This window comes from Enoplosus armatus, chromosome 15 (genome assembly GCF_043641665.1).
Source record: "Enoplosus armatus isolate fEnoArm2 chromosome 15, fEnoArm2.hap1, whole genome shotgun sequence".
NCBI classification, from domain to species: Eukaryota; Metazoa; Chordata; class Actinopteri; order Centrarchiformes; family Enoplosidae; genus Enoplosus; species Enoplosus armatus.
In genome coordinates this window covers 376,912-505,174 of record NC_092194.1, presented here as the reverse complement: position 1 = coordinate 505,174, position 128,263 = coordinate 376,912, and the positions used below count along the sequence as shown (strand labels likewise).

The 128,263-nt window shown below is 41.8% G+C and overlaps 6 protein-coding genes across 7 annotated transcripts; 2 read left to right on the top strand and 4 right to left on the bottom strand.

The window, feature by feature from the left end:
- Positions 1–36,467: 36,467 nt before the first annotated feature.
- On the bottom strand, positions 36,468–56,700 carry LOC139298179 (mitogen-activated protein kinase kinase kinase 7-like). The gene is made up of 15 exons (XM_070921083.1): positions 56,690–56,700; positions 52,260–52,335; positions 49,559–49,669; positions 48,450–48,515; positions 47,416–47,461; positions 46,468–46,606; positions 44,653–44,777; positions 43,570–43,698; positions 42,562–42,692; positions 41,286–41,370; positions 41,013–41,143; positions 40,766–40,904; positions 38,795–38,856; positions 37,867–37,982; positions 36,468–36,942 (listed from the first exon to the last, which is right to left on the bottom strand). The coding sequence occupies exons 2-15, from the start codon at positions 52,323–52,325 to the stop codon at positions 36,771–36,773; spliced, it is 1,518 nt and encodes a 505-aa protein (XP_070777184.1). The 5' UTR covers positions 52,326–52,335; positions 56,690–56,700; the 3' UTR covers positions 36,468–36,770.
- On the bottom strand, positions 53,642–83,517 carry daam1a (dishevelled associated activator of morphogenesis 1a). 2 transcript variants are annotated; one of them, XM_070921081.1, is made up of 26 exons: positions 82,983–83,517; positions 73,536–73,753; positions 73,304–73,393; positions 72,607–72,678; positions 72,083–72,177; positions 71,744–71,963; positions 70,723–70,836; positions 70,182–70,292; positions 68,849–68,952; positions 68,635–68,701; positions 67,612–67,729; positions 67,351–67,489; positions 66,731–66,789; positions 65,592–65,779; positions 65,130–65,399; positions 63,596–63,703; positions 63,243–63,340; positions 62,185–62,269; positions 61,798–61,904; positions 60,042–60,130; positions 59,694–59,862; positions 58,547–58,654; positions 58,195–58,255; positions 57,928–58,062; positions 57,496–57,666; positions 53,642–56,647 (listed from the first exon to the last, which is right to left on the bottom strand). In XM_070921081.1, exons 2-26 carry the CDS (start codon positions 73,719–73,721, stop codon positions 56,444–56,446), a joined length of 3,168 nt encoding a protein of 1,055 aa, XP_070777182.1. In that variant the 5' UTR covers positions 73,722–73,753; positions 82,983–83,517; the 3' UTR covers positions 53,642–56,443. The 2 variants fall into 2 exon arrangements, with proteins under 2 accessions (XP_070777182.1, XP_070777183.1); XM_070921082.1 differs by having other exon boundaries at positions 57,928–58,059.
- A 3,949-nt stretch (positions 83,518–87,466) lies between these two features.
- On the bottom strand, positions 87,467–90,800 carry LOC139298049 (G-protein coupled receptor 135). The gene is made up of 2 exons (XM_070920875.1): positions 90,685–90,800; positions 87,467–89,507 (listed from the first exon to the last, which is right to left on the bottom strand). Exons 1-2 carry the CDS (start codon positions 90,798–90,800, stop codon positions 88,157–88,159), a joined length of 1,467 nt encoding a protein of 488 aa, XP_070776976.1. The 3' UTR covers positions 87,467–88,156.
- Positions 90,801–96,082: 5,282 nt separating this feature from the next.
- Positions 96,083–102,486, top strand: jkamp (jnk1/mapk8 associated membrane protein). Its single transcript, XM_070920495.1, has 7 exons — positions 96,083–96,158; positions 96,924–97,003; positions 97,805–97,959; positions 98,991–99,197; positions 99,941–100,122; positions 100,294–100,370; positions 101,483–102,486. Exons 1-7 carry the CDS (start codon positions 96,155–96,157, stop codon positions 101,699–101,701), a joined length of 924 nt encoding a protein of 307 aa, XP_070776596.1. The 5' UTR covers positions 96,083–96,154; the 3' UTR covers positions 101,702–102,486.
- Positions 102,487–107,296: 4,810 nt separating this feature from the next.
- On the bottom strand, positions 107,297–110,669 carry fam241a (family with sequence similarity 241 member A). The gene is made up of 2 exons (XM_070920837.1): positions 110,443–110,669; positions 107,297–108,395 (listed from the first exon to the last, which is right to left on the bottom strand). Exons 1-2 carry the CDS (start codon positions 110,590–110,592, stop codon positions 108,099–108,101), a joined length of 447 nt encoding a protein of 148 aa, XP_070776938.1. The 5' UTR covers positions 110,593–110,669; the 3' UTR covers positions 107,297–108,098.
- Positions 110,670–115,418: 4,749 nt separating this feature from the next.
- On the top strand, positions 115,419–119,551 carry lrit3b (leucine-rich repeat, immunoglobulin-like and transmembrane domains 3b). Its single transcript, XM_070920663.1, has 4 exons — positions 115,419–115,852; positions 115,971–116,056; positions 117,169–117,452; positions 119,153–119,551. The coding sequence occupies exons 1-4, from the start codon at positions 115,419–115,421 to the stop codon at positions 119,549–119,551; spliced, it is 1,203 nt and encodes a 400-aa protein (XP_070776764.1).
- Positions 119,552–128,263: the final 8,712 nt, after the last annotated feature.

Here is a 128,263-nt window from a genome sequence, read left to right as displayed (position 1 = left end):
GTGTGAGAGCCAGAGGTAGCTCTGCAGTCAGTCACTGACAACACCAATCCAACAAAATACAGAAATTGTTTGGAGAAATTGCATAAACATTTCCCACTTTTCTCACTTTGAATTAGCCCCAGTCTTTGACGTTTAAAGCTATGCTTCTCCATGTTTTGCTTTTGCCCCATTCCAACCACACTGGGTAAATTGTTCAGAGACAGTTAAGGGGCTTTCGGTAAACAAGACATTGCCAGTGGTTTCATCATCTTGTCTCGACTGTGCTTTAACACGTGCCAGGAGAGGATGGGCTGTTTCAGCAGCAGATTGACAGGCAGCTAACTGATATCCATAATCCCCAAACTGTAAAATTACAACCGAAGAAGAGGAGGAAGGAGAGGAGGAACACAGCTAACTCCTAAAGTGTTACTGGGCTAAAAGGAAATGCAGATACAATACCTTGGGCCTAGATATGCAAATGTTTTACGGTGGATTTGTCCGTCAACAACATACAAACACAGTACGGTACATAAAGGGCAGAGGGAATGTCTTCTCTATATATGAGATTGTGTTATCAAGCTATAAACCGCCATGATGATGAGGCATTGAACTGCTCCACCAGGCCACTTGAAGCTGCTGAACAGACAGCTGCCTGGATCTTGTTGGTGACTGTACTGAAAACTGTAGTGTTTTTCTTGGCCTAGATTCATTTCTTTATGTATCTTTGTGTTTGGCTGTTGCACTTTTTTTTCTCACCAGATTTATATTTTATTTTATAATTAAAAAAATAAGAAACAAAAAAGTAGTTACATTGTAACTACAACTAGACCGCTACATATCTGCCGATATCAGCTTCTTGCATGTAAATCTAAGAGATCTGTATCAGGATTGTTGTTTGTGTTATGCATTTATGTAAAAAAAAAAAAAAGAAATAATAATAATTATTGGATTTTTTTTAACTCACAAATATTGATTTCAGTATCTGCCACACAAAATCCAGCATCGGCCGTGTAGGGATGACCCAAATGCTTTGAGGCTTCTACCGTTCCAAATCAGTATTCGAATCCTGCAGGGTTTTTTATTGTCATTATTATATATGCATATATGTATTACCCCCCCCCAAACAGCTGATAAAATCAGAAATAGCAATCCAACATTAGCAACATTGAACCGGGGTTGGGGTTTGTCTGTTAAATGGCTGTTTGGTGTGTCACTCGTAGTAAGCTCCATCATCAAGGGATACCACAGATTGTTTATGAGCCACGCTGTATTCATTATGTGCTTTCATGGCAGTTTGCATTTAATGCATTTCAGTAAAACTATCGAACATTCCAACAAACAATTGTCTTATTGCTATTGACAAAGTGTCTATCTTATACCTAAACCTGTACCTACACACTACACAACACAGAGCGCGCTCTTATACTGCCAGCTGTTTGCAATATCTAAATACAGCTCTCAAAATCACAATCAATGGGCAAAACCCCAGTGAAGCGCAGCAGCTGGAGTTTCCTCCTGTCCAAGTGGCACTGCCAGTATTTCCCATAGTGCGGCGCTCTGTGTTGCCGCTAAGCACTTTCCCCTGCATCAGCCACCTCCGTTAGCCTACATTCAACCCGGCAGAAGCATCAATCAAACGCACCCTCTAAGGCCATTCAAACCCATGAGACAGCCAGAGACGAGCAAAGTTGGCCACAGGCGCGCACACACACACACACACACACACACACACACACACACACACACAGTGCAGCCCAGCAGGCAGTAGGAAACATCCAGGAGTGAATTATTCATCACAGAAGCAGCAGAGCCCAAGTCCAGGCAGGGATATCCCCCCCAGAGATGCTGCTACACCCAAATATTAATTAACAAACGCTAATAATTCACCAATTCCACTCGTGTGTGTGTGTGTGTGCATGAGTCTGTGTGTGGGTACAGTCCAACATACTGCTATGCCCTACTTTCATCCACCCTTTTCTGCCGTCTCCCCTGCCCTGATTATGTCTTATTTTCATCTGTGTCTGTGGGGTACACAGTAGTGCTATACAGTATGTGAGTGTGTGTGTGTGTGTGTGTGTCTACATTTATGAGATAAATAAAGAATGGTGAGTTCTGCCAAAACCTCCAATGACATTTATTTGCTAAAAGAAGCACTGCCCATCTTGAATCATTCATGGAAAGACATTTTATGAAAATGTTTTACAAATGTTCCCAATCAGGCGCTCAGAGGAAGAAGAGGAGAAACAAAGCGTAGTTAGATGAAACTTAATTGACGGGGCGGGGGGGCTGAATACAACAAGTTGGAAGCAAGTTCGACAGCTGGCATCTCTCACTACTTGAATGCCCCCCCCCCCCCCCCCCACCTTACAGTTGTATACACAGTTAAATACATAGTTACACAGATACACTACGACGACTGTGGATGTGTTACTTTACATGCGCAAGGAACAGTGGTAGTAGAACTGCATGTATCTGATTGTGGTCTACAACAAGGATAGCAAAAATAAATGAAGGTAAGGCATCATAGAAATGATCAAGTAAAAGCCATTATCTTTAATTGAGTCAAGAGTTAAAATATGGTCAGCCTGACAGATAAAGGCTGGTTACTAATGAAGGTTGGGTAAAAGAACAGTAAATTACCAATACAGTGCTGCAGGAATGAGTCCTAAAACCCAGAAATTAGTCCGCATTTTTACACTTCTGGTTCCCTCGTCTGGAAGTCAGTGGGTTTTTTGAATGGGTTTTTGGTTAGATGCCTGAAATAAGGTCTGCGGTTAACACAAGCTGAAGAGATTTCAACGTTTTGTTCTACGATATAAAATACCCCACTCGTGAATTTTGAAGCTTTTACATGTCTTACAAAAGGCGGTACAAGTTAAGCTAACAAGCTAACAATAGGCTAAATGAGACTACAGAGGTTACACGTCTTCACGCCGAACACGGAAAGTCATCTACTCACGAGTCCGCCTTTACAGCCTCGTTGTGTTTATACTATACAAAAGTAGAAGTGACCGAAAATAACTGCTTAATGAAACTAGTATTTGAGTTAGAGAGGATAAACTAAAAGCAGCAGAGTGGTGAGTATGATATGATTAGTGGTGTTGAGATGGACTGAGATTAAACTTAATTTACCATATGAGATAGACTGTTGCATGATGTATTTTTGGAGGCAAAGTTAGCGTCGCCTTGGTTCTCTCGACAAAAAGCCAACGGGATTTTTTCCAGGGGATTTTGGATTAATGGGGAAAATAAGCTCTGACGCAAAACAAAAGTTTATGATACTTACACGTTTTGTTCAGCAAGATAATCTTCACTAAACACCACTTTTATGATTTTTTAAGCATAAATGGAATCGCCAGAAGTAAAAAGCGAACATTAGGCTATAAAGGAACTCCACCACCACTGAGCTTCACTTTTAAGAGAATATAGATAAATATAGATATATAGACGGATAGATATAGAGTATAAACACAACAAGGCTGTAAAGGCGGACTAGGGAGTCGATGACTTTCCGTGTTCGGCATGAAGACATTTAATGTCCGCGACAACCTCTGTAGTCTCATTTAGCCTAGTAGGGTATTCAATGACGTATTTTAATTCGTAGAACAAAACGTGAAAATCTCTTCAGCTTGTGTTAACCGCTGATCTTATTTCAGGCATCTAACCAAAAACCCATTCAAAAAACTCACTGACTTCCAGACAAGGGAACCGGAAGTGTAAAAATGTGAACTCATTCCTGCAGCACTTTATTTCTGACATAAACCGATCACACCTACACAAACAAACAGAGGTCAAACTTAATCTCAGGAAGATATTTGCTCAAAAACAATTCACAGCTAAAGATAGCGCTCAGTCCTGGTTACATTACCAGGGCCCTCCCTTGGGAGTTCCTGAGCTCCGGAAACATACCGCCTTGACATCAGTGTCTCCCATTCCACAATGAGCCTTTGTTGAGAAGGCAGCTTTGGGGAAGCTCTCACTTTGCACTGTGGTCATTGAGATCCTGATAAATGACCTCTGAGGTCATTGCCAACAGTGTTTGCCCAACCCTCAGCCTCCTTCAAGCCTGTATAACTCATCTTGCCATTGTCAAGTGGAATTGGATTTAGTGCAAATGAAACCCCTTCATCCCTCCGGCATGTAGCCAACTCTCCTGACTCTCACTACTCATATGTCAGAGGACTGCTGTATATGTGTGTGAAGGGCAAGTGGCCTGCTGTAGGAGTGAGGGATTGTTCGGAAGATGGTGCATGGAACACTGATGGAGGAGAGACACATGTGTTGGTATAAACAGGGAGGGGTGAGGGCAATCTCTGTATGTGTTTAACCAGGGATTAAGTTACAATCTAGAAATGCTGAAAAGCTGACCTAGGTACTTTGGCTCACAAGCCCTCTCACTCCCCATCAATACCTTCACCTTTTATCCTAGTGCACACACACACACACACACACATTCGCATAGGCACTAAATGCAGAACACTCGCCACTCTTATCTGCTTCCATCGGGGGGGGGGGCATTTGTAACCAGGAGAAGAGCAATTTCACAAGTTGAATGTTCAGGAAAAGCATTCTAAGACATTACACTGCTTTCAACTCTGACAAGAACATTGGTGCTGCATGATTCTGCAAAACCCTAATGTCTGATGGTAACATTTTCCCCACTTCCTACAATATCTGTGCATGGCTGATGTTTACGACGGACACATTTGGTCATTAATTTGCCTTCATTTTCTATTTCTTATTCGTTTTTTAATTTAAGTAGCGTTTCTTGCCCGTATGTCTTGACATATTATGTTGACGTCACTGTGTGGACAGATCTCAATAATTAACAGGCTAAATGCAATCGTATCATCACTGATTAGGAAGAAAGGCCAACACAGACAGCCATTTATATGGGTGAGACGGATTTTGCCCTAATGGCTTATTTATATGGGGCTGTGTTCCAAAAACATCCTAAGGCTAAAAGTAGATCCTGACTGAGTTAGAAAAAAACTAAGGGGCATGTCAATCCTAACTTTAAGACACCAAAGCGTTTCGTCCAAAGACTGTATATAAAGGTGGACGACACGTCTCCACTTCCTCCGACTGTACAAAAATGAAGCCAAAACATTCCGGTGACGTCATTTGGAGCCGGAGTCTGCGCAGTGGTGATCTGAGTGGAGCCGCGGTATCGAGGTCCCACCCATACACCTGCCCGACCCAATCGCGAGGCACCTCAGTCAATCTCAGCTGTCAATCATGACGTCTCACGCCCTTTTTCATAGCATCAAATAACTAATTAAAACCAAACTTATGAAATGAACACTTCAGCGTGATAAGAACTACTTAAAATGACAGAACCCGTCTTTGAGAACTTTATTTGACTTCTACTTAAGATTTTTTTAGTTTGGCCCATGTTCCGTCTGCTAACATGGAGGGGGGCAGGGCTTATGACCTGTACTGCAGCCAGCCACCAGGTGGGTGATGGTTTGGTCTAAGAGTAACTCACAAAGCCTTTTAGCTCTGAAAGTAGGTCCTCAGTCTGAGAGAAGTTAGAGGAGGTCCAGAGGACTCCTAAGTCACTAACACCTGCTCTAAGTCACTCTTGTTATATCAGCGTCTTAATCAGTATAAGCTGTGTACTTAGATGGAATACAACATACAGGTAGTAATGTAATGCAGGGAGATCAAAGGCTCATATAAACAGCTGAACTGGGATTAGCTATTAACCAAAATGTACCATATCAGGCAATATTCCCTTACTGATCTACCAACCCACTGCAATAAACCTCTGTCTCATAAGTGTTATTTCGTTTGTCTAACACAATAAAAAAAATAATAAACAAAGGGCTAAAGGCCAGCCGGTGGCTCCAGACTCTCAGGAGAGAACACAATTCCTGGCTGAACTAGTTTTGAACTAGAATTCTTCACACGCCAAACATCTAAAATGGTCTAAAATGCCTCAGCTCGTTAAGGTTCATTGCCTTTGTTATCCATCTCAGTGCTAACACCTGCTACTTAACTCTTCAATGAACGGTTTGAGGCTCAGCTCGCTGAGCTTATTAGAGGATTTATGCAGCGTCATGAGGATCCACCATCTTGTAAATCCTCGGACTTCCTTACACGTTCCCCCCACATTTGTTTGTTGCCTACATACAATGTAAATGAACAAATATGGGTATACGTCATGTTGAACTGCTTTTTGAGAAAAGCAATATAAACTTTGTTGTTGAGGTACTGCCCGCTTGACCACCACGACAGAATGTTAAAGTCAATGTGGGGGTGTCTTCAGGTGCAGTTTGACTAATGGCTATTAAAGTGGCTCCAAGACAACTCCAACTGTAGTAAAGTAACTGGAAACACCCCCAACTTCTCTCTTGTGTAATCTTTTTTTCACAGTAGGCACAAAATTGTGCTTGGCTATACAATTTTCTCTCTTGATGGGACCCCTACCTGATTTGGGGAGTTCAAATTAGCAGTAACAGTTCGAACAGTTTTAGGCTGGATGAGATGAGAACTTGGTAGGTACATACAAGGTAGGCCAGTAACAGATCCATGAGTATGTAGGCTTGTTAGAAACCCATTGCTTCACTAATAGTCTCGCATCGGCCAGACCTATCTCCACACTTCGGAGAAAGGTCTGGCTGAACCCATTATTGTTCTGGGATGGGGGGACAAAACACTCTGGCGACACTGCCCTTTGCAAAACGGTAACACGCAGAAATCTGAAATAGTCGACCAATGGAAGACTTATCCCAACAGCCTACATCCTGCGAGTCCAGACTACTTCAGTCGTTAGAATCAGGTGTAGCATCAAGCCAAAACGTTCCAATAGGACGCAAGACATATCTAAATCTAATAGGCAGATTGCCATTCTGTGTTCCCCGCAGATTGATCCCTTTTTATTTCGTTTTACTTCATTATGAACACTTACTTCACTTCACTCAAGTTACATTTTTACTCCTGAAGTTAAGCCATATTTGAGATGATTGTCAATATCAGCAAGATATTGTCTTCTTGGACCTCATGTACATTTTATAACTGGAGAGGAACAGTGGTGAGCACTGTTACAGGAAAAGGGAGCTCCACTGCTTAGAGCCTTTCACAGCATCAATCATGCTTCAGCATTTATATACGATATCAATTATATCTCCATATCTGGTGTGAGACCAAATGTGTCACATCGAAACCGTGCAATAAATTGATCATTTTTGAGAGGGTGCGAAAGACTCTGGGTTGCCAAATGAGTCATAAAGGCAGGGATGTTGAGCAGAGGATTATTTCATCTCCTTCACGAGGCAACGCGGTGTAGGCGTGAAAATGAAAGTACACATGTGGGCTGCTGGACGCCCACAAAGTTTCCATAGAGGAAAACCGACATGATTAACATCGCCTTTATGAAATACACTGGATTCTTTCAGTGTTTCAAATGTTTTTGCATTGCAGGGAAAAACCAAAAGCAGCGTTATACTATTGGAATTACAGCTCAGCGTAACACGCAACATCACAGTATGAGAAAAAGAGGCTTCTGTGACTCAGATGCTGATCTCATCCATAGACTCAGGGCTGTCCTGGATACTAGTTTCCTATGTTCCTGTGCAGTATGTTGTTTGGCATATTATCACTCTCCACACATCTCCTCCTGTTGTCACACTGAACATGGCGGTGACGCCACTGCCCTTATTAACCCCAAAAAAACCCCATTGAGGAGTGAGTCCTGCTCCAATGGATTCAATTTCACCTGTCCGACAGTTACGGATGTAGCAGAGGAGGACTTTCCCTCCCCAGGGAGCTCCTCCATGGTCAGTGTGTTTCCTTACACTTCCATTTCAGCTTGGGGAGGCAGGGGCTGACATCACTTTTGCCTTTGGCTGCCAGGGGGAAGCGTAAATTGGATCAGGCTTGTCAGGTTTCAGGGAAAGTGAGGCTACGTTTTTGCTGCGTGAGTCATGCTCGGGATAGGAATGCTGCAGAAATTCAAATTCACTATTCTGGGAAGGCAGCCAAATCAAACAGAAATGAAGAGATAGGATCAAAACAAAAAAGAAAACCACTTTTGGCTACAGATATAACCCCCTCAGTGTTTATTGGGTTTTTACGTGATACAGCCTACAGTCTTATAGCAATTAGGAACAAGCTTTTTCATCCAAATACCCAACTGTGCTGATACTTTCTACTAAAAACCAAGACAATCAGAAAGATCATGAAGCTCAACTTTCAAGCGGGCTACTTTTAATTTTAATTGTCTTATTGTAAGTTATGATACTTACACGTTTTGTCCAGCAAGATAATCGTCACTAATGAACACCACTTTAAAGTGTAAATGGAATCGCCAGAAGTAAAAAGCTAACGTTAGGCTGTAAACGAACTACACCACGGTCGCATTACTTCGACGTCACCACCGCTAAGCTTCACTTTTAACAGAATATAGATAGCTATAGATATATAGACAGATAGATACAGAGTGATGAGGGAACCAGAACTAATTTCAGTTTTTTTTGGGACTCATTCCTGCAGCACTCTATTACTGCGGCCACTACAGGGCTTTGTCACTTGAATGTAAACAGATGTCGTTTTTTCCTTGCGCTTGCTAAAACGACTTCCTGGGAGGACAGTCTCACTCAGAATCAGTGTGTAATGTCTTACCAGTGCTGCTCAATGACCGTTAGATCCTGGTGGTGGGTAATTGATGAAGTCACTGGTGAATTCAACTTATTCATATAAAAGCGCCAAATCACAACGAAACTTATCTCATGACACTTTACATAAAGCAGGTCTAGACCGTACTTTAATAATACTGGAGACTGCAGATGAATCACCCATTAATCATAGATTGAAAGTTGTGTTTTGGGGCATCATGATGGCCTAGTGGTTGCCACGTGTTGCATGTCTTGCCCCTCTTTCTCTTCCCTTGTTTCCTGTCTACCACTATACCATAATATCTAATAGAGGTATAAATGCCAAATAGAAGAATCAATCTGTATTACATAAGTACATAGCAAAGTTGAAGAGGCAAAAGCTTTTAACCAACCAACTAAAACCACATCCTATGGTTTCTCAATTCTTAATTTCATTCTGATTTCACTCTGACTATGCTTCAGCTCCCCTGCGACCCTTCAAAGAAGTAACCTGGTATAGAAACAGGATGGACAAAAGTCATTACGCCATGAAGAAGAACAAATTTGTCACCAGTAAATTGATGCCAGGCTGTGTCTGGCCTGGGCCTATTTTCTCCCACACGTACATCAAATGAGCATCAACTACACGAAGCTTTCAAAAATATGCCGCTAATTATTGTCGCTATCCAGCGCTCTGTGACGACACACCGCACAGAGACACATGTGTATCAGTCTCCTTGCAGTTTGGTGAGTTGTTAATTGGACATGATGACGCTAATTAGCAGAAGCCCTGGAGGCCCTCAACATCGAGGACTAAGTGTGAAACAGGACTGACTGCGTAACACGGTGCTTAGTGCAATTAACACTTGCGCTGCTGGTAATTAACAAAGTTGAACATAGCGAGAGGACCAAAAAGATCCCCCCACACACACACACACACACACACACACACACACTGTGTTAAAACAAAGCCTGGAACAAACAGCCATGTGCATGAATCATCAAACCGAACATTTCTTTTACTACTACAAAGAAGATGATGAAATATTTACTAAAATAAATGCAGTTTTCATTATTGGCATGTTATAAATTCACATTATCAGAGCAAAGGGCCCGAAGGGGGCTCTTGTACCACTGAAAAAGACAGGAAGGAGCCGGGGTGCAGACTACAAGACTTTTTTGCCACAATATTGCCTATCCAAGACAAGTTTCTTTGATCTGACAATAAAACTCAGAATCTACGCTCATGCGTGTCAGGATTAGTCTTCTAGTTCAAGCAGGTCAGAGACACATCTTCACTTCTGTCCTAGACACTGCCATAGTTTCCAAACATGCTTGCTTTTCTCTGTGTAGCTTGTACACCCTCACATCAAAAAGGCTACATGCTGGGGGGAAAAAAATGCACTTTGGCTTTAAGGAAGCTTCAAGAAAGAGGATACAACCTCTTTGTTCTGAAGCTGTGGAGCTATACCAAAACTTATATTATAACTTCAACAAATTCAGTACTGAATACATGTCAATAACTAACCGAAAAATTCTTCTTCTCATAATAACATAAAAGAGCTGCTACATCCGGCATTTTGAGGACACAGTGCCGTTTGAGGTAACGTTAACTGACGTTACAGTATCCACTGCGGTTATCCACTAGTCCCATACTGCTGTCGTACATTTATAATCATTATCACTCAAACAGACAACGTCACTGCAGAAGTTACCGTTCATCTAGATGGGTGGAAGTTGAGGCTTCAGACTTAAAATAGTTCAGATTTTGAATTTTAAAAAGAGAGATTAATAACTTAATAATTATATAATAATGCCTTAAAATGACAAAAAAAACAAAAAACAACAGGAAACCAAATCCAATACAAAAGATCACTAAATGTTAAAAAAAAACAAAAAAACACACTGAGTTTTAAAAAGTTGTTTTTTTGTCAATTGTTCAAGCACTATTTTGGTAAAGTAGCTCAAGTTAACGTCTCTAAATTGCTTGTTTTGTGGTCCAAAACTCAAACATATTTGAATCATGATGAGATATGTCAGTCCCCTTACTTGGAAGCTTGTCGTGGAAAACAATGTGTAAGAACAATATTGTTGGTTGGTTCAGTGAGAAGATGATGCATTATGGTATGAAATGGTATGCACTTCCTGTTGCCTCATTTTGCCGCTCGTTTTATCCCATTTTTCCCTCCTCCAAAAACAGTTAAATAATAACGATAATAGTGTTATTAAGCAAAGAAACACATTTCATGTCCGTTTTAACTTTTAATTTAGTGCTGGTTCAGCACCAGCAGTCAGAACGGACACCTGTGTTGCCAGATCTCGCGAGAGTGTGTTGCTGAGATGGAGACGGGTCTCGAAACAAAGTTAATGTTCTCCTGATTTGTCCGTCTGAAAAATGCCATTTTAGCGTCAGAATGTTCGGAAGATATGCGGCTTGTGAAAAACTGTTCCAGTGTTTACCTTGGCGACTACGGGACGTAAGAATGGCTCACGTTCACTTCTCCCATTGGAGTGAATAGACTCAGGGCCTGCCACTAGTCTCCCAAAGGGGCGGGGCCGTGGCGAAACCCACGTGACACAGATAAAATTAAAGCAAATTAAAGCAAACAGTGCAGAAACTTGAAAGGAAATGGCGCTCCACCAAACTGGAGGAATCACGTTTAATTTGGCAAGATAGTCTTAGAACTTATAGGAAGGCCCTCTGTAAAGCCAGAGCAGCCTATTACTCAACATTTATAGAAGAGAACAAGAACAACCCCAGGTTTCTCTTCAGCACTGTAGCCAGGCTGACAGAGAGTCACAGCTCTACTGAGCCATGTATTCCTATAACTCTCAGCAGTAATGATTTCATGAGCTTCTTTAATGATAAAATTCTAACTATTAGAGACAGAATTGATCGCCTCCTGTCTTCAGGTAGTACCTTACCTTCAAACACAGGAATCTCAGAAATAGCTGTAAAACCTGATGTATATTTAGATTGCTTTTCTCCCATTGACCTTCACCAAATTACTAAAACCATCTCTTCATCTAAGCCATCAACTTGTCTCTTAGACCCCATCCCAACCAGGCTGCTCAAAGAGGTTTTACCTTCAGTCAGCACTTCTTTACTAGACATGATCAATCTGTCTTTATTAACAGGCTATGTACCACAGTCCTTTAAAGTAGCTGTAATTAAACCTCTTTTAAAAAGCCCACTCTTGATCCAGAGGTTTTAGCCAACTATAGACCTATATCTAACCTTCCCTTTCTCTCCAAGATTCTTGAGAAAGCAGTCGCCAACCAGCTGTGTGACTTTCTACATAACAATAAGTTGCTTGAGGACTTTCAGTCAGGTTTCAGAGCTCATCATAGCACAGAGACAGCACTGGTCAGATCGATCTCAGTTTGTACATGTTAATGATGAATCCTCCATGTACGCCAAAGTCAGTCATGGAGTTCCACAAGGTTCTGTGCTTGGACCAATACTATTCACCTTATATATGCTTCCTTTAGGGGATATTATTAGAAAACACTCCATACATTTTCATTGCTATGCGGATGATACCCAGCTATATTTATCGATCAAGCCAGAAGAACCTCATCAGTTAGCCAAGCTCCAAGCATGCCTTAAGGACATAAAGACCTGGATGACCTGTAATTATCTGATGTTGACCTCAGACAAGACAGAAGTTATTGTTCTCTGCCCTGAAACACAGTATCTAAGGATATTGTTACCCTAGATGGCATTGCCCTGGCCTCCAGCGCCACCGTGAGGAATCTCGGAGTTGTCTTTGATCAGGACATGTCCTTTAACTCTCACGTAAAACAAACTTCAAGGACTGCCTTCTTTCACCTCCGTAACATTGCAAAAATCAGGAAGATCCTGTCTCAAACAGATGCAGAAAAATTAGTCCATGCATTTGTTACGTCTCGGCTGGATTATTGCAATTCCTTATTATCAGGCTGTCCCAATAAGTCCCTGAGGACTCTCCAGCTGATCCAGAATGCTGCAGCACGTGTACTGACAGGAACCAGGAAAAGAGATCATATTTCTCCTGTATTAGCTTCACTGCACTGGCTCCCTGTAAAATCTAGAATAGAGTTTAAAATCCTTCTCCTGACTTACAAAGCTCTTACTGGTCAGGCACCATCATATCTTGAAGAGCTCATATTACCCTATTACCCCACTAGAGCACTCCGCTCCCAGAATGCAGGGTTGCTTGTGGTTCCTAGAGTCTCCAAAAACAGAACAGGAGCCAGAGCCTTCAGCTATCAAGCTCCTCTCCTGTGGAATCGGCTCCCAGTTTGGGTCCGGGAGGCAGACACACTCTCTACTTTTAAGAGTAGGCTTAAAACTTTGCTTTTTGATAACGCTTATAGTTAAAGGCTGGCTCAGGCCTGCCTGGACCAGCCCCCTAGTTATGCTGCTATAGGCCTACACTGCTGGGGATACTTCCCATGATGCACTGAGCTTTCCTCCTCTCCCTCTTCATCTTTGCACATTCATCACAGTCCAATGCATGTTACTAACTTTATTTCTTCCCCGGAGTTTCTTTGTGCTTTGTCGTCTCGCAAGGTTGCTGTGGATCGTGGTCCTGGTATGCCTGGGTGCTGCCGCCATGGGCCTGCCTGACTCTCATCACTACAGTTATTATGTTTAGTCGTAGTTCTGTTACTATTAAAGCTGCTATTATTAATCTCAGCTAGTATTACAGCTGTAACCACTATTATCAGTCATATTTCCAGTATTATTATAACTATAGCTGCTATTTCTACTGCTAGTGCTGCCATACATCTCTGCCTGTCTGTCTGTCTGTCTGTCTATCTGTGTCTCTACGTCTATCTCTCTCTCTCTGTCTCTTTCTGTCTGTCTGTCTGTCCCCCCCCCCCCCCCCTCTCTCACTCACTCTCTCTCTCAAACCCAACCGGTCAAAGCAGATGACCGCCCACCTAGAGTCTGGTTCTGCTCGAGGTTTCTGCCTCTTAAAAGGAAGTTTTTCCTTGCCACTGTCGCCGAAGTGCTTGCTCATGGTGGGAACTCTTGGGTCTCTGTAATAACATTATAAAGAGTCGGTCTAGACCTGCTCTATTTTGTAAAGTGTCATGAGATGACTTTGTTGTGATTTGGCGCTATATAAATAAAATTGAATTGAAAATTGAATAGATACAGGAAATGACTGAGTCCTTTCTAAACCGCCTCTGTCGGTTCCACAGCCACGGGTAGCATTTGTGCAGGAGCAACCCTGTAAATGTTTGTCTCTTCATGATTCCAGCTATGTGTGTTTATGCATCGTTTTCTGAAGGACAGTATTTTGGTTTGTTTATAATTCATGTAAATTGTATTTTATCTGTTATATTTGGCAATAAAATGCTTCCAGACCATCCCTAGGAAGCGCAATTACTACCTTTCACACAACACAACGCAGAGTGAGATCCACTACACTAGGTTGGGTCTGAATGCTACCTTAAAGTCTGGCACATGCAAAGCATGACAGAGGAGCTTGTTTATCACCTCTGCTGCTGCTGTAATCCTTCATAGCACACAAACACTAATTGCATCACATCAAAGCCAGAGCAATGTCTTCCCTCAGCAGCAGGCATGGGGATGAATGAGAGAGCGTGTTAATCTGTCTCGACAGGTGGAACCTCCACAACATCAAGCAGCCTTCGCGGCTTCATTGGCACTGTTTACATCAGCCCACAAACAGCTTCAGTAGCCCTGCTCAGGCCGGGAAATACTTGACAAAACCACTAGGTGCCATCAGACAACTTGAACACACATGAAAAATGTTGCACTAATCCTACTTTGTGAGGGAGGTGGGAGTCTGCGCTCCGTATTGGTTCAGTGATTTTTCGAACTGCTAATCAGAGGGGAATTTTCAAAGTCGACTTTGAGTTGCCATTTTGGGCTGATGACTGGAATTTGTTTTCGCTAGCAGCAGGGCTTTAGGGATGGCAATGTTTGTCGGTCCACCACTTTGGTCCAGACTGAAATAGCTCAAGTATTGGATGGATTGCCAAGAAATTTGGTTAACAAATTCGTCTGTCCTCAGCATTGCTTTGCTTTAACCCATTTCCATTACAGTTAAGTTTGCAGGTAATTTTGAAACTTGTCTCCTGGATTGGGGACAAATATTTAGCGAGCATAGCTCATTGTCATTCTCACTGGATCTGCCCTACACTTAATCTACAGAGCAGCAGGAATGGATCTCCCCAGGTTCAATGGGTTCACTTGGTGACTGGGGCTGAATGCTTTCCAAGAGTAAACCTCATTCACCAGAGCTGAACCTCCAACCAGCATCCTTCCTGCTGCTCTGCTGGGAGAATTCCATGTGTGCCAGAGCTGCCGCAGCCATTTGTTCATTTGATAACAAAGGATTATGTCACATATTCAGGCTGCTGGGTAATCAGATAAAAAGAGCAACATGTTTTAAAGAAAAAAGTAAACCGATCTCGTCCGGTGTCTGGTAAAATTTGTACCAGTACCCCAACAGCAAACAAGTGCTTTAGGTCACTGATGGTGTCTGCAAATCCCAGCAAAGATGGTGGGATTTGTAACTGGCCTGAATGGAAAATGTGATCTTATTTTGGCAAAGGTACAATAAGGATTCTTGTCAGACAACAATTATATAACTTCTAGCTCCTATAGAGAGCTGAAGTGAAACCAGAACGTCCGGTGTAGGTACCAGATATGCTCAGCCTTGCTGATCTGCTAAGGGTCCTGCAGGAGGTGGATTGAACGATCCCTTTTTCAATGCTTCTTGGATGCATTTAAACAGTTTTGGTTTTTTTTTAAGATTGGATAGCTAACCGCTCCGCCCAAGTCGCATGAGTGAAGTGTAAATGGGGTATTCGTTTAAATCACAAAGGTTTCAGCTTCTAAGAGCAAGTGCTGTAGTGGATGCCGAATTGTCTATAGTCGAATATGGAGAGTAAACCCCAGGAACACACTTCAAATGCTGAATGACTGAAGCTAGCGGAACAGAGGCTAGACAGGAAGTGATCTCAGGACTTGGGTTGTCTACAAGACTTATGAGAGACGTAGTTGTTGACATCTGGGGTCAGATGTACAAACGATGAAGCTCTGCCACCAAGTCATTTTCAACACATACACTGGTAAGAACATGCTAACAGATTTTTTAATCACAGTGTTACGATGGCAGAGAGCTCAGTGGTCAATGACTGTGATGGACGATGGCCCCAATCTGTAGATTTGATCAATTAGCCTAATTGTTTAGCCTATAAAATGACCAGAATATAGTGAAAAATGTCCACAGTTTACCAGAGCCCCATATGATGTCTTCAAATGTCTTGTTTTGTCCAACCGACATCCAAAACCCAAAGAGAAATACAACAAACTCAAACTCAAACATCTTAAAAACTGGAACCAGAGAATGACTTTGATTAAATAACTAATTTATTGGAATTGTTGCTGATTCATTTCGTTAACCAGCTAACTTTTTCAGCTCTACAAGCCCATTAATATGGTCGTTATTTTTGTTTACAGTTACAGCCATGATTTGGGCTACCAGTCCTTCACCCTAATGTACCAGAGCAACTTCCTCTATTCTTGTTATTATTATACAGGCTGATACCAGACAGTCAGGGATCAGAGCATGTATCTCAGCAGGGTGCCTATTTTCCTCTGGACACATCTTCATTTATTGTATCTGGTTCTGGCATCAGCTGTGCCCTTCACTCTGATGAGATACACTGTAAGCTAAACAACAGATTTAGCTTTAGTTTAGCAACCCCTACATGGAATATGTGGATTTAAGCAGTGCCCAAAACAGCTGACCATTATCTTACCATCTGCCCCCCCCCCCGCCCCCCCACTGTCTGAACCAATCACAGCCAGCTATGCCAGATGGGTTGCCAGATCTGTGGCAAGGTCATGCACCAGATAAACCAGAAAATGCCAACAATGCCTTGGGCAGTGAAAGCTGAGAGTGGTGGAGAGACATGCCTTGAGTTTTGTTTTTGGTTTGGATTTTTTGGGGAAAATTGCATTTGGTTACTGGTACTGGTATACCATCAAAATCCAGCATATCGTCACCTCGCAACAGTAGGATACAAACATGTTCTTCTCGTGGACAGATTGTCTCCTCAACAGGAATTATCAGTGTGTCTCTCAGGGGTCCAAATAATGGCTGTTGCAAATCAGCTCTCAGATGCAAATACACGGCAGCAGCTTGGCGCCCGATGAAGCGCTTTAATGTCAGGAACGCCATCTCTCGCACTGGGATTAGAAGATGGTTTTCTGCCACGACAAATTTGCTGCTGGTGACACTTTTCATTGTTGCAAGGTATGAGCAGATGGATCCATAAAATATTGAAGGAGCGCAATAGTACAAAAGAAGGCAGCGGCGCACGCTTTTTCGACATGTGGGCCAAGTCCATTTCAAACCGAAAGAAATGCTCTGGAATTTGTGACCGCACACTAGCCGACTGACCGATAAGACAACGGGTGAAGCTTCCCACAGTCAAATGAACGTGATCGACCCACGATATTGACATTTAAAAATGCGCGCTAACGTCGCTAACGTCACCTCGCTGAACCCCCGTCCTTCTCCAGCGAGGCTGTACAGCGAGTCACCATAAAAAAAAGGTTTCGGTACAATTTTCTTTACATTTTGCTTCCAGGAGATGCACTGTGAATAAGGACCAGTCTTTATTTTGATGCAAAGATTTGTACATTAGCAGGAATGTAGCACTAAGAGCCTTGTCATTTTGAACATGTTAGCGTGCTGATGTTGACATTTAGCTCTGAAAATGATAAATTACTGGACGTCCTCGGGGGCAGGGCTTGGACCAAAAGACATTCTGAGCCAATATATCCAAACAAAATGAGCTATAAATATTTATATTTTCGTGACTATATTCATATTCCTTAATCTCCTAAAAACAACAACATTGTTGTACTCTACTATCGTTACAGCTATACAGAAACAAAGTGTAGTTACAAAACCACACTGTGCAATTGGTTATGTTCGCAGCCTTTCTCAGGTGATTGACAAATACCATTGAGGACAAGCGAGGGAGGACACCGACCACACAGCCATCCTCCAGAATGACAAGACTGCTGGGGCAAAGGCGATAAAAACAGTTGTGTTGAGAGAGCAAGCGTACGGCGTAGAGAGAATTTAAGAAGCAGAAAGAGAGAGAGAGGGAGGTGTGGACAATAAGAAAGGAAGGAAAAAGGGACACAGATAGATAGAGACAGAGATCCATTAGCCATTCTGAGTCTAGTTTCCTCTGTCTACCCTCGAGCTGTGTGCTATGCCCCCTGGGACAGTCACACACACACACACACACACACACACACACACACACACACACACGGTCAGACTGCCCTTGATCAGTCCTTCTCACCTGCCCACATGTACACACACACACATACACATAACAGTGCTGTGAGTGTGAATTATGTATCAGTTTTACACAAACAGTCTCTCCAGATACAGAAGCGGCAAAGAGGACGAAGAACTTGTAGGACTCTCTTCATCACGCTCAGCTGCGATTGTTGTTGTTGGTTTTGCAAATCAAACGCTACAAGCTGCCGTGGGAAACTGTGTCTTGGTGTTTGCGGGACAACGTTCTTCCTTCTCACAGTACTGCGTTAGCTTGGATCCATCCTTTTTTCACGCTGTGTTCGTACATGTTCCATTGTGATGTTCGATGTGACGTAAAAACTCACAATGGACCCAGAGAGGGGCTCACTTCGACATTATTTCATTCATTTAAGTCAGTCAAGGTTTGTCCATCTGCTCCCTAGTGGTCGTTGTAAGGCATGACAGTGTCTCCACACAACAAATTGAACCGGGGTCAGTCACTCAATGTCTCTGTGCCATACCGATCAATGCAGACTCAACATTTCCCTCAATTTTACCTGTTTGTCTGTAATTCTATCAGAATCTCTTGTCATGTCGTGTCATATTCGCCACTCTGCTGAGAACACGTTCTTATATCTTCTGTCTTATCTTTCTGAAATACCATTTTCATTCACTAATTATTCAATTTGATAATTCAGTGTTTCGATTTCTGCAAGGTTACCGTCAATGTCTCAACACCTGCGCAATTGTTTCACATAAAAAGTCTCCCAGAGGCTCCCTTCCTTTCCTGGTATGTGAAAATCTGCAGGAATAGCAGACTTTTGTACATGATATGTTTTTAAAACTTCAATTCTTATTTTCCATTTTCCTTTTTTTGCCTCACTATATACAGTATGTCTTTTTATTTTCCATTGGCATGTTCCAGTTAGTCTTTTCCATTTCACCTTTCACCAAAATTGAGCTTTTCCATTGCTCACATCAGATTTCCAATGTAAAGGAACCTGGGGCTGTGTGTTTGAGTTTGGGAGGGGCTGACACACTCCCAAAAGAAACAGGATCTTGACATGACTTCACTGTGTTCCCTCATCGTGCGTGTCACACACAATAGGCCATCTAAAAAGGTGATGCACATCCTGAAACGCCACTAACTGGTTCTGACTGAGCATATATAGTATATATGCTCACAATCAAATGGGCATATAGGGGGCATATAGGAAGACATCAAGTACAGACATGTGAGGCACACAAACACACACACACACACACATTCCCCTCAGGTAGTATGTTCTCCCATGACGGAGGGAGGATGAAAATGGACTAAGGGTACAATGAGTACTAGCTGCTGTGTTTAACCCTTTAATACACAGTAACATCACTTGCGGACTACCTCTGCTCCTCGCTGCTCAGCCCACTGGACCCACTGCAGTTTGCCCACCATCCCAACCGGTCAACACCTCATCCACCCTCATCCTTAACACCAGAGCACCCGTAGTTGCACATTTTGACCCCCTGCTGTACTCCCTGTACACACACGACTGTTCTAGCCTCTTTCAACTCCAACACCATCATCAAGTTTGCTGACGACACAGCTGTGGTGGACCTGATCATAGATAACAATGAAAAGGCCTACCTGAAAGTAGCAGAGAACCTGATCCGCTGGTGTCAGGACAACAACCTACTCCTGAACCCCAGTAAGACTAAGGAGCTGATAGTTGACTTTGGGAAGATGCAGGGGAGGAACCATGCCCCCCTTCACATCAATGGGTCCTCAGTGAAGACAGAGGGCAGCTTCAAGTACCTTGGTGTCACCGAGGGCCCAACCTGGCTGCTGCACACTGACTCTGCGGTTAGAAAGGGAAGGCAGAGACGGTTTCCCCTCAGACGCTTGAGGAAATTCAGGGTATCCCCTCAGATACTGAGGAATTTCTACTCCTGCACCTGACGGGGAAAATCACTGCCTGGTAAGGTAACAGCAACGAACAGGACCACAAGGCCTTGCAAAGAGTGGTTCGTTCAGCTGAACATATCATAGGTGGTGCTCTACCCTTTTACACCAGACTAAGGGTAGGCGAACTGTTGAGGATCTTAATCACGGGCAGATTACTGTCGCATATCTGAAAACTTAGTAGGGGTTTGAGCCATTGTGCTGGCATAGGAGTCAGACCCGTGGATGTGATCCATATCTTCAGCCCATTCGGCCCAGTGTTTCTCAACTTGGTTGACAAGCCTGAAGGCGAGACCTTCGTGTGCTGCAACTATACCAAGTTGAGTAAACCACATGCTTGCAGGTGGTAAGGCCTTCAATTCCCTAACTATAAGTTTTCTCCCTAGAATGAGGCATGCATGGACCCAGTCTACCCGAGGCACAGGGAGAGATTCCAGTGGTGAAGGATCACCCAGGACGAACAAACTTGGGGAGAGAATGGGACATCTGTTTTACGGATTACTTTGATGTTCTCATGGTTGGCTAACCAGAGTGTTTGCACAACTGGGCAGGACCACAACATATGGACCATCGCTCCTTCCACACTTCCAACAGTCTGGAATGTCACTGAGTTTCACCTTGTGTAGAGGTGAAAATGCTGCAAGAAGTTCTTGGCCTAGCTCAAATGAATGCAAAATACTGCTTAGTGTGTAAAATACTACTCTATTCCCAGTGATGTGGATGGAAATCACCACACAGCTGGCCCTTCACCGGAAGTGACTGGTAAAATTACTGGTATTTTATTTGTATTCATTACTAAAAGTACATCAAATACAGTATTTTAATTGAAAATTATACTAAAATGATTGATTAGTCAATCAGAAAATCAATGGTCAACATGAAACAGTGGTTTCTCGGTTGAAAAGCGATCGATCCAATGAGCTCTGCAGAGAGACTAACGAGTAGCCAATCAGCGCTATAGACGGGACTAACGCTGCTGTCAAGAGATTCAGGTGGATACGTTGGGCTCTAGTGATTGGTTATACATATTGGATATACTCATAGTCTTAAGTATGATTCCTAATGCTTCTGGTGACTCTGACCATTTCTGAAGCGAACAGAAACCAAAAAATGAACCAAAAAAATGAAATGAGCTGATCACCATGAACAATCATTCAATCAGGTTGTGAGCTTGCCTCTAAAGGCCAAACAGTCAACTTAGCACCCACAATATTTTATAATTCTGAACAATTAATTATAATTATCAATTTAAAGCCACTATATGTTGTTATTTTTTTATTCTTACTTTGGTGCCATCCAGTGGAAGTATCAAGAATGACAGGGAGGCCTTGGTGAGGAAATTTTCCCACTGGTTTATACATTTGAGGTGTTACGCTGGCGGACGCCATTGTGGCGTAGGACTCCAGGTGTCCTCACAGGCAATTTAGCTTTTTCGCTTCGACACTAAATTCTCTGCCATCGTCTGATTGATCAAGTCTCCGTACTCTCGTCATGTGGTAAGTGAAATCTGACTGCTACTCTGTGCTGTCACAACTCTGCTGCCGTACAGAGCAGTCTGTCATCGACTAAGTCTAAACTAAATTGGTTTGAAAAAAAAAAGAAGAAGCAAAACGACGGTTGGGGCGGTTAGCAAGTAATGTAATTGGTGTGTAATTGGTGTATGCCCTACTGTGAAGGTGTGACATTTTATTTTGGATCCATGTTTACATTGGTTTGCATTACATTCCTGCTTCAGAGAAATGTCAAACCTGTGCAGCAGAGGCCAAGGCTTTCTGACTTTAAGTTCCTACTAAGGGTCCAAAATACTGTGCTATACACCTCCCATGATGCAAGTCAATGACATCTTTTGTCTGACCCTAAGAGCCAGGTGAATGTCCCAGTTTGTAACACGGGTTCTCTGCTGTGATGAACAGTCTCCAAGCACCCAGGCTGAGATAACCCTGATGACATCATTGGGGCTATTTTCTCAGACTTGACAAAGCTCCACAGAAGACATTATATAAATGCTTTCGCAAGATGGGAACCCCCCCCCCCAAGCTGACCTTGATGTGTAAAACTAGTGAAGTCCCTTTAATCTTTCTGTATTTCCAGTCCATGTTAAGGGAACGTCAACAGAACAAATAAGTAGGCAGTATTCACAGCAGAGCAGGAGAAATACCTCAGTAGAAGGCTAGGATACGAAGAAGTGAAGTGGTGGTGGGTAAATATTTCATTGGCCTCAGTCACCTCTCATCTGCTTCATTCAACGTGAACCATGAGAAAGGGAGTGGAGGACAGAGAACCCCCCCCCCCACACACACACACACACACACATACACACACAATTACAACCAAGAGCTGCAAATAGTCTAATGTTGCTGGTTTCCCATCAGTCCGAGATAGAAGACGGGAGTGGGGGGAGAGAGAGTGGCTTTGTAGGAAGGATAACAAAGAGCTAATCTGTTCACAACCAGGCATGTTCACAACAAGGCATGTTCACAATGGCTTTAAAGAAGTCCTACAAACAGCCACTAACTCCACTCATAATATATTATCTTAACTGTGCGTATACATTGGAGGCTTAAGTGTTAATTAAATGTCAAAAATAGGTACTAATAATATAGACGTAATCAGTCATTCATATTTCCGTCCTTTAAGGTCGTGAATTGTCATCTCGTGGGGTTAATTTGACAAATAAATAATTGTAGTCGTAGCGGAGCTATTATAAAACACACCAAGATATAGCTTGCTTCATAACCGAGGTGGGTGTTTACTGAACCGACTGTTCAACGGCTGAGGGCGGGAATAAGGGGTGGGGGTTGGGGGGGGGGGCTGGGTCCTTTGTCCCTCTGCAGCCCCTTACTCCCCCATCATGACAGGCGCGCGATCCCCGGTTGTGGCAGCGTTTTGTCTCGCCTGTGCAAAACGCTTGCCCTTCCGTTCAGCCTTCTTCCGCGGATACGTGTCGTCGAGCGAATTTATTACAGAAGCGGGGACGTGGTTCGCTAATAAACGACAGGGCACTGATATATATATATATATATATATATATATATATATATATATATATATATAAGACCGACAACTTCCTTGAAGAATCAACGGGCGCGTGTGGTCTTGTCATAATGACACCAGAAACAGGGCTGGTCGCTCACTGACACAAGGCACCACGGGCTACTGTCAATTTGTTTGACGTGGTCCGGTGCTGCCGTTGCGTGGTGCAGCGCTACGTGTGTAAAGTTAGCGGTCGGCACAAAGCCCCAAAACAAATAGCTTAGCGAAACACAGCGACCACACTTTTCTTTTCCCCGACGCAACGCCGAGGCAAAGACGTCCCTGAGCGAAAACACATTCAGTCGCAGCACCTAGCTTAAAACACCGCCGCCCGGGCCGGTGCCACAGCATTCCCCCTCGCTAACCTGCGCGAAACACCACCGTGGTGTCAAACCCCACGCTTCCACACACACACGCACACCAGGTAGCAGTTCCGCACAGGAATAATAATAACAGTAACGCCGCGGTTAAAGCAACTCCAGTGAGCACAACAGCGGCGCGGCTGCAACACAAACAAGCGAAGAAAGCCGGCGTGAGCGGACAGATTAGTAGGAGCGAATCCAAAGCCGTCAAGGGGCTCCTGTACAGTCTGCTTTATTCAAGCGTAGTAAAGTCCGATGGTTGCTTATTATCCCCCCAGTAACGCGGGGAACCGACTTACCCGTTTTTTTTTTCTCCTGCTCGTCTGCGTTCAGTTCCTCAGAAATAAGAACGTGTCCATATTGTGTGGCTCAGCCCTACGACAGCCAGAACCGCTGCTTTTAATGGACCGTAGGCATCATTTGGTGTGTGGTAGACGGGTCTCCCGTGTGTGTGTGTGTGTTAGGATGAAACGCCTTTTCTCCTCCAGCAGCTGCATTGTTGACATTGGCTTCCTGACGTCATGCTGGCCCTCATTCACAACAACCGCCAAGCCCCCCTGCTCTTACGATGATGGAGCCCCCCCCCCCCCCCCCCGCCACCTTGACGTTGCAGTGGCGATGTTTGGTGAATTACGACTAACTGCTTTACTACCACACACGTTATCCCTCAAGCAGATATGCATTTGAACGCACGCCACAATTGTACAGGCTAATGTGTAATTATTATAAAACTGTAGAGTCTAAGGAAGATCATTTTCCAATTCATCGATTATTCGTTTAGTCTATAAAAATAGTTTTAAAAAACGGCCATTACATTTTCCTCATTTCTATCTTTTTGTCCAAACAACAGTCAAAGATATCCAGTAACTACGAGACAAGTAAAAGCCAGCGAATGTTGGGGCATTTTCTTTCTTGAAAACTGAAACAATTCATAGACATGGTCAAAGTAGTTGTTGCTTAATCTCCTGTCGACTTGCTGATCAATTCATCGACCCAGAAGCATGTGATTGCAAGGGCCGCTTAATTAAAGTGGCGGAACGAATCTATTTCGAAGGCCCTTGAGGACAGCTAGAACCTTGAAAACTCTTCAAGGTGGGCCCTTATGCGTAGAAATCTCTAAAAATCCCTCAAGGATGCCTTGACATGCCCACAAGGACCCCTTGAACACTGGTAAAGGCACCCTGAAAGCCACTAATGGGGACCGTAAGGACCTTTGGGGACCCTGAAGGATTCAGACGTTTTCCTCCTCTACTATATTTTTATTATTTTAAATAAATAATTTTATGTCCGTTAATCTACTTTTTTTTCCTATTCATTTATCATTTAGTCCAAAGGCAGTGGCTTACAAACTGGGTGGCAGGAGAGCAGAAGATCATGGGGAAAAAATGGCGTTAAACTGAGGACGAATTGACATTATTATTCATATGGCTTTTATTCACAAAGTCACATGGAAAATAAATCTATTCAGACCCTTTAAAGGACGATCATTCACCAAAATTATGAAGGGCCATTCAGCTAGAAAGCTATTAACATTACTTCGTGAACTGGATGCGGCTCAATACCTGGGTGGCTGTGGCTCGGGGAAGCAAAGGTGGAAAAGCCTTTTGTCCATGTCAGACATTTTGACATGAGAGCGCAGGAAAAAGCACAGTTGTGAATAATACAATGATGTCTGAATTCCATTTAGCTGCTCCAGTTTCAGAGTGCTGGCTCGCTGTCACACCGTCATGGCTTACTGGGACACTTGAACAGAACAGAGCCATGACAAATGAAAATGTCTGCTCTGGGAAAAAAAAGGCCTATTTACCATTTATTTATTGGGTGTCACAGTCAAGTCACAGTTTTGTATTGTATAATGTATTACCTGTGGTTATATATGATGGTCCGAGAATCTGATTGATGTTTGAACGATAAAAAAAAAACTAAGTGTACTCTGATGATAGCAAGGTTATCAAGATTTCTTTTATGTTTGGTACAAGATGAAAAGTGTGTTGATAGGGATATGGAGCCTATGTTTCTCTCTGCGTTATATATACAGTAGATCCTTGTGTCTTGTGTATTTGAAAACTGGCAGTTTGGGTAATCGACCGACAGTCTGTCTGTGCCAGACTGATATGTCTCAACAACTATAGGATGGATTACATGTAACATTTGCTACAGATATCCATCACGAGCATGCATGTAATCACGTTTGATTGAGAAACAGGTGGTTTGCGTTTTTGACCATGTTATTTCATTAACTTGTTTTTGAATGAGAGGGGCATAATTGGAAAAAAAAAAAAGTTTTGGGGAACGACAGGTCTGAAGAAAGGTCTGTAAATAATGACAAGTACTAATCATAAATTCCCAGAGCCCAAACTGATGTCTTCAAATTGCTTTTTTAACATATCACAATGTTCCAGTGAGATTGAAATGAAATCCGACTGAAATCTCAGCCAGCAAGTGTTTCAGTTGATTGGGTTTTTAATGACTATGTGATTTCAACAATTGATTGATAATCAAATGTTGAACTATTTGATAGCGCTAAGAATAAAAGCACTGGCCTCCATAATCTGTTGGCTGCTGAACCCACAAGGCACTCACGACTGTAACACAAGAAAGACAAGTGGGATCAAGTGAAAAGTAATTCCTGCTTGAATGAAAATCAAATCGCATGTATTTTGAAGCCAGGTCTGCAGCGCGCCGAGGCCATTCGGAACAGGACAGTCAGTACGATATGGTTTCTAATAGCGTAATCCTGCGGGAGCTGGCAGAGCTGTTACATTTTATCAGTTTGCCACAGACAGGCACCTCTTGGGCCTCATTCCGAGCGGCTGGATTCAGATCAGCCCACATTCTCAATGTCAAGATGTTATAAATAGCCAGAACTGATTTGTACAGCTCCTCTGGCAGCTAAGATCAGCTCAGCATGGGGGGGACGTGATGTTCTCGGGGATGGATCCATGGGTAACCTGGTAGGGTTGGAATAACAAAGAAAAGATAAGCTAGCAGCTTCCTGAAGGCACAGACACACACACACACACACACACACACACCACAGAGGACTGTTTGTATTTGTCGATACAGAAAAATTATTTGTCTTTGCAAAATGAATTGGCTTGACACTGCTATTATGTATTAGAATACAACATTATAACAACCTTTTTACTAAAAGGTGCTCAAATGGTCAAATCCACACCCTCCTTTTCGTCACGTCCAAGTTTGCCCCTTTGATTTTTCTAACTTCCATGAATTTGAATTTCAGAGAGCACTCGGAGTGGTACAAACCTGGGGAGGCGTGATCAATCCCGGTCCGTTGAAGAAAGTGAACATCAGTTGGCCCAGCTCTTGTCTTTTTTAATGCTTCAAACATTGCTGGTTACATTGTCGGTCGCTCGGGCTGTAGCGAGCCCCCCAAGCCCCACTATTTTGCAAGGGCACCATCGCTGCATCCTGGGCTTAGTGATTGAGATTGGTTTAAAGAAAAACAGACAAGCCGGAGCGTTTTGAACAAGATGAAAAGAACATTTTTGAGCCAGACCTTTCTCCAAAGTGTGTAGATCACAAAAAAAAAATCACAAAAAACAGGAGCAGAACTACAAATAGACAAACTAAATCTATCTGGTGGGCAGTTTCTGTCAGTTTTGGGCACAAACAGTGAGTGAGAACGCAAAGCTTCTCAGGTCAACAGTGTTGTTCCTATAGCAACAGCTCTTAGCTCTGAGATCTGTCTTGAAATGAATCATATTTTATTTATAACCTACATTAGTGTAGTGTAGGAGTAGTGAAGGCTTGCCTAACTCAATAAAAAGGTGGTGACCGGTCCACTTTTTGCTCCTCCAACTTATCATCCAGGAGCTTTCTCTCTCTCTGTTTGTGTGTGTGTGTGTGTGTGTGTGTGTGTGTGTGTGTGTGTGTGTAAGACCGAATTACCACAGAGCATGTCAAACTGTTGTCGGGAGTACTGGGATCTATAAAAACCGCCGCATCGCTATGGAAACTGCAGCCTCGCATCCAAGTGAATCCGGTCCTTCGCTTAAACCAGACACACACCTCCAGTGGCAATGTTAACCATCAATAACCTGCTGTACCGTAGCTGCTGATAATGAGAAGCGCCGCTTTTGGGAGAAAATTGTTTTACCTCATTTGTCTCTCAAATTACCCACAAATCACAGCGATACTCTCGTCTCATCCTCAAAGTGTCGCCTTAAATGGTCTGTTTAAAGATGGAAACCGAACTGAGCGTGAAATTAGAAAGAGATGACAATATATATTTTTTTGTGAGTACACAGATGTTAGGTTTGCTAAGTAATTGGAATGAATGTCTCGAGCCATCTGTTACTGTCTAATTGCTGCATTTTTTTTGCCAGATATTCTTTTCATTTGATGATTCAGACACTTTCACATGTGCCACGTGTATATAAACATGTTGTGTACATCATGCTTTTTTTTCTCTTCAACAATTAAAACATATTAACCCTACAACTGGTTCTGTATAGTGTCGTGTACTATGCATTGCTGTATTGTTTCTCTGCTAACATCATGTGCCGTATACTGGTAAAGGGCTGCAGGTCGGTGCTGCTGTGTTTGTGTTCTGCTGCCTGTGCGGTGTGGTATCATGTGTTGTGTCATGTGTGGACCATGTCTGCAACGTTATTGTGTGTGTGTGTTTCCTTTGGCATAATAATGTTTCCCCAAACTTTTTATGTGAAATGTTTTCAAAAACCATCAATGACACCCAAATGATCATGTTACTTATCCCGAACATTCAGAAGTCTGCAGACCTGTGTAGCAAAAGCTCCAACATTCAGCGTGGGACTCGGCGATAGTAGGTTTGAATCCAGAACGGGGGCCCGTCTGGTTCTCCCCAAGTGTGATCCCTCCAGGCGCAGGTCCAAAGACTATTAGGTTAACTGGAGACTCTAAATTGGCTGTAGGTGTGATAGACTGGCAACCTGTCCAGGTGTACTCCGCCTCTCATCCAGTCCGAGCTGGGGTATAGGCTCCAGCCCCCCCACACACCTGCAAAAGCATAGGGGGTATACATAATACATGGAAGGGTATTCAGTTGTCATGTTGTTCCAAAATAATAATGAAAATATTTCAGAACATTTTATCTATAGATCACTTTTCAGGGCACTCAAAGACATGTTCCATGTTAAAATGATCATAGAATCAGAATCAGAAATACTTTATTGATCCCTGGGGAGAAATTGTACAGTTCTGGTGCTCCCATTCAAGAGTGGAAAGTAGCATAAATTTAGGACTAAAAGTATGTACAAAATATAAAAATAAGAAATATAAAATAAAAAATATACACATACATATATATATATATATATGTATGTATTGTACTGTTGTGTATGACTATATATGTATTGCACTGAAACGTTTAAAGAATAAATAATAGTGAAGTAGTATGTGTAGAAGCAGGTCCAGATTTCCAGTCTTACTGGTCCAGTCTTTTCTTCTGAGTGTCACTGACACTCAGAAGAAACAGAGGGAGGAGTTGAACAATTTGATGGCCACAGGCAGGAATGATTTCCTGTGGCGCTCTGTTGTGCATTTGGGAGGAATGAGTCTCCCACTGAAGGTCCTCTTTTGCCTGACCAGTACGTCATGGAGAGAGCCTGCTGCTGCCATCCTCTATGCTGTTGGATGGCACTGGCCACCACAGACTCATAGAACATCCTCAGCATAGTCCGGTAGATGTTGAAGGACCTCAGCCTCAGAAAATAGAGACAGCTCTGGCTCTTCCTGTAGAGTGCATTAGTGTTCACCGCCCAGCCCAGTTTATTGTCAATGTGGACTCTCTGGATCATTCTCACCTCCTCCCTGTTGCCAGCTCTGAAAGCCCTCTTCTTTGCATTCAGGAAGGCCTTGACGTCCTTTGTCACCCATGACTTGTTGTTTGAATAACAATGGACAGTCCTTGCTGGGACAGTGGAGTCCACACTGATGTTGATGTAGTCCGTGATGCACTCTGTGAGCCCATCAATGTCCTCTCCATGCAAGAAAGCAACACACTAAAAACTTATAACACGCAACATTAATCACACATTAAAAGCAGTTCTGAAAAGGTGAGGGGGGGGGGGCAGCTATGGAGAAGGCTCTGTCGCCCCAGGTCCAGTGCTCGGTCCTGAGAGGTGGAGACAGGAGGTTAGCCATCAGAGGAGCGGAGGCTTGTTTAATGCCTCAGGAATTTGTCTTGCAAATTATGAGGCCATGGTGTATTTTGGTTAAAGGACTTTTACAAAGTCCTCTAAATAAGAGACCTCAATTTTTTGGGTTCACACACACACACACACAAATATCTTGCTTTACCTTACCAGCAGTGTGGTCAACAATGTAAAGTTTGTCCTAAAGGTGGCACGACAGGAAAGCTCATGGAAGTAAGCATGGCCGTGGTCTATAAGGTCTATATCGATATTACATTTTGTTTCATTGCTAGGAAGCTGAGACTGAATTTAAGACTGAAATATAGTACAAAATCACAATAATGTTTTGGGGGGTTTTTTAAAGTGAGGGAGACATTCCCTGTGCCCAGTGGAAATGATTGTCCATCTGTGCATTTCTATATTTCTTTTGTACAATTTGACATTTTGGACAAGTGCGGCATCGAAGGAGTAATGGCTCCAAATTGGAAATTTCATCACATACGAGCTGCCACTGCCAGTCAAAAGAATCAAAGACAACTATGGTTAAACGCAATAAGACGGACTGAGGCTCGTGTTTGTAGCTCACACTTCCTGTCACGGGAGGTTAAATAAAGTATTGTCTGTTGTAGGTATGGATACCATTATGTGTCTGAAAGTTTGTCATGCGCCCCTCATCAGAAATCGGGGAACTCTGAGGAATAGGTGATTTCTCTCGTTACGCTAACTCTTTTAGCGCATTAGCTAACTTTGTTAGCTAGTTGTAAATCTCACCTGTTAAGTCTTTCCATTTCAAGTCTTGTAGGCCTACATGGCCATTCAGGACATAGTTATAGGCGTCTAAAGATTTATGCGCCCTCATTTTCTTTTTACTGTACACGCTTGGTTTCTCTATCAGGTACGTGTAACGCTAAATGTCCGGCCATTCCACCGGAGGTAATCCAGTCTGGCCCCGTGGGTTCATGTTAACTTAAACAGAGTGAGTGACCGTACGTATTCAGAGAAACTTTTCTTCAGTCACTGTTAAAAAAAAACAAGCCAACAATGCCTACAATACTTGCCAGCTAGCATTAGCTAACGTGTTCAGGGAATTATTCTGCCTCCCCCTTTCCTTCCACAAGAAAAAAAACGTCATAATGTTTACTAACAGAAAAGAGGTCTATATCCATGTCAAATGTCGTCGTTATTTTGCTGGACCAAAGGGTTGAATGGACTGACGCATCTGGCCAGGCACTAACATGACATGAAAGTGTGACCATGAAACGTCTTTGATGATTTCTGCGTATTGAGTAAATGCAGATTCACAAGCCCTTCAACTGGCTGTGCGCAGGCTGCAGGAACGTGAGGACTGACAGTGAGCTCAGCAGACGGGGAGGGCCTGGGGGCCTGGACAGGCTGGCTGTATGAGTGGGAGGTTTAGCCATCGCCCTGCAGACAAAGCTGCTTCTCTGTGGCACACTGTGAAGCTCTGCCCTGTTGATGTTGATGATGCTGCAACATCAACCGGAACAACACTCGCTCCGGCCAGGACACCAGGAGACGTTCTGTCGGCGGTGAACTCAACGTTCAAGCTTTATGATGGGAAATCGTGGTGCCTACTGGTTTCAGAAAGACTCATTTAAAACTTGAGCATCTAATCATGTTATTATCCCCCAGTCAATGACTTGTTTCTGTGTGTTCACTGTTCTTTAGGCATGAAAAATAATAGTTTACTCTTTATTTACGTACATTTTTTTTCAAGAAGTTGTTGATGTTTCCACTGAATTGATAGTTAATTAATATTAATGCTGCAAAAAAACATTTTTCCAACATATGAGTAATGCATAGTGCTCTGGGCCATGGAAAAAAACAACAACCATGGTATGTTGTATGTTGAACTGTGAGGACACTATATTTTGCCTTTTCTTTAGACTACATCAAAATACATTCACAAAAGAAGAGAAATAAATGCCGCTAAGAGGCATTCACGTTCAGAAAGTGCAAGAATACTCTCATGTGCCACTGTTTGTATTTATGGGGATATGCTGCTGCACATTGGGTCCATGAGATCTACTCGTCCAATGTCGTTGTACAGCTTTGATGCAAAGCTGACCGTCTACTGCACGGAGCAGGTACGTTTTGGTGTTTGTCAGAATTAATGACAGAGAGGTCAAGCTCTGATGGGGGCTGGCTAGAACAGGGTGTGGCCACGTCAGGTGGCTCATCCTCACCATCCTTGACATCAGTGGTTCCCAACCTTTTTCTTAAGGGAACCCTATTTTACCATTGTATATACAGTGACGACCCCCACCGCCCCCCATTCATTGACTAAAAAATAACAGTGTGTGTGTATATATATATACACTATATTGCCAAAAGTATTGGCTCACCTGCCTTGACTCGCATATGAACTTAAGTGACATCCCATTCTTAATCCATAGGGTTTAATATGACGTCGGTCCACCCTTTGCAGCTATAACAGCTTCAACTCTTCTGGGAAGGCTTTCCACAAGGTTTAGGAGTGTGTTTATGGGAAGTTTTGACCATTCTTCCAGAAGCGCATTTGTGAGGTCACTCACTGATGTTGGACGAGAAGGCCTGGCTCTCAGTCTCCGCTCTAATTCATCCCAAAGGTGTTCTATCGGGTTGAGGTCAGGACTCTGTGCAGGCCAGTCAAGTTCATCCACACCAAACTCTCTCATCCATGTCTTTATGGACCTTGCTTTGTGCACTGGTGCACAGTCATGTTCGAACAGGAAGGGGCCATCCCCAAACTGTTCCCACAAAGTTGGGAGCAAGGAATTGTCCAAAATCTCTTGGTATGCTGAAGCATTCAGAGTTCCTTTCACTGGAACTAAGGGGCCAAGCCCAGCTCCTGAAAAACAACCCCACACCATAATCCCGCCTCCACCAAACTTTACACTTGGCACAATGCAGTCAGACAAGTACCGTTCTCCTGGCAACCGCCAAACCCAGACTCGTCCATCACATCGCCAGATGGTGAAGCACGATTCGTCACTCCAGAGAACGCGTCTCCACTGCTCTAGAGTCCAGTGGCGGCGTGCTTTACACCACTGCATCCGACGCTTTGCATTGCACTTGGTGATGTATGGCTTGGATGCAGCTGCTCGGCCATGGAAACCCATTCCATGAAGCTCTCTACGCACTGTTCTTGAGCTAATCTGAAGGCCACATGAAGTTTGGAGGTCTGCAGAAAGTTGGCGACCTCTGCGCACTATGCGCCTCAGCATCCGCTGACCCCGCTCCGTCATTTTACGTGGCCTACCACTTCGTGGCTGAGTTGTTGTCGTTCCCAATCGCTTCCACTTTGTTATAATACCACTGACAGTTGACTGTGGAATATTTAGGAGCGAGGAAATTTCACGACTGGACTTGTTGCACAGGTGGCATCCTATCACAGTACCACACTGGAATTCACTGAGCTCCTGAGAGCGACCCATTCTTTCACAAATGTTTGTAGAAACAGTCTGCATGCCTTGGTGCATGATTTTATACACCTGTGGCCATGGAAGTGATTGGAACACCTGATTTCAATTATTTGGATGGGTGAGTGAATACTTTTGGCAATATAGTGTATATATATATATATATATATATAAATAAAATTCTTACACCCTTAAAATCAAGCGAGTTTCATGACCCCCCAAAACTGTTGAAAAACTTTTGGTTATTTTCTTTGGCAGAAATTAGTGTTCATGAATTAAAACATTATAGAGGACCTATTATGCTTTTCCTTATTTTCTGTCATATATATAATATTACAATGTTGGATATTCATACTAAACGCTTCGTTTCAGTTTTTTCAACCGCCAGGTCTATCTGATGTCAGACAGGCACGGATGTCCTTTTATGGTATCTCTGCTCCAGGCACAGACGAGAGGTTTATGTTTATGTCAGCATTGCTTAGTAACGTTAGGTTTAAAGTTTGCCTTTGGAAATTCTTCCAAAGACTTCTGGAATTTGGCCGGCCAATCAGAAGAAAGTGGGCTTTTAGGAAGGGGGGCCTTAAAACTGAGAGGCTGCATGAAGGGCCAGAATAAGATGAATAAGGACTTTTTTTTAACTGTGAATCATGCAAAGCTGCTCTAGAATCACAAAATGAAAATATAGAGTTGGAAATGAGCACAATTGGTCCCCTTTAAACACTTTATATGATACAGATATTTAAGGGAGCGCAGGGTCTCACGGTGTCAGCTCCACAAGCGTTCATATATGCACAAACACGCACTGAAAGCACCTCTTTTATCATCAAATCCAACACTAAGCTTCTTCAGTTTTAGTATCAGTCTGTTGAGCCTTAAACGTGTTGGTGATGATGCAGCGATTCTAAACTTTACACCACGTCTGAAGCAGCGTGCTGAACTAGTTTACTAGGGGTTGTGCTGTTAAGTGTCATCGAGTAAACTGGGTCAATTATGTGCATTGTATTTTTGACCAGTAGTATCAGTTCACCTTGGTGAAATGGAGCAATCCTCCCTGCACACCTTCTGAAATTATCAGTGCTACTATTGTTCACTGCAGCCCTTCAGACTCATCCATAGTTTCACCACCATTCACACGTTCCTTCAGACAAAAACGGTTAACTGGCAATAAAAGCAGTGTTTTAAATTAAGACGACGACTGACAAAATACTACAAACCTTTTTTTTTTTTACTTTCTAAAAGCATATGATTGCAGTCTGTGCAGATTTTAAAAATCACAGGAGAAATGTTTCAGGAGAATATTCAATAAAATAAACTGAGATGAAAAAGTTAACTGTACAAGAGCGATCCTAAGGCAACGTCTGAACAACAATCCATCCCAAAGTTAACCCACCGTCACAAAGAAATCACCAAACTAAAGTGAGACTACAACACATGCGGAAGATTTCTTTGACCGAGATAAGTGCAGTGCAGAATAATGTTAATATCGTTTTTGTGAAATGTAACTGTGTAAAAAAAAAAAAAAAAAAAGTAACTAAGGAAAAGAAATTAACAACAGATAAAACATTCCGCCACGTTCATTATTCTACAGTTATTTCCATTTCAAAACAGCCTTTCAACAAAGCTTCTCTTTTTGCTCCGAGGCAGCAGCGTCTCTGAAGCAGAATTCCTTTGGTAAGTCTTGTATTCACAGTAAAATTGGTTTTAAAATGATACTGCCCACACTATCAGTGCCATTCCTCTTTTCATATAAAAACACAATAAAAATGGGTGTGATAAACTGAATATATAAAAGTAAGAATTTACAAATAACAATGCAGTTACTTTTGGACAATTTCAAAAAAAGAAAAAAGAAAATACAATAAAATAGAACTCACTGGCTAAAAGGCAAATGACACGGTGATGACACCTGAAGGGTTTTTTTCTGAATGAAAGTCCATTTCAGAGTACAAGTCCACGTGAATCTCTTTGGTCCCACCATATCAACACCACTGTGAAAGATTGTACATTTGATGATGGGGTTGACCAGAAAATTCTATGTTCATTTCAATATCTCTCACAACTGAATTATCTCATTACCTCAAGGTGATAAAAGTTTTGCACATATATGGTCAAAATTGTAATTTCCAAAAAGATATGATGTATATTTTACTTATGTTCCTGTACTGACGACACCTTTCAGATTGGTGTTACAAGTTAACCCCCATCTGTGACCTCAACACTCCATACGTCAGTCCGTGATTCAAATCACAGATCAATGTATCTGAGTATTGAGGTACTGTGGATTTTGAGAGTCTGGTCGTTTATCATCACCGCATCTAGACACATTAAAAAGAGAGACAGCTTACACTACCTGGACGTCATCTGGCAATGTTAGCTAGCAAGGCTAACTAGCTTTCGGCGTAGGGTACCAAATTTCGGTATTTTTCATCCTGGCTCTTATTCTCATAAATTGACTATGGGTCACGCTAACTTCGTATTCATCATCTTCAGGAAACGCAACTCCAATAACGCACTGTATGTCAGGACAGGCTGCGCAAGCTAGAGCGGTTAGCCGGAAAGTTGCCCAGGAAGTAGATTCCTATGAAGTTAGCTACAATAGCTAACCTAGTGTTTTTTTCAGGTCAAACTCAGAGACAAGCGTTTGAAATTATTTATGTAAACCTGAAGCTTATTTGGAAAGCTTTAGGGAGGCTTGCAAGTTGGGCTTTTTCTCTCTAAGGTAAGTGCAAAGTTGACACATAGTCAGAATGACCACGATAGACCATATTCACACAGCGGCCATTTTCCTCCGACGTCACGCTCAGAGTGGGAAGTTCAAATGCTGTTATCATGTTGTACTGCTGTGTAGGGAATCTGACAAATCGTTGTCATCTCACCGCTTCTCTATTTATCAGCCAATGAAAAGACAATGGATAGTGAAAATCCAGAAGGACATCGGGCCATATTTCAAGGTGAAACATCGTATTTGATAACCCATTAGCTACCGTTTGGCAACAGCTAACGTTAGCATTCAACCACTTCCTAGCTAACGTTTACTGTTTGATAATTTTACGCGACATGAGAAGGAAGGCGAAAATGTATTCTGAAATATCAAACGCAACGACACATTTGTTTGAGCCTGATAGTAAAATGCACTGGATGTAATCAAGCTGCAACCTTAACTGTCTTGCTGTCTCTTCACCTGACCTCAGAAATGTTCTGGTTAAGTCAGTAACGTTAACCTTGTGTGACATTATGCTCACTGGAACACATATTTCTATGTAATGTTAATAATTATGTAATAATACTGGCTACATCAAGACAGTTAACGTTACATTGCAAGCTTGATTACATCCAGTACACTATCAAACGGTAATGTCAACGTTAGCTAGGAAGTGGTTGAAAGCGTTAGCTATCAAACGACTAGTGCTATTATCAAATTATGTTGTTTTACCTTGAAATATGGCCTGATGTCCCTCCGGATTTTCATTATCTATCGTCTCTTCAGTTGCTGATCAATCGGGAGGCGGTGAAATGATAATGATTTCCTTGCAATCATATGACTTTAAACCTGGAACACAGCAGTACAACATGATAACAGCATTTGAGCTTCCCGCCCTGAGCGTGACGTCAGAGGAAAATGGCTGCCGTGTGATTATGGTCTGTTTTAAGAATAAGACCCAGATTGAAAAACACCAGAATTCTCTTTTAACAGCATGTCAGGTCCTTCCACCTCCAGGCAGTCATGGGAAACACCCACTCGGGGGCTCGAGGCTTTCTCCACAAACATGTCCAAAAAATGGTTTTGATAGCTGCCCATTGTAGTCTGTATTTCATTACACAATATAATTGAAATTATCATAATATATTGTAATATCTTATTTTCTCTGGATAATGGGCTTCCCTACTTTATGTTCAGTTCATGGAGTGAGTCCTCTCATCCCTCAAGAGAGAGAGGCAGTCCAGAAGAGAACAGAGTAAAAACAACAGAGGAACCCTCCTGTCCTAGCTGTGGTGCTGGTTCTGACTCTTGATCAGGCTCAGTTTGCTCTTCAGACCCTGGCAGTGGGCCGACAGGCTGCGGTTCTCCTCCAGCAGCTTGCTGTGCTCCTGGATGAGTCTAGAAGAAGTCTGCTGCTCCCTCTGGTCCTGCTCCAGCTCGGATATCAGCTCCTGTCTAAACAGAGGGAGCAGCACAGCGGCGTTACTGTCACTGCATCGCCCCCAGCCCCTTTCACACATGCACCACTTTCATCTGTAGGAATTTAACATGTCTCATGTCTGAAGAAGTCACTTCTACGGAAGTCATCATGGCAATCTTACTGTCAGACCTGTAACACTTCCACAAGTCTGAACTGAATAGTCAGATTCAGCGGCATATGGTCCATTAAGAGAGCTGCGATTCCAATAGAGTGTTGCAGGGATCACATATTTTTGTATGCAAACCCTGAAGTTAGCGTCGCTCTGGTTCCCTCGACAAAAAGCCAATGGGATTGTTCCATGGGATTTTGGATCATTGCAGGAAATAAACTCGGTGGCAAAACGAAAGTTTATGATACTTACATGTTTTGTCCAGCGAGATAATCTTCACTAATGAACACCACTTTTATGATTTTTTTGAAGTGTAAATGGAAATTGCCAGAAGTAAAAAGCTAATGTTAGGCTATAAAGGAACTACACCACGGTTGCATCACTTCAACGTCACCACCACTGAGCTTCACTTTTAAGAGAATCTAGACAGATATAGAGATACATTTAGAGTATAAACACAATGTCATCAAATTTCAGTTCAGTTTTCTCTCACATAAATCATACATTATAACTGAAATGTGTGATGACTAATTAAAAAAGCCCTGCCTACAGTCTGTCCTGTTGTTGTTTTTTATGCAATGAATATAATGAAATATACACAAATGTATTCCAAAGGAAGTAGGCTACTCTTTTTCCTAAAGGGGTCCTTTAAGAAAAAGGTTGGGAACCACAGACTTAGGTGATCATGATCAGCAGATGGATTTAATAGTTGTGAAGCTTTTGAATTCATGCTCAAATCAAAGAAGAGTTCTGGTAGGAATGATAACGGACAACATGTGACATGACTTACTTCCTACGAACAAGGTTAGAGATCTCTGACTGGACTTTGAGGTACTCCTGAGCCATCCTGATGTGCTGCTCAAACACGGCCATGGACTCTTTGGAGTTTGGACACGGGGTCAGAGGCTGGAAGCACACGGACAACTCAGATAATAATAATAATACACTTTTCCATAACAGGGCATGCACAGGTTTCAAAACGCCTGATTTAAGACAACATCATGATCAACATTAAGAATTGGATGAGAGTAATACTGTGAAAAGCGAAGCTAAGCTAATGGTAGCATCAAGCCATTGTTTAGGCTGACTTTGAATACCAACCTCTCAAATCCTACACTACTCCACTATCTATTACCAACCGGTAATTTTTCAGTAAAAAAAAAAAAAAAAAAAATCAATCTGTCTGAATCAATCAATCCTCTGTCACCCTGCCTATTTCTGATTCAGCAAGACCAATAATAATTCCATTTAGTGAAAGTGAAACGTGAACAAAAAAAACAAGAAGTTAAATGCTTGAGGTCCAGCATGTGTATCATTAACATATTCACATTCCTTATTAAACATGCATAGCATTGCAATGCAATGATCAACACTTTTCTTTTCTACCATGTGTGCTTTGACATGTATCACTGATTGTAAAGAATTAGTCAGTGAATTATGATAATCGTTGTTAAACAAAGTAATGAACTGATTGAGTATTTCTGCATGTCAAGGAATTTTGCTCTTTTTAAATTCAGGTACGTTTTTTGTATTGACATGTAATGGTTAAAAATTAGTTATTTCAACCAAACTTCGTAAGTCAAAAGTCATAGAAATAAATAACTGATCACGTACAAAAAAATCTCCGTCAGACAGACAACTGTCAAAAAACAGTGACATTAGTATTACTATTATTAGTAGTATTAGTAGTATCTAATGAACGCAAAAAATAAACTTACCTGTAACTGGTGATCCAGTTTCAGGTAGGCCATTGGAATGGAACTGTCAAAACCATTGGTAGCTAAAGACACACACAGACACACACACCTTTTATTGTCTCTGTATAAGAGCTCCTGTTCGCAAAAAGCACAGATACAAACACTGTTAGGTTGCACTGTAATGCCCCCCAGTGGCGCAAAGTGGACAGTGCAACATGAATGAAAAGCTTTGACTGTGTGTGTATGTGTGTAGTCATCCCGGTGTGGTCAGACTCAACCTGTCGAAGTGCAACAATGGAAAAAAAGTTTTTTTCATGGGTCATGTTTACGGCATGTTCAGGTGTGTAACAGCTGGATAGGCTCTATGGTCAATGCTTATAGATACATCTTGTATAACATTACAATGCATTTTAATGAGGTGCTATGGCTTGGGTTGGAAAATGCAGCATTTCATTTAATGTTAAATTGTTCATTAGTTGTCCAATTTGCATTTTCACCCCCCGTGACTAGGCCAAGAGATAAATAGACTCATTTTCCTGTTAGTACTTCTCAGCCGCATTTCAACTCAGTTCTATCTCACCGCTTCACCACTTCTAATGGAGTACACTGGCCCCTTGAAGAGCCAGTATGTGGACTTTTCAAGTGAACAACTCTATGAATGTTTTCCGAAAATGTGTGCGTTATCTCTGTATTTAAAAGCTCTCTTTTTTCCCCCATTCTTGACACGCAACTATTTTCACTTTTCGTCTGAACAACCGGGTGCAACACTATGAATGTCTTCTGGGAGAGACTGTCTGAAAATGTGCATATTTATCCTTACATTTAAACAATATCACCCCCCCCCCCTCCCTCCGTGACAGCTGGCTTTTCACTCCGCCTCCGAGTGTAGTTGTTTGGAACAACTACAAACACTTTTGATATCGACAACATATCATACTAACTAGTTCTGATTGCGCATACCCCGGCCCTCAGCGCTGTAACTGGAAAACTCAGGATTTCAAAGTCGTACATATCTGGACTCTACTGATTATACAAAAGTAGACATGCAACAAAATGGACTGAATTTCAAGGAAGATGATCGCAAATGATAACTATGTGTTTGTTGTGGCCAAATCGATACGATGACAGATTTTGGGTAAAAAGTGCAACGTGGGAAGATTCAGACTGTTGAAGCTTCATATTAACGTTGCATGAACTCTGGAGTGTATTTTTGTACAGACGGAGACCTGTCCCCCATGTCTTCCATTGGAAGTACTTTAGTAAGGGACCTTTTAAAAGGTGCTGTGTGAACAGGAAGACCGTTTCAATGCACACATCATCAAGGTTTTAATTTGTGAAGCTATCCTTTAATGTTCTGCTTGTTCAGGTGCTTGATAAATAGCTTGAACTGTCTCCTTTACTGGCGGATTTTGAAGCACTTATGGAGAACAAGCGAGTCCATTTCATTCTCTCAAGCGAGGCCTCTTCTCTGAAATTACACTGCTGCTGTGTGTGTTGTGGAGCTCAGCCCTGCCCTGGGGGCAAACACAGGCACCGACACATAGGGCAGAGCCGAGGGAGTGAGAGAGGCTAATGGCTAGCGCTGTATAATGAACAACTTTGGGGAATGTTGTTGTTAGCCTGCTAGAGGATTTTGCTCTGACTGCAGCTTCAGTATCAGCTGTTGGGCTGCGGTGATTAGCATAAGGTTATGCGGCGGTGCGGGAGTGACACTATGTCGTCAATGTGTGACGTCATGTTGTGAACTTTAACCCCCGGATCCAGAAGCTGGTGGTAATGCGCTTGAAAGCAGTTTGCCAACTGCCTCTAAGCAACAAAAGAGAGGAAGAAGAACTTTAAGCCAGGCTGCTGGTATGTCGGCTCGCACGAGTGATCGCCTGTCCGCATCAACAGATTAAAAACACGTCTGCTTTTGATAAATAAACAGCATACGAGGCCTATCATGACCGTGTGGTCTGAATGCTGCCTTATCCTTCTCATGAGGCGCCCTACCTGTGGGACTAAATGTCATCCTCAGCTCTGATTGGCTGGTGGTAGTTAGAGGGCTGGTGCAGTGGGTGGGGCTTTGGGAGCATGCTGGTTGACTGTCTACACTGGACACCCTGGACAGACCGGTTCGCAATGTGGCCGTCTGAAGGGGGAAGAAAAGAGGTTGAAATCATAAAATTGTGTTGAACAAAACACAGTGACTGACAGTGTGATCCTGTGCTATCAGTTGTTGTTGTTATGATTATTCTACCTTCGAGGGTTTGAACTGTAGTGGAAATTTGGCCTCAAAGCTTTTCAGGGTTTCTTCTCTGCCAACGGAGTTTCTGTGTTCCGAGCTGTCGTCACTCTTGTTACTGTTGATGGTGTAGTCAGCATACGAGCCTGCAGAGAACAAAGACAGATTCATGAAAACACTTTCTCTGCCTGTAACATACAATGAATTCAACACACGGCGACCCAATTGTTGACTAGACACTTTCTTTAAGTGTCATGCACCGGTAGACGCTGCAGAGCTGATAGTTACCTGTGCTCGTGGCTGATGAAGAGCCGCTTCTGTTGGCGGAAGACTGGTGAGGGAGCTTGAGTGGTTCATCTGAGCCTGGGAAGTACTGGAGGATCCAAACACAGTGCCCAGCATGTTTAAAAAAAAGCCTATGACAGTTTGGCCTTCATAATGTTTCAGCCCAAGGAGAGATTTATCAAAATGTATTGGAACTAACAAACCATTACCACATTAAAAAGGATCAAAGATGAGAATATCAAGTCCACTCACGTCTTTGTGTTAAGTACAGAGCTGAGGGCTGTTTCATTAATCCAGATCACTAGTTAAACCAGGTTTATTTCAGTTAAGTCAGGCTTTTCGGTTTTCTTTTTTTTTTCTTTTTCTTTTTTTAAGGAAATTCTGTTTCATAAAAAAGGTTTAAATAAATCTGACTAAAGTTACTATGGAAACTGATCCCTCCAGACCAGGCTGGTCTTAGTTTTATTGTGTACTAGCTAATTCTAATAAGCTAATAATCAACTTTGACCATTGGCTGTAGCTTCATAGTAAGCAACATGTTCTCTCTTTTAAATAAGAATAAATAAATAAAATTAAAGGGACCAAGAAATCCATCTATTAAAATACAAACAGGGCGGACAGCCAATTTGAGGATAAGGCTGCAATTCACACCAAATCCAGCGGTTGCGGCGAATTAGCGCAAGGCTGTGCAGCGGTGTGGGAGTGACACCACATGGCCCATTTGTGTGATGTCATGTTGTGAACATTAACCCCCAATCCAGAAGGTGGCAGTAACGCACTTAAAAAGCAAAGAAACAACAAAAGAGAAGAAGAAAAGAAAAGAAGGAAAAGAAGGAAAAGAAGAAGAAGAAGAAGAAGAAGAAGAAGAAGAAGAACTTTAACCCCTGACCTGGGCCATTTCTTTTTCGCAAGATTCAAACAAATGGACACAAACAAAAAGAAGCTTCTAGCAATCGCTGTTTTGCAGCATAGACTGCAAGCCAGACGCAGACGTTAAAAGGTAAACAACGTTCTTCTTCTCGTGGGCGTCTTGTGGTCTGATCGGCAGGCCTACGCTACTGGCCACCGGTGCGTGACGTCAGGTTTGCGTTTCTCCAAAAATTGAATCCGTCTCAAACCCTAACCCTGTGAACTTTGCTAAATGCTAATAATTTAATCACCTGGCTGCTGTCCTATTGGGTACTTCAAAGTTATTCAAGTGTCATGTTGCATCCTACACATCTTACGTTCATTTTCAGAACATTTGATACAAAGAAACAGTGCATGTTGGGACTAATACCTTCATGAGATGGCTCATGGTGTTCTTGACATCCTCCATGGACGGCCTCTGGCTGGGTTCTTTGTCCCAGCAGCGGGTCATCAGAGTCTCTATGGGCCCTGGAAGGTCTTTGATCAGAGGAGGCCGTGTACCTGCGTCACAGTTATCACTCAGTCAGTCAGGGGCCTGGAGTGTCTAACTGTGATGAGCTTTGCCGAGGAGAACACTGGTTCCCATCATCACTGCGGGGGGGGGGGGGGGGGGGGCACAACTGAACACAACATCATAACAACATATGTCTGTGCACCTTGGACCTTGCTAGTACATCTGATCCACTAAGAATCAAAAGCTCAGCCTGCAGCTCAGTGAGGCTTTCTTTTGGCTTACTGGACTACAAGTTGACTCCAAACCGCTCTCACTGATCTCCTCATATCAAAACAAGAGAGCTGCTGTCAGCTTAGAAGCTGACTGGACGCCCAGCGCCAAACGGCAGAGAGAGACAAAGTAAACTAAAGTGGTGCAGAAATGGGATGCAGCACCAGTATCAAAGCTCCCACCAGGGATTGTATTCATTTAGGCTGCTTGACTGGACGTTGGTAAAACGGTCCTCGCCATGTAGAAATGAATAGACTCAACATCAGGAAAACCATTCTGACTAATCTAGTTGTCTTCATAAGAAATACAAACAAAACGAAGAGAGCAGAAAACTTGTAGGTTAACTTACTTTAATCAACTAAAAAAATCTGATGCCTACATCACCCACAATGCAACGCCACCACCGACAGATTCAGCTTAAGGAAGCCCCTAGCCTCTAGGCTACAGAGGTCTGGTGAGCTCATTTCTTTCTAACTCCACACCAACAGATCGGTTTCATTTTCAAACTTTCTTTAGCCCCAACTGATTGGCAACCATTTTACATCACACTCATTTGATTCAGTGTTCTCATGAAAAAAAGGGACAAACAAACAAAACTACAAATCATCAAAGCAGTTGCTATTATAGTTGTAGCTGGTGCAGGATTTTGCTCACCTCTGTGGACAGCCCACATTATACAAAACGCAGAGCCGCCAATCTCATCAAAGGGTTTCTTGCGTGTGATGACCTCCCACAGGATAATACCCCAACTGAACACGTCACACTTTTCACTGTAGTTACTGCCTAAAGGAACACACACCAAAGTCACATATTATTGTATTCGGCAAAAATGCAGGTAAAAATGAAGCTCGCAGCTAGGTAATGCTGTCAAGTTGTGAACCAACCTGGAGGGTACTGAATCAAATTCTATAGGTATTATTTTAACACAATGCAATCACATTGGGCCTCATTCACATACAGTGCGTACCCACACATTTGTGCTTAAACAGGGCCTGCGAACGCACAAATCTGAGTGTCGAAGCCCTAACTTAAAATGAGTATATGAGAATGTCCATATTGAAAAGTGACCGTTTTGGTTTTCATTGTTTTAATCAACTTGGCCCGTAACGATAGGCTACTCCCACAATTTCTAGTTCCATGAAATTGCGCATATGGAGCTACTGTTAACAGGCATGCAGAGTCTATAAAAGATTCAGATTTAGAAAGCTTTTAGTTAGGTTTAGGAAAATATATAAATGAGTTTGAAATGGGATTCGAACAATGGTCCTCTGAGTAATTTAGAATGATTCTGATTCACTTCAACATCTGCATGGTGGTAAGAACAAAAATTGGCCGGTGTGCACCTCACATTTCTACGCACCTATTAGTGAATGAGGCCCATTGTGTGCAAGAGCAATAAGGGTGTATCCATCTTGCTAAGTGCAAGAGAAATGGGTGAAGTGGAAAATGAAAATGGAGGTGCAGTAATTAATCCCATTTTACTAATAATGTAGTTTATCAAGGAAACCCTTTGGCTAGCACAAATTCAGAGCAGCCCAGCCCTGACAATCTTTTGACAGTGAATCCAATCAGAAGTAATGTTACAATTTTAGACATTAAAACAGTTTATGTGACAAAATTACAAAATCTAGACACCGATTGTGGCAAAACAATATTGAACTAATAATCAAATTGATTTAGCCCGCTCTTGGCTGGAGCTCCAGAATGACAAGTAGTGAAGTAGTGTTTGTGGCTCACCTTCAAAGACCTCTGGAGCCATCCAGGCCGCGCTGCCTTTATTGTTGGTCATGTATGTCTGAATATCGCAAGCGGTTCCAAAGTCGCATATCTTCAGCACGGTCCCACGGGCCACGAGGAGTAGACTGCAACATAACAGTAGACAGGCACTGGGGATTAATATGTCTATGTGTCCAAATTGTATTTAGATGCTTTGGCAACATTGTTTTTGAAACTTTTATATCAATAAAGCCCTTTGAATGAAGAGATTCAAGAATTTGTTACACACTATAGATATCCTGTTACACTTCAGAAAAATAGATTTGTGAATGAAAAGTGTGAAAATTTGAATACCTTTGCAGATATTTGGTCATAAAAAGAAAATTTGACCTGATGATGGCGCTAGATGAAAAGTCAAAAGGCTCACCAAGGCTCAAATCCTCTGGGGACCATGAATGTGTGTACTAAATGTCAATGGCAATCCATCCCGGAACAGGACAGGCCACTAGCATGGCTAAAAACAATGAAATAAAATGATTTTATTTGATCTATTCTGAATCTCTTTGAGGTAGTTCGCATTGAGTAAAAGGGCTTTATTTTTGTACTTGCTCTATTGGGCCTTTGAACAAACTGGAGGCAGAGCATCACTTTATACTTAAATATAACAATGGAGGATAAATCTACAAGGGATTTTTCCTTTTAAAGCAAAAAGTGTGATTTACTCCCCCCCCCCACTATTTCCAGTGAGAGGCCATAAATCTTGTGCGTATAACTCTTATTATGCATTTCCATACATGCCTTCTCTTTACACATGCCTCTGGCAGTGCAAGGCCCAACAACATGCACAGGCCTCTACTCTTCACCAATCCCTTCTCTATAGAAATCAACAGAGTGCTGCAGGAATGAGTTCTAAAACCCAGAGATGAGTCAGCATTTTTACACTTCCGGTTCCCTCGTCTGGAAGTCAGTGGGTTTTTTTGAATGGGTTTTTGGCTAGATGCCTGAAATAAGGTCTGCAGTTAACACAAGCTGAAGAGATTTCAACGTTTTGTTCTACGACATAAAATGCATCAGTAGATACCCCCACTCGTGAATTTTGAAGCTTTTAAGTGTCTTAAAAAAGGCACTTGCTAACGAGCGGCTAAATGAGACTACAGAGGTTGTCGCGGACATTAAATGTCTTCATGCCGAACACGGAAAGTCATCTACTCAGTAGTCCGCCTTTACAGCCGCTTTGTGTTTATACTCTATATCTATCTGTCTATATATTTATATGTATCTATAGTCTCTTAAAAGTGAAGCTTAGTGGTGGTGACGTCGAAGTAATGCGACCGTGGTGTAGTTTCTTTATAGCCTAACGTTAGCTTTTTACTTCTGGTGATTCCATTTACGCTTCAAAAACATCATAAAAGTGGTGTTCATTAGTGACGATTATCTTGCTGAACAAAACGTGCAAGTATCATAAGTTTTGCCACAGAGCTTATTTTCTGCAATAATCCAAAATCCCACAGAACAATCCCATTGGCTTTTTGTCGAGGAAACCAGGGGCGATGCTAACTTCCGGGTTCGCCTACAAAATTACGTCACCCCTGCAACAATCTACAGACAATGGCAAGTGCAGGTATAAGCTCATTCATCTACCAGGGTGCGGAGTCGGAGCAGGAACAAAGTAGAAATATAAGGAGACATTCCAGCGCATACTAGGGATATCTAGATCATCTGAAGTTATTAGTGCAGTCATACATGATTGAAATCTCTTTTCTATAACTCTACAAACAAAATTCTTACAAAAACTCTAAACAAACAAGCTATCTGTTTGATCACAATGAGTCTTACTTTGGTGGTTTGAGGTCCCGGTGAATTAAGGCCTTTGGCTTCATAGCATGCAGATAGGCGACTCCCTGGGCACACTGCAGACACCAGCTCATTGCATGGGACGCTGTGTAGTGGGGCTGTGGGTCTGCACTGTGCAGGACTTTGATTAAGTGACGAGCAAAAAGAGAAGCAAAAGAATGAGACAAGAGACACTATATGATCACACACACACATCATTTTATGGCAAATCCACTTTGGAACTGTTACGAGTGTGAATGGCATCATTGGTGTGGTTTTTCCCTGCATATTTCAACTATAGACTGTATATAAAGATGGACGACATGACGGCTCCCCAAAAGTGAAGTCAAAACGACTCGATCGCCCCCCCTGGTGGCTGGCTGCAGTATAAGTCATAAGCCCCGCCCCCTCCATGTTATCAGATTGGACATGGGCCAAACTAAAAAAAAAAAATCAAAGTACACATCAAATACATTTTTCCCAAAGATGGTTTCTGTCATTTTAGGTAGTTCTTATCACGCTGGTATTTGTTCAAGTGTTCCTTTTTCTGATACATCAGGATTGACAGCTGAGACTGACTGTAGTGTGCTCACGATTGGGTCAGGGTGGGTGTATGGGCAGGACCTCGATACCTGCACAGACTCTGGCTCCAAATGACGTCACCAGCGCAAAAGACGGCAGCGGCCATGTCCAGGAGAGTTTGCCTTCATTTTTGTACGCGTTGGCCATGTTTATACACGGTCTATGATTTTAACGGATGTATTTATATAGTTCCTGATATTGTTCCTTATATTGTCCCATCTTATTTAGTAAAAACATTTTTTAAATCACCATAATAGTTATTGTGATTCCAAGACCAATTGCTGTAGCAATAATTACTACCTCATGTTGTTGATCATGACACCCAGTCAACGTTTTTTTTTTTTTTTTTACAGACATAATATGACTTACGGTTATATAAAGAGCCACATTCTGCATACTCCATGACCAGACAGACCTGAGAACACAAATCATGGGACCTTAGCAGTGAAAGCATGACAGTGAAGCATGGGTCATCTGTAACTTCCTCTCAACCAGCTACATAAACTGTTAAGCCACCTGCAACCTCAGCAATATTTTATTTTAAAAGGCTACTGTTCGAGTCGTTATATTTTCTAGTTTGCTACCATTTCAGAAGTGTTGGCAATACATTTTCATGTGAGTAAATTATATTTTCATGTAGAGTTTGCGCACCTCTTAAAAAGGAAATCTTCTGTCAAAGTTTCATTGTACAAACTGTATGTGTTGCTAACTTAACATCCTCTTTTCTTAGGTTTTTTTATTTAAATCATCCCTGGAAGACACAGACAGTGTTTAATACCTGAGAGACCCTGTGGATGCTTTGCTTCTCTACATTGCAAGGAAGTTAATATGCGGATACCATCTGAGGTGCCTTGCAATAACCTGTTGAAAGACTGCCTCGGAATAGTGTGTCCCTTGGCAACTATACAACACAACGCAAAAAAATATATATAAAAAGGAAATTATAAGCTTATCCGTACTGGACAATATCGGTATTGATATTAAAAACTTTAAATTTCAGATGATCATACTGTGTATCGGCTGATATAGGTTTTTTTAACATAAGCACAGAACAACAAATAGTTCTGATCAGGACCCCCAACATTTGGTTGTTAAAAAGTGGCATGTTATTTTACACTGTAAATATCAACTTGTCAGTGCTCTCTGGACAAACTAATTTAGTTTAGTTTAGAAGACTTATTATATTATATTACTATTGTCCTCAGATTCTAAATAAATAAATAAATAAATAAATACATTTCATGCTACGGATGGCTGTGAAACAAATCTTATCAAAAAAAACAACAACTTGGTTTTTAGAAGGTGGTGTGTCCTTTACCACACACATCATAAGAGAAGGGTGCTGATAATGTTTAACAATACACAAGCTATCAGCATCACAGTGTTGAGTACTGTATACTTACAGGATTGTCACAGGAGCCATACAACTTAACAATGTTGGGGTGATTCACCCGGGAGAGCTGGCGGAGCTGTTCACAAACACAAAATACATGTTACCATGAATATATGAATCTATATATTAATCTCTCTGTCTGTATTACATTGGAGCATATACATACATATATACACATATATATATTATATTATTCATCTAATATACTGTATATATATTCAAAATTATACTAGCACTAAAGCTGGCAGGATTACATTTCACTGTGATTGTACCTCATATGATTACATTGATTGATATCCAAAGACCAAGTAACACTTATGGCTCAGTGTTTGTGGCTGCGTTTGTGGTGCATTAATATTTTGGTTAATCCAACAAATAAAAGGTATTTCATATTGGAGCAAAAAATAATGTAAAAACCCATTATTGCCATCAATCAGTCCTGCTCATTGATTTCTAAAATTGTCCACAATGGCCTCTAATACACCAAGAGATATTAAAAGGAAAGTTACCAAAGTTTAAAAAGGTATAGCTGAAATGTATATATCATAGCATGATATACGTATATCATCATATTGCCCACTCTATGTCGTATGAAAACAATACTCACAATACGCAAACATGGTTGCAATCAAATGACAATAGGGGCGCATGAACGCACCACGACAAGTGAAATAACAAGACAAAGTTCTGGTACGGCTGCTTGTGCTTGAGAGACATTTAATTTTTGAGAAACCTTGGCTGCTTTTTAAAAAATGCAAAACAGTGTTTGCAGAAAACACATTTCTATTTTGCTCAAACTAAGGTTTTGAAAATAATAAAACTTTGTTATTGTTATTCTTATTCAAAATGTATATTTTAAGATGGTTAGGCTTATTATTATCATCATTATTAGGTCTAAATGGCTACAGCTGACACCCAGCAGGCTGTGGGAACATTCTCCAGTTATCAAAGACAAGGAGACTTGTGCTCCAACTAAATTACAGTACAGACAGAAGTTAAGTGCCAGGATATTGTCGTATTAGCGAGCTTCTTTTGAGGAATGCCACACATGTGAAGTAGGAGGCTGGCTGCACGTTTCATGCTTGCACACAGAAGAGCAACAAAAGGTGTTTACAGTACCTCAACAAGGAAAGCATTCCTTTCATTCTCACTCTCAATGGTCTTGATTGCTACATCCTTTCCTTTCCATATGGCCTTGAAGACGACTCCAAATGTTCCTCTGCCAACAGCCTGAAGGACAACAACACAACAATATAACACTCAGGGGTGGAAGTTAACAAATTACATTTACTCTCGCTACCGCCACAAAAGTCGCATTTTGGTGTACTTTCATTTTATCTCAAGTATATGTACTTTGCTACATTTCAAGTCACATCTCTGGCTTGTTTGTGTTTCTTTAAACCAATCACAATTGTCTTGGGTGGCGCCACGGTGCCCTTGCAAAACAGTAAAACGCAGATAGCGAAGGGGGAGGAGGACAGAGTGCTGCAGGAATGAGTCCCAGATTTTCTTCTATGACAGAAAATATGTCAGTAGATACCCCACTTTTGAACGTTTTCCATGTCTTAAAAAAGGCGGTTGCTAACGAGTGGCTAAATGAGACTACAGAGGTTGGCGCGGACATTAAACGTCTTCGTGCCGAAACACGGAAAGTCATCTACTCACTAGTCCGCCTTTACAGCTTCGTTGTGTTTATACTCTATATCTATCTGTCTGTATATCTATATCTATCTATATTCTCTTAAAAGTGAAGCTTAGTGGTGGTGACGTTGAAGTGATGCGACCATGGTGTAGTTCCTATATAGCCTAACGTCGCTTTTTATTTCTGGCGATTCCATTTACGCTTCAAAAATCATAAAAGTGGTGTTCATTAGTGAAGATTATCTTGCAGAACAAAACGTGTAAGTATCATAAACTTTTGTTTGTCACAGAGCTTATTTTCTGCAACAATCCAAAATCCCATGGAACAATCCCATTGGCTTTTTGTCGAGAGAACCGGGGCGATGCTAACTTCCGGGTTAGCCTACAAAAATACATTACCCCTGCAACTCTAGTCCGACTGAAATCGGCCAATGGCAGACTACAACTGCCTACATCCGGTGAGTCAGACTAGGCTGCAACAATTATTTTCATTATTATTTTCACAATGAATAAATGAATGGTTTTAGTCTTTAAAACGTCCAAAAAAAATTAAAAAATGCTCATCACAATTTCCCAGAGCCCAAAGAGACGTCTTCAAATTGTTTATTTTGTCCAAACAAAAGTCCAAAACCCAAAGACTTACTGTCGCTTACGCTTACTGTCATAAATGACACAACAAAAGCAGCAAATCCTGACGTTTAAGAAGCTAGAACCAGCAAATTACATTTTTGCTTGAAAAAGAATGACTGAAACGATTCATCGATCCATCGATTATCAAAACAGTACAAACAGGCAATTTTCTTTCAATCTACTCATCAACTAGTCAACCAGCCGTTGCACCACTAGTTGAGCGGACTGGTGATTGTGCATTGGGAATGAACGAGCAGAGAATTTTAACCCAGAGCAGACTGAGGCAGAGTTTGCGATGCACAAGACTCACAGAATGACGTTCAGACGGGTGAGTGCAATAGCAAACTCACCAACTGCTGGAAATCGTTGGTACAGAGGAGGATGTCAACAACTACTGCGTTTGCCCGGAAACGTAGCGTTGTGTGGGTTTGCACTGCACAGAAACTGCACAGCTCTTTGTGCTCTATGGGCAGCAGCTGCTGTGGAGTAATATTGTCTATACATCTCTGTATTGTCTGCCTTGGTGGTGCGTTATTCTGCTGTTAAAGTGAAGGGTTATTTCATTTATGCAGGCTAATAATGCTTGTTGCACCCAGCTGCGGTGTCCATAGCTCTTTTTTATTTATTGTCGGCCATTTTTGTGTAATTGTCTTGAGTTTTGTCCTCTTTTCTGGTTAACTCTTGTACAGTTATTCTGAGGCAGGTGGTCTTATATGTATAATTGATGAGGCTGAAAATGTCCACCTATAGAAAAGAAAGTACTTGTTGGCTTGGTGGTGCGGTTCACACCCAAAGACGGCGTGACATCGTTCTGCTACGCTGACATTGCTAGTCCACTTTATTTTGTTGCCTAAAGCGGGCCTTTAGTTTAATAGTTATATCATTTAACATTATCATCATCATATGCCACTGGCCTACATTTTACTCTTACCGGAGTACGTTTTTGCACAGGTAACTTTACTTAAAGTAACAGTACTTATGCTTGAGTCAAATATTCTAGCACTTTCCATCCCTGATAATACTCAGAACACAATGCACAGAGAGGAGGAGGAGCAGGAGGGGGGGGGGGGTAACAGCACCCCCCCCCCCCTCCCCCCCCAGAAGATGAATCTGGCCATGGTAAACAGGACATACCTCCCTCTACACTCTTGCCTGTATTTTTACAGCCTCTGCACACACACAAAAAAAGTAGCTACAGTTGAGTTTTACCAGTGTATAGTTTACGACCAGTATGCCCCTTTCAAGAAGAACTGGGGCCTTGCTGTGCTTGTTAAACTGCATTTAGGTTCAGTAGCAAATGCTGTCATGGTTTCATGGTTTGCTCAGACCTCGGAGTATCAAACGCTCACTGTATTTCACATTGAAGGGCGGTAAACGGTAGCATTAGGCTACACCAGCAGCCTGTGTCTGCCTTTTACCTCAGCATTGCTCATGAACAGAGAGAATGCGTAGCTGCGTTTTAACTCCTACCACCGGAACACCCCCCACCCCCAATGCAGAGCTAACGTTAATGCTCTATCTTGGGGCTGTTGTTGGTCAGTAAGTTTACCACTTCAACTTGGATGTCTTCATACTGGATTTCTTCAAACAGACAGCCAGCTGGAGTCTCCACCATCGCGGCGGAGCGGCGACACTCCTCGTCACGCAGCCCGACGACGCTGGAAGTTGAAACCCAAAGCTTATCTTGTGGTTATCGGGACGAAATGATACGCTGCTGGTGTTTCTTGGCTCCTGCAAAAAAAAAACAGCCGTTTTCATCTGTTGCTGTGTATTCAGGAAGTGGGCACCAGCAGCTCGCGCAGCGCTGTTGCCCAATGAAACATATGTGGGCTGGGCGCTCGTGAACGTCCCGCAGCACAGAGGGGGACGCAGCGGAGCATTTCTGACACGTTAAACCGTTATTTTATTGTTTAAACGCCGCCGAGCAGATGTCATCGTCAGCCGTGACCTGCTGTATACATTCGTAGTGTTGTACTGAGGTAGGCTTTTTCATACAAGCGCTCGCTCTGCCGAGGCGCGGTCTTGAATGCAGCTTTGTTTCGTTTCTGCGTGCACGAGAGCCTCCACAAGGGGCGACAAACAATATTTCCATAGCTAGTACACTGTACAGTATACAGCCCCCCCCCCCCCCCCCGAACACACACACACACACACACACACACCTTGTGTTTATTAGTCATTAACATTCTCCAAGTGAGCGTTCAGCATCACTCTGCGGTTCCTCTGAGTCACCTGTGTGGGGAGGAGCTTATAAACTTATTACTTCCTCGTACATCTGAATCTGAGCTGTTTTGGCTTGAATTGACAGATTATCAGTTATCAATTTATCATCCAGTGTTTTAACTCTCGCTCTCGCCCTCGCTCTCTCTCTACCTTTATCTATATATACACATACATACATATATAAAGTTAGGTCCATATGTAATATCACCATTTTTGTTATTTTAGCTGTTTACCAAACATGTTAAAGTTACAGTTGTATAATGAATATGGGCTTAAAGTGTAGACTCTCAGCTTTAATTATTTGAGGGCATTTACATTAAAATGGGGGGGGGGGGGGTTGTTGCTGTAAACCCAGGAAAAAAAATGAAACGAAAAAAACGAATGCATTGGTGAGCTCGGCAACAAAAAAAGGCCTGGATCCAAGACAACAGTAGTGGATGATTCCAGGATCCTATCCATGGTAAAGAAAAACCCCTTCACAACATCAAGCAAGTGCAGAACTCCCTCCAGGAGGTGAGCATATCATTACTCAAGTGTACCATAAAGAGAAGCGAAGAGTAAATACAGAGGGTTCACCAAAACAAAACTAAAGAACTCAACTGAGGACAGCTGCAGTAAAGGCCTGGCAAAGCACCACAAAGGAGGAAACCCAACATTTGGATCCAGACTTCAGGTAGTCATTGCTTGCAAAGGATTCTCACCAAAGTATTAAAAATTAACATTTTATTTATGATTATGTTAATTTGTCCAATTACATTTGAGCCCCTGCAAATAGGCGACTGTGTATAAAAATGGTTGCACTTACAGTATCGTTATTTTCTTTCTTTTAGTTCCCGTTCTACTACTTCCATTCTTAAGAAAACCCCGAAGACAATTACAAAGAAAAAAAACATATCTGTAGATATATCATTATTCCCACTTTTACTGATACTGGACATTTCAGTAACAGTTAGTGAGCTTGACATCGGTAGCATTAATTGTTGCCAACAGCACAACCTTTTTTGAATAGACAGAACAAGCGTTATATGTTTTATTTACAGTAAATCAAAGAGTCCAAGTGTCCCATGCAGTTGAGAAACTGTTTCACATCGCAAGAGTTGGATATAGAGTCTTAAGACAGATGAGTAGAACACCATCTACAAATCTGATGCTGACACACAACGAGTTTTTCAAAATTGACACAGGTCACATTTGGTCCAAATCAATTCCAGAGTATTGTACTCTTTGTTAAAATGAGCATTAACACAACAATTATTCCACTTTCTAAATTGAATTGAGTGCACACCAAACCCACCAATGTATACTTGAAAATGGGGACGGTAATTCTCATAAATAATACACCTGTGATTTCATCGTCTCACCCATGTTACACTTGACTACTGCATAAACCCGTATCGACTGATAATACTGATCCTTGGTCAGAGAAGTACAATTATACTTATTTATTTATAAGGGATGCAATCCAGTGTATCGTTGTAAAAATTAAAAAAGGGAATACATCAACTTTATAAATACAACTGTTGCAGGATGTAATTGTGCAGATATTTTCAGACTGTTGTTTAAAAATGGAATGGATGGAGTAGTGTGTGAGAGCCAGCAACAAACATTTGAACACTTCACAGAAAGGAAACTATCCAGTTTTTGATATTTCGTGTGCATTTTACATTACATACATCAACAGAGGACCTGTAATTTATCATTCTAATGGAACGTATGAACGGTTAAACCAGAAGTGTGCAAACTTGGGAGAATACACAAGGGATGTTATTACGCTATAATTTGTGAAACATATTCTATCTGAGAACATACATAATGTGTACTGTGTCTCTGTCTCTCTTTTGCAAAAACGTCCCATTAAAAAAACATAAAAACACTCAAAATCATGAGGTTTGGAAAAGTCCTCTTCAATTATTATAGTAACACAGAAAGGTACAGTGTTCTGCTTCAGGCCAATCCACTGAGATACGTTAATTGAGCTCCATAAATTACGTTGAGAGCTGAGAATACATCTGACAGCTCTGGAGAAACCGAGACATTCTAAACATGCAATGCAAAGTCACATTTCATTCACGTCAAATCGATTCATATTAAAAATCAGTGTCACTCATTGTCAATTATATATTATGTTAATATTGTGCAAAATATCCTGTGCAGGGTCAATTTTGAACACAAGAAAAAGCAAAGCATACTGTACCAGTCAACCATTCATTCTCCATGCTTTAGACTCTTCAACGTGGTACTTTGTTGCAGCCACTCTTGTAACACACACACACACACACACACACAGTTTAAAAATAAGAAGGTTTTTTTTTTTTTTTTTTTAACATAAGAACTAGAGTAGTGCAAGTTGAATTTACACAGGAAAACTTTGTGGTCTCTTTGTCTCGTCAACTGCATTTTGTCGGTGAAATACACCTATTCGCTCTCTGTCCGAGAGTGAGATTAGAATTAGGACGTGGTTGGATTCTTATATGACCATTTGTGATTATAGTTTTGTGCTGGAACTATTTCTTGGCAAACGACAGTCTCCAAGAAACAGTGGAGTGCTGTAATAGAATTCAAGAAACAAGATATAATATGTTAATTGGTGAGTTTTAGAGGTGATGGTAAGGGGATTTTGTTAGCTTTGGACAGACCCAGACTTGCTGTTTTTGGCTAAGCTAACTGACTGCTGGCAGTAGCCTCATATACATACAGATCATACAGACAAGAAAGTATAATTTTCATCATCTAAGGCCCTGTTCAGACCTGGTATTAACATCCGTCCTGGGTGATGACATCCGATCACAAATGGACAGCTCACACCAGGTGTGAATTATGCATACCTCCGTAACATAGATGCAAGTATGTTCATTTCAACAGTACATAACTCAGATTAAAAAATCCAGTTCCATCACTACACATATACATGCAGACCAAAAAGGCTAATGCATAGCGTACTTAGCGAGCTAATTCAGAAGAGGGGACAAAAACTTCTACTGAAACGTGCCCTTTTTCCATCTAAGTGTAAAGTGAAAAATGGGTTGAGGCGATGTCCAAGAGGTTGGGGGTTGCAATTTTGGAAGCAGTGTGTGAGAATAAATTTTTTTTGGACAGAGCCAGGCTAGCTGCCTCCCCCTGCGTCCAAGTCTTTACGTGAAGTTAAACTAAGCTTATCTAGACTCCCAAAATGTTGACCTATTCCCTTAAGTCTCCTCTCCGTATGAAAGCTGATAACGAGACAGTTGTGATCTCTTGACAAATGGCTTAAAAGATTATTGGCAGCCAATAGTCTTCTCAGCCTCAGGCCCTTCATAGTGCAGGGTAGTTCAATGACGGGCCAAAGTCCATAGATGGTTGCACTTTTTCTATATGCTGTCAATATGTTCTCTGTATGCAACCTTGACCCATGAACCAGAATGTGGATTTAAGTGAAATTAATATCTCCATGCCTACCACAGAGTGACCGACACATTCTTAGCAGGGCTTTAGCAATCCCTGTCAGGTGCTGCTGTCCATGAAGTGTCCCAGCTACTGGTTCAGTTTTGTTACTGGTCTTTCCCGGCTGCTGTCGACCAAGTTGTGTCTCCGCTGTTTCCTGCGGTTCATTTTGGACAGGTCCTTATCAAACACCTCTCCAGAGCGCAGAGCCGACACCAGGTCATCAAACTCACCACCCTCCTCTTCTTCATTTGCTCTGGCTTTCTTCGCCTTCTGCTCCCTGTCTCTCTTCAGCTGGAGAATAAGAGAGCAAGATGGAAATGGGCAAAGTGGGTAGGCAGTGTCAGTGACAGTGACAGTGACCAATATGTGATTGACAACTGGTAAAAAACTAGTCACATGCATAGGGTTGTGCATCTCTCCCTTATAAGAGGATCCGTACCTATCTAGATGCATGATACATGGGCTATGATACAATACAGGGACAGTACATTTTAATACGGAGTGATTCAGTGTGATTCCATGCAATCTGACACAGTCCTTCACATTTGTTTAATGTGGGCATTGATTTTCCATTATAAATTAAAATAAAACAATTTTATAAAAGCAGCATTGCTTACCTTCAAATATATACTGTATATTTCATAAAAGACCAGGGAATCCCAAGTGTTTTTGTTGCTCAAACAGACTGACAACAAATTATGTGACAACAAGCAACGTTCCAAAATGCGTTACGTGAGTGTTACGTGACACGTTTCCTCAAACAAGACTCCAAAGACTCATCAAATAGGTGCGTTTTGATGAAACACCTGCACAGGTTACTCTCGTGACGGGAGAGTCTCTCGTTGACCTTTGACCTTTTACGAGAGCGGAGACGCTGTGCAGAGTTAGCATCAAAGCTTCAGTCAACAGATTTGTAACTTTAGAATCAGGCCGTCGACCGGTTCTTGGTACATTTAGATCGATCCAGGAGTCCACGCATCGATGTGGTCGCATCTTTAATGTTAAACATGGATTCTGATTTGTATCGGTGAATCGTTGCACCCCTACAAATATATTATGTATACGTTGAAATGAATGTTTTCACACGTCTGCCTACAGCACATCTCTCTCTCTTATCTGAGCTGATCATGTCTTCTAACCTGTGCCTCCATGAGGGCCCGTTTCTCCTCTTCCTCCTTGCGCTTGGCCATATTCTCGTTGTCCTGTTTGGCTTCTGAGAAAGCTGTGAGGAAAGTGTCGAAGATCCCAAAGAACTCGTCCGGCTGCAGGTTGGACAGGTCTTCTCCAAAGTGTCTCAGTGCCTTTCCAAACTTCAAGAAGAGACATGGTGGGTGAAGGCGGTCATTTGTCATGAACTTCCTGTACTATGTTGACACACATTTAAGTTGCAATGCTTGTTTGTCATACACATGACAGAAAGATTTGGTCTGGTCTACGTACTGGAGAGAAACTGACACTGTAACAATGATATGCTGGCTGGAAGTAGGAAGCAGGGGGTATTGTATGCATTGGGTGTATGTATTTATATCTTGAGACTGCTTAGTGTTATCTGTTATCTGTTTCCCACTCACCACTTCTATGGCCTCACTGAGTGACTCCTCTACATCAGAGAAGCTGAAGGAGGCCACAGTGATGAACTGACTGACCACAGGGACAAACTTATCTGCAGGACCCTGAGAGGACTGAGCCTGCTGGTACTGCAGCTCCTGGAGATGGACGGACAAACACACAGTCATGCAGTTATACTGAAAATACGTAGTATTTTCTGCTTTTCTGTGCAATGGATTTACAGGTCATTGGGCGATTAATCATACTTAGACAATCTGATTTTCACTCACCACCTCAACACTCTTCAGGCCCGATCTCAGATTGCCAATGTCCTTCTGCAACTCTGTCATACTGGAGAGACAGTGAGAGAGGAAGAGAGACACATGGGAGGGCAGAGGTAATGAGTAACATGACAGTCAGTCATTGCCAGCTGCATTAAACATAATCAATTTTTTTTTGACATTTGTGGTTTTGGGTGGAGTTGGAATGGGAAGTATTTATTGGGGAACAACAGTCAGATACAGTGACTGTGTGCGGCTTCTTGAAGTCTTTTTGTCACGGTACAGTTGCCAGGTTTGGTACCATCCCAGTGTTTGCTTTACAATACTTGTATACTTAATGAAAATGGGTGTTCATTCTTACTTGACTTTAGCAGCGTCCGGCACATTTTGTAGTTCCTCACCGAAAGCTGCCACCTTAGGGTACTTCTTTTCCAGTACAGTGATCATGTAGTGGAGCAGAGTGACGTTTCTACAAACACACACCACGTACATTTAAACAATGAATCACTTCTCTGTGGCCTTTAGAAGAAATAGCTAAGATAAGTCCGGGGCCTCATTTATAAAAATGTTCTTAGATTTACACCTGTACTTAGTCCTCAGATCATTTCCCACGATGTGCTTCCATTCGATTCATATAAGATAGTGAGCATAAAAAACCTTGCTTACGCAGGAAGCCCATTTGCAACTTACGCACTTGTGATCTATAAATCTCAAATTAACATGAAATTGACGGCATCTGCCTTCCAATCAGCGATTTCCCCTTTACATCCCAAAGCACGTGGACAGATACGGGTATTGCATTACAGCTTGCCCTCCTTTCCAAAGGAGGGGGCTAAATCCGTGCACAAATCTAACAGAACATTTCTTCGGAGATGATGGCGACTTATAAGCCACGGATCATTGTGCGCAAAAAAAAAGTCATTCCGGTCTCTGAAAACTCTCTTCCTTCTAAAAGGAAAAGGTTTTCTTCCAATGACGCAAGAACAGCCATGGTCACTTCTTTCTAATTCGACACAGTATTTAATGTAGTATTCATATATAAACATTGCGTCTGGCAAATTAATTTGTCACACCTTTAACTGATAATTCCTGTCACATTGTTTGTAAAACTAATGCAAAGTTCACTACAGGCTTGGGCGCACATGCGTCCCAAACTGCAGTACCCCGACACAACCAGCAGGAGAATCACTTACTTTGCTTAGAGATGAGACCATTTCCACGTCAAAGTGAGGTTTTATAAATAACGAGTTATACGTGGTTTTCCGCTTAATCCATACAATCAAAATTGATCGTACGTCTGTTTTATAAATGAGGCCCCAGGTGTTACTAATAACATTAATAATGGCTCTGTTCTATTCAAGTGTCCCACTAAGCTACGAAAGTGAGACTGTGAGCCAGCATGAACAGCAGCAGGACCCTGAAACTGAATTCAGCCATAATTCACTGTATTATTGAAATCTGTGATTTTCCTACGGTCACATGTCATAAGAAGTTGCTGTGAACTGTACTTGTCAGTGCTTGACTTGGTGTCAGCTATCTTGTTGAGACTGGACACTTTAAATCCATAGGCATTTCCTCGCTGTCCTTTGTTCATATAGTTCCCAAAGGCCAGAACCACCTCAAGGAGCTGACGCAGTGTCCCGCTCTGTACCACCTCCCTGGATGCAAGACTCAGAGCTGAAAGCACAGAGACAGGGAGGGAATGTCATACATCTTAAAGAAACTTTAAGAGAGAAATACATTCATCCATATCAGCGACCTGTACCTCAGGCTCAAATGCAGCCTTCATCTCAAACATTTACTTTCATCCATCTATTCATTGTGAACTAACGGCCCTTTGAGACAGAAAAGAGTACCTTTGATTTTAGGTTTGACCTCAGCCACTCTCTCAGCAAACTTCTTCTTGAAGTAGAGGGACTGGAGTCTCTGCTGGTAGTGGTTGATGCTGGGTGAGGACAGGAAAATTGTGAGTGGACTCAGATCCAAATTGTCTCTACAGAGTCAGTGAGTTTCACTTCATTTCATTATGCATCAAACTTCTCTGCAGATCACACATTTTTTATTTATTTTTTATTTTATTTTTTAGGTTAACCCTTAAACGCATCTCCTCTGGTCTGTGACTATATTACACACTAATTCATTAATTTGATTCAATTAAGCACCTCATCTCCCTGGTATTCCTCAGACTATTTGTTTTTTAACAATGTTCTGGTGTAAAATAATAACAATAATAATAATAATAATAATAATGATAAAAAGCTTTAAAAAAATGTTCACTTTATGCTGGATGCAAGTGATAATGCTGTGTTTCACTGTTTGGCCTCATGATGGTGCTGTTGTCTCACTGTTACAGTTTGTTTACATTATCTTACTGTCACACTACCATGATGGTGCAGCACCTGGGTGTCAAGTAGACCAGCACTTTCTTAGATATTGGTGGGTTTCGACGACAGTCGCTCCGAAAAACGAAGACGTAACTGAGGCGACTGATGATGAGAAAATGTTTTTTGTGCCACATATGAATCAGATCATTTAAAAGCCGAACTTAAGCATGAGAATGACGAAGCTAGGTCAGACGACATGAGCTCCGACTGCAATCTGCCCATCCATGCTCAACCGCGAAACAGTGGGGAAGGGTGCACAACCATGTTGCAATGATGTAGTCGCATGTGACAGTGATTTGTGACTAATTTAGGTTTGGTAGGTGCCAGCCTATGAGAAGTTACAGAAGCTTATGTGTAAGATAGTACAGTAGAGACATGAAATACAACAGGCTGCGCTGAAATGGATTAATGAATAAATGTAAATTCAAAAAAATTCAAAAATGTGTGTTTGTTAATAATACTTAATAATACTCTTCCTGCGGTTTCTTCCATTTTTTTTCCCTGTTAAGGATTTTTGTTTTTTACTGGGGGGGGGGGGGGTCGGGGGGCTTCTCCTTATCTGAACTGAGGGTCTTAGGATACTGTACAGATTTGTCCCTCAATGGAAATTTGTGATTTGTGACATTGTGTGATACAGATCCAATGTACTTGACTTGACACTCAGCTGACCAATCACGGCATGAAGTGGGTGTAAATGTCAAATTGTAAACATAGACTGTCAGTTTCTGAACAGTGGGAGGGGGTTTCCGAAACTGTTCAACCGCACTAAAGCACTAAAGCACTAAAACACTAAACTAAACTGGCAGTTTCATAATCATGCTTGTGCAGCTGTGATGTAGCGTTGCACTGTAGTACAAGTGACCACACCCAGCTGTGGTGTTGGGTGTAAATGGTAAACGGACTTCACGCATACAGCACATTTCAACCTTAACAATTGTCAAATCGCTTTACAGATTTGGTCTCAATCATTCATTCACACACCAATGGCTGGCCTCCATCTGGAGCAACTTAGAGTTCAGCGTCTTGCTCGAAACACTTCGACACGTGGACTCCCGTGCAACCTCTGCATCCCCATGCCGCCCATGACATGTGGTCAGAGGTTCAATAGACTTTCGCCCCACAGAGGTTAGTGCAATCCTTCATGCTTTTCTTCCAAACAGGATCTACTGAGGAGTTCAAAGTGTACAGCCATGTTGGAAGACATATTTAGGCTATGTGTTCAGTGTACCTGCTCATGTCATACAGGAAGCGGTCCGCTCTGGCCATACGTTCCAACTCATGCTTGTGTTCTTCCAACAGCTCAATGTCACTCTTCTCAGGAACAAACTTCAGAAGCTTCACACACACACACACACACACACACACACACACACACACACACACACACAAACTATTTATCAGACATGTATGAGCCCAAAATAGATAAGAATGTTTCGATTAGAAACATGTATAATGGCTTCTAAAATCTTCTATCATGGTAAATGTAATTTTATATTACAATGTCATATATATTGTCACGTAGTACATCAAGCCAGTTGCGTAACATTGTCAGTGGGGATAAAAATGGAGCATGGCCAGTGTGTCTTCAGATCGTGTTGTGTATATGTCTCGGCACCTGCTCCAGCATGTCTTTCGGTAAGTCTTCCTGTTCGTCCATGGTCAGGATGGCATGGCGGATCTCCTCATTGGTCAGCTTCAGCCTGTCACACAGAAGTTTAGATCACATTCTTTATCACATCACACAGGGTTTTTAAATCAAAAATCGATAAATGACACCCCCTAAACACACACACACACACACACACACACACACACACACACACACACACACACGCCAGTGTCAGGCAAAATACAAAAATGTTTGGCCCCCTAAAAAAAAAAACCCTGAATCCTTCCATATTGTAGTTTGCATCAAAACTAGGACACGATTCTTCATTAATCTACTATAGATAACAATGTAAATACAAGGCTCATAATGTCAATCCATATGACCTTGAGGCACACTACTGGATGCATGAAGCAGAAAAGTCGAACAAATTACACAGTTACACAATTACACATTTGGCCTTTTTGACCGTAACAGATGTTATGAATGTGAATTATGACATTATCATCATACACAATCCTAAAACGGTTTTATTAATATAGAAACACGTAAAACATACAGGCCAGTGTTTCTACTGCACCTATAAAGTGTTGCCCCCCCCTCCAATGAACATTACTGAAACCGAATTACCAGATTAACCAAATACACATATGGACTTCAAATGGAATTCACTTATATAGCGCCTTTCAACCTTGATGGTTGCATTCCATTCACGCACCAATGGCGATCGAGCTGCCATGCAAGGTGCTGGCCTCCATCCATGTCTTGCTCAAGGACACTTTGACACCCTGCTCTACCTCTTGTGCGACAGTACTAACCACTCCGCCACCATGCCTGCCATAGATGCTTTAAAATACAGACTTTTGCAGATATCTCATTATCCTTTGGAGTTCTACATGCTAGTGGGCTGAATGTGCATGTCCTCCCCTAATGAGAAGGTGACCAGAGTTACTGTTGGGTCATGGTCAGGGCCACCTGGCCTCACAGACACCAAATGTAAAACGATGCATTGAGGCAGCTCATAAAGCTGGAATTCATTCACTCATAATCCTCACAAACACACTGACCGTGAGAGCAGAATGTTACAGTTCTGGGCTCGGCGACCGTCGATTACTGACAGCTCCTTGACTTTCTTGGCAAAAGTGTGTTCATCCTCAGCGTCCTTCTGCCGATGCACAGAAAAGTGTTGGAACGCAACAAAATACAGTACAATATAACACAACTCCAACCAGACTTGACAACTTCAAAGGTAAATTCGACTGAACATGAGCAACGTCAATGTCTGTGACCCACTGAAAGAAATCTGTGAATGGATGGATAAATATGCCAATGACACAAAGGATTCATGAACATAAAGTAAAAGGCAAAAGAGAAAATGGCAGGGATGTTATATGTGTAGTATCAGTGTGTAATATATTACTTGTGGCTTCTGGTAAGCTGAGAAGATCCTCTGGAACTCTTCTAGATCCAGAACTTTAAATACCCTGAGATCATCGATCTCTTTCCATATGGTTCCGTCTGTCTTGCTCTGAAACAAACAACAAAGCAGTTTGTCAACACAATTGCAGTTCAAGATTCCAAAACCAACTTTGTGTTAGTCCGTATGTAAATACCCTCTATGGCTCTCAGCTGCAAGCCCACTGGTTCCTGCTGAAGATGTCGGTATTTTTAAGATAAGTGCTCACAAATACACACTTTCACTTTTTAAAACGGTTCAGTCATTTCCTAAAACAGCTGGTCACTGTCGTTTTTAGCAAAAGTTACTCAAACAGAGAGAAAACAGTGCATTTGTTGGGGACTATTTTTTTGGCAGATTAATCCACATTTGGTGCTCTACTGAGTATTTGGGGCAGCAGGACGGTGGATGTGGCTTTGAGTCTAAATAAACTGCAGTGTGTGTGTGTGTAATGAAGGAACATGTCACCCAGTGCAACAGTGTGGCTCATTGATGTGTTTTTAACAACAATGGAGCTCAATGGCACAGAGAAGAAGAAAACAGAACACCAGACCAGACAAAATGTGTACTGTATATACAACCCTAGTGGGTAAAAAGGCCCGTTTATGACGAGTGTCCAGAGAAGAATTACAGGTGATCACCAGGTAACGTCCTGAACGTTTCATTTTAGAACTAATTTTGAACAATTCAGATGATGTTTTCTCTATTGTGCTCATTTCCAGTGCTATATTTTCATTTTCACTACAGTAGCTTTGCAGGTCCTGAGCTCCTGTCTCTGTAAGGCCTGCCTCCCTAAAAGCCCACTTTCTTCTGATTGGCCGGCCAAGTTCCCGGAAGTGTAAACTGTAAACCTAACGTTACAAAGCAACGTTGACATAAACATAAACATCTGGTCTGTGCCTGGAGCAGAGATACCATATAAGGACATCTGTGCCTCTCTGAGTTTTTGGCTCACAGGGATTACTTTTACATATGTTTACCTCATTATTTGGCAATGTTTAGTATGAATATCCGACATTGTAACATTATATATGACAGAAAATAAGGGAAAGCATAGTAGCTCCTCTTTAAACACAAATTTGACAATGTAGGAGACACATTTCCTTGCTTTTAAAATGAAAATAGAATAAGTGATTTTACCAGTTTTTAAGCAGAAGCCCTCAGGTAACTGTGATAAAGTTCATGATATCAGTACCTGAGATGGCTGGTAGAGGGACCACCCACACAGATCATTAGCTTTAGCTCCACCTTTTCAGTCTTGTTACCGCCGGTATTCAGCCAGCATATAAAACTAGAGTCCTTAGTCTTGTTTAGCTATGTGAGGAATACTGTAGAATACCGTAACGCAGTAAACAACTGTAATAGCAGTAGCAGCACTGCAGTAGTAAATGTACTATTTGTATGTGTAACAGTATAATAACAGCAGTAGTGACAGCAATAATAGGAGTTGTAGTAGCAGTAACATTAGTACCGATATGCCCGGCAGCAGTTAATGTACCTCAGGCAGTTTGCTCCAGTTGAACGACTTCAGTGGGTTAGATGGTCGAGGAATATTCTTCTTCGGGGCAGTTCCCAGTGGAGCACCTGGAGGAGGAGGAGGAGGAGGTGGGGCAAATGGAGCCATGCTGAAGCCTGGTGGGCCTCCTGGAGGGGGAGGTGGTGGAGGAGGAGGAGGAGGAGGAGGATGAGGGGAAGTGATGGACAGGATGGGACCAGGAGAAACTAAACCACCAGAAGTCACAGGAGGTCCTCCGGGAACACTGGAAGTCTAACAAGAGAGTAACAAGAGAAAATAACTTCATCAAACACAAAAAAGTGGATTCATACTGAACAGACAGATGACCAAGACATGAAGGATCATTGTAGTGCTGGGATCTTGTAACTGTAGAAAAACTGTATGTTTATGTTGATACTGATCAATGCCATTTTAGATAGATGTGCGTCGCTCTGGTGAACATACAGAACTGAGCTGCTGCAGCCGAGCCGACAGCTCCGCCATTTGCGATTTAGCCTGCTTGTGGTCGTTGCTCTCGCGCTCCAGTTTGTCTTTCATCTTGTTCAGCATTGCCATCATGTCCTCTTTCTCCTTGTTCTTGGCCTCGCACTCCCTCTCTTTCTTTTCAAGACGCTGCCGCAAGCTCTGGTGCTCTGGAGAGAAGAGAAGGCGAGAGGCCGCTGAGTTATTGAGTTGAGTTATTCAAAGTGTAATCATCAGGACAGGTGGACAGATGATGAGTGATGGAGCAAAGACGACAAACAGCCAGCATCACTTTCTGCATCTTGACTTATTTACTGTGATTTTTGGCTCTGAGTTACATTGCATGCTCGGACCCTGATGTACCCACTTGCATGTCTAGTTTGTTTTGCTAAAGGGGACCTATTACGTTCATTTCCAGCTCTATTGTTTCATTTTGTGATTCCACTGGAGTAGCTTTGCGTGATTCACAGTTCAAAAAAGTCCTGATTTATCTTCTACTGGCCCTTCATGCAGGCCCTCAGTTCACCGTCTATCTGAAACAAGCTGTTTGAGCTCCTGTCTCTTCAAGCCCCCTCCCTAAAAGCCCACTTTCTTCTGACTGGCCAGCAAAGTTCCGGAAGTCTAACGTTACCAAGCAAACATCTCGTCTGTGCCTGGAGCAGAGATACCATATAAGGACATCCGTGGCTGTCTGACATCAGATAGACACGGCGGTTGAAAAAACTGAAACGGAGCGTTCAGAGCAGCCTGAGCTTTTGGCTCACAGGGATTGCTTTTACATACCTCATTATTTGGCAACTTTGGCAACATTTAGTATGAATATCCGACATTGTAACATTATATATATGACAGAAAATAAGGAAAAGCATAATAGGTCCTCTTTAATTCCACAGCTGATCAATTCAGCAAAATGTAAAACTGTAAGATTAATTGAAACAAAAAAAGAAATGTATTTTTGTAATTGTTTTTGATTATTCTTTTTGCATGTTAACCTGCAGTGATTATGGGAGCTAAATATATATTCAAAAATGACCAGTCCAGACATGGTCTCCATTTTTCCCCTTTGGTATAACAGGAACAATGTCCAAACCCCTCTGCACACACAGTGCATGTGTGTTTACCTTTTCTCATTTGATCTGCTTGTTCTTTCCATTGTTTGACCTCGTTCTCCTTGACGAGCCTATAGACATAAACACACACAACTGAAAGAAGTTTTCCAAACATGTATTGCATCTACTACTACTACTACTACTACTACTACTACACACACACCCATATGGTTTTTTTGGACACTGGGGTTCCAATCAAGTGTTTGGCCCTGCATCGGTCCACAGGCTTTATCTTGAGAACACTTGTTGTGTAACAGTACAGCTTCTGAAACACGTCTTATGCTACATGTACTTCTTTTATAAAATGTGATCAAAAGTTGTTGGTAAAATATTTACTTCACGTGGTTATTTGACTTCACTATATCAGCAGCAAAAAGGTAAATGGCATAGGTTTAAGTTTATGGGTCATTGTTCAAATCAATGTTGGGTTGCTACAACATGACACGATATTTCATATAAGATTGCGCAGGACAACTAATAGGACTGGAATAGAAGGACTGCCATTCAAAGTACTGAGCAACCTTGAAAAGTCTTGAAAAGCTGAATGTGAACTGGAAACTGTGCTACAAACTATATCTTAGAAAGTATCATTTGCAGCACTAGTGCTCATGCCCCGACCCCCGGAAACTTACATGCGTACAATATTTTTTACGTTGAAGTCCTCCAGCGGAGCCACATCAGGGTTTTCACCTTTGTCTGTCTGCAGAACCAGCTGCTGAACTATCCGGTCCAACAACACCCAGTACTGAAGCGTGGATTTGTTCTGCTTATCTGCAGACAGACAGACAGACAGAGAGGAGTCAACAGAGGGGAAAAAGCTGCTTTGGATCATTTTATGGCAATTAAAAAAAGAAAAGTAAATTGTAGGCGAGCAGACAGACAGCCAGTCTTACATGGCATCATGAGACAGTGCTGCAGTGCAGACAGGAGGTGAGGGTAAGCTTCAGTGTGGCTCAGATTCCTCTTGATTAGCTCAAACATCTGGCTGGCACTTTTAGTTTCTACATGGACCTGAGACAATGTACCAAAAGACATCATCAGGTCATCACATTACACATCGGATCTGCTTTTTCATATTTTATTTGACATCAAAAATGAATGTAACGCTGAAGACGAGCTGGGTGTGTTTTATCATAAAGGAGCGCGGGAACACACTACTGCTTAGCAGTGAGTCATTTTCAAACTTGCGATAAAAATTCCCCTTAAAGTTGTGGTGTGTCCCAGAACTAATGATGGTGTTGAAAGCCTGAGAGCTTGTATTTCAGCTGGTTACTGCATCTAAAGCAGTGGTTCCCAACCTGGGGGTCCCGACCCCCATCAGTCACCAAAGCTCCATGGAGGGTCATGAAGCCCTCTTGATTTTAAGGGTGTAAGAATATTTATATACATATATTACATATAGGCAATTATATTTGAGGGTTATTTTAGAAGTTTATGTTTATATCTTTGTTTATTTGTCATAAAGCCAGGCTGCTTGGACTATTAGAACGCATGTATGACAGTGAAATTAAAAGAAAATCATAATACAGACAGAATTGTTTTCCTAAAATATGAGGAAAAAATATCCACAACAAATAGTCTGTTCAGAATTTTATACAAACTGCTAGTTTTACACAAACTTCCTGCAGGTATCAAATTCACTATTTAGGTTCATTGTACGGTTAATTGTTCTGTGCTGTTGTTGTTTTTTATGCAATGAATATAATAAAATACACATGAATATACTCCAAAGAAAGTAGGCTACTTTTTTGTAATTGTATGTGGGTGGGAGGTGGTGGGGGTTGTCAGTGTATATACAATGGTAAAATAGGGGTCCCTTAAGAAAAAGGTTGGGAACCACTGATCTAAAGGATGTCATTTATAGAAAATAATCTCAAAGTGTTGAACCATTTGGACCGTATAAAGGTTTGTCTTACAGCATCAAAGCGTTTGGACATCAGAAGCTCATCTTCATTCCGCAACATCTCAAAGAAGTCCAGATGCCTGAAATCAACAATACATGTAACAACTGGACTCAGAAAGCAACTTAAAGTCAAGTATGCCAAAGTACAAGTTCCCCTGGCCTCCCACTTATTCATTAGTTCCATAACACTGTGTCGATGCTAGCACCTTTTGGTGCACCTGACATACCTGTCCAGGTTGGCGTTGTCATGGGAGTGTAGTTTGTCGATGACCGGCTGAATGCCCAACATCAGAAACTCATAGCGCAAATGGATACGGAACTCAAGGCTGGTCTGGAAACACACACATCATGTAATAATATAACGTAATCATCATATTCGTCTTTAGGACAAGTAAAAACAATAAGTTCAGGAGAGTAGTTACAAGTACAAGTTGTAACAAGTACAAAGGCAAATGTACGCAAATATGGTGTCACTTAAAGATACAGCACTTATAGCGCAGCTAGCTACACTGGTGCCTAATAGCAATTACTTCAGCTTCCCTTAACAGCAGAACACATCAGGTAGTGGAATCAGACAGTAAACACGTCTTTCTAGATCTGTTACTCCACCACTAGTCTCACATAGGCATAGACCCTCTCCACACTTTGGAGAAAGGTCTAGCTCAACCCATCGTCGCCCTGGGATAGGGGGGGAGAAAAAAACGCACTGGCTTGTTTGTTTTTCTTTCAACCAATCACAATCGTCTTGGGGCGGCGCTAAGCCCAGGATGCAGCGATGGCGCCCTTGCAAAATAGCGTCTGGGGGGAACTTGTTATGGTGGAACATAGTAACTTAAACAATGTAGGTAGACAACGTGATTTTACAACTTTTACTGTTAAAAAAAGACGAACATAACTTCATCCTCGGTGTCCTAGAGGTGAAGCCTACCTATACTTTTTGCTCACTGGACGTGCAGTTAGCGGAAGGGGAGGAGAATGAACCCAGCAGCCTACATCCGGTAACTCTAGGCTACTCCACCACCACCACCAACAAGTCAATAGACTTCAAGAAAGCATCACACGCAAGTGGCTGCGGGCAAACTGGACTGCAACTCTAAATGGAATAAACTGTACGGAGAAATTGACCTTTACCTTTAGACTAAGATGTGATCAATATGTAAAACACTGGAGAACAATGACTACATACAGTCAACGTGCCTAATCCATTATAAGAATTAGGCCTTATTATGAAGGATAACACTGGCAGTATTCTTTTTTTTCTGTGTGTTAACAGATCCAATAGAAAGACCCAAACCGGTACCAACAGTAGGAACCAATGGGCCACAGACAGGGTAGGGGAGTGAGAAAGTATTGTCACATTGTTGGTTTTGGTCCTTTCATGGGATATGTTGACAATAAGAAAAAATACAGAACAATGCCTCGACTCCTTTAAGAGTGTAAGTAGAGAGGGTACCGCAAAATCCATTGCGCTTTATCACGCTGCCAACTCCTAAAAGACATTTGACATCACAAACAGGAGGGATTTTCCTTTAAGAGAGACACGGATAGATAGTTCTTCACCTCTCCTGCTCCCTGGCTGAGCACGGCATTGATGAAGGACATAATGGCAGTCTTCAGGTTGACCTCATCCCTGTAGTGGCCCATGGATCGATCCAAATCTGTCAGCAGGGTCTGCTCTCAAAACACAAGATATGCAAGTTATACCACCATAAAACGTGCTTGTGTGGTCCTCTTTTTGACGTTTGCTGGACATCCATTTGGCTGTGAACTGTGATGTGAAATGGATGTGATATGAATATTAATTGTCCCTAGAGGATGATCCCCCACCCCCCGATCCACCTCAAGACAAATCCTACATATTTAGCTCCACTGAGGCATGAGTATGTTGTCATCCAGTCCGACACGTGTATTTGTAATGTTATCGTAGCCTCTTGGAGTTACTAGTAGGGCTTAGAGCTACGCGGAAACAACCTCTCCAATTCATTTCCTACTAAAATGGGATGTGTGTTAAGCTGTGGATCGTGGCGTCGACGGGACACCATCGTCTCTCGCAGAAAGAACTGAATGAAGCACAACACAAATGAACAAAACAATGACAGACCTGAAAGCGTGTTCTCTCTGAGGCAAATTTCTGGTAGTGCAGCATGGCTTCAAGTACTTTCTTATGGCCCCCGGGCACCAAGCATACTGCACCGAGGATCTCTAACACTGCAACCTGAGGAGAGAAAAGATTGGTCAATCCCAAATGAGAAGGAGAAAGAATTTCATGATTGTTTACTGGGTCGTAAGTTTGACCTTAAAAAGAATATCCCTGATCAGAAACAATCAAGAAAAGCCAAACTTTGAATGAACTGTTCCTCAAATCTTTGGTTGACAAAAGTAGAAGATTTTGCTTGCAGTAATCCTGTTCCGTCACCTGCTCTTGCAATTCCTCAACAATGTCATGTAGTGTCTCGTTTCGTTGTCTCTCTTTCTGTCTTTGCTTCATCTCATCTCAGACCCAGGCGATGACAGCTGCTTATCTGTTTATGTGATCCTCCATTTATTGCAAAACAAAACTAGTTTGTACATGTTTTGTCCCACAATACATTTGTAAAAAAAAATATTATTACGCTGTGTATCCTGTATAGGCTTTTTAGACAGTTTTAGGAAAACCTATGTGTTTTTATGTACATAGTGAATCACTTTGAGGTGATGTGGTTTTTTTTTGTATCATCTCGCAAGTGTAGGTCGAGCTGGATGGTTGTTTGCTTGATGAAACCTTAAAGTGTCTTAATGGTCATTTTACGTCTCTATGGGGTTGTTTTGTGTCTCTATGTGGTCATTTTGCGTCTCTTTGTGGTCATTTTGTGTCTCTTTGTGTTTTTTTTGTGTCTCTATGTGGTCGTTTTGCATCCCTTTTAGCAAGAAATCAATAGTCACTTCAAACAGAGGCTCTGGCCCTGGTCCCCCCTGACTCAGCCTGTTCAGTGTCCCATCCATGCAGAACGGTACCTAATTTCAAACCAGCATACAAGAAACCATCCTGGAGTATCTGCATTCACCAACTTCTAACGGATCTGCTTCATGATTTTGGAATAATAGAAAGTATCCCACGTGCTGTCTGTGTTCCACCTGTGTACCTTGGTTTTGATGTTTTCAGTGGCGAGACTTTGGGCGATGATATTAATGCTCTCACAGTGACCCAGGACATGAGCTCTGCCCTGAGAGTTGTTCATCAGAGCTTTGATGCAGCCAATCAATGAGGTGTGGACCTGAGACTCTGTGGTCTCATAGTCCATTGACTTGAGGAAATTCAGGATACAAGACAGGCCATCCAACTCAATGAATCGTGTCACAAACCTGGAGGATCAATCAGAATGGCAGGTTAAGTTAGTCTTTAGGTCACTGCAGTGCAAGGGAAAGGGAAATGTAAGTTTGGGGAAATCTCTACATTTGCAGTGTTAGAACTGCAATTGTACCCCATTGGCTGTGTCCTCAGTGCTGTCTTTAGACCATCTACGATCGTATGTCTTCCCTTCTCGTCCTCATCCTCCAGTGCCAGCAGAGTCCTCCTCTGGGAAAAGAGTTGAAGGAGTTAAAAAAAGAGTGCCGCACAATTCCAAAGGGGTATATACTCACTCAGTTACAAAAAATGGCAATTTAAATAGAAAGTGACATGGGATGTGCAAAGCCCAGGACCAGAGGGATCTGCAGCGGGTGATTAAACCCACCCAGAACATCATAGCTACAAAAAGAAATACATATATATCAATATATGTATGACAACATCCACCATGAAAAAAAAAAAATCAAACTTAAAGCCCCTATGTGTAAAATGAACAGTGTCCTATTTGATACTACTACATGGGGGTAACAACATTTTTATTTATTTATTCATTTATTTTCATTACTCAAAGTGGCTTTAAAAATATTTTATAAACACAAAATTTTACAAAGAAAATTGGCAATAAGGCAAAATCTGTTTACAGTTAGAGTTACTCACAGCAGCCATGGACCTGAGCTGGTCGATGTAATACTCGGGCCAGCTGGTTGCTCCTATATTCTCCTCTGCCTTCTGAAATATCACATATATACAGACACACAGGTCAGGGGTCATACATGTGCTTACAAATACTAGACAACAAATCCACGTGTCATATGTTGCCTGTGAGCCTTTGTTTATTATGTCAAAATAGAGAAAATGTGAGCATGATTCCAGGCATGGTGTCAAACAACCACTTGTAGGTAACATCATATGTAGATAGGAAGCCTGAAGAGGGACTAGCCACGAGCAAACACACATGGTATTGGCTGAAACGCCGGTCAGTCATGCAAAAAAAAAAAAACACTCCCAGAACATAAGACTTTATCAATTTATCAATCGATCAATCATTTTAAAACTAAAAACCCTCCACCAAAATATATCTCACTACTGGTAGTGAAATATTGAGACCGTAACGTCTTGTGAAAGAAGTCCAAAGTTTTGGGGTTTTTTTTAATTCCAGCATCTAGTGCTTCACATTGGCTTCAGCATTCAACCGTGGTGGTTTCTGCTTGAATCAGTAGTAGTAGTTTGTTTGAGGCATGTTGATCTCTTAATTGGTAGCAGCTCTTACCCAAGACATGCAGCTGCCCGGGAGCTCACATATACATAAACTGCCAATACATATAAGGTGGCTGTTGTAGTTATGGTTTCTTACCATTTTCTTACTACAGTAGATCTGCCATTTTTTCTCTGCCGGCAAAGCAAACATGGCTGCTTTGTGCTCCTCTGTAAGATCCAGTTCATCCTGGGAGAGAAGAAAGAAAGGATAGAATAGGGAGAATGAGGGAAGATAAGAAGAAAGGTGTTGGAATAATTATGGAGGTTTGAAGGCACATAGAAATACTAATTGTTCAGAAAAGGAGCATCGACTCTGGTCTTGCGCTCACCACCAGCTCAGCGAACATAGAGTCCAGTTCTTGAAGGGGGGGCATAGGCAGGGTGGGCTCCAGCACGGCCATAGTGTTGATGTTGTCATGGTGGTAGGTGATCTCCGGTTGATCACTTCCATTGAAGCAGCAAGAAAACAGAGAAGACAGGCCACGGCCCTGGGGCTGCTTCAGCCGGGACGTCATGGTTACAGCAGGGACCTCACCAGACGTATTGACTAAAGAGGAGTATGAAATTGTGTGAGTGTGTGTGTGTGTGTGTGTCATTTACTCATTGGTACTGATCTTGATGCACTTTTGAACGAAGCGTTGATAAGATGCTCAAAGATGTAAAACATTCAACCAAATCGAGGACAATGGTGAGACAGCTAAAGAGGCATCTGTGAAAAATACAATGAATAAAAGACACAAAAAGTATTAAGTATCAAATCAATTTATCAAATGAAAAGGGGAGAAAAAAAACTGTTTCCAACATTCTTTGACACAGAATGTCTCTAATCTCCTGTTTGAACATTCACCTCTTATATACAAAATGTCCTCTTTTACACAGTGACTTCAAACATGACATCTAACATTGACGAAATTCTGAACACAAGAGGAGTTTATACTGGATATTTAATTTGCAAACTACGATGAGATTCCTTAGTGTGTCATGCACGAGGTTTTGGGGTTTTTATAGACCTAATTATGGTACACTCAAGGTGCAAAAGGCTCACGTGATTACACAACTTTGAATGATTTATGAAAGCCGAGGGTCAATGTTTTCCATTCAGCAGATAGACTTAATTATGTGTCATGGTGTCACACGTCTTCCTGTTCTTGTTTTTTGCTTCTAAGATCAATGTTGTGTGAATTGTGGGGAGAAAAAAACACACTTGGACGAAGGCCCAGAGGGATCAAAACATTAGTATGATCAATAAACTGTGACCCTGTGATGACCTCTTGGGCTTGTGTCACCACCTTCAGGACAGAATGAGCATACTTATTTTGTGGCTTGCAACACCCACCAACATGTCTCCACATTTTGTCTCCAATCAATTAACACCAACATGATCAAACACATACACAAACCAACACAACGAGACACACACACACACACACACACACACACACACACATTGATTTGGGTGTGATTAACAAGCCACAACTGGAGCCTTTCTTGTTCACAATGCTGAGTCATGAGGGTGTGGTTCAGTGCACTTCCATCACAGTCCCCTGTTTGATGGTTTATTTTGATTTATGATGAGAAACAGCACTTTGGTATGTTGCACCACAGAAAATAGTTTCAGTGTAGCTGTGAATAACAGCGACATACTCAGGTCCGTTTTTTTTATCCAGTCACGGAGTGGTAATACTCATCGTAGTGCTTTCTGACTTGACTGCAAGAGTTACTAAAACACAAACTCCGAGACCAGGCTGGTTTTGTAAAGGGGCGGAAATCGTCAGATAGTCTTGAAAGCCTCTGACCAAGAAGTTGGAGTTATCTGTTCTACGCTTTTAATACATTTAGATTTGCATCTTGGTTTCAAAACTCCAACCAATGTATTAGGAAACCTAAGGTAATGGTGACTACTGTGAACCCGAGATTGATCCCCCAACCAAAAAAATTAAATTAAATTGATTGATCGCAACACCCTGGTTTGACATACATTGTATCTCACAATTATGATCCGCTACTGCATAAAATATTGTTCTCTTTTGGGGCTTTCAAAATGTCACTGTTTATCCGAAAGGTCTCACATTTTGTCACTGGGAGTGTGGTTGTGACTGTGCTTGCAGGTTTGTGCATTTTAACATTTTCAAAATATTAAGGGCGATGAGGCAAAAACAATAAATATGTAGATGTGTTTTTGTACACTCGTGGACATTTAACCGTACACTATTCTCCCACAATGCAATGCACAAAGCAAATGGAGAAGCTGCTCACAGCTTCAAAAAAAAAAAAAAAAAAAAAGGGAATTTAAACTACATAAAGAAAGAAAACCAAAAATAAAGTATTAAAGATTTGGGCCCCTTCGCTTTCATTTGTAAAATTTAATTGGCAGTGACATTCTAAAGTAGCTGTTTTGTTGATTTATGACCTGACGACTCATGTTTTGAATGCTTTCCTGTTGATATCAAATGATTATAGTATAGTGTTTGTTGAAATCAACATACGGAAAAAAGGTTATTGAGCAAAAGATAACTTTTTACGCAATAGTTAGCTCATGCTAACTTGTCATGCTGACATAATTAAGTTGGCAATTTAATCCCACCAATCAACATCAGATGTTGAAGCAGGGCTGGCACTAGACTTTTGGGGACCCTAAGCAGGATTTGGTTTGGGGGGGGCCCCCCTCATCATAGCATGTGGCCACTTCAAATGGCACTGAACCAACTTGTGTATTGTAAATATTAGTTTAAGCACACATAATGTACATATAAGCATGTAAACCCTGAAGTGGGACCGATTAGCAGCAACACTGTCTTTAAATAGATTACAGTCAATGCGGTACTCGTCTGTTGCCCCCTAACCCTAAGAATGGTCCTTCTCAGGGCCCTTTGCTTGATCTGGTCAAAGTTTGATGGGAGGGGGGGGTGGTCATCATAAACAAACATGGCTGCACTCTGCACTAGAGCTTGTTGTCGCTGAGGAAGAATGTATCTGTTTTTATTTATTAAATGTGGTGGCAGTCTCTCTCTCCATGAGTCCAGAATCATGTGGTTGTCCCCTGCGGTCTCTCATAGAAGGGTTGTAGAGGTGCTTGAAATGACGTACTGGCTCGGGTTAGGGTTAGTCTTTAGTAATCCTAAGTCTTTAGGATGTCTCGTGTTCATCGGTTGTGTTGGAAGCATTCTTAAATAAATGAGCCATCTACTTACCAGGCGCTGCAAAGCCTCTTTTTAAACTCCAGAACTGACACTGCTGACAGTCAGGTTTATACAGGGAATTCTGATTAACGATTGGCTCCCAAGTCAGTGAGTGAAAAGCTGGCTCTAATGCCGGCGGTAGAGAACAGGTTAGCGTCGGACTGGGCTGACAGGCGAATCAGGAGTAACAGGACAGTTATGTGAAGCATGCAGACTTGACAGGCAGGCAGACAGAGACACACCCTCAGCAGGAAGAAGTCGTACTGATCAGGGACAACCAAGCCCAGACAAATGATGCTTAACCAGATTCAGGTCTGGGGTTTTTCAAATGAAAATGAAAGTCTTGGAGGCCAGACTGATAGTGTAAATTCTCTGATGGACACAGTTACCTGTGAGGCCTAGGTAGGGCTGGAGCATACTGTATACCTAACAGTGTTATTGGGATAAAAGTGTTCATGTCATGTAACAACCACACACTCAGCCAGCACAGTTCAAACAATTCATCATCTCGGTGAGGCTGAGCTGAGATCTAACGTAAAGCTGAAACCTTTATTTGTGGCAGATCAGGTTGTTTTGTTTCACTTTTTGGTTTAAAAAAAATGTCTGGAAATGGTTCCCTGTAGGTTACGTCTGTAACACATAGCTCTAAAGGTACAAGAGCCTGTAGAGATGTAGCCACTCATACAAAACTGTAGAGAAGAATCGGAATTTTCAAGATTCAAGGGTTAAGCAGCACAAGCCATTTTTCGTGTGTGTGTTTGCTTCTAACTGCGAGAACCTTTGGAAAGGTAACAAAATTTTTTTTTACAGAAACCTCAAAGCCTCACACATGTAAACAAACCATGTGCAGATGAATAGGGAACTACTTTATTTAGCCGTCAAGTTGCCCCAAAAATAGATCACTTTGCAGTTAGCTACAACGGCTAATCCAGGGGCCTAATTTCTGTGTTTGAGTTTACTGTCGAACGAGATGAGTGTTTGAAATGATTTATGTAAAACTTGGAAGTTTTCTAATGTCAGATCACCTTAGAACCAAAATGGACAAATATCGTTTGGGGCATGAATGTGTATAATTCCCATGGCAAACTGCATGAGACTGAAAAAACACATAACAAGTAAAGGTTTTACATTCAAAATCTTTGTCTTTAACCTGCATGAACGTATTCATTTAAAGTCTTCTAAAGTTAATGTTGCAGAGTAATTCTCTGTGGGTTCATCACTATGAGTGACTCCTTACATCTGATCCATCGCTAATATGAACATACTGATTACGTAAAAGTGCTCATTATCCAGTTGAATGGTTCCTGTCAGTGTACATTGTATGTTATATATTGTTACACTATTATTACTGATACGTTTCAATGTTGTAGCTAGTCGAGTTAGCACTAATTCGAACTCTTTATTTAACTTTTTGAACTTGAATTTGGAAGAGGTTTGACAAAATAGTCTTTACTCAGTGTCCACTTACTAGCTTTTTCTGGGCTTTCAACTGCATCTCAAGTCTTCATCAGCAGATGGAGTTTGCATAGTTGTCATTAAGTTGGTTCAGCTGTCGTCACGTGACCTTAAAGCTACAGTAGGCAATATTATTGAATTATAATTTCGGTTGAAATAACTAATTTTGACCATTGCATGTCACTAACAATATTTAATGTAAGGGCACCCGCACCTTTGTATTTAGGCTTGTAAAAACTGCACCAGGTCTGAATCAAACAACCAATCTATACAAACAAGGGCGTTCTACAGAAGGTTCCACCTTCTGGATCGGAGTGTGAATCAGAACAGTTGGAAGAGAGGAATCAAACACAGAAGCCCTGATTACCCTGATTGGTTGTTTGATTCAGACCTGGTCCAGTTTTTAAAAAGACTAAATACAAAGGGGGCGGGTGCTCACAGACACACATTATTTTTAAAGGAGCCCTAGATATTGTTAGTGATCAACATTCAAAATTCATTATTTCAACCAAAATTATAAGTGTCTCATCAGCTGTCCACTGATGAGAACTGTGAACTGCGGTAGAAAGTTTAGAAAAAAGCTAGTAAATGGACCTGAATTAAGATTATTTTGTCAAACTTTATATACCGTCGTGCAGTTTTACTTACAAAAGGTCAGATTTCTTTGAGTTGCATGCATTCAGATGGCACTCTAATCTACTCATCGGAGGCTTGTTCAATGAACTCAGCTTGCAGCCAGTGTTCACCTGTTATAAATATGGCTGTGCCTCAAGTTTCCAGCAGATCATTGCTTACTAAGTAGCATTGTGATAGTGGGAAACATGGCATCCGAACTAAGTGAAAGTGTCCGAAGTCAAATTATTATTCTGAGCAAAGAGGGGCTTTCTCAGTGTCAAATCATGGCTAGACTAAAGGTTTCTAAGGGGGCAGTGCATAGAACTCTGAAATGCTTTGCAGCAACGGGATCAGTTGTATCCAAAGCTCGATCAGGCAGACCAAAAGTGACCACACCATCAGAAGATCAAAACATCAGGCTTAGTTCCCTAAGAGATAGAAAAGCAACTTCATCACCGATACAGAATCTGCTAAATAAAAAACGCCAGACTCCAATCAGCAAAAGTACTGTCAAACGAAGGCTGTCTTGTAGTGGTCTCAGAGGACGAGTTGCAGTTTCTGAACCACTTCTCAGAGGGGGACACAAAGGCCAATTGCTTGGGGTGGGCTAAGAAATACCATCATTTTTACTGTGGTTGACGAAAAGTCTTATTTACTGATGAATCCAAGTTTGAGATTTATGGCAGTAACAGAAGGGTGTATGTAAGGAGACGAACAGGAGAGAGAATGATACCGCAGTGTATCAAACCAACAGTAAAACATGGTGATGGGAATATTCAAGTCTGGGGGGGGGGTTTGCCTACTCTGAAGTTGGACACCTACACCGAATCGACTACACCCTGACCAAGGAGAGGTACCACTCCATTCTTCAGAGACATGCTGTATCCCTCTGGTTTGCATCTTTGTGGGGAGGGATTCATACTGCAGCAGGATAAGGACCCCAAACACACCTCAAAGCTTTGCAAGAACTACTTGAAGACCAAAGAAGACCAAGGAGTCCTGACTGTCATAGACTTTCCTCCACAGTCACCTGACCTCAACCCCATTGAACTATTTATGGGGGGCACTTGAAGACACAGGAAGCCAAACCTTCTGTGACATCACAAGAAGCCCTTTGGAACATTGTCAAATCGTACTGGGATAACATGGGTCATGGGTTTGCACAAACCCGTGGAGTCCATGCCAGCCTGAGTGCATGCTGTCATTAAAGCAGAAGGGGGGACATACCAAATACTAAGATTTTTCTGAAATTCCTGAACATTTTTCAAAGATTCAACTATTCACTCAACAACTTGTTAAGTTGATATTATCATTTGTAATGGAAAAAAATAGTATTACATTCGAAACAAATGCAAAATAGAAGTATCTTGATTAGTGGTCTCAGAAGTTTGGATCGACTCACTGACCGACCACTTAAGCCCTACAAACAACACATAAACAAATAAATGAAAGTACTGGAACTCAGTCAGTCAGCGTCAGTGTCCTTGCCATCACATAAATGTGTTTTTACATAACAGCATGTCAATGGTCGCTGCAGGACTCTAATAATGATCAGCACTCTGTGTGTGTTCATGTTGTGTATAGATTGAGGACAGGGGTTAGAATTCACCCTGATGCTCAGACGGACCAATCAGCTCAGAGTTTGCAGGGTTTAATCAATGCTTTTATCGATCCCTGTAGATAAAGTATGTTTTCTCTCGCAGTCAGTGTTAGCGGCAGAGCGGCAGACCTGGAGCCGGAGGGGATTCACGGTCTCACTCAAGGACGAATTCCCTCAGTAAATGTTTGCTAGAGCTCATTCTTTCCCAACGTGAAGGTGTGTGTGTGTGTTGTTGATGAAGCCGCTAACCATAATGCCCTCATCAAGCAGAAAAACAGGACTGCTTCCTGTATCTGTCACTGCTGTCTCCTGATGAGCCATTTTTGAATAGTTTCGTGGAATTTATGTAATCATATTGAAGAACGCTAACATTCTGACTGACTGAAGTGATCAGAATCAGAATCAGATGATGCGTGTTGTGTGTAAGACAGCATGATAATGGAGTGATAATAATCCAGAACCCGGTGAAAACCTGAAGAACAACTCAAACCTTAATGGATTATTTAGATTGTTTTAAATCATTTGAGCTTAGTTTCTGAAAAATCATGTTTAATTCCCAATTTTAGCATGGAGGATGGTTCAAAATACTACATTACCCATGAGCCTTGGCTCCAAAATTGATCCAGATTGATCTTAATGTGTTGTGTTTTCTGAGCTACCACTTACCGGCGCGCATAAGAGAACTTTAATATCAGTGATTGGATGTTTCTTGCCCGAAAAGCACCTTGGGAGTTGTAGTTAGCTAATTTTTTTAACACAGGCTTGTACCTTGTAACACAGCTGTTCATCTTTTGTATTGCATCAAATTGTGAGGGTTTGTACAGCACAGGTTTTTGTGTGTTTCGTGGGCCACTAGTCAGGACAAACCTACATAATATTTTCTGTGGAAAATCATAGTCCATGTCTAATTTTGTGACCCCCCCCCCTCGACCTTTCCTCTAGCACACAAGAAATATCAATTTCTAATGGGCTAATTGTTTCTGTTAAATGACTGAGCAAATTCATGCTCCCAAGGGGGGGATGAAACTTTTCATTTTAATGGCCTCATAACTTTGCCTCTAGCACAACCCTAAGAACAAACTTTTAGCCCCAGATTTTCAGTTCCCGTACAGGCAAGGAATAGGAAACTCATCAGTGTGGCTGAATCCAAATGTGCACCCTCCGGACTTGTGGACTGAACCCTCATGGACATCAGTCATACGTATTGTGACGTGTTCATCATCATCAGCATAGACTGTATGTGAAGATGGACGACATGACAGCTCCCTGAAAGTGAAGTCAAAACGTCTCAATCGCCCCCCTCGTGGCTGGCTGCAGTATAGGTCAATGAGACATGGGCCAAACAAGCCGATGTTTGTTGAAGAGTTAAGTTTGGTTTTAATTACTTATTTGATGCTATAAAAATGAGGTGAGGCATCATGATTGACTGTGGTGCGCTCGCGATTGGGTTGGGGCGGATGTATGGGCAGGACCTCGATACCGCCGATGACCACTGTGCAGACTCTGGCTCCGAATGACGTCACCAGCGCAAGATGGCAGCGGCTGTATCCGGGGGAGAGTTTGCCTTCATTTTTGTACAGCGGGAGGAAGTGGAGAAGCGTCTGCCATCTTTATATACAGTCTATGATCATCACATCAAGTCTGTGAGGACGTCCGTACTGTGGAATGGAGGGGGACTTTATGTCCGGTAAAGTCTGCAGACTCTCTGAAAGTCCACAGAAAGTATGCTTGAGGCCCCTTGCAGGCTTACTGAATTGTGGACTTGGACAGTCCTAGGTCTGCGAGCGTGGGGAAGTCTGGACATTTGGATTCAGGCTTAGTTTTTTGGTTTTGATTGTTGTATTTTGTATTCTGGACTGTGGTCCAATGACCATTGCAGATTATAGTAGGGCATTATCCAATGATGGGAACCCCCAATCTGGAATAATCCATTATATAAATTCAGTCATTTGTATTAGATCAGATAACTGAATGATATGTGGGACCAACGTGGCAGCAGTGACCAAACAGTAACCAGGACAATCTGCCACATTAAGCCTGTGCACATTTTATTTGAACTCCAAATAGTCGCCCCAGATAGAAAATCTATCAGGTTCCAAAGGCCAACAAAACAGTAAGATCCAAGTTCAGGGACAGACCTTTTTGGTTTCACTCCACTCGGTTCACTAAACTCTGATGACTTGCAAGGGAGCATTTTTGTCATGTTACCATGTTTTTTTTGTTTTTTTCTTTATCAAGTAAAACATAATACATCCTGTGCTGTTTCTGGGAATTTTCAAGGTTTTAAGGAGGTTACATTCTACGAACAATCACATAATTACACTCCATATCTCATATCATTTTTTTAGCAGCCTGGAGAAGACTTTGAAAAGATCATTGGGTAGCGAGACACAAATGACAGAGAAAGAGAAGAAAACAATAAATAAATAAATAAATAAATGAAAAAAATATTTTTTGTGAATACTACAATAATCTGGTGAAAATTTGAAAAAGAAATTGTTGAAAAATTGTGAATTGTTTATAGAATATGGTGAAATGTGTTACACCTATAATTACTTTACAGGTTCAGCAGAATATCAGTGTTGTTGACACCAATCTTTCCAACAGCTCTGTTTCCTAATACTGGACCTTGTATGTATCCAGTATGTAAAATACTTTCTCCTTTCCTCTGAAAAGCCCAATGTTACTCCCTTATTCCCCACTGTCTTGTTTTCTTCCTCTGTATACATTGGTACCTGATTCGTAACACAAAATTATACTGCAGAAGTGTTACCAACCAGGAAGAAAAAATGTTGAAAATGAAAGGCTATTTTGGTTATTGTAAAGAGGGTGGGTTGTGCTGGGGGAATTTGGACTCCCGGCTACGTGCCTGATAAACCCTATGGACCTACGGTGTCGTCATCGCCGGATCATCGCCGGATTCTTACCTTTGTGATCCACTTCTATGGGATGCAGCAAGACGCCATGTCCAGTCCCAGCAGTGCGAGTAGCTGCAGTACAGGTGTCAGGTGAACATCTGTAGCTGGTCCTCACTGAAAACTACTCTCAATTCCTTCAGGGGGGAATATATTCATCACATTTTGTATGTTTTGTAACACGAAACAACTTCTGACTGAAGATACAGCAACAAAAATAAACCTTAAATAAAAATCTGAAACTTCCAGCAGAGCTCAAGTTGAATTTAAAACGTTCAAAGGGAGCCTGCAGTTGTAGTCTACAAGAAGTTAGGAACTGGGTACATCCACAAGAGAAAGAAAAGTCACAGAGAGCTGATTCAGACGAGGATTTCCCCTTAAAGTTTGGCAGAAACTTGCAGGTGTCCAAAAAAAAACAAACAATACAAATCCTCTTTCATTTGCTTCATCTATCCACACCTCGCCTCAGCTCGTATTTGCGTTTCTTCCTCTGTATTCCTCTTCTTTTTTTTGTTTCCTTTTTCCACCCTGATGCGTTCATGAGAGTTAATCAGTGTCTCTCTGTCAGAATGTACAGAGAAACTGACAAGATCAGCCTGGGTGAGAGTGCAGTATGCAGTATGCGGAGAGTTCAAAACACACACTACTGCATTCCTGGTGGAGGCAGTCACGCCCAGACCTCACCCACTGCATTGTGTGTGTGTGTGTGTGTGTGCGCAAGCGAGAGATGTGAGATCATGTCCGATAATGAGGAGAGTTTTCAAATGTTAGCTCAGCAGATTACAAGCAATATCTGGTTTACCGCTGTACAGCCATTCAGAACCAGTTCTACTGACTCTCACCAAACTCATTAGCATTGTTACTTCATACTTTCACATGATCATGCTCTGTCATCAGCATACTGCAAGTGATTGGAACAGGCATGGCAGAGGACTTGTCAGTGAGGAAATGGCTGAAGTGAATTATGAACTTTTTCAAAAGCTTTGGAGTGTGCTGCTCCTTTTTTTTTCTTTTTTTTTCAGCCCATGAATCTCATGTTCTGTTCTATTCTGGTTCTGACATTTCTTACAAAAGCAGAAGCACTTTTTATTTGCTCCGATTTCGTTTACCATCTAAATCGCCTGTTATCATGTGACGGGCGTTCAGTGCCCAGTTACTGGGAGCCAACAAAAGGTGACAGCAGCTCAGGACAGAGAAAACACCTGATGCCTGATAAGTGATGGAAATTACGCCAATTGACAATTATAAAGTATTACTGATATAACAGGATGGACAAATCAATAACTTGTCTGTGAAAAGATGTAAGCATGTAAGTCTGCCCTATCATAGGATTAATATCAACCTTGACTTTGCAGTTGTTTAGGACAACTGTTTGGACATCATTTTGGCAAGCATACCAACATTTTTATTGTAGGCCTATTTGAAGTCTGAAAAATGTAACTACAAGTGTCCGTTTTGTTAATCAAAAAAATACTTTTGATCAGTAATTAGCCTACTACAAAAAGTCTGGCTACTATTTGCTTAGGCTATTTATTTTAATAAGTTATAAATCATTTTTCTATGCAGAAAAATCCAGGCTGTTATGCCTTCTAAATGTTCCATACAGCGGTCTCAGCGCTGGAGGATTCAATGTGTCTTGGGTGTTGTCTCGCTGTTGCCTCTCCAGTGCGCCTGTTGCCAATTTCATTTGCATCAAAACAGGCGAAATTGATTCACAATCGCTTATGCTTCCCACCCGGACAGATTGATTGCCCTGAAGTTTAATTGACTTGGTGATATACTGTGATGATTAAGTGTTCCCTTAATTTTTTTTTGAGCAGTGTAGTACCTTTAAGTAAAGGATCTGAGTGCATCGTCTGCCGCTGCTTCATTATGAATTTTCTGTTCATTTTGTAAGTCGAAAATGTAAAAATGGTAGGATCATCTCGACTCTTCTAAATGAGAGGATTTAACATCCGCATCACCCCAAATGCTCCCCTCACGTGGGCCGGCTGTGTTTAAAACTATTAAAAACAGGGTGCTGTCCTTTTCCATCCTCTCTCAGATCCCCTGTTCTGCTTGTCTTTATGTCTTTAAATAGCCCTGTGGGGTAGCAATCCTCAAAGACAGATGGCCTTTAGGGTTCAGTACAGGATGTGAGCTGATAAAACAGCTTTCAAGGCACAGGACAGCAGCTACCCTGCTAAACAAGTGCTGAAAACTGACGCTTCCTTTCTCAGTTATCATTTAAAACTGCAGATCCGTTATTATATTAGATTGAAATGGTTGTTATTATTTTGAATTATAATCCTTACTGATAGGGTTGACATCACAGACATGGAATCCACTGATTTCCCTCCCTTTTTTCATATATGCGGTATGCCGTTTCCCACACAACTACATAACAGAAGCATATGTTTGGTACAAATGGTCAGGAAAATAAAGACAAAGTAACGAGGCACTTAGTTTGAGGTTATTTTTGTTGGGTTTATAACAAGCTGTTGATTTCCAAAGAAATGTACTTGAAAGAATGTTTCATAAATATTAGAATTCATTCATCATTATAAACCTGTGTGCTTGCCTGTAGACACATTTTTACATTTTGCATGTTGCTGAACTGACTAAAATACTCTCTAGGTTAAAAGAAATTGTATCCGAAATTTCCAAGGACATTTCAGGAAGTTACTCACAAATTAGGGACTCGTAAAATAAAGCGTTAGCGGCACCTGAATCTTCTTCCCTGCAGCACCTGTGGCACAGACAATGGAGCTCAGCTGTATACTGCACATCTTCAGAGGCTGGCTAATGTGAGAGGCTGGTGGATAAAATGCATAATTACAACAAGGATTGGTTGGAGAAAAGACAGCCATTCAGGTGAGGGCTACTCTTTTTGGATGGCTGACTAGATTTATGACTCTTAATACTTTTTTTTTTGCCACTGTGGACAAATGCTTGCCAACTGAGGTCACTAACCCACAGAGAGAAATGTATCCTTCTTCGGTTTCTCCCTTTTATTTTTTTGAGCACACCCATTTACATCTCCCTCGCTCTCCTCCAACATCAGTCTTGGTGTCGTTCTTATTAGTGCATGGAGGTGACCTTATGTAATTAACCACTCTCACAGCAGACATTTATTGACTGATAATAACTAAAAACATCAGTAATGGTGACACTTCATTCACATGTACAGTGCTGCAGCTGTGGAACTGCACATAGTGCTGGCACACTGATATGTCTTACCTGGTACCACAGGTACAGTACACAGGTACAGTAAACTGAACAGAGCCACCATCTGTGTTATTATGTGTATATCCATGCTTTTTCCTGCCCTGACAAGCCAGAAGGGTCCCATGTGAAAAAAATGGTCTTTGTATATCCTGTCTGGCCAACAAGTATAATTCCAACTCCAACTGAAATGAAGTGTATTCAGAATCTGAAGCTCTCTCCTCATGTCAAATGCTGTGCTGACGGTCACTCTGGTTTTAGAGAAACTAAACTAAGCCAGAGAAACTAAAGTAGAGGTGTTCAGTATGTGAACAAACAAATCTTTAAAGTTCACCCTCCTGTCTCTGTAAGGCCCGCCTCCTTAAAAGCCCACTTTCTTCTGATTGGCCGGCCAAATTCCGGAAGCCTTTGGAAGAATTTCCAAAGGCAAACTGTAAACCTAACGCTACTATGCAACATTGACATAAACATAAACCTCTCATCGGTGCCTGGAGCAGAGATACCATATAAGGACATCCGTGCCTATCTGACATCAGATAGACACGACGGTTGAAAAAACTGAAATGGAGCGTTCAGAGCAGTCTGAAGCCTGAGCTTTTGGCTCACAGGGATTACTTTTACATTCGTTTACCTCATCATTTGACAACTTTGGCTTGACGTTTGACGTTTAGTATGAATATCCGACATTGTAACATTACATATATGACAGAAAATAAGGAAAAGCATAACAGGTCCTCTTTAAGCTGAACTGAGCGTACTGAATCATTGTCATTGACCAAATTAGTGGCTTTTACTATTGGAGCTCCATGTCAGCTTGTCACCTCAAATTAATACTGTATACAGTTATTTCCTGGTTTAAAGTTACGGAAATGATGGAAATGTGAGGAGATAGCTCTGCTACAGATAGGTGGTTGCTGGGCCAAGTTTATATCGATTTGGTGAACTGAATAAAACTGTTTGAAACAGCAAGTAACTGAATTTACTTACTTTAGCTTTCGGTTAAGGTTAGGGGAAGGATTGCGGTCACGGTTAAAAGAAAGAACCTTGACTGTTGGCCACAGAAACAGGATGCAAAATGCCCGGTCTCAGACACTTGGTAATCCAACAAACCAAGCACCATAACCACCCACCCTACTGGCCTGGTCGCGTCAGCATTTAAAACAGCAACATTTCGGAGCAAAAAAATTCATCTCTTCATCTTCATTGCATTCAATTAGTGGATCTGGTCACAGGGCGAAGTATCTATGCAATTCATTCATAATTCATCCACACAAATGAACTTTGGCGGACTTTGACTCACATATTTGATGGGAAATCGTCTGGACAGTGGTGACTGGTTAAAGTAAAGTGTAACTTAAGGTCGTTTTAAGCACTTAAACAAAAGACCAATGATGACAGTTTGAAAATGACATGTACATATATGTTTCAAGCATGGAAGGTTTAGGATTAAGGAAATGCTAGATCCGTTATCAGTTTTTCGAAATCCACATGCTGCAGCATTTACATATGACATGATATTTGACACAAAGACCTTTGAAGCACAAGCACAAACTTGTCATGGCTTTCTACAGAAATGTTCTGCATCGCCTTGCATGCTTTAATCACTGAGAGGGATTCCACAGGTCGTTCAGCTGGTCCCATGGATCCTTGAGAGGACTTCGTGGTGTCCTTCAAAGTCAGGAAGGAATTTCAAATCTAGTTTTCACCATTATAACTTTTGTCTTTCCACATAGTGTAAACAATTCTGCAGTTTAATAGTAGTATATGAACAACTCAAATGATCCTTTTGATTCCTGGAACAAAATCTATCAATAGGTGGCTTTGAATCATACCCATTTTTTGAGAGTCTGTGACATAAATTCTATCAGGTATTTCCAAAAATGTCTCATACTGGTGATAGCAATCTCTAGACCCACGACAACAACAACAACAACAAAAAATACAGATAAGATGAAAACAATCATCAGAAGTCTTCTAGAATATCACAGGCTGGTGTCAGCTGTCTTCATTTTTGGAGCGCTGACAGAGTTAGGTGGTGTTGCAGTGTCAGGCTGGGCGTCCCTGCAGAAGAACACCGCAGGGTTTTTACAGGCCCACATTGCCACCTCTCCTCCCCCTCCTCCTTTTCCAGGACTTGAACTTGACTGCCGGCTGTTATTGTTCACCCCTACGCGACTCACATAGCGGTCCCTTATCCTCTCCGCTTGGTTAAGCCGAATCTCACGGGTCTGGGTTTGGCTGGAGAGGTACGCAGCGATATTTCGGGTCCGATAGCCCTCCTCTCTGCTCCGCCCCAGTAACATACATATATTGGGGTTCCTCAGGGCATAGATCAGAGGGTTGATTGCTCCGTTTGCCCAGGCTAGCCAGATGGCCACCGTGTCCATTGCAGGGTTGAACGTGTAGTCCCCCATTGCTGTCACCAGCCCCATCAAACAATAAGGCCCCCAACAAAAAATAATGAAAACAATCATAATCAGAACTGTGGTGGCTGTTCGCATTTCACTGTAAAATCGCAGTAAGTATGCATACGTGGTCACTGGCCTGACTCGGATTTCAGAGAGCCGAACTGTCTTGCAGATGTTATAATGACAAAAACACATGAGGGAAAAGGGCAGTAAGTAACATACAACAATAAGGCAGACGCTGTAAGCCGTCCCCATGTGTGAGGTCCCAGAGTGGAACACATACATACAGTGGTAGAAACCTCGCTTATGGATTTCTGTAGGTGTTTGGACTAACAGATACCAAGGCAGAGAGAAAATGACTGCAGTCAACCACACACCTATCAACAACTGAGTTGCTTTCTGGTGCCCTATTTTAGCCTGTGGCTGTCTAACTATGGCGTAGTACCTGTCAAAGGAGATCAAAGTCATAGTCAGGGTGGAGATGATGCCGAAGCAGGTGTTGAAAAAGCCGTTGGCCACGCAGAAACGATCACCGAACATCCAGATACCGTCCTTGCTGAAGAGCATGACGAAGGAGAATGGCAGGCAAAGAACAGCTGTGAGGAAGTCAGACAACGACAGCGACATGATGAAAGCGTTGGTCACCGTTCTAAGCTGTCTGTGCTTGATGATGACGACGACGACCGCAGAGTTACCGAGGCTGGACAGGAGGAAGATGGACAGGAGTACCAGGGCCTGAGCCGCCACCGCGATGCCCTGCAGGACGGAGTTACTCTCGGCGGCGCTCAGCACGGACGCCGTCGACGTCTGATGGATTTGACTGTGCTCGCGCCCTCTTTGGTCTCTGAACGCAGACAGGTTTCCTGTGGTTCCCACTGTGGCCTCTGTGGTGGCGGTCACTAAGCTGGTCACTATGGAAACAACCCTAAGGAACCAAAAAAAAAAGAAAAGGGGCTGAAATCATTGTACAAACCTCAAAGTCTGGATACAATATGTTATCACAGTTACTAACAGCATTTCATGCATACCCCCCCGCCCCCCGCCAAAAAAACCCCCATTATTAGGTCATTAGGGTTAGGTGTTGATCAAAGAATCTGGACATTTGATGCAAGCTTTTACTACTAGACAGTTTCTCGATACTCGCTCCAGTAGTTTCACGTCAACCAGCAATGCTTGGTTTGCCAGAGCTGAATGGGGGAGCAATGTAGAGAAAGAGTTGCATCAAGGGAATTCAAAATCCGTAAATATAATACATCCACGGTAAATACAGAGAGACAGAACTGCGATTTTTGGCAATTAGTTAAAGAACGGAGTTGACACAACTCTCTCTCTCTACATGGCTCTGGAAACCCCTGTAGTCATACGCACTCCAGCTTTAAGCTTTAAGGTTTTAGTTATAGTTTGACCAATCCATGTGGGGAAAATGACATCTTGTTTCTTAATCCTGCAGACAAAACTCAGATTGAGCACTTGTGATCGAGTTCTCCAACCACAGGAAACAGTGGTCAATGACACCAGACCTGTTTGAATCACTGAACAAATCAGAGATGTGGGCAGTGATTCAGACGTCTAAAAGCCGGCTAAGTCAGATTCTTATGTTGTAGGTCATATCAGGCCTATTTACGGTGTTCCTCGGAATGTCGTTGATTTGCGTTCAATAAGCAAGTGATTCAAGAACATCAACAATGCAGAGGAATTATAAAATAATTTAATTTACATGCTCACTTCCATCTTGAAAATGAAAGCTATGATCCCTGTTTCACCAGATATTAACTCTCCCTCAAGTCCTGAGGGAACTTTTTTCAGGAGGCCCAGAATTTGTAACCACGCTCCTGATGTTCTGGGGCTGATATCAGAATTCTGCTTGCTAATTGTATCGCTGCTGAATTTTCCCTATTTTTGTCAGATACAAGTCACTGTAGCTCCTAGAAAGAGTGTGTGGATGGTGCATTTTGCAATTCCTTACACTAGGTTGAATGGAATTTAAAAAAAAAAAGAATTCAACCAGTTGCTACATCCTGGAGCCACACAAGTACAAATATTGCACAGTGCAGCTTTATTTTCAAAGCAGAAAGGAAAGGTGGACGGACAGAGGGAATTACCTTGGCACGATAGGCGAGGCAGTACCCAGCTGGTTGGTGAAGCTCGGACCTGGGGCATCAGCTGTGTAGTTGGTGCCACTGCTGCCCCGCAGGGCCGTGCTAACAGCCGAATCCATCGGCGGAGCACAAAAACAACACAACAAAACTCATCCCTCGTCTCTCACACACATGAATTCAGTTTAAGAGTCGGTCTGTGTTGGTATTCCTGGATTCAAACGCAGCTGCTGATAACTCCTCCTCATCCATTTGTAGCTTTCTATTTGCATTGTCCCCAAATCCATCAGAAGAAAGGAAAAGACAAAAGGGGGAAGTCAAATCTGTGTTCATGGCTTAACGCTGATTTATTGGGCTGGTCACGGTGCAATATCTCTGTTTTTTTGACCTGACCCTTTTTCATGAAGAACAGCTACTGGCTATGCATTTTGTATGCCACAAAACTCAGTGACCTTCTTCTTATTGACACCCAAGCTCTCAGGATTAAGAGGTCACAGACTGATGCCACAGGAGCGCATCACAAAAAAACGCACGTGCACAGATTTAGCCGTTGTGTGGTGTCAATTTCAACATCAAAATAGATTATTATCTACAATTATTATCTAGATAGTCATCAAGGCTTGTAGGTGCAATCCTGTTGTCTGTTTTTGCGCATTTCATTTCAGTTCTCTTGGAAATATAGCTATTTGTAATGCCATGTACAGATACAAAACTTTGCATACTCATTTTATCTATACTATATCAAATGACATTCATTTTAATATTTTACCATATTATGTTATATTGAAGTCCAACTGCATTTCTACACTACTTGATACAGGTATGTGGGTAGAGTAATACTGTAGCTACATGTATTTGAAAATTGCACGCCTTCTACAGTAATATAGTCTGAAATAAACCAGTATGCCCTTTTGATATACTAAACTAGTTAGCAACTGTTCTGTTTTAGGTGTAGCCTGATGTTACCACACCAAAAAAATAACAAATAAAAAAAGAGAGAAAGCTTTATAAAAACATAACCTAACAATGTTGAAGACATTAAGGCCTTCGCCTCACTTTGTTTCTTCAAACAGAGCCGTTAAATAACTTACCCGGAAGCTATTTATTTGTTTACATTCCGTAAAAAAAAATGGCCGTATTGAAAATGTTGTTTTAGCATGTTCGCTAAGTTAGCATAAACCGCCCGTTATTCGGTTGCGTGCGTGCGTGTGTGTGTGTGTGTTGGGGGGGGGGGGTTTATTTATTTCCTCTCTTCGTGTTGTTACCTCAGACTCGGGTCATTTTTGTTACAGCCTGTCCACGGCAGCCTCCAACAAACAAACGAGCTGCGCCTCCCTATCGGTCACATCGGGTCCGAGCGCTTGATTTCCCCCCGATGTTTCCAGCTTTGTTCAGTGGAGCATCTTTTTTTCTTTTGAAGACCGCACACAGCAGGCTGCACATCGGCCACAGGGAAAGCCACTGTATGGTCACAACTCTCGGTCGCTGCTGTCGGTGCGGTGCATGTGTCGTTCAGATTTTGGCCTTTGAAATCCTTTCGTAAAGAAAGTCAGTCCATCTTTTTTTTTCTTTTTTCCTTTTTTTTTCTCTCTCTCCCTCGGAAGAGAAAACAAAAGCTCGTCGGAGAGAGACTGCGGCCCCCACCCTGATTTCTGTCACGAAAATAAATAAATAAATAAACCCCCACACACCTAGCCTTGCTTCTGCTCCTCTATATCTCCATTGTTAAGAACTCTGTGAGCGGACGGAATCTGCTTTAGAAATCCCTAATGTGAATGAGCTGTCTGCACGAGCTCCTCCTCTGGCATCTCTCTCTCGCTCTCTCTCTCTCTCTCTCTTTCCCAGGGTCTCTCTACCTGCCACCCCCTCTCTGAAACCATGTTTTCCATATGAACGTGCTCACAGCTTCGCGTGACGTTTAATACAGTTGCTATGGTAACTGGTGATAGATTTTGCATCGTCCCTGTAAAATGGCATTATACGGGTTTTGGTTTTTTTTGTTGCAAAAATACACTGTTAAAATCTGACATCTGACAACTCTCTGGTTGTACAAATACTTATACAGGGAAGAGATCTTTGTGTCGTGAGATGATGACACGACATAAAGACCTCAGAAGCCGTTTACACCAGTGGTTGCCAACCTTTTTCTTAAGGGACCCCCTATTTTACCATAATGTATACACTGACGACCCCCCACCCACATAAAAAGGGGAAAAAGTAGTCTACTTCTTTTGAAATGTCTTTATGTATATTTCATTATATCCATTGCAGAAAATTGTATAAAGAGTGAACTTTATACCTACAGGATTCCAGGAACACAATTCTATGTCCGTATTATGATTTTCTTTTAATTTCACTGTCATACATACGTTTTAATAGTCAAAGCAGCCTGGCTTTATAATAGATAAATAAATAAAGTAATAAACAAATAAATATATAAAATAAATCAGCTTCTAAAATAACCTTTAAATATAATTGTCTTCTTCACAGAAACGTATTAAATGCATGTATTTTATGTTTTATAAATATATATATCAAAATGCCCACACCCTTAAAATCAAGAGGTGTTTCATCACCCTCCATGGCGCTTTGGTGACTCCTGATGGGGGTTGGGACCCCCAGGTTGGGTTACCTCTGATTTACACTCAGCCACTTCATGTGGGTTTGGCAGATCGGGCAGCTAACAGTTATCAAAACAGACAAGTGTAAATGCAAGCAAGGCGCATGAGAGAGAGAGATCAAACTCCAAAGGCTCAAACCACCTCCGGAGGTTTAAAATACATTCTAACCACAGGTTCAGGTTAGCTGTGGCTGTAGCTGTAGCTGTAGCTGTGTCCGTGAGTGGTCTGTGGAAATACTTACAGGGTTGTGACCTTGCGATAAGTGCAGCTGAAGTGACACCAAAATTAACTGTCTTTGTCGCTATAGAGTGCTGCAGGGATGACATATTTTTGTAGGCGAACCTGGAAGTTAGCATCGCCTGGGTTCCCTCGACAAATGGGATTTTGGATTATTGCAGAAAATAAGCTCTGCGGGAAAAAAAAAGTTTATGATACTTACACGTTTCGTTCAGCAAGATAATCATCACTAATGAACTCCACTTTTATCATTTTTGAACCGTTAGGCTATAAAGGAACTACACCATGGTCGCATTACTTCAACGTCATCACCACTAAGCTTCACTTTTAAGAGAAAGTAGATAGATCTAGATATATAGATAGATATAGAGTATGAACACAACAAGGCTGTAAAGGCAGACTAGTGACTAGACTTATTATTACATGAACAATGCTCTGCAGGTATATATATATATATATATATGTTGTTTTTTTCTGCTTTTGGTCCCATGTTTCCATAGATATATATACATGTGTGTATATATGCTATGTATCCTGTACTTCCCCAATGGGGTAAATCGAGCCAGTGGGTAAAATGAGCCACCCCCGTATCTTCGTCTCTTGTTACTAAGGTTATCAGCCTTGTATTTCCATAGATATGTTTTGGACATTATTACATGTTTATGTAAGTCAGCTGAAGTACACAAAACAAGGTTATAAACTTCTGAGCCACTGTGTGAAACAGTTTTGTCCAAATGGAGGTTGTGGGGTAAAACATGGCAATGATTTTGGGGCATGTTGAGTCAATGGCTCAATTTACCCCCAAGAGTTTAAATAGACATATACATCAAGATGGCAAGGCGGTACAAAAGAAAGACAAATACAACAGCTGTACAAATACATATATAGAAATTATGAATTGTATACCATACTATACTTGTATATTGTTATAAGTGTTACAGTGTTGACGTAATAAATACCAAACCGTTGGCTAATGTTAAGTTTAAGCCGCACACAAACATGCTGTACATATACACAAAAGGCAAATTTGCACATACATTCTGTCTAAGATCGCAGTTTAACATTTACTGAAAATGAAATGTTTAGGTAACATGTTGAACATGGCACAAACATATGGTTTTTCTTTGAAATATAAATTTTTGCCTTTGTTAAAATGATGGCATTAGTACACTTCAAAATGATCTCTAAATTGTTTGATTTGATGTAATTTTATCAGCATTTAACAGTGGCACTATTAACCACTAGAGGGCTCAATTACTCCGTCCCCATGTTCATTTAACCCCTATCTTGTGGCAAATTGTGCCGTAGGACTAACTTTTTGTTGGATGGGTTAAAAAAAAACTCTTTTCAAATACACATTTATTTTGCAATAAAATCATCAAATGTAAAAACTGCCTCATGTTACTCCGTCCTCGCGTTGTTGGTGTCGTTTCAATAAAGTCATTACAAAAACCTGTTTGTTTTACCTTATTTTCGGAATCCTCACCCCACATAAGGAGTGTTGCAGGAATGCTGGGAGAATGGAAGGAATCAGAGGGATAACTTTGGGGTCGGGTAGGGAATGACATTGTAAAATAATTTGGAGTGTCTGATCTGAAGAAAAGCCCTTGAGTAGTTTATCTGGTGGTGCCTCCATGTTGTTGGAGGTAAAAAGGAAAGGAACACATAAACTTGATTTGGTAAGTGCATTCAATGATCATGTGATGAATGAGTATAGTAGTTTTACACAGATTTTATTTTTTACAGATGGTGCCAAGAAACCTGAGACAGGAGTGACAGGATTTGGGGTGGCATTGCCAGCAAAAGGAATTGGAATTCGGGACAACCGAATGTGACAAGAAAGGTGGGAGGCATCTTTATCAAATTCAAACAAGTGTCAAAGTTAATAGGGTATGTAGTGGACACAGGAGAGAGGAGAGGGTGTTGACAAGGTTAAGGTTGGGGCACTGTGCACTAAACAAAACACTGAAAGTGATAGGGAAACACTGTGATGAGGAATGGGCTGAGGGAATTAGGGGTGCAGGAAGTCACATGAAAAGGATTACTGAGCATGAGTGAGAGAGAGAGCACAGGTCAGGGTACTGTTAGTTTTCTTAAGGGATACAGGGTGTTTCTATAGGATATGATGGATAAGCAGGGATAGGGTGCTAGGGTGACTGATAGGGATTTCATAGTAGAACTAGGTTATAAAGCAAGGAAGATGAAATGTAGGTTAGGATGTGTGTGTGTGTGTGTGTGTGTGTGTGTGTGTGTGTGTGTGTGAACATTTGTTGTTGTTTTTCTTTCTTATTTATGTATTTATTTATTTTGAAGGGATTCAGTTTGTAAATCTATTCTCTGATCCACGCTCCGGAGCAGAAGGGGGCGGTAATACACTAATAAGCTGTATACCAACCGCTGTAAAACAAGAAGAGTTAGGCCTTATTTTCGACCGCATCCGGTTTCGGTACCAAATTAAATTACACAGTAAGTGGCGCTATGCCCCTATCCACGTTGGTTTGCGAGCCGCCATTCACGTATAGAAGAAGAAGAAGAAGAAGAAGAAGAAGAAGAAGAAGAATGAAAATACGGTAGTACTGAGGCGAGAAAACCTTGTTTTAATAATTACAGGGTCCACAATGGGTAAGATGAAGTTTACACTTTTACATATTTACACTGATCATACTTAGTTAAGATACACTGACCGCCCCACCGCGTCGCACATAAAAGTGTGGTATTACTACCCAACCAGCGTTAGCTGTGAACTAACGTTGTCTGATAACACCCTACTGCACTGGCTAACGTATACCAGCCCAAATGGTTCAGGCAGAGGCGTCTCTTTAGTTAAATAAACCGACGACCGTATTCATGGCAGTTTAGACAGCGACCAGTGATGGAGGTCATATTGCGTGCAAACTGACTCGTGGTTGTGTTGGTCTCGTGCTAACGTCAACGCTAATGATTCTTTCCAGAAGGCTTTTAGTTTCAAATGACGTTAGTCGCCATGTCCAAATTAACTAGCTAATTTAGATATTGCTTATCGGCCACAGAGTGTGTGTGTGTTGATTCTGACAGGTCAACATTAAATCCACCGCTCAAGTGCTTTTGAACGCAGAATGTATGGAAAACATGGTAGACAAGAGCTGTACTGTAGCTACATATTAGTTACCAGAAAAATACAATTGACCGGCATAGTTTAATGTCACTAATGTTGACGTTCAGTTAGTAAGTACTATTGTTCAGCTTAGCTTCCTCGTGGAAAATCCTAGAGACTTTGGAACTTGGGCTCACTTTGAGTTGTCATGGTTGAAACCGTAAAATGACCTATATAAGAAAGTGACAGTGCCTTCTAGTAATAGTTGTTTACCAGTGTCGGCCGCTATACAAGATGTGTGTATGTCCTTGCAGCTGTGGCCGTGAGTTCAACGTGTCCAGGCCTGTACTGTGGCAGGATGATGGTCAACGGGTCAGTGGAGGGAGATTGTGGCGTGAGTACTAAATATCAGATGTGTGTATGTGTGGGACTGTCATCCATTCATCCACAGGACTGTTTTCTCTTAAATTTGGTTGAGCTTTTCAGGTTGGTATCCAGTCTTGTGTGCTGCAGCAGGTGGATTTCAGTAAGATGTGGGCTTCTGTAGACTGTAGGCAGCTTTGGGAAATATCTAGAAGCGTTGTGAGAACAATGTTAATGCAATGAAGTATCTTTCTTGAAGTGTACACTCACTGGCCACTTTATTAGGTACACCTGTACAATCCAATCCAATAGCTTTCCCATTCATTCTTTAGAAATTTCAGTTTTTGTTGACATTGTCAGAAAGATGGTGATTCTACTTTCTATTTATTGTTGAGGTAGGAGTTAATGGTGATGTTGTTCTGGAATGCATTATATTGAAAGGTGTTTTTTAATTTATTTTTTTATTTTCATGTATGTAAATGGCGTGGACAAAATATTGGAATGCAGTCCAGTACACCACCGCTGCTCAAAAATGTGTAAGAATGTATGGCAGAGCTGTTGTGTTGGATTGGATCGCAGGATTGACAGGATTGTATTGGCAACATACTTTTAGATGATACCCACCTTTAATCCTACATCACTGTGTTTTCTGGGAATTCTGAAGGAGAGTAAGACTACTTTCTGAAAGCAGTTGAGTTTTTCTCAGGAAATCGGGATACATACCCCACTACTGGTCACCAAGACTACATAAAAGAAATTATAGACAGCTATAGAGGATGCAGTTCTTGCTGAGACAAGAAAGGGAACGAGCCATCTTTGTCTGTCCTGCCAGGTTTGTCCTCGTGGAGAGCGGGCTAACCTCCAGAAGGTGTGTGAACGCTGCACTGAGTCCCCCGAGCTCTACGACTGGCTCTACCTGGGTTTCATGGCCATGTTACCGCTGGTGCTGCACTGGTTCTTCATCGAGTGGTACTCTGGAAAGAAGAGGTGTGGCCATACACACACACACACACTCACTCTCTCTCTCTCTCTCTACTTGCCCTGCAGTTATTTCATAAAGCAAGAATACCAGGAAATGTGTCATTCAAACCACCTCCAGTAAACCAGGTGTATTTTCAGGAAACTGTGTTTCATAAAGCAGGTTTAGGCTATTTGAGTACTCTGATTCAATTAAAGATAATAAATAGATTTGGCCCACGGCTGTAGCCTCATAAAGAATGTAGCATTTTCACCATTTGTTTTCATTTAAAGAAAAAAAAAAGAATAGATAAAATTAAATTAAAGAAATTAGGCAAACACTCAAAATTACTAGAGGAACATACAGCATTCTCTGTTCAACCCAACCAATAGTGAACTTTAGATTCTAGCAATGTAAGTATTTAGTTTTTCTTTTTAGAATAAATTACCTGGCTGTGGTCATATTTGATTATTAAATGTCATGTTGCATCTTATACCTCTTGTACAGTCATTTTACTTACATTGGGCTTGTTGAACTGGGGGTGACGACAGCAGAGCACTGCTACAGACTGACCAACACAGGAGTTCAGTGGAGCTGAGTTCAACTCAGCTTGTGTCAAGGGTTTGATCTTACCGCTGCCAAAAGTTTTAATTAGCTTTATTTATGGCATGGGGCTTTGTCTGTTTTTGCTGTAATATTTTATTCTTCACATTTTTATATTTGATATGTTGTTGCTCTGTGGTCAGGTTGAGTGGCAATAGAAATATAAAGTTTTTTGCTTTAATATCATTATGAAATTATGAATACTCAAACTATTACTATTACTCAATGTAAAATTATGACAACTTCACCGTACCTCTTTAGTGAACATGTGTCTTTCTTATCTCTTATTTCCAAAGTGGTGGGGAGCGCTGACAATAATACCACTTGGAAACGCTAGAGGGGGGAAAAAGTTGTCTATTGCCACTTTAAAAATGTGTTAGAAGGGAACTGTGAAATTCAGCTCTGTGTTTCCGCCGTCCGATCTCGTGTCGTTCTGTCCTGTTTATTGCGTGTTCAGTTCCAGTGCTCTGCTGCAGCACATCACAGCCATGCTGGAGTGCAGCGTATCGGCTGTGGTCACCTTGCTGGTCACGGAGCCGGTGGCAATGCTCAGTATTCGTTCCTGTCGAGTCCAGATGCTGTCAGACTGGTACACCATGCTGTACAACCCCAGTCCAGACTACGTCAACACATTACACTGCACCCAGGAGGCCGTCTACCCACTGTGAGTACTGACAACAAGGGGTTTTGAAAACCTGGGCAGAGTTTGTTCTACAATGAAAGACAAAAAACGTGGAATAGGGGCTTCTTCCGTTCACGACAGCCTTTCAGGCCATGGAGATGTAGGACCCTCTTAATAGTGGATTTAGATACACTGATACCAAACGCCTCCAAGTCCTTCCCCAGTTCCTTTTTTGTTGTTACCTTGGGCTTCAGTTGAACATTTCGTGCCATGGTTCTTTTGGCCCTAGAGGATCATTTTTTTCCTTCTTCCTGAATGATTCAGTGCCTGTGTGGTTTGAAGATTTTTATACCTGCGTACAGTGTTGGACCGCTTGGAGGAGCCAGACTCGTGGAGGATCTTTGGCTAAGTTGCTTGGATTTTCCCATGGTATCAAGTGCAAAAAAAAAACACTGACTCAAAGGGGAAGGCCCTTTTAAATACAGATGCGCTCCCCATTAAAACACAGGTGCATTCCCCAATTATGACAATTGGCCTATCAGAAGCTCCCGAAAGTAATTCCATCAATTTCTGGAGAGTCCCCAAGATAACGTCAGTTATGATTTGGCGCTATATAAATAAAATGAATTGAGTTTGGATGTCTTTGGCCTAGGTGTACTCAGAAATATCAGAAAATATGGGCATACAGTTGAGGCCATATGATTGAGTCCATCATGTACCGATTTGCTGTATATTATTGCTCATCCTCTTCGACTGAATTCTCTCTTGTTTTGTGTCTTCCTCAGCTACACCATTGTGTTAATCTACTATGCGTTCTGCTTGGTGCTGATGATGCTGCTGCGTCCTCTGTTGGTGAAGAAGATAGCATGTGGCCTGGGCAAATCTGACCGCTTCAAGAGCATCTACGCCGCCCTCTACTTTTTCCCCATCCTCACTGTGCTGCAGGCTGTGGGAGGAGGACTCCTCTGTGAGTATTAAGCTGTCCGCCTCCGCTGCTGAACTCGCACCCGACTGGCACCAATGTTTGTTTGAGTCATTTCCCGATTCCATCAGGGGTTCTTGTGCGACTCTGACCAAATTACAGTTTGAATAACAATGCCTAACTGTGCAGCTGCGAGTGACAGTTTGTGTGTTTCAGACTACGCGTTTCCCTACATCATACTCGTGCTGTCTCTGGTTACACTGGCTGTTTACATGTCTGCCTCCGAGATACAGGTAACAACACTCCCTGCACTGTGTTTGTAATATGTAGCAGATTCATAAATGTACATTTTTTTATAAATTATTTGTTCAATCTATTTAATTGTATTGCACTTAAATAGTGCATTAAAAACAGGGAAAAAGATACTTTACAAAAGATTTTTCAATTGTATTTCTTGTTATTCCATTAACTACGATTTCAACACATATTCTGCTCACAAATCACAAACCATTTTCAATTTCCATTTCATGATCACTCTTAATTTAAATATGTGGAATCAGTGTTCTGATTCAGAGCAGCAAAAGGAACTATTACCCTAACCCTGTGTACTGCATTATTTAAACACACTCTCACTCGAGATCTGGCAACACAGAGTGTAACTTCCCCCCCAGGGATCGATAAAGTATTTCCGATTCTGATTCTGAGCTATCACTTCTCGCTGCTGGTGCTGAACCGGCGGTGAATTCAAAGTTAAAACTGAAATGAAATGTGTGTGTGTTTCTTTGTTTAATAACACTATTATCATTATTATTTAACTGTTTTTGGAGGGGGGGGATATTATTAGACGGATAAAAGCAGCAACAAGCAGCAAAATAAGGCGGCGGGGAGGCAACCGCACCCACTTAGGAGACAGGAAGTGTATACCATTTCATACCATAATGGGTCATCTTCTGTTATAGAGGATCTAATATAATATTTTTGTCAAATGTATCAATTTATTGATTGTTGATTTTAATAAACACTGGAAAAAGTCTAGAATTATTGTGGTGGCACACTCCAGACTCCATAGTGGTAACCCTGGAATTATGGTGTTGTACACACGATGCAGAATTGAAAAGGAAGGCTTTAGTTTTTATATGTTAGGAAACTCGAATGGTAAACATACACTCGGTTAACTTGTTTAAGGGAAAATGCAGGAACCAATGATGTCGACGTGATTTCTCCCCAAAATTGTGCTTCCCTTGGTGGTATTTATCTTAATATTATTGTTTTTGTATCTGGCATTACAGAATCACTGAACATTTTGTATGTGTTTAAGGGAAGTTGATCTCCCAGTATTATTAATTCTAACCTGTTTTCTCTGTGTGTGTGTGTGTGTGTGTGTGCGCTCACCCTCCACCACTAGTCTTTTAAGAACCTGGTTGCTAAGAAGAAGCGTCTGGTCGTCCTGTTCAGCCACTGGCTGCTCCACGCGTACGGCATCATCTCCATCTCCCGATTGGACAAGCTGGAGCAGGACCTGCCACTGCTGGCCCTCGTGCCCGGCCCCGCCTTGTTCTACATCGCCACAGCCAAGTTCACCGAGCCGAGCCGCATCCTGTCCGAGGGCGGCAATGGACACTAAGTGTCAAATCTTTCAGCTTCTGGTACTGAGCCCTCAGTAGACTTGACAGCAGTATGTTATTGAGTTAAGGTTTGAATGGGGTTCAGTTTCTGGGCTAATGTGATAGAACTTAGAAAAACCAGTTAATGGCCACATAGTGACGGCTATGTAAAAATTGTGTGCAAGTACAATAATAGTAACAGTTGGACAGTAAGTGAACTACTCCTAATTAACTTAATTAATGTATTTCCATTTCATGATAAATTATGTTCCCAGATCAGTTCACGCGGCTGGATGCCATCTTATTTAAAGTAACATACAAATCAAAACAAGCCTTTCACTCTTTGCACAATCCAAGTTGAGAGCTGCTCATTGAACATCTCATGCTAGAATGGTTGCAACTAATGTTTCTATTCGTTCTAAGCAGATTAACCTGTCAACCTGTTTTTTTTAATTTTTTTAATTTAATTAATTCTCCTGTAGTCCATAGTCCAGTGTTTGGCATTTTAGTTTGATAAATGAGCTGAACAATTCATTGATTATTGAGCAGTTTTTCTTATACTACATCTTACCAAGTTCAAATCCTGTTTTTGGAGAATCAAATCCTAAATGCAGTTTTCCCATTATACCTGCCTGTCTTATATTTATTTGACATCACCCCAAAGTGTGGTGAGATGTCTTTTTTTTTTTTTTATAGCATTTTTGTATGTCCTGTACATTTTCTTGTAAATACAATAAATGTCATGAATAAAGAGTGATGGTGGCCTGGTTCTGCTCAGACCACCTCTGGGCCTGTTTATACAGTGCATCCGGAAAGTATTCACGGCGCTTCACTTTTTCCACATTTTGTTATGTTACACCCTTATTCCAAAATGGATTAAATTATTTTTTTTCCCTCAAAATTCTACACACAACACCCCATAATGACAATGTGAAAAAAGTTTTTTTGAAATTTTTGCAAATTTATTAAAAATAAAAAACTAAGAAATCACATGTACATAAGTATTCACAGCCTTTGCCATGAAGCTCAAAATTGAGCTCAGGTGCATCCTGTTTCCACTGATCATCCTTGAGATGTTTCTGCAGCTTAATTGGAGTCCACCTGTGGTAAATTCAGTTGATTGGACATGATTTGGAAAGGCACACACCTGTCTATATAAGGTCCCACAGTTGACAGTGCATGTCAGAGCACAAACCAAGCATGAAGTCAAAGGAATTGTCTGTAGACCTCCGAGACAGGATTGTCTCGAGGCACAAATCTGGGGAAGGTTACAGAAAAATTTCTGCTGCTTTGAAGGTCCCAATGAGCACAGTGGACTCCATCATCCGTAAGTGGAAGAAGTTCGGAACCACCAGGACTCTTCCTAGAGCTGGCCGGCCATCTAAACTGAGTAATCGGGGGAGAAGGGCCTTAGTCAGGGAGGTGACCAAGAACCCGATGGTCACTCTGTCAGAGCTCCAGAGTTCCTCTGTGGAGAGAGGAGAACCTTCCAGAAGGACAACCATCTCTGCAGCAATCCACCAATCAGGCCTGTATGGTAGAGTGGCCAGACGGAAGCCACTCCTTAGTAAAAGGCACATAGCAGCCCGCCTGGAGTTTGCCAAAAGGCACCTGAAGGACTCTCAGACCATGAGAAACAAAATTCTCTGGTCTGATGAGACAAAGATTGAACTCTTTGGTGTGAATGCCAGGCGTCACGTTTGGAGGAAACCAGGCACTGCTCATCACCAGGCCAATACCATCCCTACAGTGAAGCATGGTGGTGGCAGCATCATGCTGTGGGGATGTTTTTCAGCGGCAGGAACTGGGAGACTAGTCAGGATAGAGGGAAAGATGAATGCAGCAAAGTACAGAGACATCCTGGATGAAAACCTGCTCCAGAGCGCTCTTGACCTCAGACTGGGGCGACGGTTTATCTTTCAGCAGGACAACGACCCTAAGCACACAGCCAAGATATCAAAGGAGTGGCTTCAGGACAACTCTGTGAATGTCCTTGAGTGGCCCAGCCAGAGCCCAGACTTGAATCCGATTGAACATCTCTGGAGAGATCTGAAAATGGCTGTGCACCGACGCTTCCCATCCAACCTGATGGAGCTTGAGAGGTGCTGCAAAGAGGAATGGGTGAAACTGCCCAAAGATAGGTGTGCCAAGCTTGTGGCATCATATTCAAAAAGACTTGAGGCTGTAATTGCTGCCAAAGGTGCATCAACAAAGTATTGAGCAAAGGCTGTGAATACTTATGTACATGTGATTTCTCAGGTTTTTTATTTTTAATAAATTTGCAAAAATCTCAAACTTTTTTCACGTTGTCATTATGGGGTGTTGTGTGTAGAATTTTGAGGAAAAAAATGAATTTAATCCATTTTGGTATAAGGCTGCAACATAACAAAATGTGGAAAAAGTGAAGCGCTGTGAATACTTTCCGGATGCACTGTAACAAAGTGTATGCCATTATTATTGAAGTCACACAGCTATCTATTTTTTTTCTGAAAGAGAAATCCCTGGTTAATCCCTGGTTGAAAAATCCAGTTCTGAAGGTATTTCCATCTGGATGAAAAAATACTTCGTCCGCTGAATGATTAAAAAAAGATTTTTAACCAGTCAACAAGGTGCAACTCTGTTTTGTATAATATAGAATTTAACTCAAGATTGTTGCTGGAAATGACATATGACCAGATTTTAAAAGTTGTATTATCATCTATGTCAGTCTATATTAAAGCTACAGTTGGCAGTAGATTGAATGATAATTTTGCTAACCCTAACCCACTAACAATATCTAATTGAAGGGCCCCCTTTTGTATTCAGTCTTTTAAAAAACTGCACCAGGTCTGAATCAAACAACCACTCTGGGTTTAACTAGCACGTAACTGGCCAATCACATCGACTCTGTACAAAATAAAGGGCCTGTATGGTATGTTCCACCTTATGGATTGGAATGTGACTCAGAACACAGAACCCCTGATTGGTTGTTTGATTCAGACCTGGTCCAGTTTAAAAAAAACAACAACCCAAAAACAAAGGGGGCGGGTGCTCACAGATATTTTTTTTAGGAGCCCTTCAATTAGATGGTTAGTGACATGCACTGGTCAAAATAAGTGATTTCATCCGAAATTATAATTCAATAATATCACCTACTGTAGCATCAATGTTTATGTTTAATACATGTTTATATATTCTATATATATATATATCCTGTGTTGGATTCTGGAAATACCTTCAGAGCTATAGTAGGTGCTACAGCTTGGTGGATATCAGGACCTGGAAGGTCAATGGTGTGTTTGGCCGAACTTACTTGTATTTGTTGGAAAGATACACACTGAAATACATAGAAGGACCTGTCTCTCTTGTTTTGGTGCTTATGTGATGCTGTTTTGTCCTCTTATGTCCTGGGCCAAGCTGTAATCCTTCAAATGACCTTTGAATTGTTGCTGCTAATGTACTGTTTGTGTATATTCTTGTAAATATTGGTGTGTTTAGTAGGATTTCCTACATGCACGCAAACTACAAATTAACAGATGAATGTTTCACAGCACTGAGCAATATTTAAAGTTCACCTGTGTAATTTCAGTGCAACTCCACACTACACAACAGTACACGTGCTCTGTATCTGCTATTGAATCTGTGCAGGTGAACCCTGTCATCATGAGCTCTGACCTCAAGTATTTATGAGTCACCGTTATGAGTCACTTAAGCATTTACCTGCAGTCAAAGTCATTTTACTGCCTCGTGCAAAATCTAATCCAGCTCCATCCAAACTGAGTGACAACCTGATTGTGTCTGTTCCATTAGTCCAGTGTTCCAGAGTCGAGGGGGTTTCATTTAGCAAAGTGAACCAGATAACTCTTGAACCTGCTTCTTGAAACACTGGATGCTTTTTGCTTGTGTAAATACAATCATATTCTGTTTTTCAGCACAAATCTCTTCAAAGTAAAGTGGCGCCACCTTGAAAACACGTGCAGCACAGGCTTACTTCATTTCTCTCTGTACAGTATATTGCAGGACATTAAATGTTTTGTCAAATGTGTGTTTGAGATGATTTTCCTTCTGAACCTGCCTTTTTACCAGTCCCCCCCCCCAATCCTTCTCTACCTTATTTCCTTTGTCCCTCTCATTAAACCATGAACCTTTGGAACAATTAAAATTCCCAACGTCCTGGCTAGGCTGTCTTTCGTGGCCTCTGACCGCTTCAATCCTGACGTAAAAAACTCTTTGACGTTAAGAACATTTTTAGGAACGCTCACTTTTAATCATAGACGTTGCAATACATTTTGATTAAATATTTCTTTTGTAGGTACGCCATGAAACTCTCGTTGATATTCAAAATAATTGATTGCAGTGTCTTAACACAAGGACAAGTGCAGCATGGCTACAGTGATGATGTTTCCCCTAGAAAATGTTTATACTCTGTAGTAAACTTTAAAATCAACGTGGTGACTACAGTTCTGTTTCTTCTCTAACAGTGTGTGGTCAGTGTCAACCTGGACACTTGCACAATAGTCTGTCATTAAAATGTACAGTATCAACTCTGGGCAACTACAGCAGATGAAGGTTTTAATGATTATGTTTGGGGAACTTGTACACTTGGTTACAATGTTAAACCAAGACGGTGGCCTTGAGGTTGCATATACGGGTGATTCACAGGAGAAAGGATTGGTCTCGTCTACTTCAGTTTGGAGTGTGAACGTTCAGCTTTTGGATTTACAGTATGTGTTTGTGATTGTGGACATATTCCTTATTTAAAGGTCCCATATTGTCAAAAGTCAGATGTCCATGTCTTGTTTGATTATAAAGCAAGTCTAGGTGATAAATACTGTGAAAGTATCAAAACGCTCAGTCCACGGAGAAATGTACACAGCCCGTATTCAGAAACTGTGCCTTTAAACGAGCCATCTGGACTTCTGTAAGGTTGTGATGTCACAACTATACAGTCACCGCACACAGCCCCCAGAAGGTCATCTGCTCTAGAGCTGCATAAACGGCCAGTATAAGATAAATAAGAAGATCTTTTTTTTTTTTTAACTGTGAATCATTAAAAGCTACTCTAGTGGAATCCCAGAATAAAAATATAAAACTGAAACGAGCATAATACGGGACTAACAACACCTGAGCCTGAGGAGGCTTTCAGAAGATTTTGAGTATGATGTCAATCAGATATGATGATTAAAAAAAGATACTCAAATGTTATGCAGACTATAGCCAAAATCCCCAAAACAATATCTAGTATGGTATGATGATATTGATATTCTATTAGCTGACCATACTGACCATCTTGCATAAATAAACTTTATGAATGCCAGCTACTCAGCTGAACACTCAATACACTGTAGTTGTGTGCGGCAACAATATTAAGGTTCAGCATGTCCACACTTGTTTGCATCCAATATAAAAGAACAACAGCGGGCACAAAAACATTACTGTATCTGTTGAACACATTTAGTTTCCATTAGAAAATGGGAGTCCCCCCCCCCAATTTATCAATTTCTTATCTTTTCATGACTGTGAGAAATCATTTCAGGGCTGATAACAATAACTGATAATTATCGTTTAACCCAGTAAAGGGAGGAGGTTAATCGGGCAAGAACAGGCACCTAGACACAGAGAGCAGAGGAGGGACGTTTTGAGAGGCAAGATCGTTTACTCAGTTAGAACTGAACTCATTCAGAACCAGGTTTTTCGCGGGTGGCATCCCTCTCCACGGCTAACGTAAAAAGTCTCTGCATCACTGGATGTAATTACCAGCTAAAATTTCACCGTTGGAACGATAATTGCATCATCTCATTTATCAGCCATCAATAATATTGTGCATCCCTAGTATATGTGACAAAGTAAACATTTTACAGCAACGAACACGACATGTACTGTATGTCAGCTTTACATTCAGACACTTAGAGTCATATTACTGCTGTGCTCGCATACCACATTAACATACTATATGTTAGCAAAGACCTCATCTTTTTGAGTGAAACGCTCCACACAGAGATGTGTGCAGTTCTGTTTCCTGAGTGCTGGGATTCCTGGCCTTCACTCTGTAGCCTCTGAGTCGAACACAAACAAATCATTTCCCTCACCGTCTTCCTGTTCCTTTAAATCAGCTGATCAATACCATTACGTCATAATAATAACAGCAGAGGCAGCGGGACTGCATCACTCCCTGTCTTTGAGGCAGGAGAAGCTCCAGACCAAACAATCCTGAAGAATGGATCCAGCTTTGAATTTATACTTCCACCCATTTCTAGAAACCTGCTAAACCATCGTCACTGCAGAGCAGTACAGCCCTCTCCACAGCTGCCCCGCCCCACCCCCCAAAAGCACAGATCTACTGCAGTACTCCAATCCAAACATCCATTAGTATGACTCCTGCATGTGTAAGCACTGACCAAAGAAAACAAAAGGCTCCCCTCTGATTATCAGCGCTCATTACTTCTGGATGTAGATGATAATGATGCACAGAGTTCCCACCAGTCCCAGGGCCTGGATACCCAGGAACCAGAGCAGCAGCCAGAAGAAGACAATCACTACTGGCTCCACTATCTTGTCCCCAAAGTACATCTGGCTGAAGCCCATCCCCCGCAGACACTTGTTGAGCATCCCAAACAGAGTCCCCATCCGCTCACAATCGTCCAGCTGAGGCTCTCTGGTGGTGGGGTCGTCCACATAGGGCCATCTGGCGCTGGGGTCGCTGGGGAGTCGAGGTCGGGTCCGGCCGCCATCAGCCTGTGGAGACAATGTTCAGGACATGTTACACATACACATGAAAAAAATACGGTTTCACTTGTGAGCTTGTGCCTTTAGTTACAATGTAAAGGTCAGCAGTTTGAACTAAACATAATGTTGAATCCCAGTGTTTCCCATACATAGGCTCTACTTGGTTGTCATTTTATAATGGACCAGTGGACCTTCAGCCCCAAAATAGTTCAGTTAGCCTGGTTAGACAGGTTGGTCAAGCTCATGTAGTGTTGCTGCTAATTGTTCAAAATATAGTGGGACTGGCCATTGGGTGCCGGTCGCACTGTGGCTGCTTGAGCAGCCCATCACACAAAAAACAAGAGCGAGAGAGATGCGTTGTCGGCCAACTTTGTTGCTGCAGCAACCCACATCCTCCTCCTCAAGATCCTCAAGACCAATTCAACTGTTCGTCAAGGTTATGCAGCTGGAGCCATAAGACAGAGGACAACAGGGATACGATAAGCAAGGTTTGGGTAACGTTATACCGTGTACCGTATACCATAAAGTCGATGCACTCGTCAATGTCACTTTTTTGTGAACCAACAAATCACAGCCTGGATGGGGCAGGACATTAAAAAAAAGGTTGACGTGCTGCACTAAACTTTTGAAATGTTGAACTCATTGTTATGCATGAATGGTTGTGATTATTGACAAGTTAGTACTTAGCATTAAGAAATAAGAGACTAACTGCTGTACTGTCCAACTGGAATTAATATTATACTAGTGATAGGCTATAGGCATACAGGCATACTCATATATGAAATTATAATGAATATACTAACATTATATAATTAATATATTAATATCATACTAACATTATGCTATTAAAATTCTACTTTCTATTTAATGTCATAATATTATACTAATACACTAATTTATACTAGTTACTCATCCAGGTTGTGGATAGTGTATCTGCATTGGACAAAAGTAGATTTAGCCATGATTTAACTGTGACCCCAAAACTGAGGTGCATACTGAACCGTGAACTTTGTGCACCGTAACACCCCTAGTATTGGATGCCTAAAAAAGGATGTCTTATCATACTTAAAGTTTTAACATTACACATCTTATTTTAACTTACGAGGGTAGTTGGACTTGCTAGCTCGTTAGTCATGTTTGCCTCGACACTTACCTGAACACTCAGTGCAAAGTGGCGTAAGTTAGCTAGCTAGCTAACACAAAAGCTAACTAATGTTAGGTCCTTAAACCTTTGTTTGACCAGTTTATTACTGTACCTGCCACCCACCACCACAAGTAAATTCTCAGCCTGTGGGAAACACTGAATCCTAATCCAACTAGCAAAATGGTTGTACAATGATCTATAGGAACATAATGAAACAAACTCAATTTGATAATACATTGTCATTAGATAGGCTACCTTCCCACTTTGTTGAACTGACAAATCACTTCTGAACTCAAGATAAGGCAGAGCCCTATCACATGAAGATCTCTCTTGTTTAGAGAACATGACACCAAACTACATTTAAAAAGCGTCCCATTTAAAGTTGCTGCGCTGCATATACATACACATCTAGTACGACATGGCTTGAGAAGCTGAAAAAGCCATACTGTATACACATTTCGGTGAGTATACGCTATTGTATCATATCGTATGTATTACACCAGGCAGCTCTTAACTGTTGTTATTAACCATGCAGCCACTTACCTATTATATTATATTATATCCCGAGTTGAATGCTTGAACGCCAATATTTAATATCATAAGTCATGTTCTACTAGGAATGTATCGCTTCCCTTTTAAGTATCCCGTTTTTGAGTTTGGCTCATGCGCTGGTTATTAGGGTTTGTTACAAAAGATAACTGCCGACTGAAAACAGTTAAAAATGAGGTCGTAGAAACTTGACACTAACACACTCTTTCACTAACGTTACCATAGGACCTCAATGAGCTTAGCTCCGAGACAGTAGAAGCACTCCCGAATCTTGCTCCATTTGGGTCCCGTGTTAGGGCGACAACGTTAGCATGCACTCTGGCAAACGGCTACAGCTAGCTTGTTAATGTACTTTTGCTTTACCCGGTGTCGCTGGTGGTGTAGTGCGGTCTGCCTTGCACCGTGGACAGGTTGAGGAGTATGCCCTCTTCTCTGGCTTTCTGACGGCAGCTCTTCAAATTCACGTCGACGAAATACATACTGGTCATTTACAGGCGGCGTGACAGCGGACATTTTACCGCTAGTCCACTGACAATAACTTTCAGGAATCAAAACATGCCAGTGAAGTGATGCGATAGCTCAAGTCCCAATGTCCGCCCTGAGAGACGCGCCGCGCGCTCCCGATAAATTCGCGAGAGCTCGACAACATCATCCAATTGCAGAACCGCAGCGCCAGCAGTTCAAGACATGTCAACTCGCGCCACCTGCAGACTAGGACAGTAATTACAGCAAATGTACACTACACTACACGTCGTTACGCCTTTATAGACCCGTTGAACGTTGTCAAATCTGGGCAAATCTGTCACGCGTGCCACATTGAGTAGTTCTGGTAAATATGTCTTTAATCGTCTTGTAAAAGAGGTCTTCACATATGTATACAAAAGAGCATAAATACATGCGATCAATACAGAATCTTGAGTTAACTACATAGATTTAAGGTAATCGATTTCCGTCCAGTTAACGGGTGACAATAATCACTATCACACGTGTAGCCTACAATTTCTGTTATTATTCCTCAAAGTTTATAACACCTGAAAACTAGAAGACTGGTGCATTAATTTAATCACTTTCAATGAGTTACTCTCTCTAAATTGGTGCCCATTTCTGCCACTATAACATTTTGTGTTGCTAGGCAAGGGTGCATAAGTGGAATGCCCAAGTGTGTATGTCAGCATATGCAAAACATAACAGGCTTTTAATTACACATATCTCCTATTTTGCTCATTCACATAGTCAGCAGGGTTGAGCACAGTTGTAGTGTAGCAGTTTCTTGGAGCTCAAAAAAACAAACAAACAAAAAAGGACTCAAAATCAAGCATTTGTACCCTTACCATTAGATCAAACTTTGAAATGTTCTTTTGATTTTTTTGCTGGCATTAGCAAACTAGGCTGACCTTTTCCTGTGGATGCCACAACTTTGAAGGACAAAGGCTTTGTGTTTGTTGTGTTTTGCAGTTTCGGGTGATGTAAACGTCTTCAAATCAGAATCGGCTCGTCCCTTTTTTCCAGAATGACAGCACAGTATCCAAAGATTTAATGAAAAACAATTGTTAAATAGTGTGCTGAGAGCGTAATTGTGTCATAGCGTTTGCACTTGAATACCACCAGTTTACATGTGGGAAACACAACTGTCTACACAAACACAAACACAAAGTGTATTTCACATTCAGCCAAAGAATTAGCTAATGTTCCGATACGGTCGGGCCAGTGTGGAACATCATATTTCATTCTCGAAATATGCATAGGCCTATGTGTTGTTTCCAACTCATTATTTTGAGATACTAATTCATTCTTTTGAGACACTAAGTCATTATTATGTGATGCTAAGTGAAAACATACAGGCCTGCTGTGCTTTGTTGTCATACTTTTTTTTGGCATTCAAAATTGGATCAGAGCAGATGAATGCCATATAAGACCTATATTAGTTGCTAAAGTTTCTTCCTGGTCCTCAGTATTTTTTTCTTTTGGCGTTTGGCTGGCACCGGTGAGTCCCAGCCCAGGCACTGGGTAAAACAGCAAATCGACCTGACTCTTACCACCCAATTGCACTGACAGCCGTCGTGTTATGTAAAATAATGGAACGTATGGTTACAGACTGACTAGTATATATGCTTGAGATACAGGGATATTTTGTCCCCAATCAGAGTGGCTTCAGGGTTGGACAATCCACTATGTACGATCCACTATGGACTAGAAGCTGGATGTGGAGCAGGTTAAAGCACTTACAATATGTGACGGGGCTTTTAGAACAACACCTAATAATGCTCTTGTATATGCCTCACTTGCGTATGTGTGTGTGTCTCAGTTGCTATTTTGCCTGCCCCATCTTCCACTGGTGAAGGATGGCTGGCTGGAGGTAGGCACGACTTGGCAACATCAGATCATATTTTTGAAAGGGTGGTTGAAGAGACATGACAACCAGCAGCATGCTGCCTTCGCTCACTGAAAATCAACCACTAAACAAGGTGGAGCTGTGCTGTGTAGTAGGCTACACCATAAGAAGCATGCAGAAGCCAGAGACACCAACAGCATAGCTACAGTAGCATTTTGATGTTTTAGTATAAACACAACAAGACTTTTACACCTCAACTTACCTTGTGGAGTTGAATGAATGATGCACCATTGAAATATTTTACACAGAAAGCAGATGACCTTATGAAATACAACGCATTGTTGGACATTAACTGATATAAACTGCTCAACAGTATGCAAATGTAATACTCTGGCTATTTTTCGCATCAGGAAGGCTTTTACTTTTGGTGCATTTTGCTGATAATTCTTCAGTACTTTTACTTGTAAGTACAATTATAATGCATAACTTCTTCTTGAAATGGAATATTTTTAAATTGTGGTGCTTCTACTTTGACTTAATTAAAGAATCTATATATCTTTTGCCACCACTGTAGTTCAGTTTGTCATTATTATTAGAACATTAAACACACGTGTGACAATTTTAGGCTAATACACTGATGCTGTAGACTGTTGTGTGATGAATAATGCTCAATATGAAATACTCCACAGGGTGGGGTGGTGGGTTCAAATTGTCTTCAAGGCCAAAAAAGGCTTGGGCTGGCCCTGATGTTGTGATTTGTTATTCTGACAGTGAGGCGTGGGATTACACGCCGCTTGTAAGCAGTGTAATCCCAGCTAATCTGGGATTCAGTTTCACTCTGCACTGTAGACACAACCTCAGACTGGAAAGCACTGGGAATATGGAGATACAAAGGACCTGTCTAAGTACAGGGTTTTTCTGATGAAGGATGTATCTGTTGGTCCTCGTTCACATCTTGCAGTCCACTCTGTTGGCGGTCCACTCCTGTCCAGCTTCATGTGCCTGCACATATGGGAACAGTGGAATAGCAGAGCTCAGGTTGAGTGAGGCTGACTTCCTTCTCGTGTGTTTGTGTGTGGAAGTGATTTGTGCATGCAAAGTAACTCACAACTTGTTAGCCTAATATATTTTAAGAAATATATTATTTAAACTCTATTAGAACAAACACAGTGAAACAAATGTTATATTTGGTGATGTTAGCGTTTGAGTATTTGGTTATAAATAAATATTTTGTCCCTGAATGGTATCCCAGATTTTAAAAGAAAGGCGTAATCATGGTCTGCCATATGCCTATTAGTGTATAGTGTTTGGATAACAGTGGATAACATGCACAGGGACAGGTTTGAGTATCGTTGTATCAATATACATTTTTTAAGTTAAGAAAAAACAATGTAAATTCAGAAAAATAAGTATATTAGTAGTATGTAGTATGCAGTAGTATGGAATAAAAAAAAATAAATTAATTTTCTTCCTAAGCCTTAAAAGTTAATTAATTAATTAATTCATTTTTTAAAGATTGTATTTATTTATTCCTTTTTATATACTTTCCGCAATTGGCATGCAAATAAAATAAATATTTTTGTTTGTTATTTTTGTTTTTTAAGCATAATAGTTTTACCACTAGTGGTGCTATATAGCCCTCTCTTGGCTCCATTGTAACTATACATGGAACAGCCATAAGACTTTTACAGTATTTAAATATAATTAATTAATACATTTACCAATTAAACAATAATTTAAACAATGCATTAAAAAGTCCACGTTTATATATATATATCCTTGTGTCCAGCCACATCGCTACCTTGGGTTCTCTTCATTGCCAAGTATTTTTTTAAAACCTCAGACCAAGCCATTTATATATATATATATATATATATATTTCCAAATTTCCAAGTATCTTATATATACAGTATTCTGCACCATTGTCATTATGGCCTTAGCGACTGGGCCATTGCCTGGGTGCAGATGAAGGAAGACCTGCCTGTCTGTCTTGTTGTTTCCATGAAAACAAGAAAACAAAGTTAAAATAAAAGGATGAACAGTGACAAAAAAGACCACTAAATTTGCTAATTAATACTTCCATTTCCTTATACTGTTTTTGAATGAAAAATTAATAATTGAATTACAAAATTACAAGATTAACTTGTAACCTTTTGATGCTGTTTCATGCTTTAGTGTTTACAATTTCCATTTTGTGATCGCTTTCATTAAAAGACAGCTCTCATGTGCACAGTAAGTAGTGTACCCCTAAAAAATGTATTAAAGTCCAACCCACAGAGCAACAGCTGGAGCTCTTACTACTGCTCTGTGGCACACCAATGGCACACCCCAGGCTCCATATCAAAGGGAAAATATACCAATAAATGTAGGAGAAGAGGAAAATTGGGAGCTGATGTAAAACATGCAGGATGCAGGCCGCAGTTGTCTATTTTCGGCCGCGGGGGTTTAGTGCGGGTGGTGTAGTATAAAGAGCGTCAAAGTCCGCGTTGGAAGCAGGTCGGGGTGGATGTATGGTAAATGGTAAATGCACTTCACCTATATGTCACTTTTCAACCTTAACTTTAGCGCTTTACAGTTTGTACTCATTCTCCCATTCACACACCGATGGAAACCGAGCTGCCAGGCCTCCATCAGGAGCAACTTAAGATTCAGTGTCTTTGTCAAGGACACTTCAATATGTGGACAGGGGGAGTCGGGAATCAAACCACCAACCCGCTCTACCCTGCTCTACTTCCTGTGTGACAGTGCGAAGCACCGCTTTCTAACAGTTTGGTTAGATTCCACCCTGGATGCAAATGGGATTGTTGGCTACTGACACCTGGGTGCTAATAGCATCTGCCTCTATTCATTATAAGTAGCTACTGAAAAACTAATTATTTCTGTGGCACATTCCAGCTTCCATACACTACTGCTTCATCATACAAAAAGGTGTATGGTGTATCAAAATGGTGTTCGAGTATTTACACTGATGGTACCTGCAGCATTTGTGTCATCTTTTGTAGGATGTATGTCTTGCGTTCATCCAACCAAACCTCAGCCCTTACAGGTTTATATTTCACATGGCAGGTTGGTGCAGTGCAGTGACTCTGGAATCTCAGCTGTTCCCATTAATGTCCCAGCTGACACAGTCAAACTGCGTTTAGAGAAGACCTTGATCTCCAGAGTGCCCCGGGCAGCCTTCTACAACCTATCAGAGCTGCGGTTCCTGTGGCTGACCTACAACTCCATCACATCCATCCACCCCAGCAGCTTTGTCAACCTGAAGGCCCTGCGAGAGTTGCGTCTGGATGGAAACCTCCTGACATCCTTCCCCTGGGAGGGTCTCAGAGACATGCCCCGCCTCCAGACTCTGGGTCTCCACAATAACCGTCTGTCCAGCCTTCCTGCCCATGCTTCTCTCTTTCTCCCTAACATCACCTACCTCGACCTGTCGAGCAACAGGTGTGTCCAGATCCCACAGAACCATGTAGCATGTTTATGTAGAGAGATACAGAGTTGTCGTAATATTCAATAGATATGTTGAACTTTTCTCCTCCCTTGTCTCGTCTCGTCTCTTCAGGTTGACTATATTACCTGCTGAGCTGCTGGACCTTTGGTTTCCTCTCCCAGGACAGCAGGGAGGACCAGTTCAAAGAAGAATTTTGGGTACAGTATTTTTTGGAGCAATAGAGACACATATTCTATTGCTGTCTAAAGCAGCTATGCTTGATTTGGATCAGCAAAGACGTGAAGATGCCCGATGTGTGAATAACTTTCAGACAAATAGAGCTTAACTCAACTAGGGCCATGATGTTAAAGTTGCTTATAGAGTTAATTGGTTTACCTATACATTTTAGCTATGGTTAGCAGTCTGTTTCTTTGTTTGTTGTTTTACTGTAATGTTTGCAACCTCATACCACATATACTATACATGTATGTACTACATACTGCACACTGAATGAAGGCTCCACAACGCGCCCTGAGCGTTTCATTTCAACATAGACAACTGAAACTGAACTGGCCGAGCAGATACGCCTTTATAAGCACCTCTACAACCCTTCCATGAGAGACCACAGGGACAGCCAAATGATTCTGAACTCATGGAGAGAGACTGCCACCGCATTTGATAGATAAAAACATTTCTTCCTCAGCAACAGCAAGCTCTAGTGCAGAGTGCAGTGTGCGCAGCCATGTTGGTTTATGCCAATCTTCCAGAAACATCTCATTCTTTTGTACGACCCCTGTGCAATCTTGAAGCTCGCGCAACATCTACAGAGGCCTGCGTCACGGTGTCTTGCACAAACATAAACAAGGCTTGAGTTTGCTGTCACCACGACCCGGCACCGCATAAGCAGAGGAAAATGGATGGATAAATTAATTAACACTCTGCCAAACCTCCAAATTTTTGAGAAACCTCTTGTTACCAGATCAATTTTACTGTATAATCAATAACTATAACTAACTACAAACCACATATCCTATTCACAGTGTCACTCTATACAGCAGTACCAATTACAGTTAACACTCTCCAGGGGTCTGTTAGACAGGATGATCAGTGCCCTGACTTAATGCCCTTTTTGTTTGCACGTTTCTTTGATCCAGTTGGAAAAACTCAACTCTCCAAAACACCTCAATGCGCTCACAAAATAAGTATTCATTCTTTTCTTTAGGCTCTGATATATCCAACTTCAAAGAAGGGTTTTCCACCCAATCTATGACACATATCATGTCATGACATGACAATGATGCAAACAAGTCAAATTGTCCTTGATACCCAGGGCTCCATGACAACCCCTGGTTGTGTGACTGCCAGATCTCCATGGTGATGTCCTTGTCCATGTCCCTGGGGAGTCCTGTAGTTCTCATGGACCAGTTGCTGATATGCAGCAGATCTCTGGGTCAGTCAGGGATGCTGTTGAGCCAGGCTGAGCTGTCCCGCTGCATGAGGCCTTCAGTCCAGCCTGCAGCCACCAGAGTCATCTCTCCACTGGGCAGCAATGTAATCCTCCGCTGTGATGCCACCGGCTATCCAACACCAACCCTGACCTGGATCAAAACCTCAGCCTACACTGGTAAGCAATCCAGGGTCACTCTCAGGTGATGAAGTGATGTTACTAACATCTGAGCAGCTGTCATGTTGTGATTTGATTCTCTGTACAGATTGTTGCCGAGAAGACATCTTTGAGAACTCTGAGCAGCTACCCAGGAATTTGGAGAGTTGTAAGTGGTGCTATCTTGTCTCTTTTAAGATGAATTTCTTACGATGGGAAGTGAAGGCAATGGGGATTGGACCCAAACACAGACGGAGGAGGCAGTAAGATTACTTTGATGATTTATTGGTGAGATGAGCTTACCTGCAGGTACAGGTACAGGTAGGCAGACAGGCAGGCGGGTAAACAGGCAGACAAGCACAGGTAGACAAGTGGTGACAGAAACTCCAACAGCAAAAACTCAAGGGAAGACAGCAACAAAGCAACTGGAATGAACTGGCACTGGAACAAAGGACATAGACCAGTATGAGTGGCTGATGAGTGGAGTGAGAACAGGTGAGCCTGTGAACAAGCAAAAGGTCAGGGACTGGTAGAGAGGGTGTGGCTGCAGGAAGGGACTGAGAAGCAAACTGTGACAGAATTATTATAGCATACAAGGAATTCCATATTTGTAAGAAAAAGATGACTGACCACTTTGGAACTCTACAGTTACTGGCCCTCCTGACTCCTTATTATATTCAATTGGCAGATTATATCTTGTATAAGGCCATTTATGCACCTAAATATTGTTCTTATGAATGAGGGCTTTATGAAATTGTCAAAACAGCAAATTATATTTTTGGAGAATTATGCCATTTCATTGGTATCCATTACCTTTACAGGTTGTTAGCATAATGACTTTCTAGGCTTGATTACTGATTGGGAGGCCTAGCCCCAGATGATCACACAGTAGTAGTAGCATTTAATAAAATCATGACATGCATATCCATTTGAGCTGCTTTGAGAGATATGCTGGTAAACCATTGGTATGATTCAGTGTTAAGCTGTTACCCTGCAGCCACTGGAAGACGTTGAGTTTCTGCTGTTACATAAATGATTGTGTCATCTGCATACATTGACACCCAATCTATTTACAGCTTTCAGGTAGATTGTTTATATACAGTATAAGCAAAGGAACAAAGGGCCCAATATTGAGCCTTGTGGTACACCCAATTTGCAATTTAGAAGTGACGATTTCACACAGTTTATTCTAATTTTAACACATTGCTGTCTACATTCCAAGTATGATCTAAACCAGCTTAAAACTTGTTGAGAAAAAATAAGTTGTGCTAATTTATTTAATTCTATTTTTTTTTACCTATTTAAGTACTTCATAGTTCACAGAATCAAATGCTTTTAGAAAATCTGCAAATACTGCTCCCACTACTTTACCTTCTTTACCTTCATTCCTCTGATTTTTTCTACTGTTTCTGTGAAATAACATTCAGCCATTTCTGTTGATTAATTTGATCAAAATACAAATTATTTGGGTCTAGAAGTTTTTACTTTATTGATTACTTGTTTACATGTGTGTTGCAAGTAGATGCACAATGCCCACTGGGAAAGTACAGCCAGTTGTTAGTTCTGGAGACCTAACCGTCAGTAATGCATGAAATAAAGCAAAAATGTTTCTTTGGGTCTTGGCTTGGGTCCAAGTTTCAAATTGGGAGTACCACATTTATTTAGTTGGGTCTGGTCTCAAAGACTGCTTGTGTAAAACTTGAAGCTATAGCTAAGATTGATCACCTTCTATGTTCCAGTTATGCAGGAATCTCCTCGAGTGGGGGTTCGCTGGTCAATAATCAGCATGAATGGGTTATCATACAAGGATGCTGGTGAATATCGCTGCCAAGCACGGAACATGGCAGGAATATCTGAAGCCCCAATTAAACTGAAGGTGGTGGGAGTCACAAGAATATCCCGTCTTCCAAAGAAGTCCCAAAAGACTCCATCCAAATCATCATCAAAATACAGGAAGCCAAACCAGACTACAGCAACTATCAACACCTCCTCAGTGAAGGAGAATCAGATACTCAAAAACGTCACACCACCTTCCATTAACAAGACCCAGAGTGCTCCTAATCTTGTGTCTAAAGTGTTCCCTGTAGACAAAAGGCGCAAAATGAACTGACGAGATGCAAAGAAATAGACCCAGACATCCATCAAGTCTACACCTGAGTCCCCAGAAAACCCTACAACTGCTCTGTTATCAGAAACACTTGTATGAGATACACTGAAGTTGGTCAGGGTCAGTGACTTGGCTGACTTCAACAAGGGGATGGGATAGCATTTGTGAATCTCTAGTTTCACTGTTCCAGGCTTTTTCAGGTCATTCAGTTTGTTGATGAACTATCCTGTAAATTTGACTTGTTTAATAAAATGTGTCAAGCAGAAACTTAGATGTAACACCTGTGATATATTTTTCTGAAAGGATGTTTTGAAACCTGGAGTTTGGGCTTACAGTAGAGGTCTCAAGTTACCGCCCTGTGGGTCAGATCCAGCCCACAAGATAAGGCCCTTATCTAGCAGGTTGAAAAATCAGATAATAAAATTGGGTATTTATTTCTCATTTAACATTTAGCAAATAAACACTTCAGCTAGGACCACCAGATCTCTTATTTACACCTGACACCAAAAAGTCTCTTTCATGAAGCCATAAACCGTATAAGACATGAACCAGGCCTGGGGTCAATATTCATTCTTCCACTGTAGTCTGAAAGTTGAAGCCTTGGGTCGCAAGGACATAGACATTTACATAATTACAGCCCCCAGCGACAGAGGGAGAAACTGTGTCCACTAATTTAGCTTCCATATAAGCAGTGTGAGAAAATAGAGCAAGGAGAAAGCTGTTCTCCAGGAATTGTCTCAATGACACTCAATGACCAGTAGGTGGCACCAGTAGAGCCAATGTTAGCTCACTGTGACACTGTCACTGGACTTTTTAACGAGTATACTGTACATACTATATATAGTTGTTTTTGAAAAATGAACAAACTCAAAGTGGCATTGAGTACTACAGAAAAGCATGACAATACATATATAAGTACATACATTTTTTTGTTTAAACCTAATAAACAGGCCTTTTTGTCCCACAGCCTCAAGCCCTCTCTACCACCCTCCAGATACATTGCCATCTGTTAGAGCCTCTGAGTGCAAACTTTATCTTCTCAAGGTTCATAAACATTGTCAGGTCTTTAAGCCAGTGGGATGCCTCTGGTAGGGCTGGTTAATACAGTTCTTCTTGCCAATTATGATGCTGCAAATGCTATAATTTCACTCTAACACTCAGTGGTTACAGTTGATCATTGACTGGGACCCCAGAGATAGCTGTCCAAATGTTTGGCCTCAAATTTCTGCCCGTGGCTTTGGAGAGATGTTCAAAAATATTTTGTAAAAAGTATAAAAAACTATGTAGTTTGTCAAGACTAAAAATACATTATGTCAGATAACCCTCCAAAAAACATCACTTCAAACCAGATCAAACAAGTGACCATTGTATGTCTGTGTTCCACTGGCAGATACCACTTATGTCCAGGTGGATTTACACAGAGCAGTACATTCAATTCAATTCAGTTCTTTATTATATATATGTATAGCACCATGACCGGTTGATACAATTAAGGAAAAATAACACTGCTGTATCTGTTAAGCCACCTTGGGCTTGTTTATTGCTGTTGACCATGATGCTAACTCCCAAAACACACCAACAATGTTTGAACACGATTCCAAGATACTTCACCTAGACATACTCCCAACCTGGGGGAGACAGTCAAAGGAGTTCCATGACCTCAGTCTGGGAAATGCTATCCACTTCACAGTCAGCTGTAAACCACCCCCAGTGCATGCTGGGAAGTCATAGCCCCAATAAAACCAGCAGAAGAAGACCTGAAGAAAGAAAAACCTGACCATCAAACAAAAAACCATCAAAAAAATAAACTATATAGTGTGAGTATAGTGAGCATTGGAGGGGTTGCCTCCTGTGGTATCAGTCTTCTTACTCTTGAAAAGATGAGCGAATAAGAATGTTTCCTAAATCTTAAGCTATTCCTTTAAAGTTGTTACATTTTTGCTCTGTTGGCAGTATTTTGGTTTGGGTAAATGTGATAGAATCACAAGGACTATGATGATGAATAATTCTACATCTTTCCTTGAGAAAGGAAGGAACCTTCCCTGAAGTCATAAAAACAGGGTATTTGATGACTCAAAGACCTTGTCCTCAGATGACATGTGATCATAAAACAGACCTCAGAGTGGACCCTAATGGAAGTTAAGAGGAAACTTGCCAATTTATGACAGGACCAGTCTGATAACTGCTAATACTCCCACATTCCGGGACTTGGGCAGATGCAAACTCTGTTCATCAAGAACTCATACAAGAACAAAGAAACTGACTTTGTAATGCAAAATCTATTGTACATTAATTGATATGTGATGTTTAATTTCCCCTTTAGGAAGAATGTGAGTTGGTACTGGTACAATAGAAATTTAACTAACTAACTGATCTAAGAACTGGTTACACATATCCACTAATCCAGATAAGGAGATGTCTCTTTATTTAGCTAATGAAACAGGAAACACACACATATACTGAAGACTACAAAACAAGAAGACACACAATATCACTCTATTGCTCTTGACACTTGGTCAAACTCTGACCCTCACTTTTGACATGGTGGCATGTGAAAATGAAAAACGTAGGGTCCAGTGGTCTCATCTTGAATGTGTCGGACTGAAGCAGACGATGTCTGGTTTTGTCAGAATCAGAATCAGAATCAGAAATACTTTATTGATCCCCGGGGGGAAATTGTACAGTACCGGTGCTCCCATTCAAGAGTAAAGTAGCATAATTTCGAACTAAAAGTATGTACAAAATATAAAAATAAGAAATAGAAAATAAAAAATATACACATTTACAGTATTTAAGTGAACAATGAGGTAAAAAAATATATACAATAACAATGTATATGTATGTATGTGTTGCACTGAAGTGTATGACTATATATCTATTGCACTTAAACATTTAAGAATAAATAGTGAGGTAGTATATGAACAGGTGAAGTAGATACAGATTTCCAGTCTCTTCCTGAGTGTCTGACACTCAGAGGGAGGAGTTAAACAGTTTGATGGCCACAGGCAGGAATGATTTCCTGTGTCGCTCTGTTGTGCATTTGGGAGGAATGAGTCTCCCACTGAAGGTGCTCTTGTGTCCGATCAGTACGTCATGGAGAGGATGTGAAACATTGTCCAAGATGCCCCACAGCTTAGACAGCATCCTCCTCTCTGACACCACCGTCAGAGAGTCCAGCTCCACCCCCACAACGTCACTGGCCTTGCGGATCAGTTTGTTTAGTCTGTTGGAGTCCGCCACCCTCAGCCTGCTGCCCCAGCATGCAACAGCATAGAGGATAGCACTGGCCACCACAGACTCAAAAAACATCCTCAGCATAGTCCGGCAGATGTTGAAGGACCTCAGCCGCCTCAGAAAATAGAGACGGCTCTGGCCCTTCTTGTAAAGGACATTAGTGTTCTTTATCCAGTCCAGTTTATTGTCTATGTGAACTCCCAGGTACTTGTAATCCTTTACAATGTCCACACTGACCCCCTGGATGGAAACAGGTGTCATCGGCGCCTTGGTCCTCCTCAGATCAACAGTCAGTTCCTTTGTCTTTGTCACGTTGAGCTGCAGGTGGTTCTGCTCGCACCATGCAACAAAGTTGTCCACAGCAGCCCTGTACTCCTCCTCATCACCTTTGCTGATACATCCAACTATTGCTGAGTCATCAGAAAACTTCTGAAGATGGCAGGTCTCTGTGCAGTAGCTGAAGTCCGTGGTGTAGACGGTGAAGAGGAAGGGAGAGAGGACAGTCCCCTGCGGGGCCCCGGTGTTGCTGACCACTCTGTCTGACACACAGTTTTGTAAGCGCACATACTGTGGTCTGCCAGTCAGGTAGTTGACAATCCAGGACACGAGGGGGGCATCCACCTGCATCTCCGTCAGCTTCTCACCCAGTAGAGCCGGACGGATGGTGTTGAACGCACAGGAGAAGTCAAAAAACATGACTCTCACAGTGCTCGCCGGCTTATCCAGGTGGGCGTAGACACGGTTGAGCAGGTAGATGATGGCATCCTCCACTCCAAGTCGGGGCTGGTAGGCGAACTGAAGGGGGTCCAAGTGTGGCTTGACCAAGGGCCGGAGCTGCTCTCCGGGGTCTTCATGATGTGGGAGGTCAGTGCCACGGGTCTGTAGTCCTTGGAGCCACTGGGTCGCGGCGTCTTTGGCACAGGAACGAGGCAGGATGTCTTCCACAGCACGGGGACCCTCTGAAGACTCAGGCTCATGTTGAAGACGTGGTGAAGTACTCCACATAGCTGGGGAGCACAGGCTTCAAATCTGTTGAAAAACAGATTCAGTTCGTTGGCCCGGTCCACACTGCCTTCAGCTCCTCTGTTGTTGGTCGGCCTGTAACCCGTGATGGTCCTCATTCCACTCCAGACCTCTCTGGTGTTGTTCTGCTGGAGTTTCCACTCCAGCTTCCTCCTGTACCTCTCCTTGGCCTCCCTGATCTTCACCTTCAGTTCCCCCCGGGATCGTTCTCACCTCATCTCTGTTTCCAGCTCTGAAGGCCCTCCTCTTTTTGTTCAGTATGGCCTTGATGTCCTTTGTCACCCATGGCTTGTTGTTAGAATAACAATAGACAGTCCTTGCTGGGACAGTGGAGTCCACACAGAAGTTGATGTAGTCCGTGATGCACTCTGTGAGCCCATCAATGTCCTCTCCATGCGGCTCATAGAGCGCCTGCCAGTCAGTCACCTCAAAACATCCCTGAAGTGTCTCATAAGCCTTCTCTGACCATCTCCTCACTGTCCTTGTGGTTGCAGGCTGGCTCTTCACCAGAGGCACATAACAGGGGTTGAGGTGCACTAGGTTGTGGTCTGACCTAACCAGAGGGGGGAGGGGAGAGGAGCTGTATGCATCCTTAACGTTAGCATACAGCAAGTCCAGGGTCCTCTCCTCTCTAGTAGGACAGCTCACATACTGTGTGAAGGTGGGAAGTGTCCTAGCCATGGTGACGTGGTTGAAGTCACCCGAAATAGCAATGAGTGCATTTGGGTGTTGTGTCTGTAAACGGGCTATGGCGGAGTGAATGACGTCACACGCCGACTTCGGGTTGGCAGAGGGGGGGGTGTAAACAGTCACAACAATGGCATGTGAGAATTCCCTGGGCAAATAATGCGGCCTTAGTCCAATAGCCAACAGTTCAATGTCCGGGAAACAGACACGATCCTTGATGGTGATGTGGGAAGGATTGCACCACTGGTTGTTAACGAGAACGGCAAGCCCCCCTCCTTTGCGCTTACCGCTCCCGGTGCAATCCCTGTCAGCCCGGACGGTCTGAAAGCCGTCGATGGAGATGTTGTCGTCGGGAATGTCCTGGTGCAGCCATGTCTCCGTAAAGCACATTAAACTACACTCCCGGTACTCCCTCTGACTCCTGGCCAGCGCCGTCAGCTCGTCCATCTTGTTTGCCAGCGATCTCACGTTGCCCATGATGAGAGAGGGGAGACACGGCTTATATCTTCTTTTCTCCATAAGCCTCTGCTGTCTCGACCCACCTCTCTTCCCACTGCTGCGTGTTTTTCTCCAGATTTCAGTGGGGATCTCCGATGATCTGGTCTCCAAGCCGGCCGGCTTCAGAGTGATCAGCTGATCTCTGGGGTAAACAAAGAAGTTGCTGCTGTTCTGAGTTAATTAAAGAAATAAAGGAGAAAAAGTAAGAAAAAGAAGAAAACAAACAAGAGCGACTGTAACAGGCTGCATGCACGTCGGCGCATGCGCACATCTGTCCCTCTTGTTTAAAGTAAATGTGCTATTAAAACTGACATTACATGAGCGGTTACCTTTTATTTTACATGTTATTGCATAACAATGTTCTAAACATTAGACGTGAGGTGTGATTTGAAAGTTATTTAAATGTAGTTCCTCAGGTAAAGTTTTGGGCTTTTGACCAAAGGCATCTAAATGCAAGCATTTAAACACAAGAAATCTGACCCAGCATCACTGATCTGACTTTTAAATTTGTAAACAAATGATAATATCAGCTCAGCAACAATTTTGAGTGAAAAGTTGAATCTTTGAAAAAATTTGGTTTGGGGTTTTGCCCCCTTTTGCTTTAATGACATCATGCACTCGAGCTGGCATGGACTCCACAAGATTGTGATGACCCATGTTATCCCAGCATAATTTGACTATGTTCCAAAGGGCTTCTTGTGATCACAGAATGCTTGGCTTTCTGAATCTTCAAGTGCTCCCATACATGTTCAATGGGGTTGAGGTCAGGTGACTATATCGGGGTCTTGTTCACAAGTGAGTAAAATGGAGAGTGAGATCGACAGGAGGATTTGGTGCAGCGTTTTACAGGGCCGCTGTGGTGAAGAGAGAGCAGAGCCTGAAAGGGAAGCTCTCAATTTAACAGTTGATCTACATCCCAACACTCAACTACAGTGCATCCGGAAAGTATTCACGGCGCTTCACTTTTTCCACATTTTGTTATGTTACACCCTTATTCCAAAATGGATTAAATTAATTTTTTTCCTCAAAATTCTACACACAACACCCCATAATGACAATGTGAAAAAAGTTTTTTTGAAATTTTTGAAAATTTATTAAAAATAAAAAACTAAGAAATCACATGTACATAAGTATTCACAGCCTTTGCCATGAAGCTCAAAATTGAGCTCAGGTGCATCCTGTTTCCACTGATCATCCTTGAGATGTTTCTGCAGCTTAATTGGAGTCCACCTGTGGTAAATTCAGTTGATTGGACATGATTTGGAAAGGCACACACCTGTCTATATAAGGTCCCACAGTTGACAGTGCATGTCAGAGCACAAACCAAGCATGAAGTCAAAGGAATTGTCTGTAGACCTCCGAGACAGGATTGTCTCGAGGCACAAATCTGGGGAAGGTTACAGAAAAATTTCTGCTGCTTTGAAGGTCCCAATGAACACAGTGGCCTCCATCATCCGTAAGTGGAAGAAGTTCGGAACCACCAGGACTCTTCCTAGAGCTGGCCGGCCATCTAAACTGAGTAATCGGGGGAGAAGGGCCTTAGTCAGGGAGGTGACCAAGAACCCGATGGTCACTCTGTCAGAGCTCCAGAGTTCCTCTGTGGAGAGAGGAGAACCTTCCAGAAGGACAACCATCTCTGCAGCAATCCACCAATCAGGCCTGTATGGTAGAGTGGCCAGACGGAAGCCACTCCTTAGTAAAAGGCACATAGCAGCCCGCCTGGAGTTTGCCAAAAGGCACCTGAAGGACTCTCAGACCATGAGAAACAAAATTCTCTGGTCTGATGAGACAAAGATTGAACTCTTTGGTGTGAATGCCAGGCGTCACGTTTGGAGGAAACCAGGCACCGCTCATCACCAGGCCAATACCATCCCTACAGTGAAGCATGGTGGTGGCAGCATCATGCTGTGGGGATGTTTTTCAGCGGCAGGAACTGGGAGACTAGTCAGGATAGAGGGAAAGATGAATGCAGCAAAGTACAGAGACATCCTGGATGAAAACCTGCTCCAGAGCGCTCTTGACCTCAGACTGGGGCGACGGTTTATCTTTCAGCAGGACAACGACCCTAAGCACACAGCCAAGATATCAAAGGAGTGGCTTCAGGACAACTCTGTGAATGTCCTTGAGTGGCCCAGCCAGAGCCCAGACTTGAATCCGATTGAACATCTCTGGAGAGATCTGAAAATGGCTGTGCACCGACGCTTCCCATCCAACCTGATGGAGCTTGAGAGGTGCTGCAAAGAGGAATGGGTGAAACTGCCCAAAGATAGGTGTGCCAAGCTTGTGGCATCATATTCAAAAAGACTTCAGGCTGTATGCATCAACAAAGTATTGAGCAAAGGCTGTGAATACTTATGTACATGTGATTTCTCAGGTTTTTTATTTTTAATAAATTTGCAAAAATCTCAAATAAACTTTTTTCACGTTGTCATTATGGGGTGTTGTGTGTAGAATTTTGAGGAAAAAAATGAATTTAATCCATTTTGGTATAAGGCTGCAACATAACAAAATGTGGAAAAAGTGAAGCGCTGTGAATACTTTCCGGATGCACTGTATGTCTTGAGCTTGTGGGTGATAAGATTGCGGATACAAGCCACCAAAATCAGTTTCCTTGGTTGGGTGGCTGGGCTCACCCATAGAGATAGGGTAAGAAGCTCAGACATAGAGCTCCAGCTCCAGTAGAACTGCACGTCCTTGGTATTGAAAGGAGTCAGCTGGGGTGCTTTGGGCATCTGATAAGTATGCCTCAGGGTTGTTGACCCAAAGTAGACCCACAAGTTGCTGGAGGGATTATGTATCTCATCTGACTTGGGAATGTATCAGCATCCCCCAGAAGGAGCTGGACATTTCTGGGGAGAACCAGGCCCCGGATGTGGCAGAAAATGGATGGATGAATGGCTGGAAGTGGTATCTAAAGTGTCAGACAGCCAATCACAGTGAGGTATTACTGCCGTGCATGACAGCAGTTAATGTTAATAGTGATAGCGGAAATGGATCGATCCAGGAAACAAAAACTGCTGTCTATGATGAATGCGGCCGTTCTGGACAGAGTGTAAGAGTTGTTTGTCTCAAGGTCAAGGATGATGGAGCCATAACATTTATGAGTGTCTTATCTCTGTGAAACTTGCAAAGACAATAAAGATACAATATGAAAAAGAAGCTCAGAATCAGACTGGTTGCATAAGCTGGTCTGCCTAAACTGCTTTAACCCTTTAGATTCTCTAGAAACAAAACAAAATATTTAAAGAACTTGCTGCACTGGTCAAGTGTTGG

Coding starts and splice junctions, on each gene's coding strand:
- LOC139298179 (XM_070921083.1), bottom strand. CDS start 52,325: ATGGTGGAGACTCCAGCTGGCTGTCTGTTTGAAGAAATCCAGTATGAA. Junction 44,778..46,467: donor CGGGACCTCAAACCACCAAA/GTAAGACTCATT, acceptor GTTATGTTGCAG/TCTACTCCTCGTGGCCCGTG. Junction 40,905..41,012: donor TACAGTTCAAACCCTCGAAG/GTAGAATAATCA, acceptor TTCCCCCTTCAG/ACGGCCACATTGCGAACCGG.
- daam1a (XM_070921081.1), bottom strand. CDS start 73,721: ATGACGTCCCGGCTGAAGCAGCCCCAGGGCCGTGGCCTGTCTTCTCTG. Junction 65,780..66,730: donor AGCAGATCAAATGAGAAAAG/GTAAACACACAT, acceptor TCTTCTCTCCAG/AGCACCAGAGCTTGCGGCAG. Junction 59,863..60,041: donor GGTCAAACCTAAAATCAAAG/GTACTCTTTTCT, acceptor CTGTGCTTTCAG/CTCTGAGTCTTGCATCCAGG.
- LOC139298049 (XM_070920875.1), bottom strand. CDS start 90,800: ATGGATTCGGCTGTTAGCACGGCCCTGCGGGGCAGCAGTGGCACCAAC. Junction 89,508..90,684: donor GCCTCGCCTATCGTGCCAAG/GTAATTCCCTCT, acceptor TTGGTTCCTTAG/GGTTGTTTCCATAGTGACCA.
- jkamp (XM_070920495.1), top strand. Junction 99,198..99,940: donor CAGGAGGCCGTCTACCCACT/GTGAGTACTGAC, acceptor TGTCTTCCTCAG/CTACACCATTGTGTTAATCT. Junction 100,371..101,482: donor TGTCTGCCTCCGAGATACAG/GTAACAACACTC, acceptor CTCCACCACTAG/TCTTTTAAGAACCTGGTTGC.
- fam241a (XM_070920837.1), bottom strand. CDS start 110,592: ATGTCCGCTGTCACGCCGCCTGTAAATGACCAGTATGTATTTCGTCGA. Junction 108,396..110,442: donor TACACCACCAGCGACACCGG/GTAAAGCAAAAG, acceptor TTGTCTCCACAG/GCTGATGGCGGCCGGACCCG.
- lrit3b (XM_070920663.1), top strand. CDS start 115,419: ATGTCTTGCGTTCATCCAACCAAACCTCAGCCCTTACAGGTTTATATT. Junction 116,057..117,168: donor AGTTCAAAGAAGAATTTTGG/GTACAGTATTTT, acceptor CTTGATACCCAG/GGCTCCATGACAACCCCTGG. Junction 117,453..119,152: donor TGACCTGGATCAAAACCTCA/GCCTACACTGGT, acceptor TTGAAGCTATAG/CTAAGATTGATCACCTTCTA.